Source organism: Anomalospiza imberbis, chromosome 2 (assembly GCF_031753505.1).
Source record: "Anomalospiza imberbis isolate Cuckoo-Finch-1a 21T00152 chromosome 2, ASM3175350v1, whole genome shotgun sequence".
In the NCBI taxonomy this organism is placed as follows: Eukaryota; Metazoa; Chordata; class Aves; order Passeriformes; family Viduidae; genus Anomalospiza; species Anomalospiza imberbis.
Genome location: NC_089682.1, coordinates 17,352,659 through 17,496,837, shown reverse-complemented (window position 1 = coordinate 17,496,837; position 144,179 = coordinate 17,352,659). Strand labels below are relative to the sequence as shown.

General features: G+C 41.1%; 4 protein-coding genes and 2 long non-coding RNA genes across 16 annotated transcripts; 2 read left to right on the top strand and 4 right to left on the bottom strand.

The window, feature by feature from the left end:
• Positions 1-8,617: 8,617 nt before the first annotated feature.
• On the bottom strand, positions 8,618-34,288 carry ACE2 (angiotensin converting enzyme 2). Its single transcript, XM_068180002.1, has 18 exons — positions 33,953-34,288; positions 30,826-30,984; positions 28,835-28,928; positions 28,227-28,370; positions 26,766-26,878; positions 26,137-26,245; positions 25,327-25,424; positions 23,667-23,836; positions 22,384-22,610; positions 21,437-21,581; positions 19,860-19,958; positions 19,096-19,218; positions 18,591-18,763; positions 17,637-17,695; positions 13,046-13,146; positions 11,975-12,091; positions 10,526-10,720; positions 8,618-9,894 (listed from the first exon to the last, which is right to left on the bottom strand). The coding sequence occupies exons 1-18, from the start codon at positions 34,139-34,141 to the stop codon at positions 9,774-9,776; spliced, it is 2,436 nt and encodes an 811-aa protein (XP_068036103.1). The 5' UTR covers positions 34,142-34,288; the 3' UTR covers positions 8,618-9,773.
• A 9,696-nt stretch (positions 34,289-43,984) lies between these two features.
• Positions 43,985-66,511, bottom strand: CLTRN (collectrin, amino acid transport regulator). Its single transcript, XM_068179995.1, has 6 exons — positions 66,192-66,511; positions 65,760-65,818; positions 59,582-59,667; positions 52,491-52,607; positions 48,606-48,800; positions 43,985-44,581 (listed from the first exon to the last, which is right to left on the bottom strand). The coding sequence occupies exons 1-6, from the start codon at positions 66,256-66,258 to the stop codon at positions 44,431-44,433; spliced, it is 675 nt and encodes a 224-aa protein (XP_068036096.1). The 5' UTR covers positions 66,259-66,511; the 3' UTR covers positions 43,985-44,430.
• A 1,484-nt stretch (positions 66,512-67,995) lies between these two features.
• LOC137468356 (uncharacterized) lies at positions 67,996-72,756 on the bottom strand. The gene is made up of 2 exons (XR_010995895.1): positions 72,642-72,756; positions 67,996-68,109 (listed from the first exon to the last, which is right to left on the bottom strand). It is a non-coding gene; the product is annotated as an uncharacterized lncRNA (long non-coding RNA).
• A 41-nt stretch (positions 72,757-72,797) lies between these two features.
• ZRSR2 (zinc finger CCCH-type, RNA binding motif and serine/arginine rich 2) lies at positions 72,798-89,616 on the top strand. Of its 4 annotated transcripts, none has more exons than XM_068179991.1 (11): positions 72,798-72,918; positions 74,720-74,799; positions 74,941-75,034; positions 75,337-75,445; positions 75,755-75,841; positions 78,133-78,171; positions 80,296-80,411; positions 83,311-83,524; positions 85,837-85,892; positions 86,073-86,182; positions 86,833-89,616. In XM_068179991.1, exons 1-11 carry the CDS (start codon positions 72,872-72,874, stop codon positions 87,312-87,314), a joined length of 1,434 nt encoding a protein of 477 aa, XP_068036092.1. In that variant the 5' UTR covers positions 72,798-72,871; the 3' UTR covers positions 87,315-89,616. The 4 variants fall into 4 exon arrangements, with proteins under 4 accessions (XP_068036092.1, XP_068036093.1, XP_068036095.1 ...); XM_068179992.1 differs by having other exon boundaries at positions 72,802-72,918; positions 74,944-75,034; XM_068179994.1 differs by lacking the exon at positions 72,798-72,918 and adding an exon at positions 73,574-73,718 and having other exon boundaries at positions 74,944-75,034.
• A 2,273-nt stretch (positions 89,617-91,889) lies between these two features.
• AP1S2 (adaptor related protein complex 1 subunit sigma 2) lies at positions 91,890-123,163 on the bottom strand. 7 transcript variants are annotated; one of them, XR_010995894.1, is made up of 7 exons: positions 122,829-123,163; positions 121,661-121,839; positions 114,383-114,491; positions 113,341-113,478; positions 105,511-105,604; positions 104,969-105,212; positions 96,115-97,571 (listed from the first exon to the last, which is right to left on the bottom strand). XR_010995894.1 is itself a non-coding variant. In XM_068180000.1 (6 exons), exons 2-5 carry the CDS (start codon positions 121,837-121,839, stop codon positions 105,560-105,562), a joined length of 471 nt encoding a protein of 156 aa, XP_068036101.1. In that variant the 5' UTR covers positions 122,829-123,163; the 3' UTR covers positions 91,890-93,860; positions 105,511-105,559. The 7 variants fall into 7 exon arrangements, 5 of the variants coding, with proteins under 5 accessions (XP_068036101.1, XP_068036098.1, XP_068036099.1 ...); XR_010995893.1 differs by having other exon boundaries at positions 104,969-105,184; XM_068180000.1 differs by lacking the exons at positions 96,115-97,571; positions 104,969-105,212 and adding an exon at positions 91,890-93,860.
• A 503-nt stretch (positions 123,164-123,666) lies between these two features.
• LOC137468351 (uncharacterized) lies at positions 123,667-136,038 on the top strand. Of its 2 annotated transcripts, XR_010995891.1 has the most exons (3): positions 125,350-132,757; positions 133,791-133,890; positions 135,197-136,038. It is a non-coding gene; the product is annotated as an uncharacterized lncRNA (long non-coding RNA). The 2 variants fall into 2 exon arrangements; XR_010995890.1 differs by having other exon boundaries at positions 123,667-133,890.
• Positions 136,039-144,179: the final 8,141 nt, after the last annotated feature.

The window sequence follows — 144,179 nt, the reverse complement described above, 5'->3', positions numbered from 1 at the left end:
TATTTTGTCACTTGGCCGGCTGGAGCATTGCAGCTCAAGCAACAACTAACTTTTCTACTGACACAAGGGCTGGAAGGCACTTTGCAAGGTTTTGACATGTACTGCATTTTAATTGGTAAAAAAAGGAGCAGTTAAACATTAAATGTGTACAAACACCTGAGAAGAAGTACTACGCCATTGAAAATTACTGCTTTGAGTCAATTCCCAAACTTATACACTACGACCAGCACAACTTAGCTTTCTGGAAGTATGTTTGGATGGTTTTGGTACTATTTCTGCAGAGCTGTCAGTTCAGGCGGGGAGATTTTGTGAGGTATCCCACAGGAGAAATGGTGCTGGGAAGGCAGAGGCACGACCTAACATTGGCCAGTTCTACCCCTTGGGATCAGCCACGGCTACACTGCCTGTGCTGGCCCTCACCCCGGCCAGCATCGGGCTCTGCTGAGCACAGCCCCCAGCTGGCTCAGCACAGGGCAGCTCTGGAGGAAGCACTAGAGCCACGTGTAACCAGCACTGCCCCCGTGATCCCTGTGGGTCCCTTCTAGTCCAAGATATCCTACATTCTAAGGTACTCTGCTTCAGAGTGGAGCTGACAGAACTACAGCGCTGCACGCTGTGCTGCCTGCCCTTGTGAGATCTAGGCTCAGGAATTAATGTGCCACTTCACAGCACAGATCTCCAAAATACTTCCAGAAAGGTAAAGGGTAGGAAGGGTCCCTTCCCATGACTCCCTAGGTAGCTGACCAGACAGCCATTAGACAAGTATTCAGTCAATAAATAGATTGAATATAACGTTGAGCATACACTGTACAGTACAAAGTCTTTGGGATGATTAAGCTTCTCAAAATACAGGGAAAAAAATCAGAGAATAAATAGAAATTATTGTTCTTCAAATATCAATACAATGTTCTGAAAGAAATTGTTGAAACTGGATATCGTCCCATCTCAGACTTCAAATACTCCATTTCAAAAGGATTGAGTGTCCTGCTCATTACTTTGAAACTTGGTATTGATGACAATCAAAAGAAGACTCAGTATTGATAAAATTACAGTCTTATAGCCAAAACCTGAAACAGGGTTTAGCAGCAAAAAAGTGTGGCCTTAGTGATGGGAACCCCCCACATTTATCTGCCAGTTTGCAAGCAAATATTTTAAGTTGCTTTTGATGAAGGGATCAGACCTTTCAAGGACTTTTACCTAAAGTTTATGCAAAACTTAGCTTTTAAAAATGCTGTCCTTCATTGGGGAAATATGATACTATTTTATTGGCCTAATGTTAGTGAACACAACCAAATTTCTGGTGCACTGTGCTTTAGTCAGTAGCAATATTTTGCCTTCTAACTTTAGACAAAAACATGCTGGAAGATTTTTGACAATTTATATAACAAACAAGTCTGTTCCAGACTTGCTTCATTTTTTAATAGGAGTGCAATTGCCTCAGGTAGCATTTTAGTTGTATTGCTGATGCTTTCAAAGAATTGTCTATGTGTAAACAAAGTTCTTAAATCCATACTTCACCAGTTTTCACAAACTGATTCAGAAATCAGGAATTTCAGACAACTTAAGTAGCAGAATTCAAGCTTGTAAATATAAAGTCACTTTCCCAAAAACTGGCTGTGCTCCATGGGAAAGCAGAAGTAAAACTTGGGCTTGATTCAGGTCGAAAACTGTAGATGCAAACAGTATCACAGAAGTTAATGAGCATACACACAGAGAATACAGCCCTAGATAAATGTTCTCAAGTGATCTTTTGCAGAAATAGGCTTCTTTGGAGCTTTTCATAAATCAAGCTGTTTAAATTGCCTTTCACACTGTTTGTAGTGCACTGCAAATAATCCAATCGATGCTTTTCACTTTTTGATGCCTTGGTAAATTCTAAGACTACTGAAAAGGACCTGGAGTAGGAAGCCTTTTTAGTTTCTTGCTCTGTTGCTGTTTTTCTAGATAAATGTGGTTTCTCACCTCTGTTTCTCATCCTTCGATTTCCTTTTTTTTTTTAAGCTGGGATAATGCTGCAGAATGTTTCAATAGTCAAAAAGTGAAACAAGAGAGCAACTTACTATTCCCTTACAGTTTCAAACTTAATTGCATCACTCAAAGATGTCATTATTCACTGAAATGCTAGAGTACAGTAATTAGCAAATCCCTGATGTTATTTGGTCCTCTTTGTGTTCTTTCCACTCATCCCTTTTCATTTCTCCACTAATGGCTCCTAGGAACTGTTTGATTGACAGCAAACTTACTGTGAAAGTATCTGACCTTGGGATGACAAGGTAGGTGAAAGAATTGGGAGCCTGACAATTAGAAGCTCTGATGTTGGTGGATATGCAGTTTACTGGCATTGATCAGCTGCAGCTGGCTGTCAGGGGTGTGATACAGCACTTCGTGTTTTCTTTCCGTTAATGACCATAAGTCATTATGGAATAAGAATAAAAAATAAAAAAATAGAGTCACACAGCTGGTTCAACAGTTATGGCTTAAAGGTAAATCACAGCTGAGAGATTTCACTAGTCATGTTTTTAAAGAAACCTCAGTATTTACTTTGACTACAAGGTTTGCAGCTGATTTGGGGACCAAGCATCTTAATCAGTGGCCTCAATGGAGAGAAGTTGGAGAGGATGAGGAGCCTATGGAGCATGTCCTCTGAGAAGAGGCTGAGGGAGAGAGCTGCTTAGCCTGGAGAAGAGAGGGAGAAGAGGGGATCTAAAAGCTGCCTATAGCCACTTAGAGTTACAAAGCTAATGGAGCCAAGGAAGTCTTATCTGTGCCAGGTCATGCAAGAGCAGGCATTGGCCACAGGCTGCACCGAGGGAAGTTCAAGCTGGATAGTAAGAGAAGTTGTTTCTCCAGGAGGGTGGTGGAACAGTGAAATATGCTGTCCGGGGAGATTCCAGCAGTGAAATATGCTGTCCAGAAGCGTTTAAGACTTAGCAACACAGAGACATGGCTGACCTGCTCTGATGTTGGGAGTAACCCTACTGGAGCAGAAAGCTGGGCTAGATTGGCCTGACAACAGGTGTTCCTGTGATTCTGCACTATTCCCCTAGTAAGCTGACAGCAAGGATCTGTTTTAGATTATAGGTAATGCCTCTATCAGATATCTTTGGAAACCTGGGATTCTGCCTAGGCTTTGTTTAGGAACCTTATGACGTTCAAGAAGCAATAAATAGTATTTCACTATAACTGAGTCACAACCAAGTTTGGTTTGTGATTTTTAGGTATATTTTGGATAAGCTGTGTAAAAGTTCTCTAGGAAACAAGTTTCCACAGAAGTGCTCAGCACCAGTTTTTCATCACACCAAATTTAGCAGCAAGTCAGATGCATGGGCCTTCGGTATGTATAGAATTTCACATGTGAGTTTGTATGTATATAAGCCATTACATTTGGATTTCATCAGCTTGTTAAGCAGAAATGTTAAACATTTAACACACTGAAGGGCTATAAAAAGCAGTTATAGTTTGTGTTCTTGTTCAATATTTTTAGGCAAACAAGCCCTATCATAGTTGGATTTTTAGCACTAGGATTCTTATTTTAGGCAAACAGAAACTCTGCCCACTCCACATTTGCTACATATGTGTTTAATATGGTAAACTTTGTCAGTGGAGATCAAGTAAAATCTTTAGTCTGTCTAGACCATAAATCAGTGTTGCCCAGCTGTGGAAGAAAGTCTCTGTGAGCTGGGACTCCGTATCTCAGCGAAAAGTGCATCTGTTTGCAGATCACTTTCCACCAGGAATTTCAAACATTTGAACTTCTACTTCAGTGGTTTCAAGCTGTGATTTCCAGATCTCTGGAGTCTATTCAGTGTTTCTAAAAGTCTGCAAAAGGTGTCAAAGGAAAGGGAATCTTTTGTGAACAGGCTTGAATTCCATTTATCTGGGTCTGCTCCTCCAGAAGGAAAATTTTGGCAGCTGTCAAATTGATGAAAGATTGGCAACCCACTGTTCTTGGCATTGAACCACAGTGAATAAAGCAGATAAAAGTGTTTCTGAATGTTGGGTTGCTTCTTATCTTTAACCTCAGCTAGCCTCCCAGTGTTAACCACTCTGGCAGAGAAACAACTCATTCATGTCCTTAACAAGTTGTTTATAATATATCCAGTTAAATCAGAAGTTGGATTTTGTGGTGATACTTTTCTTTTTGCTCCTATTGATTAAATCCTGGCCCCGGGCTTTACTTTCATTAACATCAAAATTGGCATTAACTTCAATGAAAAATTTTATTTTTCCTTAGAAGATATTCTTCTCATTTTAACACTATCCATTGATGCAGTGGAAGCAAGGGGAGAGTGGGATCAGTCAGTTCTTGTTTGATTGTTTTTAACTAATGAGCCTTTAAAGGGCTAAAGAACAGAACTGATGTATTCATATCCCAAAAGCAGATGTCAGAGAACAAAGAATCCTATTTTTTTATGGTCTAATCCAGGAAAGCTGGGATTTGGATGCCATTTTAATGTCACTGTGACACTAAAATGCTCCAGTCTTCAAGCTGGAGTGAAATCAAAGATCCCATAAATTTATTTAAAAAGAAAATTACAGCCAATATTATATATCATTGTGAAATATTTTCCTTTTTTTTTTTTTACTTTAGGGTAGGCATATTTATCACATATATTCAGTTACAAGCAAAATTGTTTCTTACAAGGTCATAATTATGAATTAGTGATTAGGAGTCAGTGTTTCTATTGCTTCTGTGTACTCCAGCTTTTATAGGTGTATATATACAGCTGACACTGTAAAATATTTGGAAATCTTTCTCATACCAAAGAAGTTTATGTCCCACTCAGAAAAAAAAGTATTTTTTTTCTTATTATTTTATAAAGACATAGATATCTATAGTTGTCATTTTGTTTTCCTTCCCTCTGTGTACACAAACATACTTAAGAGAACGTTTGCATGTGTTCTGCAGAAAATTCAGCCCAATATATTTAATTGTCTCCATTAAATATATTTTGTAACTAACTTTATTACCTTAATTAATCTTATGCAGTAGGAGTTGTTTTACATTCAGGTACAGAATCACACTTTTCAGTCTTTTTTTTTTTTGACAATATTCTTAGAGTCTGATCATTTTATGTTGCATGTGTATATTGTTCCAGGAAAAAGGACTTACCTTGTATTTCTTGACTTTCATGTCTTAATGTTGGAGGTGTTCATTTTGGAAAAGCAGCCCTATGAGCTTCATGATGATTGCAGAAAGTTTCTCAAGGATACAGACTTTACAGACCACAGCAGGTTTCAAACATCACTTACCAGATAACAGACAGCTGCTGGTAAGAAATATGTATTTACATCTGCACATACAAACTGGATAAAACAAAAAAATAGGAGCCACTAGGAGTACCTGCTGATAGCTGAACTGATGCTCATCATGAAAATATCCTTTAATAAAAGCCATTGCTTGTAAGTGATACATTCCATATTATCTAGTTCAGGACATGGTTAATTCAGGAAATGAGGCACAAAGACAGGTTGGCTCCCTTCTTTCCAGAAGCACGTATTTAAGCATAACACCTTTCAACATCAACAAATACAGGATGAGATTCCTCTCACATATTTTTAACTGTTTAAAAATTGTGTGCTGAGCTAAACTAACTGTCTAAATTTCTTCCATGACTACAGGACTTTTACTGGTACATCCCTGTGGTAATTTGCCCTTTCTCTCTTAGCAGCCACAGAATAAAAGATATTTGCCTTCCTGCCTTCCTGTACAGAGATTTTAAACAGCAGACATAGAAGAGACCTCCAGTTTTACAGAGAGCTAAATCTGTGTGAAATAACCCACCCTTACAACAGAAGGATGTGTTATCCCATCCATGAGTCTTCTAGGGGCTGTAAGTGAAACGCTGATCATGCTGGTTTTATTTTGAGATCTCCATCTTCTGTGCCAAAAATTATCTTGATTTATTGTTCCTCTTCACCAAAATTTTGATCAGCTGTCTGTAGACGAAGACTTGTTTCTCACCAGAAACAAAGAACTGGTTTGCACTGTATTGATGACACCATGAAATGACTGTGATGCTCTCTTGGGTTTTTTAATGTAATCGTCAGTAAAATGAGTAAAATTACTCATATTAGATGATATATTAATGCAAAGAAGATTAAACTATCACAATGATAGATATAAAAAGTAAGTTAAATTTTATTTACCTCCAGCAACTATTTTAGCATGCAGAAATTTGTAGCGACATCACCATCTATTAATATCTGCATGTTAAAATAAAAAAAAAAAGACAATTTCTAAATTGTTTTAAAATTAAATAACTACCTATAATCTTGGCTTCATTTAGCTGTCATAACAACACCCTGACTTTTATCAGCTGTTACCATTCTTTTGAGGCATTGAGAGAAGGCAACAGAGCTTGAAAAATCAGATTCAGAAACAGATAAATGTGCATTCTGGCTCCACATCACTGTCTGCTATACAAGAGCTGAACCTGAAATCTGCCTGACATTAGCCACCCTTATTCTTCTATATTTTAGTGTTCTTCTCATTTAATCAGGGAGTTGACCAAGAAGCATATGGAGAAAGTGTTTCTGACACTCTGTGGGTGACAGAATTTGGAAGGATATTCTTCGGTGGAAGAATATAATTTATTTTGTTAGCATTTTTCAAAAGACTTCTCAGACACTGAGATATATATACAAATTATGTGCAGTCCTTCAGTGCCTCCAAACTGTCATTATTTGGCCTTAACTGGAAATGTAAACAGGGAAATATATGCTTGGTAGGTTTTCTGATTATCATAACTCATCTGAATGTGTTTTTTCTTCATAATCACTTGAGGCTGACACCCAAATTTGAACTTAGAACTACTGCAAGTGACAGCAACATAAATAGATATAGTCTCACTTTCAATTACTTAGAAATTACTACAGGTAAAATATTATATCTGTTTTCTCACCACTATTATTGACTCTAGTTTTGGCCCTCAGGGTGTATATTTGATTTGGAATTCATTCTAAGCTGCATATTTAGGATATTTTCAATTTAGCAACATATAAGGCATCTAGAAGAGAGTTTTTGCTTCCTGCAATAACAGGTAGAAATAAAGAAAATGTTTTATGCAGAATTCTCTAGCCATTGCAACAGTAAATGGTAAATTTGCTGATCTCTATAACACTTGAGAAGCAAAAACTTGAAGATAAATGAAAATGCTAATAATATAATTGCTTAGCCAAATATTTTACTACTGAGGCACTGAAATATGGCTTCTGATGTTAGTGCTTAAATGGGAGCACCCAACTTTCAAATGTGCACAGCACTACAAAAATTAGTGCTAACTTCAGCAAGTCTTGAGAAAGATACATCTGAAGCTACATAACAGAGGCATCTAAACTTAGACACTAACAGTTGTAAAATGCTGATCTAATATGCAAAAAGAGGTTTTAAAATGAAGTAATTTCTGAAATAAATCCTTTTCTCTCTCACCATATCTGAGCTAGGCCAGCATGTGATTCTGGTAAGAGTGAAAGTGATGTCTGCTTGCCCTTTCCCTGATGGAACTGGCCCAGCCCTAACAGGGACATCTCTTCAGCTCTAGTTTGAGCTCACCTGAACCTAAGGAATAAGAAATGCAGGGTGCAGACATGTGGGGAAAGAGGAGAGAGAAATGAAGGTCTCTGGCCAGACAGAGGCTCCCACACCTGTGCTTGCCAGCCTTGCCTGGTGCCAGCACTGGGAGCTGGCTCGGAGAGCACATCCTTGTCTACATGGGGGCTGCAGGTGTGTTTGAGGGAAAGCTGCATCTGGGGTCATGCAAATGACCCTGGGGACCTGTGCAGGCCTGGGGGCCATGGAGGCTGCACGGGACAGAGGGGTAGGGCTTGGTAGGATGCTGCCCATGGACCAACCTGGGCCAAGGACTCAGATAAAGAGTCAGGAAGGAGTGCTGACACTGAGAAAGTAGGAGAGGGAGGGCTCCCCCAGCACAGAAAGTGTGAGCTATTGGTGGGCCTAATGCATGCAGGTGATTTTTTTCATATAAACGTTGTCTATTTTTTATGGTCTTCCAACACCCTGCTCTGTTCTTGTAGCGGCTTTGACAATTCTGAATGGTGTTTTTTGATTCATAGCACAGCTTTTAAAATTAATTGTATTGAAATCAAAGCTTTGTCATAAGGAAAAAAATTACTGTTAACAACAGATCTGAAGAGGGCCAGCATGACTAATTACTTTATTTGATTGTTTCCAGAATTGCCATTCCTTTTTTGTGTTACTGCAAAGTAAGTAGGAAGACCACAAATAGTTGATTTATTTATTCTAAAAGTTCAGCTCAATTACTAAGGTTTGGGGCTGTTATGGCAATGAATATGTGGTATAGATAAGCAACTTTAAAAAAGTATTTTCATTCTTTTGCATTAGTGTCTAGCCTTTAATTAGTATCATCTGCTTACCATTTTGAACTGCTTCATTTAAGGGTCTTGCCTCTTAAATAGGAAATTAATGTGGAGCATTATAACAGTGTTTTATGAACCTGTAGAGCCCAGATGTACTTTTCAGATATGTTTGGCTGCTTTCTACAGATTGTGGTCATTTTGGAGGCCCTTGATTTTAAGAATCCTTGCATTTTCTGAGCATTTTTCATGCAGAATCATGCTAGCTATTGGCTCTTTGGCAATCCAGGACTGAGTATCAGAAAACCTTGTGGTTTTCAGTGACTGGGTGTGTACAGAAAAAAACACACTGGCATGGTTGCAGCTATGGTGGGGGACCTGCAAGACTCAGAATCATAGAAAATCTGGCTGAAAGGGTCCTCTGGAGGTCACCAAGCAAACTTCTCCATCAGAATGTGATTATCTCCACTGCTCCATCGTCCATACCTTCATCTACCTGATCTCTGAACACTTCTAAAGGTGGAGATCCCACAGCCTCTCCCAGAGTACAGAACAGGCAACTTGGTCCAGTGCTGCTCTATCCTCCATGTGGACAGATTTTGTTTCTCAAGTGCAACAAGAATTTCCCAAGCCTCAATCTACTGCCCCTTGTATGTAACAGCACAATTGTATTTGTTGCATGCAGCATTTGTAATGCAGTATTGGTAATAGTGGAGGCAATGGCCAATGTATAGGGAAAAATAACCAAAACCAATTTGATAATTTAGTATTAAGGAAGTTTCCATTTTTAATGTCAACATAAAAGAGATTTTTTTGAGGGAGCATTGGCTATTTAGTCTCTACAATACTTATCAAGCAGTTAGAAAAATAACTTATATTATAATTTTCTAATAAACTTCCAGTGCTTGTTAGTCTTCATTCAGTATCCATTTTACATTGATACAGATTTCTTGAAGGTGCAAAAAATTGCAGTTATATCAAATTGAGTTCTTTATCACTAAGGTTCTTCTGATAGTCAAGGGTTTTTTCATCACTGTCTTTACAAATACTTTTGAGGTCTCCATCTGTAAAGATCAAGATGTTCTTCAGGAGTACATGAGTTATTGATTTGTGTGTCTTGGTCTGTATACAGCTGTATACTTCCAAGCTTTTGTATCTCATTACACAGGAAACAGAAGTTGGATGCAGCACACACATGAAAAGCAGAACAAATGGTGTGTAATGTTTGCACATAATTCATAGAAACGCCATGCATGTTTTCTAGTTACCACATAAACAGCAGATTTAGTTGCTATTGGCCATGAACTAGTAGATTAATGGTCAACCAGAAGACATTGTTCGATGACATCCATAGTGTTTTGCTCTTTTGCTAGGTACTATTGTTAAAAGTGAAATGAAAAAAAAAAAAACAGAAGCCCTTAGTGTACCCACACCTTTTAAAATGATGTTTGTGTATCTTCAGCTGGCTCAAAGCCCAGGTTGCTTCTTCCCTCTTCACCATAAGGGTTCACCTCTTCACAATTTGATCCTGCCGCACCTCTGCTTTCTCTTGCTCTCCTGTAACAAAAATTCATTTTATATTAGAAGGTCCCTGTTCTGTTGCAAGTCCTTCTGGATCCCCAGAATCCCTGATTGTAATTAATACTGTGTTTAACTGGAAATATTTATATAAAATAAATTGAGTGAGGTTTAAGAAGAACTGTAGCAAATCTGCTATGTTCTTAGAAACCCTGTTAGTGGAGGGACATAGAAAACCAACCAAGGTGTACTTGTTAATGCAGTAATATTCAAGGAAAATGCCATTACTGTACAGCCTACAATCACATTACAGAAAACTGCAGGTGCTGATAAATGTGGGCAACTCTGCTGTTGGAGAAGGCACCATGTTCCCAGCAGGACATCCCCTCCTCCTTAGCAGAAGCCTGGCCACCCTGCAGCTCGCTGTGACCAAAGCGATGGTTACACTGACAGTGATGGGGAAATTGCATTAAGCTGCTAAAGCTGTCATGTACTGAGACACAGGGAGATGAACATTTAGCTATCATTGTTGATGGGAAAGGGATAACAGGCTTTCATTCCTTAACTTGCTTCTGGTAAACTGAAGCCTATTCTGTAAAAAATCCTGATGATTCAATTATCGGGACATCTTCCAGTAGTCACGATCATAGTATCAAAAAATATTACTCACTTTTTGCGATCTCTCTGCCCAGTGATGATCAAGGCAATAATTCCAATGACAACCAGACTAATGACCACCCCAAATACAATTAGCCAGATGGTTACTGGTGGTTCATAAGGTGCAGCCAGGGTTGGCAGTATTCCCACAAACTCCAGCGTACTGTCATCGAGTCTGAAAGCCTCATTCATTCGTCCTCGAGACATCCTGCCATCGAATGCAAATTCAAAGAGTTTCACACATTTATTGGAAGGAAAGGAACAGTTTTCAGTTTTTTATAAACCTTCAGCATGGCAAGGTTCCCCTGAACATCTCAGTTAAAAAGGCTGCAGAGGAAGTACTGCTAAACACCTTTCCCTTCTGGCATGTGAGTAACAACTATAGAAACCAAAACCCTTGACTTGACCTATTGCAGCTTAACTGGCGTGTTCAGACACTGTATGGGCTCTTATGGGCTCTTAAACTCAGTCTTAACATTTATTAAATGAACCTTCTGATCTCCTTCTCTCTTTGTATTTTACCCTTCATTCTCTTTATCATTTCTTGGCTATTGAAAAGTTTCTTATTTATGCCACATAAAGCCACAGCTTTGACATCTTACCTGTTTCCCTCCTACAATCTTACACAATTTTGATTAGTGTGTTTCTCGCTGCCCTGAAAACCCTTTCCCTGGTGTATCATCTGTGGCTTGTTTTTTCTTAAACTTCCACATCTGATACTGACTGCTAACCCAAAAGTTACTTTCACAGGCATATTCTTCTCCCTTAGTTCACCAACTTATCTCACTGCTTCTTCAACTCCATCTCAGGTTGATGCTGCTTTTAGATTTGTGGTCTCTTCATTTCCCACTGCACATTACCCATGATCTTCTGCAGAGCTGCAGTTTTACTTATCATTTTTATAGCGATGACTTAGAGTGGTGTCACACCATGCTATAAAAGAGCTGTTTGTTGACCTGTAAGAGGGAACTAGCTCCTGCTCTGACCTCTTCTATATAATCAAATACATCTGGCTGTCTTTCTAATACACCATTATTCTGGAGTCCTTGTTAACAATAATTCTTGCACTGACTTTTCCAAAATGAGAGGAAGAATACACATGTGCATGCACACATCATTACTGTATTCTGTATTTCAGGATACAAAATCGTTCCTGTTAAAGTCTGAGCAATTAGATCTGCTAGCAAGGTATGATGCAATGAGATGTGTTTTGGCAACCCCCTGAAGCATTTTACCTTGGCTGTTGTCCAAGATCCCATCTGATAGATGGACTGTTTTCTTTCTGTCATAATAGTTTTCATCATAGTATCTCTCATCCCACTATTTCCATTTTAACGGCAGAATTTACTCTCTTGTCACTGCTTCTGCCTCAGCTGACTTAAGCACTGCTTTCCCTTCCAACTTTCCATTTGGTTGGTTGGTTGGTTGGTTGGTTTTTTTTTCCCAGAAAGCAAAATCTCACCTGATGGCATTTTCCACATCAGCTTTGGGCACAATATCGCTGATATTACCTGGCATGCTGACAGTAATGTAGAAGGAGATCCTTTGTGTCTCTTCCCCAACATGAATGTCTGTAATTCTGAAGGAGAAACAGATGAAAGAGGTTATTTTCATTGTTGAGATGACATTAGCTTTAAATTCGGGCCAGTGAACAGTTGTGTTTGATTGGTATTGCTAGGGGTTGAGTTTACACTGGGGGCATGGTGAAATCAGCCAGGAAGTGAAATCTATTTTCCTGCCAGAATTCCTTTCTCTATGTGCTAATCTGTAACTTGAGCTGGAAAGTCTCCCTCATACCTAAGACAAGTCTTGGTGTAATTTTCCATAGCACATAATCACTTGCAGAACAGAGAGTGTTTGGGGTTGACCTCCTGAATGAGGTGATGTATGAAGTACAAAGTGGAAAAAAAAAAAAGCTTTCTTCCTTATTATTCTAGAGTAGATTCTAGATATTACATGACTGTTGTTCTATAAAGTAATATCTAATAGCTTGAGTAGAAAGCTTCTGAACATTATTGAAGATATTTAATCAAAAGGGTTGTTTTTCTTACCAAAATCACTTTCAGGTGAATGATTTTATGCTTGCAACTGAACTTAGATAAGATTAGTAAGTGTACCAAATTCTAGTGGTCTATAGTCAACACGTTTATTTTTCCTTAGCCCCAAACCTCTTGGAAATTCAGTATAATACACATACATTACTAGAAATGTTTACTTCGAATCAGTCTACCTTCCCTGATATTTCTATGTACATGTTGGGCACAAATTGTCACGGTTCATCTCCATCACTGATAAGCTGCAGGAGACAAAGCCTTCTAACTAACTTCAGCACATTATTCCTAAACTTCAGGCTCTTGAGGGGAAAGATCTCACATACCCGAGCTGTCATCTTGCCTTTTACAAACAGCTGATGTTTGACATTGTTTCTGTCACCTTACATTTGACAGAAGGCACAATTAATCCCACCATTTCATGCCATTAGCTGAGCAGAAGCAATGCAGGCATAGCTGGCATAATTAGGCAAGCCACTCACTCAAAGGCAGCTTTCTGTTTCTTCACCTCTGCAAAGTATTTTCTCATGGCATAGGCGACAGATGACTTGAACAAGAAGAGCTCGTTTTCATCCCATTCATACTGCAGAAACAGAACAAGAGAAATTCCTCAGAGATGGCAAGAAATCAGGGACATCAAGGAATCATTCTAAAAAGAAATAGCAACTGTAATGCTTGGCATGCACTTCTGTATTATTTATTTGTGCCATGATAGCACATCAGAAACCAACCCAAACCCTTTAGATCTCTCATCTGGGCACTGTGGAGGAGAATAACCAAGGAGGTATCCCTGCTGCCAGACGTCATGCTGTCCCTCTGCAATCTCTGGCACCTTTATGTAGGCCTGCTGAAGATGCTGCAGTCCCAGCACACCTCCCTGCCTTACATCAGCAAGGCTATTCCTACTAAATACTGTGCATTCTCTTTGAAGTTTAAAGATTTTATTATTTAGACCTTGTTTTAATTTTTTTTTTTTTTTTTTTTTTTTTTTTTTTTTTTTTTTTTTGCAGAACAGTTCTATTAAGGAGGAGAACCTTTGTGGTAGAGCTGTTGTGTGAAGTGGCTAATTTATTTGCTTAATGAGCTCAGGTTTTTGTTTGTGGTCTGTTTTGATATGTTTTGGTAAAAAACTCTTTGCATCAGTACTTCTGCAGCAAGCACATATTTGTTTTTTTTTCCCAGGAGAATAAATGGGTGATATAAAAAAAGATGTATTGCCTGTGTGCGGTCTTCTCCTGGCCTGCCTTATGAGTCCAAAGTTATTTGCAGTAGAAGACAAAAACAGCTTCTCTGGGGCAGGAACGAAGAGCTGTACGGGGGTAAAAACCACCACAGGAGGTGATAAAGCAGCCTGGTCTGTTGTGAAATAGCATGTGTGCACGAAGGGAAAATTCCCAGCTGAACTCTGTGGCAATATCTTTTTATTCCACTCAGGCATAGATTTGATTGTGTTTATGGTACCTGGGCAGGAAGGCCCATAAATGTCAGTGATAGAAAGTCAGCTTCTGACTTTCTTGAGCATTATTCAGGAAGGTGTGGAAGAAGGCAGCTCTGCTTTAATAGGCTTTATAAAACCTAGCTACATTTTTCAAATGTGTCCACCTCTTGACACTGATGTAAAATAAGAGAAATGTATAAATATCTATGAGGAAGACAAGGATATTCAGGGATAAACTGTTTAGCTGGGTCTGTTGCAATAGGACAAAGAGTAATTGTTTTAGACTAAAAGAGAGTTGACTTAGATAAGTTACTAGGAAGAAATTCTTTACTGTGGTGAGGCACTGGAACAGGTTGCCCAGAGAGGTGGTGGATACTCAGTTTCTGGAAATATTCAAGGTCAGGCTGGGTGAGATTTACAGCAACTTGATCTAGCTGAAGATGTCCCTGCTCATTGCAGCAGGGTTGGGCTAGCTTATCTTTAAAGGTCCCTGCCAACCTAAAGAATCCTGATTCTATTAATAAAGGGCAGGAAAGGGCAGAAAGAACCCACTGCTGTCAGTCCATTCCAGACCAGGTCCCGGGAAAGGCACAGGTACCCAAAGCCATGGCAATCAGAGCTGTCCCCAGGGCACTTGGAGGGCAGGGGCTGTGCCAGCCCTGGCTGTCCCCACCAGGAAAGGCTGAGGCTGAGTTCCCTTTGGGGGCAAATGCCCCCTGCTTTCTCCTGCTGGCACAGTCCTGCACTGAAGCACCTCTTCTTGTTACTGCAGCTGCCTCCAGCAGCTGGCACTGTTCACTATCACAGCTAAGAGGCTCTTGGTGGGGTTTCTCAATTTTCTATTTATGCCCAGCATCTTTAGGCTTGCAGTGCTGCTTTTTTTTTTTTTTTTTTATAACCAGCTTGAGCTTGATTCCTCCACTGACATTTTCTGTACTTAGCATGTTAACATTTTAAACATGTATTAATTTCTCTAGCTTATACTTTGTCTTTTTCAGTTTAATGTATTTTAATTGTCACTGTGCCTCTCAATTGCCTTTATAAATACTATTACTGGCTGTGTGGATGGGAAGTATCTGGCTGGCTTCTGATCTGTGTTTGAGTTGTGACCTCCCACATGGCTTCCCCAGGCATCTCAGGCACCCACCCTACACTGTGCCTTACAGAAGGTGCTTTGCCTTCAGATAGAAATGAACTCTGCCAAGCACCTCTGCTCTGTTACAGTGTGTTAACTCCAAGATCCCATATGTGATTTTAAAGACAGTGTAAGTGTGGCCTCTGATTCAAAAAGGATTTTTCATTGTCAAATACATCTAAATGCCTGCAGGCTGACAGCTCTCCATTCTCTAACACTGTCTTGTGTGACAGCCCTTTACAATGTAATCACACATATAGCATTGACCTGGTAGAGGATTTTGAATTCATGTTTGGAGAGGGGTCCGGTTTTCAAGTGGCAGTCAGGGGCTGGTGCTCCTGGAACCATTTATTTTAAATAAAACCGACCCCAGGGGATTCAGTGGGGATCTTGGAGCAGTTTCCCTCGTGTGGGCACTTTCCTAAAGCCCCAGCTGAAGCAAAAGCTGTGGGTGTTTCAGCCTCATCAGCTGCACTGGTGATCCAGCAATGCTGTGGCTGTAGCTCTGATCTCATCAGCCTGTAAACAATTAGCAGGGTAATTGCGGCAGTGCACGCTCTGGTACAGCTGGCGTTGAGCCCATCTGAGAGTCTGGATGCTTAATTTGCCAGAACTTGGGGCTATTGAAACGTCCCTGCTGGTCACAGCCGGGGCTGAGTCATGGCCTGTGTGAGCTCCAGCTGCCCTGGCCCCCAGCACAGCTGTCCCTGAGCCCCAGAGCAGGAATCTTTCCCTGCCTGCTCTCTCCAGAGCTAAGCACTAATGCAAAACTGTTTGCTGGCATATTCAGAGTGCTTTGTGCTGTTAGGTCAGGACAAAGCAACTCAAAATACACTTTAAACAAACAATTGCAGGGGGCCCACAGCTTCTGTGCACTGTGAGCCATGCAAAGCACCCAAAACACATTGGTCTGTGTAGCTGGGCTGAGATTCTGCCCGAGATTCCCCCTGCCTTTTCTCTATGCCAGTTCATACATGTACCATTTACCTGCTGCTGCCATACCAGCATTCAGCCATGTCCCTGGGGGCTCAAAAGGGACATTTGTGGGGAGGCAGAAAGCAACTGAATAGAAAAGCTTTCTTGCAAGTCGGTGGTGTGAACTGGTTTTGAGAGGAAAATGTATGGCTTGTTCTTCAGAGCTTAGGAACCTACTGTCCACACAATAATTCAAATCAAGTAATCTGTATGAGATTGTTTTACAGCTGCTCAATTGCACAACAAAAGACTATGATGGCTAAAGGCAGGCATAAAAATGATATTAAGCTAAACATTAACCATAATGACTAATAAATGTGTTGTAATATGGAACCTTTTTATGCTGTTGATATCAGTTTTGAATTGTATCTAACTCGACTAGGCAGTCTAGGAAGCAATAAAACTCCAGTGAGGCTTGCGTGTGAGAGAGTGATAGAAGCAAGAGCATCAATTCATATGAAAAATGAGCCCGTGGTTTGTGTCCTTGCTAGTGCAATAGGCTCCAACAAGCAGGTCTAAATGACCTGCCTGATGACATCCTCGTTCTTGGAATTACTAATGTCCTGCAAGGTGAAAATGGCTATTAACAGAAATTAAGTGTCTGCACTTAAACCTTCCACACTGCCTCCATGAGATCAGCATAAAGAGGAAGAGTTAGAATAAGAAGTGAATTTTCAGCCTGGGTTAAGCAGATGGGCTAAGCCAACACTCTGTTTAAAATCGTAAAAGCCATCTTCGGCTTTGATGAGATTTTTTTTCATTGCTGTAATACATTTTATTGGACCAGCTGGTATAATTGGGGAAAGCAGACAAGCTCTTGGGAATGAAAGCCCTTCGCCTCATCTGAAACAAGCAGCTGCACTGCACTGTCCCCTGCAATCTCAATAACAAAGCTATCTCTGCATCAGGGTAGGAGGGCAGGGAGGCAGCTGAACACATCAGGGCCTGGAAATATTACTGTAAACAGCCAAGCAAAAATCTACAATGAAATGCTAACAGATGTGTTTTAGTTTGAAATCAAGAGCATTTAAGGACAGAGAGTGGGATCCACCAGCCTGCTTTTAAATGTGAAGTTAGCTGCTCTAATAACTTCTGAAGGCAGCCACCATAGCCATGATAATGGCAATTAGAAAAAATCAGATAGAAGCTTTAAGTGGAGACATCAGCAAATCTGGGGAAAATACAGCCATTTTCATGTATACAGGTTCCTCTATATTAGTCCTCCAGGCCTGTTCTGTAGGAGGCAAAAAATAATGATGGGTGTCTCTACAGAATAATAACTCATCTAGCTGAGATGCCTTTCCTAAAATGGGTGGGCTCACTCAGAAATTCCTCCACTAATTTTAGAGGCGGCCTTGACCACAAACTTAGACAAGACATCTTATATGTGATAACCCTTCACCTGAGCTGATGCCACCCTTCAAACACAAAGGTCAGCCATACCCTGACTCATTTTCTGAGCCATTACCACAACAGCTCCGTTGCCCAAGCAGTAAGAAGGGTGCCACAGCACAAACACACTCACCGCCTGGTCCCCCAGAGCTGACTTCAGGCTGATGCGCACTTTGATGGCATTGCTAGAATCTGGTTCAGAAAGAAACAAGGGCCATGTTAGAGCTGCTGCAACAAAAAGTCTCCTGGGAAATGCTGAGGTGGCTAAAGCTTCCTTAAAGGTTTCCTTGCTCCCCTTGGAGAGCTTGGTGGGACTGATTTTGTTTCCCTTCAGTCACCTCTACTGCAAACACACTCATCTAAGCTGTCAGTTCCCAAGTCTGGTTTGTAGCAGATAGAAGGAAAATTCCTCTCTCCCATCACTGGGAATGAGCAGCTTAGGTGCAGATGCTGGTGCTTGGTTCGGTGAATCCCACTATCAGAGACTGGCACAGGGCTGTAAGAGTTATGAGGCTCTCCAGTGCCAGCAATGATTACACTAATATAACCTGGCTTGTTCATCACTCAGTGTCACAATAACCTGAAAAATGCATTTTTCCACAGTCTCCTTCTTTTCCTTCCCTTGAGCTCCCTTCTTTGACTAACACATGTCAGCAAAACCATAGCAGTAATTTTTTTTTGTACTGGTTTGCCCCTACACCTGGCTCCCTGGACCAGTGGCTCCCAGCTCTGCAATACAGGCACACTGCTCTCAGGAAAGTGCCACACAAGACCAAGTTTCTGAATCTTTCTTCCTCCTGTAGAGCCATCCCACACTCTGAGTGCTGCCATCATGAAAAAAAAGACACCTCCATTTCTGAGAACTGGGTGAGGCTCTGACAAAGACATGTGCTGACTTCTCCAGCTCTGGCCATGAGGAAGCCAGTCTGTTTTCCTGTGAGTAAAACTTACAGCTCAGTGATTATTTCCCATAATCCTGCTTTTCTAGGGAAAATAGCGTCCAACAGCTACAAGAGAGAGGCACTTTGCTAACCAAGGGTTGTGAAGAAGAACTCATGTCCTTAAATAACCCACAAGCCATACGTACATGGTGTCCAGTCTGTTTTCCAGCCAATGAATCTGCCAGAATTGTTTTTTTTCAGCCACTCATATAAAGGTTCAAAGTAGTGGAGCAAGGGAGCTGCATTCATGTATTTTTCTCCTGTTACACTTTCCAGTGCTTGAGTCCAGGGCTTGGATCTCCCTAATTCCAGCAATTGTCTGTATATGTGGAATGAGAAGTAATATATTATTGCCGTGTTCCATCTAGATGAGAAGGACACTCTGTGATCAGTGTAAAGATGTTAATCTTTGCTTCTGAATTCACTCTTTTCTCCCATTATTCCTATTAAAAAATATTTTATTCCCACAAACAAGTAATGAAACCTTTGATGTTTAGAATCTTAGTGTACATAAATTTAGTCAAATTGTCAAAATTAATTGAGCAGGTATAGGCTAAATTTCCAAGCTAGGTTATTCTTGATACAACTTCATTTATTCCAGAAGCTTTGTTACAATCTGATTTATTATATGTGAGAAATTTGTTTCGTTACCTGAGTTTCTGCCCAGCTTCATTGGAGTTGGTAATGTCACATTTGTGAAGAGGGCCAGTATGGTTAGCTGCCTTGCAAAGTGCCTCCTGAAACTGGAACTGATAAATGGTGCGGGTGTAATACCTAAAGGAAGGGCAAGGAAAAGGGAGGCACAGGTTATATTAGCTGTATGTCAAGGAAACCTGCAAGCCTTTGGCCTTTGTAAAGCTCTGCTGCATCAGCTGTCACTCCTGCTTGGGAGACTGCACTGCAGGGAGAGAGGCCAGCTGATATTTACAGGCTAGGCTAATTCAAATCTATCAACATGCCAAGATCAAGTGGACTAGAAGAGCCCCAGATCTGTTTGTTGCCACATAAATCAGGAGAGGGTAAAGTTTTTAAGGTCCAACTCTCTGCTCTGAGCCCTCTAAAATGAGGTCGCTGGGACACACTGGACATCCAGGGCTGCATGTTCATGGCCCAAATGATATGGGGCACAGTGATCTTCCAGGAGGCAAACACCTCATACAGAAGTGGTCCTGCTGGTTTGATGGCAGATTGAAACTTTCCTGTGCAGCAAGAAGGTCAGCAGCCTCCTCACTGCTCAAAGATTATTATAGAACAACCCCTGATGTGCAGAGAAACATTCCCATTGAAATCAGCAACCTTCAGTCTGGGCTTTAAACAAAATAAGATTGAGTCCTGAGACTCTCCAGCAGATGCTTTAGGTAGCTGGGGCTTGTTCTGTAGAGGAAACTTAAGTCATTAATTAAACACTGCACTACCTTATGAAGGAGTAATCATTGGCCACGTGAAACAGCGTGGCAGGGTCGCAGTAGGTTTCATCATGAGGGACTGGTTCCACAACACCAACTATGGCTCTCCTGGAGATGAAGGAATAACACAGGGTTTCTGTTTATAGACAATAAGCAAAGGTAATCTGACTCAGCTTTTCTTCTGTTTTGTCTGAAACATATGGACACCTCTTACTTGCAAACAGAAGAATTCCATACAGCTCCCAGTAACCCCAAGTGAGTTCTGCTCCACAGCTGGAGACCACAGAGAGGAAGCTGTTTGGAAACTCATAATGCAAGGAAGGGATTTGTATGATGGCAGGGTGTGCAGGGATCAATTAGTGGTATGAAATAATCTGCAAGACATGAGATTCACACAAACCACCTCATGCCCTGGGCCAGCGCGAGTTTAGAGACCTGTATTTTGTTCTGGGCAAGGGCATGCAGAGACTGAGCAACCCAAAAGGTGATGGCCTCCTGTGCCACTGGGCTGGAGATAAGCTTTCTCTTTATTTTCCTCTTCTGAGACTGTCTTTCCTGAGAAACAAACACATGTCTTGAGTTCTGAAAATGGTAATAAGCTTCCATGGAAATATTTTTCATAAACCTGTATTTCAAGAAGAGAGCTTTGCAGTGCCACTGCAACAGATGTGATAAGCTTCCCTGAACAATTTGTCATTCTCTATTTCTCTGACATCTCTGCTACTTTTGAATACATTGAAACTGATTGATTTTTACAGTGGGTCAGGAGGCTTGCATATATCAACTTTTATTATAGATTCTGCTTGCTGATGGAGGCTTGCTGTTCATCTTTGTGTTAGAGTTCAGGCTCCATTTTCAGCGTGGGGCTTGTTTGGTTTCGTTGCATTTTTCTGCCCTCATATTAAAACCAACCTGGGGAATTACAAACTCGAGTCTGAATCATATTTATTTTTAATCTTGTGCTCCAAGGTGCTGAAAATAGACTGATTGATGGGCATAATCTGAATAGGCACCTCTGGCTATTACTTGCCGAGGGAACTGTATTTTCTGTACCAAGAAAGGTGGTGTCTTAGTACACAAGGAAGGAAATATTCAGTTTGAAATCTTTCAGACAATTTGCCTCCAAAAGCACTATATGGTGGGAAGGAAACACAAAGCAGAGAAGTATGCACAGAGACTTGGTGGATTGAGATATGCATGCTTCTCTGGCTGGCAAGTACAATGAACTTCATTTTCAACTTGTCCTTAAGGATGTGGGAAGCAAACCAGAGCACATGACCAATGAGGCTTAGAGAAGGGATGTACTTTAGCTGTGAAGATGTCTTGGGGAATGTGTCAGGGGGACAACAATATTGATCTGGAACAGGCTATGCAAAGGCCATGGGCTGTCTTTATCAGGAAGCTGACATGAGACCTTCTGAGACATTGTCTGCACCAAGCTGGGTATTTCTATCTAGCACTCTACTGGTATTCACAGAAACACCCAGATCCTGTCCTATAGGGGCACAAACACCTCAGTATGTTGAGTAACTAGGGTTGAGTTTGCAGGTTCATATGAAAAAATCCCCTTTTTTTCTCAAACTTACTTCATCTCCCACCACCGTTTGGTCCATTCCTGCTTTGTAATCTCACCCCTAAACACCATCCACCTCCACTTCTCCAGCATGTAAGTAAAAGGCATTGTTCCAACAATCGTTAGTGCTTGTTTGAGCAGAAAGTTGATTTCAGTTTCTGAAGAGAGAAGCAGTTAAGGTAATGGTTATGGTAGCAATTAGTATCTGATTAGATGGCTAAAGCTGTTTCCCTTAACAGCTAATGCTTAAATCTTGTTTGAATTACAGATTTTCACTAAAGAAAAAATGGAAGGAAGAATACTACTGAAAAAAACATGAGATAAGATCATTTAGGAATTGTACACTGTTTTTTCTCTCTTTCCCCCAAACTCTTAAATAACCTAGTCCTTTGACATTTACATTTAGTTACCCATCACTGAGAACCTCTCCAGTCTCTGAGGAATTTTGAGCTGAAGACATCTCAAAATGTATAAAATGTGCATCTTCATCCATCTAAGGCAGTGCTCAGAACCCAGATGAACTGCATTATAATAAAAGCCTACTTCTGTTGTCACTCATTATTCACTCAAGAGGGAGATGTAAATCTCAAGGTTTCAGTTTCATTTGAACTGCTAAATACATATCTTGATAGAGATATGTATGGATTCATGCAACAGAGATTGAAAAGAGTATTGGAGACTCATCTAAATGAACTGTGAAGATTGAAGGATGAGTTGTTCAGTACTGAAGGTAGTGAAGTGCTAGCTATTTCTTTTTAAATTATGTAACAGCATTTTAAAGCACTGATCCTGGCTTTACAGCGCGATTTGGGGAAAAAATAGTATTTCTGGTAAATTAGAGGATTAAGATTTTCAGAAGCCTGTCAGTTGATTGCTGAGTTTGCAGGCACAATCTTCTGCCACAAAATAAGGCCAAAAAGCCCTTTCACATAAATGCATAATATATATGCATTTATTTACCTCCATCATCTTGGAAAGTTGGCTCTAGGAGATCAAGAGATTTCAAGTGCTGAGGCGTGGCTGCAGAAAGTGACATAATTTCACCTACAGCTTCATGGAAGCCCTCGTTGGCACCGCTCCTCAGCAGGTAGGGCTGCCCCGCGTACGCCATGTCGTACTCAATGTGGCCCATCTCATGGTGTGCCGCCAGGAAGTCATCCATGGTCACTTTGGTGCACATCTTGATCCTACACACCAGAATAAAGTGTCTGTGGTCAGAGAGAGAGTGGCCCAGAGAAAGGCTGTCTGAGCCCTGTTTGCCACAGCCATGGAGCGAAGCCCCTCCAGAGCTTGCAAATGCCCTTTGCAAAACCTGGGCAGCCACATCCTGGTATGCAGTGCAGATCCTCCTGCTACAGCAATGGGCAACTCAGCAAAACACCTGCAGCTACCTTGAAACTGTCCAGGCAGTAAGACGAAACTGCTGTTTTGTGAGCACAGCTGTTCCCTAAAACCTGGTGATAAATTCACTGTATGTGTGGGAGTGAGTAACCACCACCAATCTCAGTAAAACAGTAATGCATAAAACCCTGTGCATTGGTGACTCCTGCTACTTCATCCTCATGTACTTCATCCTTTACTATTTACTAAAGGAATGTCTTCCAAACAGGGTTTATTTTCACCTTCCCCAGACTGCTGAGGTGGGACACTGATGTGTTTCACTAAGGCTCAGCTGTGCACCAGCTTCTTTCCCTGGGTAACTGTGGGGACTGCAAGAGGGGTCAGAATTTCTGCGAGAAGTCTTCATTTTCAGTGGTAATTGCTTTCCCACTTCTTTCCCAAGTACGGAAGAGACTGATGGATTTTCATGAAACTGGATAATTCTGCTAAAGATAGACAGTGGACTCTCAGGAGATTTTCCCTTGCTACCCAGGGACCCGCTGCCATTGCTGCAAAATGTGCAGTTGTCTGCAAATCTCACTGGTATCCACCTGCATTTCTGTTTATTCCTTAAGCCCTAGAACATAGCCACTATTTCTCTAATTCATAAAAATATTTGTCACTTCTCAGCTAAAATTTGAGAGTAGGTCTTGAGTAGATCTACTTGTAAATTTGAGTAGATCTTCACAGGAAAAGGTTTACAGTCCCACAGGATCCCTGCTCTCTTGTCTTCCTTCTCCCTCTTTTCAGCCAGAAAAAAAAAAAAAAAAAAGAAATTATAACTTAAGACAGCATGATGCACCTCTAGTGAAAATACATTTGTTCTAGGAGGTAGTACAAGAGGGTCATAGCAATTTCAGTACCTGTAATCATTTTTGCCCAGGTCCCATGCTGTAGGATGGCAGACAACCTTCCTGTTGTCGGTCGGCTCTGTGAGCATGGAGTTTGCCCAGAAGCCCTCAGTCATGTTTTTGAGGCCAATGGAAACAAAGAAGGCCTCAGCAGACTTGAATATTTTAATTGCATCCCATTTCTGAAAGAGACAATGCCACCATTAACCTCTGCTTCTGCATGCAGCCTGTTCCCAATGCTCTGCTGGATGCAGGGAAGCTGACTTCATATTTATTTCCCAGGAGCTTCACACCTGCACGTGGCCTGTTGAGAGTAAGTCAGTAGTGTCTGCTTTTGGCACTTCTGTGAATTCTTCTGGGAACTGGAATTAAGTGTGTTCCCTGCAAACAAAATAGGTTTCTGCACTCAGAGGTTCAGCAGATAGCACCTGACCCAGACCAGAGAAGCTCTCAATAAAATATAAAGTAAGACAAAAAATGCATTCCTGTATGCCAGATCTGTGATCTGACACTTCAGTCAACCTGGGGACAACACATTTGAGGGAGTGGAGCTACATTCCCAGCAGATGAGCATGAGAGATTTCAGCCAGAACCATAAAACCTGGCAAATGTATCCATGGGAGTTGCTTATCAGATTGAAACTGCATGGTTATGTTCAGGATAATTCTGCCATTCAGCAGTTTTATTATTCTTCCCAGCAGGAGCTCTGCATTTACTGTGATGAGCTCTCACAGAGACCTGGGTGGCAAACAGCTCATTTGGTTGAAAATCCCAAATGGGGCACATCAACCAACAAGGATGAGCCCACCCATTGCTCAAAGGCTATGTAAATAATGCTTGCCTTCTTGCAGTGCTACTTCAACAGACACAAATTTATGACTACAAGTGGGTCAGTAATGTAAAACAGAGGTGAGAATAATGCAGACTTGTGCAAACTGCTAAGGAATCAAATTCAACTATTCCTTCTCTTACCAGAATAACATTTTCACGGAGTGCTGCCTATGAGAAGAGAGTAGATTTCAGGTGAATAATTGCATTTCAGAAATCAAGTTCCATCTAGTTCCATCAAATTCCCTTTAGTTTAAAAAAGGAGTAAGGCTTTGGCAAGATTAAGGGAATTTTCTTCCCCCATGTTCTTGGTCTGGTAAAGGTGGTGGCACAGCTGTTATCTCTACAGATCTCAAACACAGACCTTATGCTACTATGCAGTTATCAAGAGATAACAGGCACCATTGCAGTTTCTCTAGCCGTATCCAAATAAGCAAGACTGACAAAAACAAAACTGTGATACACAAACTATTTGATTATGGTAATGACTGGCAAAGGTCATATTTGATACCAGCCCACTCCAGGAGTCCTGAAATATTTATAAGTACAAAATATATCTCTTAATGGATAAGTGTCTCTGAGGAAAGTAGACTTGGAGACAAGATTAAGAGGGTCAAAGAAGGTGGAGGAAAACAGAGAACAGCTAAGGGGATATGTACAGGGGAAAATGCATAAACACTTGAAAGGGAAAAGCAAAAAAAGGATGTAAAAAGCAACACTTTGTTGGCAGTGTGTCTGCCTGAGGGCAGCCATGGATTTCTAGAGAGCAGCTGATATGTGGTACATAATTTTTATACCCTCTAGATTTGCTATGTAATGCATATTGCATAAAGGCATGTCTTACCTTTTCAACCATTGTAGAAGTTACATCAATGTTTGGTTTGGCTGGATAGGGAACAGTCAAGGCATACAGATTTGTCCAGAATCTACCCCACATATCACCTTCAGGAAAAGAGAGAAACAAAGAAATACCTTAAATTATTTATTATACATTCTCAAATGTGCCAGACAGGTCTATAAATTGTGCAGTGTCAAAAATAGGGACTCCTATTCCTCTAACCAGGCCTGATCCAGATGTGTAGGGGAGCAGTTCTAGAAGGTCATGCATAGGTCAAACTCAGATCAAGAATCCTTTTATTACCCAATATCAGGAATTCTTGGATAATAGAGTTTCAGGACTGATGACATTCCTAAAGGTGTATGAAAACTGAACATCCTTTTTTCAGTCCACATGATTGTTGTGCCATGTTCAGGTGCACAACATTTATGGCAGCTTAATGCTGCATGATTTGAAAGCCATGTTATGAAATGTGGGATCTCGAAGTAAAATCTGAAAGGAAAAACAAATCTCTCTGAAACAGTCATTTCTGAGGAAGACAAGTGCTACAGGGCGGAGGGAAATGTCCAAGTGCTAGAGTTTTGTGCTATGTGAGGTTTGGTGAGGATGAGAATACCTGCCTTCCCTTCCTGCCACTGCTGCTAAGCACTTGTGTCATCTCTGCTAGGAATATATGCATTTCTCCTCTACCCTTCTTTTATCTGTAACCTTTTTGGTGATATCCTGATTAAAGAGTCAGATTACTCTCCATCCATGTGCCTTGAAGGTGACTGTCCTGTGTATAAAGTCAGGTGTGCACTGTATGCGTTGACATACCCAGCAAGTGAGCAGGGAGGCCTCCTGTGGAGCTGATGAGCTTGGGGCCATACACTTGTGCCAGCCTGTGTCTCACGTAGGCATGCAGCTGCTCATACAGAGGTTTTATCTGGAGGCAGAAGAGGAGAAGGAAACTATTTTTATTTTTCACTTTGGTCTATTCCGCACATTACTCCTAAACAGAGAGCCTTGAAGCTCTCTCTGACAAAAAGCTCTTGGCAAGTAACTGCACCCCAAACCTGCAGCTTAGTTTTGTCCCCTTCCTCAGGGCTCAGTCATTGAGTCCAGATTCCAGCCACAGAAGTCCTGCTCAGGTATGAGGGAGGGAGCATTGCTAACTTCTGAGCTGGAGAATCAAGGATGCCATCTACCCTACAGACCCTACCTGGAAGATAGACATGGACCTGCAGAGATCCCTCTTTCCCAGCCTTTGAGGACAAAGCTGGCCCTTGAACAGCTACAGAGGTAGAAAAGTCATGTGTGTCTCCTCATATCTGTTTCTGTTAAACCCAGGTAGAGTGAGATCAGCCAGTTTAAAGAAGGTTTCATCTTCATTCATAACATCAGCACATGAGCCCACCATTTCAAAACAGCCCTGCAACCCAGATGAGAGCTCTTCCTGCCTCTACCTGCTCAAATGTCTTCTCTACATCTTCGATCAGCTGGTCACGACTGTATTTGTAATTTTCTGGAGACTGTGCTTCATAATTTGCTCTCCAGTAGTCTCCGTAGTCAGAATAACCTGTAAAGCATGGATGCACATGAGGACACCACATGTGGCACTGCATAGGTCTGCAGGAGAAGTGCAACTCCCTGCAGATCCCATGCAGACCTGCAGCCTTCCCCCAAAGCAGCAAAATTCTAGATAGTTTGGGTTTAACAGAGAGGAAAAAGCCTTCCTGAGTGTCTGTCTCATGAACATGCAGGTGTGGGAGATTTCCAAGAAATTCAGAAAGTGATGTCATGGTTATCTGCTAGTTAGGGTCATTACGTCTGGAGATGGAGGTCAAAGGAAATCAGGAATCCTGACTGGAGCTCCTGGGGCTATGAGGGACAGCAGCCTCTGCTCAGGCTGGACGCTAACAGGTTCTCACAGAAGGCATAAACTGGTGGACACTGAAAACGGGCCCCCTTTTCCAGAAACTAAACCACCAGGACACATGCAGACACCAGAAGTGAAATTCAGCTCCCAGTTCCGTTACATCTTCCAGTCCACAGAGCTCCATCAAGCCTGGAGTAAAAATGGCTCCTAGCTGAAGTCTCATCCTTAGGGGTATGGAGGAAGACCATAATGACCATTTCTTAATGTTTGGCTTTTTTCCCTGCCTTACTATTTGGGCCATATGTTCTTACCCAGCTCCAGCCTGACAGTTTTTGCAAAACAAGGAGGATGAGAAAGCAGGTGATACAGCTACAGTCTGGCTAAGAGACAGATGATGTAGCTACTTCAGAAGCTACCTTAGAAGACCCCAAAAGAAAATTAGAAGGCAGCTGCTACTGTTCCTTGAAAAGACAGTTCCATATGATTTGTGTGGAGGTCTCAGACTGGAAGCACACTTCCCTTAGTACAAAATCCTTTTTGAACACCCAGCTGCACCTGCTGTCCCAGGCCTACCAAATCTGATCATTCCAGCTAGGCAATAATGCTTATAAAAGTACCAATGACTGTGGCTGCTTCAAGAAGGTCAAGGCCCATAGGAAAGAGGAGATGTTGCCAAAACTCAGCAACACTCAGAAGCTGTTTAAATGGAGTGTGCTTGTCCATAAATCACAAATGGTGCAGTTCTGGGTGCTATGTAATGAGGGGCACTGATACATTATGGCCTTTGGGAAAAGTGCCAACAAGGAAGGGTGCCAATAAAAAGGTGCATCTTGTTCAAGGCTGGGAAGAAACCTCTGAACTGGTCAATGGCAATTGTCTGCATTGCCTCTTACTATGAGACATGCACACCAAGAGCAAATTATGTGCAAATTATGTATGTGTTTTGAATTCCTGGGGAAATTGGGTAAGACTGCAGTATGTCTACTAGTTTGTGAATGCCAGAAGGGGAAAAAAATAAGGAATAAAAAGAAAGCAAAAATTGACTTACCATTAAGCCTTGCAACCTCATTTTCAAGTTCAACATACTCTTCATATAATGGTCTCATCATTCTGCCAATATCAGCTCTCCAGCCTTCCCAGGCCCACAGTCTCTCATAATAATCAGTGCTGCCAGTCATAATAGCATCCAGACCTGTCAGAACAAAAAAGTAGGTACTAGGCTTTGAAAAAGTAGGATTTTTCTTTTATAACAAACAAACAAACCAAAGTGAAAGAAATTCATGAACGGAGAAGAAAACACTTTGTATTTGCTATACTGAAAGATCCCATTATTTCATTGCATCCTTTCCTAATTTAAGGTTTTCCTCTTGTGATATAGGCAAACCCCAGGTGACAAGCAGGCTACCAAACAAGCTGAGCAGCCCTCCCCAATTTTTTTTTTTGCTACAAACAGGAGATGGTATGTCTTGTGGGCAGAAGGTCCAGTGGAGGTGCCTGAACTGCACGGTGCAATTAAATTATGACTAAGCTTTAGATAGGAGGAAATATCTGTTGAAATTACAGCCTGTTCTTTTGCAGTCAGGAGCCACCCTTTGGCTTTCTCTTTTGGCACCCTCAGGGTAAAGATCACAGTAGAGGCAATGGTTGGTGTCATACCTGGCTCCAGCACCAAACACTCCGATGGATTGTTGATTTTACAGACAGCCCCAGTGCTGTAGATGGTACTCATTGTATTTAGCACAATGCCCAGCTGCAAGTTAGATGCAAGACAGCCTGTTAGAAACCCACTCTGTGCAAAAAAACAGCCAATTATGTTAATTTCTTAAAAGCTAGAATCAACACTTCTCCCACCAGCTTGATATTTAAGCATATGTTTGAGCTCAGGAGAGATTAATGAAAGAATTTGCCTAAATGCATTACTGAACCAGATCTATCTGGAAAAGACAGATAATCTCCCAAATATATGATATAACCTGCAAGTTCTTAGTATCCAGTCAGACAGAACTCTGGATTCAATGAGCACTGACTGTCACGCGAAAGCTGTCAATGCACAGCAGCAATAAAAAAATAAAGTTTATCAATGTTCTTCCATAAGCATGAACACACATAAACTTTGCAGGGATTTGTGGCTTTGAGTGGCAGCAAAAAGGGCCCCTTTGGCTGGTGCTGCCAGGCTGACTGTTGCCTGTGGGTGTTCACATCACATCACATCACATCACATCACCACACTGATTGCATGGATCTACTTGGACTCCGTCACAGAGAAGCTGTGGCTCATGTCTTGGGCCAGCTGAAGGCCAAAATGCACCTGAAATCATTCAGCTCTATCTCAGAACATATGGTACGAAGCTTTGTTTTAAAAATTTTTTAATGTTTCCACATTTTCGTGTCTCAAGGATAACATGTACCACTTTTAGCTTTCCCTTTAGGACTATGAAATTTCTCACTTAGAGCTTTAAATCAGAACTCTGAAGAGTTGTCAGTGAGAAGGGTAATTAGTGAGTACCTCTAACTTTACCTCTGTCAGCATTAAAACAAATCAGTGCCCAGGCAAATTTTTGTTGTCAGTGAAGAACACTTAGATATTCTTTGGAACCCCATCAGACTGTGTGAAAAAGTCACTTTTCAAACATGAATCAACAACTTCAGTCCCAAAGGCAATTATCTAGGAAATTCTAAGTGTCTAAACAGGGAGGGTACTGAAGAACATAACTCCTCAACAGAAACAACATTACCATTAGTGCACTGTTGTGATCCAAAATAAATATATGTTTGTATGAACTGCAAGCAACACAATCTGTTTTTCAGAAATTCATCTTATTTGGATCAGACAATCTGCTGCTTCCCTTGGTGATTAGCACTGCTGACCTTAGCAGACAAATCTCAGAATTCTTCTGTAATTAGGACTGTAGGATCCTGGACTGTAGGTACCCATGACTCAGTGCAATGTTTCAATTTGATCTTCGTCAAAGGGAAAGTAATTTAACTCCCAAGTGTTTGATTATAAATCCCTTTTGAGTCTGCATAGCTGCTCACTCCAATTTCACATATAGTCATTATCCATATACCTGTCTCTTAGGTGAACTTGTCAGTGCAAATATCAAATCTCATTAGGATTCTTGCCAAATCTTGCTGGCCTTCAGCAGCTTTCTGTGGAACCCTCCCCATTTTCAGGCATCCTAGGGTGCTCAGTACAATGAAACATTCCTTCTTTTTCCCAGTATGATAACGTACCGAGCTCAGAGAAAGAAAGACTTCCTCTATCTCCACCTTTTGGACTCGTTGAATGGCCTTGTACCCATCTCTTTCTGCTCATTGCCCTAGGTCTGGACTTCATCTAGGACGTACCACATGTCCTTTCTCAGTTTTATGGCTAATCCAGCTATAAGTGCAAGGACTGCTCTAAGGCGTGTTTGAAATTTATTCCATGGCAAAACTGCTGACAGAAATGGCAACCAGCTTCCTAGGTCAGACTACCCACAGTCCTATATTGCTGTGAACACCTAGAACAGGTACACTTCCAGACCATACACTGCATCATCCCAAAACAAGCAGGGTGGTGACAGCACTATGCCCTGGCTTGAGGGTGCTGTGGGAGGCAGCTGAACTCACCCCCCAGAAATGATGAACTACATTCAACAACTTACTCTGTTATATTTTTCTGGTGACAGCACAGATGATCCTTTTTCCTGGAGAATCTGGATCTGGAGCTTGGTGAGGTCATCCGCAATGCTGTCTACTTGGAATTTGCTGGCATTCCCGGAGGCCTCCTCGTAAAACGCGGACCACCTGGCACCCGCCTCGCTCTGCAAGGGGGTCACACAAGCCTGAATTAACCCCTCCAAGGGAGTGGAGTGGCCTGATGCACTCCGTGGACAAAAATATCACTTCTAGGAAGAACTTCATTTGTGTAGAACACCCATGGACTGCAGGCTGAGCACTTGCACCACCCGGTGAAATGGCTAGAGAGCTTTTTGGCTTTGTTATATTCACACATCCAGATAAGCATTTTTCTTTGGGAACAGCAAAAAGCATGACTGCCTACTCACACCTTGGTTGTTATAATTGATCCAGCATTGCTGTGTCTCCTGCTATTCTAAAGCATATTTTCTTCACCCACCTGTGAAGAAATAAGCCAGGGCACAAAGAGATCTGTGACCCAGATGTTAATCCCCATTTCTGTTGCAGTAGCAGGAATACTCAGCTGCCAAGATAGTGATACTGAGTCTGTTTATAAGGCAAATACTACTTTCTTCTGAAATGCTGACAAATAAAAGATTATACCTGGGCAAAGAGGCTCTAAACTAGTGCCCAAATTGGGTGTGCAAAATCTCAACATTTTGCATGAGATTGCTTTTAACACTTCTGCAATTACAGACCATGATATGTGAAGCTCCCAAATTTCCATTCACAAAGCAGTAGCATTAGAATACTATTCAGAGTTGAGACTGTCTTATTCACCTTTTTCTAATGTGTTCGTACACAGTTTAACACATCAGCAGCAATTCCAAATGGCAACAAAAACAGTACTAATTAACCTGGGTCCTTGGGAAAGTTTATTTAATTGTGCTTATGCCAGAGCTTCCCAGGTCGTGGATAGGGCACCTGTAACACCCATCTCTCCCTGCTGAGGGGTCGCAGAACTCAAATGTTATATTGTGCCTGAGGAGCTCTTTCAGGCACCCTTCACCCCTGTGCAGACACACCAGTAAGACCAGCACTTAGTGCAGGGCTGTACCCGAGTTGTTCAGACCCATATGTGACAGGGGTACAGCACCCACTGCTCCAGGCTCCAGCACAGAGGGGTGGTGACAGATGTAAAGCCATGGTAATCCCATCCCCACATCTCCTCCATCCTAGCTGCAGGAGAGCAGCCATCACTGGGAGGCTTTCCAAATTCTCCCCTTCATGGGAGCAAACAGTCCTGACACTCCTCAGCAGCTCGTAGAGCCCAGTGGGAAAAAGCTTGATAAAAGAAGGGCATTGCTGTGCCAGTGTGTTCCTGAGCTCCTTGTCCTGAGCAGGAACAGAGAGGTGCCTCAGGAGTGGCAGGGCAGAAGAGGGGCCTCTTTGGCTACAAAAGCCAGGGGAAAGCAGTTATCTTGCTGTCTGATATTTCCACAGTTAGGGGAATTGGTTGATAAGTCAGAGGAATAGCTGTAGGGCTTGTGACACAATTTACAAGGAAAATGGATGTGAAGGAGCCAGAAGGGACAGTATTCATTAACTCTCCTCCAGCAGAACGGGAGGAGGAGAATCAGTGGGTTTATTACCAGCACTGCTGAAGATATCAAGAGAGAGAAAAAGTTCTCTCTGAACACTAGACTAATTGGTTTTATTGCTGGTATCTCCTCATGTATTTTATTATCATCTCATTAATGCTGAAAATACTATATAGGGCTTTCATTTTATGTGTTTGGAAACATTACAGTTTAAGTGTCTGGTGCCTCGGAAAAAATTCCAGATTGACAATGATTAGTCATTAGGATTTCTTCCAGCAACCAGTCTCCTTGCTTTAATTAAGAAATATGATAATTAAAACATGTTTTAATTAAGTTATATGAGCACAAAGTGAAAGACCAGCTATTAGGCAAAAATAGATGTAGGATGTTCAGCTTCATTTTTATGTTCTGAATTGTTTTCTCTAAGGCTTGAGTTAACTTTAAAAAACATGCCACTTCAAAACAAAGCAAAATTCAAGGTGATTTTTTTAATTTTGAAAGGCTTTGAGCTTACAAGATACTGAGTTGAGGCATGGCAATACCAGTAACCAGCAAGACCATGGCTGCCTTCTCTTGACAAGTTCTTGCCTAGAGACCCCCCAGGGCTGGGGCAGACAGAGGCTGGTGTTGATAAGCAAGAACTGTGTTGGAAGACAGGATAAGTAAAAGTGCTATGATCCTTCCTGCAGATACAAATGGACTTTCAAACCAACATACGAGACCACTGCAACAGAAATTCCACAGCTGGCATTTGCTAGTCTGTAATCTCACTTCATTTTCCCTAGTCTAATACCTCCAGGCAGTCTACCAACAGCCCTGATTATGAGAAGAGTGATGGTGGCAGGGGGAAATGTCCACCACTGGGTAACTGGTGTGCCTATAATTCCATCAGCAAACATTTAACAGAATGCCTGCATCCAGAAAATATTTGTATATTCACTGAGAAGTGAAACAACTGTGTATGTCAGTAAAAAGCCCAGTCTTCATCTGGTCTTAGGGAAAGTGGGAGACCTGAGCTCATGTGAGTGCAAGATTCAAACCTTGTTTCCTTGCACCACAGACAGCACTTACCCCAGACCCTTGGAGAGGATCTTCACGCTCAGGATATGCCAAGAGGAAAGGAAAATGCTTTGCTCTTGGAAAGGGAAGCCCCACAGAGAAACACTATACCAGGAGGTGTTGGACTCATCAGAAGAAAGCATCTCTCTCCATCCAACACAGATTTTCAGGATGAACATGCAGTGCTCCCTTGCCTTTTCCCTCCACTCACTGGAGTGACCTGAAGTGATGGCTAGGGACAGTCCAGCTTCTGGCCATCCCTCTGCAGTGCAGGCAGTCCAGGTACTAACCCAGGGCTGTAGAGGCTGGTAGTGGCCCAGGCACATCCAGTAGGCATTGCTACATTAAAGCAAGCTCCTCTACCCTCCCCAGAATGAAGCACAGCTACCAGAGAAGTCAAACTCCAATTTCAGACAAGCTTAGTGGAACCAAAACAAACCAGAAAGTGTTAGATTTCTAAGAGAACAGTAAGGATGCAGGATGGAGCACTCACCATTTTATTGGCATTCTCCTCAGTGATGTTGGTGTTGTAGTTCCATGAGGCAATGGAGTTCTCATAGCTGATATCTTCTGCCTTCCTGTTAAACTCTATTAAAAACGTTTGGGCTTGTTGTGTGACATCCTGAGGGGTCACAACAGCACTCATGCCGCAGAGAAGCCAGAAGTGGACAAACATATTCATGTTCAGGATAAGAACTTCTCAACGAAGTAGGTTTCCTCAGGTAAGCTTCTCTGTTGGCCTCTGCCTCATCAGCCTTCAAGCATGGCCACTGTGAAGAAGAAAGGCTGATCCAATTTGCTGGACCTTTTATAGGTTTTATTCATTATAGGAGAGAAGGGAAAAAGTTTTTTATAAAAAGCCAAATAAACAAATGTCAATGATTAACTTAGGAAAAACATAATTACTCCTGCCATTTTATGGCCTTCTTATAAAAGGCTTTTACTTTTGGTTAATGTTTCCCAAATGTGCTGTCAATGATACAGCTGCTCACTTTATCTATAGCCTACCTGTGTCTCTGGTAGCTCAGAATCTGTCAATCCTTTAACAGGTTGGTGATAAGCTGTAAAAATATTTAGAAACTTCACTGAAACACCAAGCCAAGAACTTTAACTCCCACGCAGGAAGAAACCCCACTTAGTCTGAGATAGGGTACCTGGTTGGGTGTTTAGGGCCATGTTTTTAAAGGCTTTGCAAAGCCCAGGTGATTTGGGGAACAAACCTCATTTTCAAAGCAATCGGGGCATATAAAACCTGAATTTTAAATGTGTTCACTGAGCCATCAAAAAGCAGCAAGACACTTTGTGGGATCACAGCATCTTGTGTAAAGATGACTCCATCTTAATATTTAAATACCTTTGTTAATCTAGCTAGGAACCCAGCAGTTACTGCAAATCAATGGGAACATCAATGCATGAATTAGCTCTGGAAATTCAGCTTGGGTTGAGTGTTATTGATCAGACAATGCCTTAGTATTTTTTAAATTAGCCTATCTCTGCTCAGGATCACTTGGTTGATTTTGTTTTGGGTCTTGTCAGGGTTTGTTTTGAGATGCAACTCTGAAGCCACATCCACAGGCTTGGTTTCCTGTTCCCAGCAGAGTTTCTCTGAAACCACCATGAGTCTGCCTCCATGGGAGCAGCAGGAATTGGCCCTTCATTGCCAAACCCTGGAGAGGTGGTCAAGCCCTCAGGAGCCCTTGGGAAACCAAGGACCTTGAGGAAACACCTGGCTTCAATATCTTGTGGTAGCCATGTCCTGTGGACCAGGGGTGACTGATCTGTCTCGTCCACATGCAATCCTCTAACAATCATTTTTCTGAGGGAAAGTTAACAACATTCACTCAATCCTTCCCCAGAGGTCATGTTCCCTAAATTTCTTGTTGCTCTTCTTGGTGCCATCCAGACTTGCCACGTTTTGTGCTTCCTTACTGATGGTGTCTGTATCTGCAAACAACTGAAACTGTAATCAATGACCAGGAATCCAGTCACTGGAACATTTTACATGCAGTGCCTCACTGATGCACACCTTCTTTCTGGTGACATCAGCCAACATCAACTCATATTCCAGTTGAGACCTTTCTGGTAGTGCTACTTGCTCAGCCATTCCCTTTTTTGTTTCTTTACATCTGGCTCTAGGGTGGCACCAATTACTGCATTGTCAATTTGTCTGGGCTGAAGCGCATCACACTGATTTCAGTCAATTTTTCAAAATTTTATGATCATTTGGAATTGTAATCCTTTGAAGGACTCCCTTGGCAGTTCTTGGCAATGCCCAAAAACCTGTTAATAGATATTCTCTTCCCACATCCAGATGATATGGGATAGAGTAAAGCCCAGGAGAGGTATTAAAATGCCCCTATTCTTGACTGAGAACCACAAAGCCTGTTTTCTAAGTAATTAATGTGCCTTTTGTGATTCTTGTCTTGCTCATCGCTTCTCAATTTGCCAGTGAGACTGTCACATGGTGAAATGATGAAAGGTTTTTGTGCTGTTGTTTCAGCTGTTGCCTGTCAGAGCAGAGAATCAAGCCTATTATTACCTTGATTTCTTCTTCTTCAGTAGAGAACAGGAACTATGCTGACCCTTCATTTCAACTCTCCTATTTTCTCTTCTGTGCTGGCAAGTTAATTGCACAATCACTGAACTATGTGTCACTCCATTACACACATCCCTTCTTGCATGGGTACTTTTTAGGGTACTGAAACAGGGCTGGCTGATTCAAAACTCTCTTTTTACATGCAGGTGGTATTTTTCCCCCTTTACAGTGCTCTGCTTGTCCAGAGGCAGCCCTGGCAGCTGTCACCTCCCTGCTATGGTGCAGGAGTCACCTCTGCTCCTCATTCCTGCCTGCTGCTGCCACCTGTCCGTGCACAGGCTGGAACCCCAAGAGCTCCATGCACAACCCAGGAGCCCCCAGAGAGTGGGATACTTCTAGGGGATAGCCATAGGACAGAGAAGGGTGGCACCTCATGTCATATAGGGCTTGCCTCTGCACCCACATTTAAATGAGTGTGCAAGCACCGTAGTGAGCTGGAAATGGAGCAGGTAGAGTCATGCTGAATTATGCTGCAAATTCTCAGCCCTATTTCTAAGTTCTTTTCTATTGCATACCTAAATGCAAACCTTGATATCATATATGAGGAATAATAAAATAATTACACTTCACCTTTCTTGCCATTGCCTTTACACAAGAGAAAAAATAAGCTGTGAGATGAATTAGCACAAAGCTACATTTTGAAAAGCTGTGTTGGGACAGTGAGGAGTCACTGAGCCTCAGGCACATCAAACCTTCATGGATGGATTTGCTCCCTTTGAGAAGACACATGGGAGACAACAGATTTGTAGAATAATAGAATCCTAGAATAGCCTGAGTTGGAAGGGATTCACAAGGATCATCAAAGTCCAGCTCCTGGCCCTGCACAGGACAGCTCCAAGGCTCATGTCATGGGCCTGAGAGTGTTATCTGAGTCCTTCTTGAACTCTGACAGGGTTGGTACTGTGATCGTTTCCCTGGAGAGCCTGTTCCAGTGCCCAACCACCCTCTGGGGTGATAGAGACTTGATTGTGTCAGCCTTACTAGCACAGCAGGCTTTCTGCAGAGTGGCCAGGCTCTTAGCTGGGAGTGATTTATATAGCCAGAGATGGTGATGGCCATCCATGCTTGGATGAGGAGCATTTCTGGTGGTGGACCTTCATTCTGGTGTGGAAAGCCGATGAGAGTATGAAGACAGTTGTACCACAGCAAAAAGGAAACAGTAAACAGCTGAGAAAGGGAAGTACCTTGAGCCCTTTCAGGAAATTCCAACCTCCAAGGGCAGCAAGGCAGCAGCCATGGGTTGGGGTGAGAGGAGAGCAGCTGGGGTTTAAATCGTGTCTCAGTGAAATCCACGGTTGTGTGCGATGGCAGCCAGCCTGCTTGGCAGGAGCAAAGGGCTGTGTCAGTTTGCCACTGCCACAGCACAAAGGCTGCCTGTAACCTGACATGCTGACACGGGCTCCTTCTCCCGTGTGCCAGTTCTCCCCCCACCCCTCCCGTCTGCAGCGGGAGCTGTGGCTCCCAGCTCCTACCTGATACTCCCAGTCCTGTCCCCAGGGTACGAGCTGTCTGACATCTGCTGAAAGAGCTGCCCACCGAGGTTCATCTGTACTCTGGCTCTGTTAGAGCAGTTTTCTGCCTCACCACTCATGTTGTTGGCTGAGCTGTGCTATGAAACTAGGACTGCAATAACAGAGAATTGCAGTTAGGACATGCCTCCATAAAAACCCTCTGTGTTGCGCATTGGGCACCACACACCCTTAAAATACCATTATCAGGACAATCTTTGCACACAGGAGCACTGTTTAAGCTCTCTGTTACACTTTGTCGTTCTGCCTAGTGCATAAAAGACGGACAGAAGCGTTACTCAGTGGCCACTTTGTGAAGAAGGGCTCTGGAAGGCTGTGGCTGCATGGCGCCGGGATTGTCTGTCCTGGAGCATCCCCAGGGAGACCGAGCTGCCGTGGCGGGGCCACCTCACCGCCTGCACAAGGCTGCGGCCGCCCCGCTCTCTGCCACTCCCCTGCCCTTTGCAAAGGGCAGCTCGCTTCAGTGGAATACCGGGCAAATCCTTGCTCTGAGGACTCCGGTAAAGTGGCTTTGTGGAGGCAGTGAACAGCCCCGGCGTGGCTTCAGCCCCTCCGCACATGTCCCTGCAGTAGCGCCTGGCGAGGAGCCGTGCTGCCTCGGCTGCACCTGGGCATCGCTGGGGGGGCAACCCCCACTCGCTCCTCTTCCTCGTGCTTCGAACGGGGGGCTGGGCAAATAGTCCTTTCAATCCCCTGAGCAGCCTTCTTCCCACATGAGTAACTCTTCTGCATGCGTGCCATCCGCCTTGTCTCAGATGAAAGCGCTGGTACTGGGATGCTGGCACCCCGGCACCCCGGCTCCCCAGCTGCGAGCTTCGGCCCGTGCCACAGGGGCTTTGCCCACGCTGGGACACGTCCCTGTCTACAAGAGGAGGCTTTCGTGTGATCCTCGTGTCTGCTCTCTCGGGGGGACCGGAGCTGTGTGACAGCGAGGAGGGGCACCTCTCCTCCTCTGCAGGCATGCACCGCCTGTCCAGCGCCATCCGGGCCACCAAGGGCACGTACCAGCACCAAGTCTCAGCTCGAGCACCAGCAGTTTGGGCTTAGCTGGCTCGTCCTCTGCAGGAACGAGAAAGGGCAGATGAGTGGCTGGCCGGATTAATTCCCTGCTGCCCAGCAGCAATGGAGGTAAAGGCAGCAAGTGCAGAGCACAGAGACCCCCACCTGCTGCACCACACTCAGACCCTCAGTCTGTGAGGGGAGGAAGCGAGGGGAGGCTGCTACCTGGAGAGCACCCACCTCCCGCAGCTGGCTCCACCGCCCAGCCACCGCCCGGCGACCTCCCGGAGCACCGGGGGCTTTGTGCCCCACTGCTCCGAGCCTGGGACCAATGCCTTGGACAACTAAGCCATACCTCTCCATAACCTTCTGTCCCATTTGCTCCGTTTTTCTTTTTCAGACCTAAAAAAGCTGTCACCTCCACAGAGCTCCATCGCGTTCCGAGGTTGCCACAGGCTGATGTCTGTTTGCCGAGTCAAAGAGTGCTCAGCATTGCGAAGGGGACAGTGCCTCATGCACAGGGGCCAGCCTCAGATCTGAGGACATCAGGAGCTGTGTAAAGATGCTGTCAATTTCCTGAAGCATCGGGAAACCAAAGTGTTTTTGCAAAGTTTAGGAGAAAGCTTAGAAGATGAATGATTTTTTAGGAAGATAAGTGTACAAACTGGCAGGTTAAATCAGGGTATCATAAAGTGTTACTTTGAAGGCTAAAAATCAAAACCATATGCTATAAAGGCAGAGGAGAGGCAACAACTCGGGTGCACAATATTCTGCATCCCTTACACCTTGCCCTTTACCAAAAAAAAAAAAAAAAAAAAAAAAAAAAAACCAAAAAAAACCCAAAAAACATGTTGCCCCAACAATGAAGGGAAATGTATTGATCCTCTGAAACACAGCTTTGCATCCAGACAACAGGAGTTTCTCACTTCAGTTTTACTAAGAAAGTGGTCCCAGTTCATTTTATAGTGACCATGTGCTCGCACATCAGCACCTGCAAAGTTGTTTAGATACAATATCATCAAGAATGTTAGTCCAAAGTCTAAAATTCCTGTTGGTCCACAACTGATAAAAGCTACACACTGTCATTTGTAGTAATTATAATTCAAATTATAGGAGAAAAGCAAAGGTGATAGAGAAATAATGCAAGAACACTCTTGCAGTTTTTCCAAAATTAAATGCTTTCCATTTAGTCATTGCTGTAGCTAGCAAGATGCTTTGACAGCTTCAAATTGCCACCTCTAAGGGAAAGGGAAACATGGTAGGAAGGAAGAGGACAGACTAACAAAATACAATTTTACTTTTTGATCTTAGATCAAATTCAGTTCCTACTGAACCTGCTTACTTTACTCAGAACAAAACTGGATCTGGGCTATAAGGGCAAAATTACTCTGGACTGATGCAAACATTAATGCAGACACAAAATATCCAGTTAAAACACAAGGCTTTCATGTGAAGTGCATCCACAGTGCTTAATGTATTCACAAAACTGAAAATACTGATACATTTGTGCTGGCAAGAGTGAACCACTCATCACTGTCAATGTACTTTAGTTTAATGTCATTTGAAAAATAGCAAGTTCAGTCACCAAGTTAGGCATATCTAACTGTGCAAATTTTTCATTAGCAATTGTCTGTTTGTGTAGGAAGCTGTGGTGTCACTCCATTGCACACATCCCTTCTTGCATGCCACATTAAAAAGAAACAAAAAACCATGAGAGGCCAAAAGGAGAAGCTCATAAAAAGCCAAGCACAGATTGTTCATTGCTAATGGACTGTGGACAGTTGGTCAATGCATTTTCTATAAAAACTTGGCGTATTTAAAGCAGCTTATTTAATGAGTCACAGATTACTGCACCAAATTTCTGAGGGCATCTGAGCCATGTTTTAAGAGCATCTAGAATCACAGCCTCCCTGAGTTATTTCACGTCTTTGTTGCACTTTTTCCTTGACCTCAAAAGTAATTTATTTTGTCTTCCCAAATCTGGAAGTTTACACATGAAAAACTCTTTCTGTCAAGATGGGATAACTCTCCTTGCTTGGTCAAAACTGGCACCTGGTTCTTAAAAGAAATTATCAAACCAAAATTCTTCTGCTAATACTGTGATTTGTATTAATTTGGGAATTATTTCATAATGTACTCACAGTGATAAAGGAACAGGACTTGATTCCTGCTCTGAGACTTCTTGAGCCCACTTCACCCATCTCTTTTTGAACAACAGCAGAAACAATGGACTGACTTCCCTCAAAATGTAGAATAAAAGTGCTACTTTATGAAGGCTCAGCCAGGAAAGAGTTGTCCATGAAGATCAGTATGACAGAAGCAAATGTTGTACCTGGACAAACAGGAGCATATAGTGTGCATGAGGCCTGCGAGCTCATCCCTGCAGGCTCTTCAGCACTGGCTGAGCCCCAGGGGAATACCAGGTCCAGTTGTGAGTACCAGGTTGCAAGGTGGGCTGATAGAGAGGTTTAGGGCTGAGTACCACAGATAGACTCTTTATACCAACGTTCTTTAGCACTCCAAATGTCTGGCTAAGGACTGACAGTGTAAACAACTTACTTGTGCATGATTTGTGCTCATTCTAGTGTAGGCATCAATGCTCTCTCTCAAGTAAGCTGAACAGAACTGTGAAAGTCCTTTTTGAAATGTCGACTTGCTGGGGATGTGGAGCTAGTGATAAACATTGCAGATTTTCCTCAAAAAGAACTTCTATGGGTTTATTGCTTCATTTAATTGAATTTTCCTTTTCCTCTCTTTTCTTAAATACAGCTCTTGAAAATGAAACAATTCACTCTTGGGCACACCATATACCTTTTTTCAAGATTCATTGGCACAGTACAAATGTAACTGAAAGCAGAACCAACTCATTGTTTTGGGAAGCAGTTTGCCATATAGTCTATATTGCTTGTTACTCACTTTCCTGTTTATTATCACAGGCTGGATGCAGGTGGTTTAGAGAAAAGAAAAGTGGAAGTTACATAAAACATGTGGGCCAGATCCTCAAGGGATATAAATTGTTGTTGTACCATTTACAGGCTCTGGAGGACAGGCTGTACCAAATCAAAGTGTCCTTTGTTTTCTAAGATCCTACTGCACAGACTAGAAAAGAAATTTATTTCTTCTGTAGCACTGTGACCTTGATTAACCTCATTTGTAGTATCTATTTCAGCGAAAGAGCTAATATCTACACTGACTTAATGTTGCTAAATGCAGTATATGGCTGCTCATGCATCATTTGCTTCTCTCAAGCCATCTTCTGCCAGCTGAGAGGTAAGCTAGATGTGTGCTCTGGGTGATTCCCACATCATCATTAGCAGAAAATTAAGCCAAACTGCTGTAAAAGGTGAGCTGTCAGGAAGACACTGATTAAATACTTACCACCACATTATGCCCACATTGCATAATGTCTTTTTTAGAGGATTTCAATCTGTTTCCAAATTGGTGGCCAGTGCCATGGGCTTAACTGAACCTTCACTCAGGCCTTGAGAAGTAAGCTCCGATAAGCTTGGCCCTTTTCATCTCAAGAGAATTTTATTTCACTATCATATAGTACAATACAGGAAAACAACAATTCTTAATCTGTAGTTTGAGGTTGCTCTTGCACTACTAAACCGTTCTCACCAAAATATTTCACAGGTTCTTGCAGAGGTGCTGCAGTCACAGCAATCTATTGTGGTCACACTGAGGTGTAGCTATCTCTCATGCAAAGAATGGAAAAGTGTGACTGTTTAAAAATTATGGGATCTGAATTACCTCAATAAAATTTTGCCTGCATGAGAGACCTTGGAGCAACAACTGAAGCAGTAATAATAACATTGTACTCTATATTTCTCCTCCAACACCTGCAAGATGCATCTTCAACATTCCTGTGTGAAACACATCCACATGTTGTGGATGGTAATTTTGAAGCACTGAGATATTATCACTAGTAACCAAGTTTATTAATCCTTTTCAGAATGGAGCAGCACACACTGGGACACAGAGGTGATGCAGTCCTTGTCCAGAGGGACCCACCAGCAGGACATCAAAGACAACTGTGACAAATGAAACCACATTATGCAAATTATTAGTGGGTTCCATGGTTTTATTTTATATTTAGCCTTCCTCTCTCCGGCCTCCCCTAGCCTAGGGCTTCCCTTGCTCAGCTTTCCCCTTTCACCCTGCTGCTTTCCCTTCTCCTTCCCATTCCTCCCTTTCTGCTGACACTGGTCCTAAGTACTGAGACAAGTCAAAGGTGCTTAATATAGCCAAAAAGCTGAAGGATTTCCACCCTAGGAAACAAGAAACCTTTGTACCTTCAGGACACTGGATGGTCCTTTACAAGCAGCTTACTCTGTTTAAGCCTATTCCTGTTGGTGACGAGTCTGATGAAATAATCCTAATAAGCAAAGAGGTTTTCTAATATTGCCTCTAAACATGACACTGGAAACAGGATGGCTAATGGTCAAATCCTGCCTCCAGTGATGTGGGCAGACACTTAGTAATTGCAGATATCCTATTTTGCTTCAACAAGTTTCCTTTGTCTTTTTACAGTTACCCACACACAAAACTCCCCTTTTCTGTTGACCAGTGCTTCTGAAGACAGCCAGAATTTTATCACTTATCCAGGTCAGGTGCACCAAACCCAGCAGATGGTGTTTCACACCTTGAATCCTTTCAAAAGTTGTCCACCTATCACATGAACATGAAGGTTCATCTGACCCCAGGCTGGCTATGTTGGAAATCTATTCTAGTTTTATTATTAAAAACTGTAAGTAAGACATTTTCAGAGAGCTGTGAAAGACTATTCACAAGGGGATGTAGTGACATGACAAAGGGGAATGGCTTCAAACTGAAAGAGGGCAGGTTTAGATCAGGAAAAAATTGGAAAAAAAATTTTGGAAAAAAATGTTGGACAAAACCCCTTACTGTGAGATTGTTGAGGCACTGGAACAGGTTGCCCAGAGAAGCTGTGGATGCTCCACCCCTGAAAGTGTTCAAGGCTGAACTGGATGGGGCTCTGGGTAACTTGGTCTAGTGGAAGGTGCCCCTGCCCATGACAGGGGGATTGGAACTAGATGGTCTTAAGATCCCTTCCAACCCAGGCTGGCCTGTGATTCTATGATGTAATGAGAGCTGGGCCACAAAACACTAACTGCACCTGTGGAAAATCTGCCCTTTGTTGCAACTTTTAATATCAACAAATTTCAGAGTTTTGCAAATTTAATTTCCAGCTCACATAATCTGTAACCTTGACAGTTAAGTGAAAAACACTTATAGTACTAGATTTTTGCTACCCCCAGAGCTATAGATGATCCAGGTATTTTGACCTGGTCTTACAGAGGCTGTGAAAGCTTTTTTGTTTCTCAATAAATGAAAACTTTCATGCACTGATGACTGTTCCATCTAAAGGCATACTACATAGGAGCAAACAGAAGTAATTTTACAGAGAAACTTTTGCATATGGCTTGAAAAACAAACCCATCAAGAACTGACAATGATAGATAATCTCCCCAGTGACATTCAGGAATAATGCAGTTTCACATTTATGTCAGGAATAAACAAACAATGGACATATTTAAATAATCATTAAAAATTAGATGCCTGGCAGAAGGCAGGTTCCAACTCTGTTCTGCCACACATCTTCTGGAAATCTTTTCTGGACATTATCTGAGGCCTTCTTATTTGAATTGCTCGTGAAAAAGAACTGGAGGTGAACTGGAGGTTCACCCAAGCAAAAGGTTCTCTCAAGGGAAATTACATGAAAGGACATTTTTCTTGTCTTCATGTTTGACATTCAGGAGTAGTGAGGAGAAAATGCAGGCACAGGAGTCTTTCAGAAAACCACCAGAGAGCAGTGGCAGCATTTCATAGGGACGTGAACCGTTCATCATCTGCTGCAAAGACTCCGTTAATGTGGCCTGCTTTTAAATCCAGTGCTTCACAAGGAATCCCATTTTCTAGTGTCACTTCAACTTTCTCTTCTAAATGTTCTCCCTCTGTTGACTCTTTGTTCTTTCTAAAAACAAGAAAGAAAAGATCATCTTATTCTGTTGACCTGCAGCACTCCACCACGATTCCACAGAAAGAAAGCTGCATATTTACTTAGAAGTTTGTCATAGGTTATGCTCCTAAAGGCACAATCTGGTGTACTTCTTTGTTGTAGTAAATACACCAGATGGGTGTTATCTAAATACAATAGCTGGGGGACCCAGAGATTGGAAGCCCTAGTTTAGCAGTTTGAGCTCAGAACTGGAGACCAGAAAACCTGAAGTAGACATGTTAAATTTTAAATATTATTTCACCTTCTTATTCTGCAACATGAGTAGAAGGTGCAAAAGAAAAGCTGGGGCAGAACAAAATTTGAAAACAATCTCTAAATATGTTAGGGTTTTTTTACATCAGGAAGGTCTACACTAAGCATGTAATCTGACCCTGCAATGTATGTCATAGATCACACCCCATGATCTGTACAAAATAAAACATATATTTTAGAAACAGATCAGTCTTAGACTAACTATAGCCTCCAAATGTGGAGACTTGGGTGCCCTCACATCCAGGATTACCTTATTCAGAACATTCATGATTACTTTCTTAAGTAATCTCAATGCTGCAAATATACATTTTTTCTTCGAACTTCATTAGCAGCCACCTTCCTACCAAGTATTTTATACTTTTGTTTTCTAGACCAAACAGTTGCATAGCTTTCACTTTTCCAGACTCCAGCTGTCCCAAAAACATATTATAATAGTGATTGAATAAAATTATTTACAATAAAAAATCCTAGAAAATATTATCTAAAATACAATCATTTGGAGATATAATAAACAAATATCACTCAACAGGTCATGATGTTCCTTTAATTCCAGATTTATTCTGACCTTGAGAACAATTAGTTCATAGTTGAAAAACCTGCTGCACTTTATGGCCTGCAGCATCAGCGGTTTCAGAAGACAAGAAACTCAAAGGTCAGGTGCACTGCTTCTTCCTATCTCACAATGTGCACTGTAACAATCTGACGCAGGACAACTGTAAAAATCTGACTCAGAGTAACTGCTAATGAAGAGATATTAACAATAATAAAATTTTATAGGCCTTTGGGAGATTTTTCACATTACAGACTTTTTAAAATAAACTTGGGTTGTAGTAGCTAAAACCTCTGACCTCTGGCTGTTCTTTAATACAAAACTGTGAGAACAGAACATAAAAGTTACTAAGAAGGAGGTTCAAAGGAAATGAGAGGAGTAGAAAATGTGTGAAACTCATTACCAGAGGAATTCAGAGAAGCTAAAAATTTCCATCAATCCAAGGGGTGACTCAACCCCATAAGGTAAGGGAAGTTAAGGGAAGAGAAATTTAAGGGAAGAGAAAACATTGTGAGTTACCCAATACAAGAAGACCAAATGCAGCTCAGGAAGGTTCACAAATTAAGGTGCAAATTAATTACTGGGAAAACTAATACAGGGAAAGACTGTGTGCTTACTCTGTTTTCACTCTTTCCAAGGCAATTTTTATGGCCCCTGCTGCAGATTGGATTTTGGGGGATAAGGGGAGACTTTGGGCTAGTTCACATAGACTGCAGAGGATGATTCTGCCCTGGGCATGTGGCACATCTATTGCTGTAGGGGGAGGTGTCCAATTACTGCAAGGACAGGAGAACAAACACAAGGCTGGGAGACAGTGTGTCTGACCCAGCTCACTGCAGGCACTGAATTCAGCAATTCTCTCAATTCAATAAATGATGCATGAGCCTAACTCAATACTGAAACTCCTCTGTAAGCCAACTCCCCTAACACCCTGAGCATGGACAGCCTGAAGCATGTGCTTTTGGCCTTATCTGAACTATTTAAATGGTATTTTAAAGGCCTTTAAAGACAAAATGCCAGATGGATGAGAAGCCAACACCATCCTAGGGGCCAGATTCCCAACACAGCCTACTAGGCAATAGGGCTCCCATTACGTAAGCTCTGGACAGACTTCTAAGAAAACTAATTATTGAACATGCTGAAGTCTTTGAAAACCTGGTCACTTACTTCACTGTCTGACAAAGAGATCAGTGCTTTTGAAATCCTTTTCTCTGATTTCTGGCCTTTTTTTTTTTTTTTTTTTCCAAGGAGCCAAATAACCCAGATCATCCCTTTTACCTCTCCAGTCCTTGCAACAGTAGATAGAAGAAATATATACTTGGTTTACCCTCTCTCGTACTTCCCTGCCCCTGCCTGCAGATGCTATCGATGTGAAACGAGGGTTACAGTTCAGCCACAGGTGAACCTGCCCTGAGGAAAGGTTATATGTGATGGTAGAGTAGGGAAACAGAGGGAGAAGTGAAAAAAGCCCAACAACTAAAAGGACAAGAGCATGAGACAGAGAGGGTGCCAAGTGAGCACAGGCAGGCAGCAACAAGCCATATTAATGGCAGTGTGATGGTAAGAGCATGCAGTTTACACCATATTGCGGGGAACTGCCCAAGCTCTGCTGAGTTATTTTGAAAATACAGGGGGAAATCCTGTCTTTCAGCATGATATGAAGCATGAGTGATTATTTTAGCTAGAAAAATCCCAGGTATTTATCCTAGTTTATTTATATTACACTTATGTGAAATATTCAAAGACCCCCTTAAAGTTAGACACTATAAAAAAACACAGAGCCATGATACCACAGACATCAGGTAGGGGCTTCAGGTAGCAACATCATTGTTTTACAGAAGAGGTTGTCTATGTTTAGGGCATGAAAATTCAGTCCATACAACATGGTTGTGATAGGGCTTTAACTATCCACAGATTCCAAATACCTTCCCAGACTCCTTCCCCAAAGCATCTTTCATCTATTGTTTGCTGAATTTTGTGGGTTTTTTAGAAAACAGAAGGGGGTTTTGGAAATTCATGTAACCTCTCTGATTGCAAAGTATAACTGAAGGGATTCTGACTACACTACTGAAGGTTCTCTATGAGAAGCACTTAACCTTCACAAGTGTTGTTCTTCTGAGGACTTTAAACATTCTTCAAGGTAATAAAAAGGGAAGAAAGAAGTCTCTGCAACATACCACTTTTCATATATTAATTCTTTGTTCTGATATATTTGGGGATACAATCCATTACACAGTCGATAATTTTGATATTATCTGGTTATCAACAGGAATTTACCCTTTTCCAGTTCTTCTGCTGTTCCTGTATGAATCTATTGCTGAAGTCATAATTTTTGTGTAAACTTGAACTCTGTGTCAGCCAAAAGCATGGTAGAAGCTGAACTTCTATGGCAGAATCTCAACTCAGCTGAGAAATTTCTATTTCTTATGCTCAACTCAAAGCCAGCAGAGATGTCAGGATCAAAACTCCACTTGCTCTCTGAGTTGCTCCCACATGCTCACACTAGGGAAGCATGAATACCCTTTTCTTTTTCACCAGTGCCACCAGGGCAGAAACTGAGAGGAAAAGAGAGTATCTCTCCTACCCTCCCACCAGAAAAAACTCCTAAGCTCATGGGGAGATCTGCCATGAACCTGTGAAGGGCTGGGTATTTTGAGCTCATCAGGTCATGAATGGTAAGTGAAACCCTGCTCTGCTCCAGCAAGCAGACCCTCTTCAGCCATACATTAATCATTACTGTGTTATCTACTGAGCCTTCTCAAGCTGCAGCAGCAAAGTTTTTTTAGCCCTACCAGCTTTTGACACTACTGCCCTGGAAAGGGACACAGTCACTGCCAGTCTTCCTTGGTAGCTATGTGGGTGGTCTGCGAGAGGAGACTCACCCATGGCACAATAAATCTTCAAAAGAATGACATCAATTGTCTTTTTATAGCTCATCTCTAGTTAGGTGGCCTCCAGGATCATATTCTTACACTCTCCATTTCCTCCTTACATCACAAAATTACTAATGCATCTGTACCTTACAGTTAAAAATTTTAAATCCTTTCCTCAGAAAAGGAGAGATGGGTTATCTTTACCTAGCTAGGAAAGGATGCACAGCATTAATCTGTCTGAGGCTGCTCTGAAACCTAACTAATCGGTATTCCATTAAAACAGAAGAAAGGCTAGACTGCTTACTTCTTGTGTTTCTGAATCCCTGAAACAATGAGGAAAACAATCCCAGCCACAATGAGACAAAGAACAACACCAAATACAATAATCCAGACAGGTGTAGAGGGTTCAACAGGAGGTGACAAGGTTGAGGTTATCTTCAGGAACTGCAGCGTTTTGTCACTCAGTAGAAAGGCATTGTTGATTCTGTTCCTGTTCATCCTTCAGGAAAAAAAAAACACAAAACAAACAAACAAACAAACAAAAAAAAAAAAAAACAGAAAAAAACATCACAACTCTTTATAAAGGTATTTCAAAAGTTTAAAAGATAGTAGAAAATAAAAGGATTTTTCATGAATGTGCTGCAAGTTAGGCAGGTCTGAATGTCATCCAGCATGATGAAGAAAAGCATGTTGTCTACCTCTAGTGGGGATCAGCCTCTTCTCTCAGGCAACAGGACAAGAGGACATAGCCTCAAACTGCACCAGGGGAGGTTCAGGTTGGACAACAGAAGAATTTTCTTCACTGTAAGGGTGGTTAAGCATTGGAAAAGGCTGCCCAGGGAGTGGTGGAGTCACCATCCCTGGAGGTGTTCAAGACACAACTGTTCATGGCACTCAGTGCCATGGTCTGCTTGACACAGTGGTGGTTTGGTCAAAGGTTGAACTTGATGACCTTGGAGGTCTTTTCTGACCTAAATGACTCTGTGATTCTATGATTTTATGATTCTGTGCTTCTATGATGTTGGCAGGATTGCACAGACCTTGACTATAACAGAGACCTCAGTAATTCATAGACACCCACACACTTAGAACATTTCAAACACCAGACTTTCCATATGCATTTATCTGAAAAACTGGGCAATACAGATGAGACCTGAAGTATGATATTATTTATTTCTGGTTTGAACCATGTCCTGAAGACATAGCAGGTTGTAAGCTGTAAGGCTGGCTCTGTTGCCTTGTTCATGCAGCATTCAAGATTAGCACAGGAGTGGCAGATCTACCCTTCAGTGCTTGCAGGATTTACTTAGAGTTTCCCCCTAGTCCCTCAAACTGAGCCATCCTGCATGTTATGGGCTGGGACATCTGCCCCTGCTGCAGATTGTATTAGATCTGTGAGGAACAGGATACAATTTGGTCTGGAAAAATCCACACCTATTGCCAACATGTCCTTCTTCCCTGCAGGATGCAGAATTACGGCCTGGGGTTCCCGGGGTCTATCCGACCCCGGCTGCTGTAGGTGTCCCAAATAGCACTGGGCTGATAAGCACAACCTGTCCAGGTCCCTCAGACAAGCTCCCAGCCACAGGCAATCTTAGCAAGCAGCTCAGCTCTTAAGTGAGATCAGCTCTGTGGTGAATTCAGCTTTTCAGCGATTTCAGCTCTTTGCTTGCTAAGTGCCATGGGCAGACACGTGGGGAGAGAGAGGAGAAGGCTGTATGAGGTTCCACAGAGGTGTCTTTATTGGCAGCGCCTATGAAGGGGTTCAGTGACAGCTCTTCTGCCAAACTGGGCAGAAATGGGGGTTTACATAGGGTATGTAGGTTTTGGGAAATGGTCCAACAGTAAGGGTCGAGGCGAATATGACCCATGGTCTTACAGAGAGATAGCAAGGGTCCGAGTGCAGAGGAGGGGCTTCTTTGGTCCAGTCATCATGACTAGGTATTTCTTATCTTAGGCAAGTGACCGCCAGGCTCACATTGGACTGGCTGTTACAATGCAGCTAAAGGGATTTGTACTTTCCACACTTTTTCCATTTCCATATGAGAAACTGTAAGTCTGAGAAATAGGCTTTTTCACAGAAGTAGTATAACTGCTATCCTTTAGTGGATATCTTCCACTTTTCACTGCCTGTAGGCGTTATACTGCCTGTAAGATATTTCTGGATCTAAATCTAAGCAGGCTTAAGAGGCTTTAGAAGTATCTTTCATTAGCTTTTTGAAAATGTTAAAAATTTTTAAGCAAATGGATTACATATATTGGTCTTGAGAGATTGTTTTTGATAGCAGTTGTGTGAATTAATGCAGCTCTTTCTTGTATAACATTAAATTTATTTACCACAAAGCAAGTATTTCCTAAGAAAATATGTATGGAAAATACAGGTAAGATTTAACAAATTTCTCTTCTTGGAAATCATAATGTTTGGCTGTCCCTTAAACAGGAAGTTCTTAGCCTTAATGGAAAGTCAGCATTCCTGGACAGGACTGAAAGCCATGGCATGTTTTAAGACTCATAATTCCGTAAGCTGTCTGCCATTTAGAAAAGATTTCCTTACGGATATGAAAGGATCATTGTGAACAGCTGAAATAAGCATTGTTTACCCTCATCTAATGGCTCGAGTTTCAGAATTATGTGCTAAAACACATGCAGGCAACTACAAGTGCATTTCATGTTTCTATATGCACAACTATATCTTCTGTATACTTATGTAAAATCTTGAGCATCATACAGAGCTCTGACATGGTTTACCTTCCTCTTTATTCTTACTTTGTAGGAATCTCATACAACAAAATTCTAGTCCATGACTAGTGTTATGTGCTACCCTAGCATGAAGAATTATAATAAAGGTTTTGTATGGAAGCCTGCAATCAGAAGCAATTGAACAAAAAGCATTGTAGCTTTATAGACCATTTTATTTCTTGTTTTTAAATTAGGTAGGAATTAAAACTTTTCATAAATAGTATATTCTTTATCAGGTGACAGACAACAGTTAAAAACCAAACAATAACAGCATCCAATTTCTGCGCCAAACGGGGCACATAAAAGACTTAAATAAATCAGCTTATGCTACTGAATGTATCAAAGAATAACAGAAATGCAAAAGCCCTGCATTCCAGCACTCTTACAGAGAGCTTCAGTGAATAAATAATCTGCTTCCTCCACTAATGCTATGAAGCTATTGTTTGGTGTCTCTGTAGGAAATAGTTTAATCTGCTCATAAGCTTAAATTAATCTTTCCAAAAGAACGCATACTCATTCATCAGGAATTAGGCATTACACCTCCATAGCGATAACACAAATTTTCAAGACAGAGCACAGAATGCCTGAAAACAAAGAGATCCATTTTCCACTCCATGTTTGAGAAATATATGTGTGCTATGCTGCTCGAGGGACTCATCCCTATAAACCCCTGGTGTAGGTTTTTTTGGACCATTGAAGTCAGATTATCCCATTTTTTTCTTTTTTCCTTGTCAGCTCCACATTCTTCCTTTTACTTGCTCTAGAATGTGATAGTAGAAGGCAAAGTGATTTGTAGTGCTCTGTACTTTGTACAAGCAATGCTCAACTGGGATATTGACTGGCATCCTAGAACGAGCTGGTATGAAAAGAATGTGAGCATAAGATTGCTGAAGCCAAACTGGGACACAGCCAGCTCTGCTCATGAGGAGTTCACACGAGCTCTCCTCGTGTGAAAGCTGACTTCTAAATTAAGTCAGATGAACTGTTAGTGAGAAGCACTGAAAGGGAGCCCAGGTGTAGATTGCATGTAGCATGCAGTAAAAGCTAAATTACATTAATCCCACCCAGAAAGTGTGCCCTTCCATCACCTGAGGAAGAAGGCTGTCTCACTGGGAAATGTGATGAGAGCTGGATGAGAGCAGTGTGCCACACACTGGACAGCACATCACAGGTAGAGTTCTGGAAAGGGACTAGATTTCTTCTGAGTCTCCAGCATCAAGAGAGACTCTTTCCAATGTTATAATCCCAAGGCTCACATTCTTTGCACTCTGTGGGACTGTTAAACATCCTCTAATCTCACATTCATTAAAGAGTACTGAGCCCTCAGTGTGTTAGCAACTTGGATTAGTTCATCCTTAAAGAGGCAGAGTGCTCATTCATACAAGGCCCAGAAAGAGAAAACATCCTCAGTAAACAAAGAAAGAAAACATTGCAAAAGCAGCGACTGTACCTGATGGCTGCCTCCACCTCACTTCCAGGAACAGTTGTCACATTTTTGGAAGAATCTGTGACCACAAACCAAAAGGACACCCGGTCTGTCACATTGCAGAGCAGCACATTGGAAATTCTGCAGACAGTTAAAACAAAAATCACCATTAAAGAAACATGGAAGGAATTATTGAAATATTTCAGATTTTCTTAAAATATTGCTCTCAACTAAGGGGGAAAACTTTCTTATTTTTAAAAAAGCTAACAGTTAACACTCAAGAAAGAAATACCACTCACAGGATTTTCATTTCCCGTATGATTTTAAAGATATCGAACTTATGAAGACCAAATGAGCCTTCTAGCAGATTTCTAAATGTATTACAGACTTTCATGGTCTTGGACATGTATTTAGTGTAATCAAATGGAAAAATACATATTAGAATAACAATTTATGGCTATGACAAAGGCCATATAATGGAGCAAGTGCATTCGTGAACTAAGAATTCTAGATTTGACAGCAAATACCACAGGAATTGATAATTGCCCACATGATTGTTAAGTCAGTACAGTTCTTCTACAAGATACATTTGTTGGAGGGAAGATCAGTGCAATTGATGTTATAGTTTTTGACATCTTTGTTCACAGAGCCAGGCACAGAGTGGATGGAACAAGCTAAATTTAGTCATTCTACTGACACTGGCCTCTTCCTTTTAGCTTACCCTGTATCAAATATTTATCTTATCTATTTTAAAGGAAGGTTGTTCCGTTTTACATGAAGTTAAATGTGGAGTGGCACAGGCAGGCAGCTTCTCACGGCATACTACATAATTAGTGTGCAAAATTCCTTTTAAACGCAATTTTTTTTTCAGATTTCTACTGGTAAATGGTGGAAACATCAGAAAACCCTTCTGGAATGCCACAATCACGAGTTTTTAAGCAAAGGAAGCGAAAGCCCATCCGTGCCAGGACCGTGACCGGTCTGCTGGGCAGCGCCACCTGCCGGCCGCGGGCAGCACCGCCCCGGCCCCGCGGCAGCCGAGAGCGGGACTGGGGGGACTGGGGGGATTTGGGAGTATTGGTGGGACTGGGGGGATTAGTGGGACTGGGGGGACTGGGGGGATAGGTGGGACTGGAGGGACTGGGGGGATTGGTGGGACTGGAGGGATTGGGGGGATTGGTGGGACTGGGGGGATTAATAGGACTGGTGGGACTGGGGGCATTGGGGGTGAAAGGGACGGGAGGGAGAGAGAATGCCCACACCTGGGCATTCCCCATCCAGCCAGGGATCTGCTTGTAAGGCAGATCACAGTGCCTCATTATGGATATTTTGTAGAAATGTTTTACTTCTCGATGAAAACTTTTTTTGAGTGATGTTTTGGGTGCCCCAGGTAGTGCAATAGATCATTTTACAGAGGTCTGTCTATCATCTATCTATCTATCTATCTATCTATCTATCTATCTATCTATCTATCTAATGAATCATAGAAGAGCTTTGGCTGAAAAGGACCTTAGAGATTTATTCCAACCCTCATACCATGGGCAGTGAACCTTCCACTAGACCACGCTGCTCAGAACTCCATCCACCATGGCTTTGCATACTGCCATGGATGGGGCATCCACAGCTTCTCTGGGCAACCTGGGCCAGTGAGTCACCACCAGTAAAGAATTCATTTACTAATATCTAATCTAAACGTATTCTTTCACTTTGAAGACATTCCCATTTGTCCTGTCACATGCCCTTGTCAAAAGCCTCTTTCCATCCTTCTCATAGCCTCCCTTCAAGTACTGGAAGGTGCTATAAGGTCATGCCAGAAGTCTCTCTTTTCAGGCTAAGCAAACCAAATTGTCTCATCTTTTCCTGGAAGGAGAGGTGCTCCAGTTCTCTAATCTCAGAATCACAGAATATTCTGAGTTGGAAGGGACCCACCAGGATCATTAAGTTGAACTCTTATGGGAGTGATCCACACAGGAATCAAAGTCACAACCTTGGCATTATTAGCACCATGCTCCAACCAGCTGAGCAGATTTCATTTTGGCTCTTTGGAGCTTGCTCCAACAGTTCCATATCCTTCCTGTGCTGGCGACCCCAGAGCTGGATGCAGCACTCCAGGTGGGGTCTCACCAGAGCAGAGCAGAACAGAGGGGCAGAATCCCCTCTCTTGCCCTGCTGGCCACACTGCTTTGGATGCAGCCCAGGATGCAGTCGGCTTTCTGGGCTATAAGCACCCATTCCAGAGGGCTATGCAATAAAATGGAAACCAGTGATTTTGCAGAGCCAAAATGACCACTTTTACCTCTCTAGAACAGTATCAATTTTACAGAGAATTTTTATGGATAAAAGAGGAAAGCCACCCTCTGGAATTTGAAAAGATGTTCACATCAATTGCTGGCAACATTCAGAAGATGAAAGCAGATTTATTCTCTGCAAAACAAAAAGAAAGCACAAAATTTACAGGAGAGAGGAAAAATGCCTACTTTTGCCTGGTGGCTGACAAACTTGCTGACTTCAGGGAATATCTAAAATTGTAACTGAAGAGGAAGTTTTCTATCTCGGTGTTTATAATAGCAGGACCCAAAACTTCATGTTGCCAAAGTTCCTAAAGCTGCAGCTTCTGTGGTGGAATCAAACACCGGGCCAGGTGGAAAATCTGAGTTGGTGTTGCCCTACAGATGTTCTTGAAATGAGGTAAGAAAGATTGATCCCCAAAGAGAAAGATAAAGGCAGACAAGGACTGGCAGAACTCCCAGACTGTCATACCCTCATTCAAAGACTCTTCAAGCTAGGGTCTTCCCTGAAGTGCCAAAGTTTTTAGCATGAGACAAGGCATTCAGTCACCACAGGCGTAACATCTCTCTGTAGAACAAACAGCACTGAAACAAGGGGCAGCAAGGATTGCACTAGGATATCTAAATTTGGCTTCTTTTCTTTTCCCTGTTGTTTGTAAAATCCTTCTCAATTACAAGCACCCAAACTCTGGTTTCAGCACCATCACTTTTTCATCAGTGGAATACAAATGCCATAAACCCTTCAGGCCCCAAAGAGAATAATCCCACTCATGAGAAGTTCAAAGGGGATGAATAAACACCAAAGCAGACTGGTTCAACAAGCACCAATGTGGCAATTTCTGTGTACTTTTTTTTTTCTCCCATGTCATTTTCTTGCAGGTTTGATTCCCAACAGAGAACCATTGCAACTATGCCATCACACTGTATAGATCTGAGAAACCTGGCTTCTCCAGGCACTAATGAAGTGTATTTGTAAATAAGTATGTGGACATTTTTTCCTTTCCTTAGCAGTTGATAGACTTTTGACATGGGATTATCATCACATTATTATGACTGTTATCATTAAAATGACAAAATCCTGGTTTGGCCTTATGGCACCATGGCAAAAGTCCAAAACTGCATTTCCTTTAATACACAAGTGAGTAAAGTGGAGGAAACCCTGGCAATTCCTTGGCCTGAAACACCATCATTGCTCCTTATGGAGATTTAAATGATTGCTTAGGGGTAAGAAAGAGCTGTCAGAGAGTCAAAGGGAGCCGAGTGCCCACAATGGCTGTTAGCTCATGGAAGAACCACAGTCCCCAAGTCCTGGTGCCTATCTCCAGCTCTCCCAAAAGAATCACGCCTCTTCCAACACAGGGCTCTGCAGCTGCTTCTGCAAAGGAACATTATTTTCTTCCCAGCAGCCATGGGATCACTTTGATTTAACAGCTTTACTCCAGACTCATATTTTGTTGTTCTAAATGCTCACAATATTTTTAGTATCAAAAAAGCCTGTCTTAGGAAGATGGATAATGTTGATGAATTTTTTTTCTGGTCACTTTGTAAGGAAAATTTCAGCTTTTTTAATCTATAAATGGGGGAAAGATGTACCAAAAATAGAATCTGTTATTTGAATGAAAACAAATGTGTTTACGTTCTTTTTGCTCCAAAGATTAACTAGTCTCAGGCACAAAAGAGATGCATATTATTTCAAATCAGTCACAGATTAGAGAAACCAGGGTTACTAACACAGGCTACAACAATAATTTTTTAACACTGAGAGATCAAAGGTTGACTTACGTAGTTCATGACCATATGAATTGAGAATCAATTGAAAGGTCATATATAAAGCAGGAAATAATGGGGTATTAATTCTCCACTGAAAAAGAAATATTTATTTGTAACTCTAGTAATAGTTACTGAGTAATGTGATTGATTGTACCTTTCTTCTGTTTTGTGCAAACTTGAAAATTTGACAAGCCTTTCAAACATTAAACACTGCTCCATGATTTATTAAATTTCAGTTTGGAAATTAACTTTAGAGAGCTCGAGATGTAATGTGCAATCCTCCCCATTCTGTGCTGGGTCATTCAGTGGTTACACAAGGGCAACAACAGCATCAACTGCTGTTTGCAGCAGCACATTGACATGCTTGTCATCGCAGCCTGGCTTTTATCCACTTTCAGAAACCTAACAAGAGGTGACTTCAAATATCAAAAACGATGGGGCAGACTGCAACAATGGTTGTCCTGATCCACCAGACAAATTATTTTGGGGTTTGATACAGCTTGATGAAGTTAATGCCATTCGTGTCTCATGGAAGTTAGTTGTGGCTGTGAGTTACTTCAAGGCTGTGAGGGTGTAAGAAATTAATGGGATTTTAAAGCAGAGGTTTGTCACATCTAAGCTATGCCCACGTGCATAATTTATACCCTGGCAGAACCAGTATTTAGTTACATAAAATAAAAGTGATTTTATTTTTATTTTGACAAAAAAACTTCAATTAACCAGATGTAAAATTTCCTTAAGTTTAGATGCTACCAGAATGCAGTCACAGGCAATTTGTTTGTCCTTATATGACAGAATAATTGGTCATTGGTCTTTTACATCTCCTGAAGAAAATTGCTGACATTTTCCTGCAAAAGCTCATGTAGTGAAATGCAATTTATTTGCCAGCAGTGCAAGGTAATTTATTTGCTACAAGCTCCTGCTTGTGCCTCCCTCTTCACCACAGTGAAGTCTCTTCACCAGCTCTGCCAGGGTGCTGTTCCTGTGCACAGCACGCTGCTGTTCCCTCCATGGCTGCTCCCATACCTCCATGCCTGCTGCAGAGGGGATGGAGCAGGACTGCACTCCTTCCTTGCAGCTGCCAGCCACACAAGGGTGGGGAAAGGAGCATGTTATTTCCAGGACATCTAACAGGATGGAGGCTTTCACAGCCTTCCTGTTCCCATGTAACAGGCAGATGATTTGAGGTGTATTGGGAGGTTCATCTAGCCTCGCCATCACTAAACAGGGACTCTGAGGTCCCTCGGGATTTGAGAGAGACCTATTCATAGGAGACTCTTCAGCCTGTTGCCTGGGAAGTTGTGCCAGATCTAAGAGCTGCACAGCTCTCCTTCAGGTGACATGCTGTCTATAATGACCCCAAGGGTGTCTCTAAGTCCTACATGAGTTATCAGTTATACCTCCAATATACACCCCATGAGGGGTGTACCCAAGTTATCCCCCATGAGAAAGTCTGATACCATCTTAAAAAGAGGTAAAGATCCCCACAGCTGGCTGATTCCAAATATTATACTGACTTCTCTGACCAACTTAGGAGCAGATCATTGTTGATGTGTGCAACACCACCTCCAAACTGGAGTAACACTGGCATCATATTTGTCCATAGAAAAACTCTCTGGATAGGAAACTGAATTAATGAGTATAAATTCTATGATTGCCCTGAATGGGTACAAATAACCGCCATTAAAACTTCTACTCCTTCCATAGTGGCTTGATTTTTTCCCATTCTTGCAGCAACCTTATTTTAATCTGCAGAAAACCACAGTGCTTGAAGAGGAAAAAGATCACTTGCTTCTGACTGAGGATTTTTGCTGTGTGAAAGCAGCATGGCTTTGAAGGAGGAGAACAATTTTAAAAAAGGACCCAGGACTAAAATATATATACAAAAGTGAATCTTTATGGATCAGATGCTGAATGAAAACTCTGCTGCCTTGAAAACCTGAGAAAAGTCCTACATAATCACCTGTAATTAGCTTTTATCTTGAACTCATTTTTTGAAGTGCCATTTTAATTGGGTTGAGTAGCACAATTGGCTGTTTTTGTTAAGCTTGATATAACAGCTCTTTTGCTCAAAGGAGACCACCTCTGAGGAATAAAAATGAAACAGCAGGAATCAAACACTCCCATCACATGGAGGGGGAAATCCCCTTTTATTTAAGAGAAAGGCAGCAGCCCCAACCATCATCATGTGACTAATCTTTTCAAATGTGGAATATGCTTCACCTGATGCAATGACAGCCTGAAGCAGTTTTATTTTTAAGTAAATTGAAAACCTTATCCTTGTTAGCCTACCATAACGTTTTGGATTGAAAAACAATTAAAAAAATAATAGGCCCATAGACATGCACTTACAAGGTTTTTCTTTTAAGAAAGATAAGAACATTGTGAAAATACAGCTTGCTAAGTGCTCTGTGTAATCTGGTATCTAATTTCATAGAGTAGCAAGGATCAGTAGCCAGCAAAGAACATTCAATACCTCAGGGTAGATTTAATCCCAAAACCAATTAAGGCTGATTTCTATCTGCACTACAACATCTGAAACTTTGTGATGGTAGGTAACTCAACTGCTGTGATATCAGGAATAGGAACACAGAGCACAGCACTGGCATAGCTATGCACCTCCCAGGGCTCTGAGTCAGCTCATCTTCAGCACACTGCTGAAGCTGAGCTCTAAGGAAGGATGCACCAGAGCTGCTTACTCAAAGATCTGTGCTGCCTTTCCTGACCTCCCAGTGTGTCCCTTCACCTCCTCCCACTATGGTCTCCAGAAGGTGTCAAATCTTCCTGCTGCATTCTGCTGAAAGTGAACCGGCACCATCCCACTGAGATCCACAATTGTGTCACTTCACATCCACAGGGACACTGGTTCAAAGACTGAACATTGTTGAAGATGGAAACAGTGTGATGTTGAATATGTATCTGGGTGTCAGACGTATACTGGAACAGCCTGCTTTTAGAATCTCTATATAATGATTTCTACAGCTCGGTAAAGCAGAGGACAGGTTACTACATGCAGCATTGTTAATATGCATAAGGCAAATCCAAGCAGATGCTTACTGAGTTGCACTCTTGCTGGAATGTCTTCTCATTGCAAAAGCCACCATTGCTCTGAAGAGGTACTCTTCATTAGCATCCCAGGCATACTGTAAGGGAAGATGAAAAATAATTAGTTTCAGCACCAGTGCTGGCAGTACACAGAGGGAAAAGAGTCGCTGAACTTGAAATGCTGTATTGATCAAGAAAATGAATAAATTCTCTGGTTGTGCTAAGAAAATAAATGCCCATTATTTAGTGTGAACAAAGGACTTTTTCTAATGGAAAAAAAAAGTGCAATATAATCTATAATAGAAATAACATAAACTACAAAGAATGCTTCCAAAAATTGAATTAACTGAATATTTCCCAAAGCTGACCGACCAATCTGGAGATGTAAAGCTTATTATACCAAAGACTAGACATATTATTAGAATTCTCCCCACACAGCTGCACTCATAGCCTTGCCTCTTTTGCTGGAGAAACACAGTTAAAGTAGAAGGTTTAAATCCACCCTCTAAGACTATTTGGCTCTGGCCAAAAATAATAATTAAAAAAACCTAATATTTAAGTTGGTGTCTGGGAGTTGGACATTAGGAGACCACAAAATAAACTGAGATTGCAGCCTTATTGCTGCACACTGTCCTGATTACAAGAAGACTCAACTATATTAAAAATTATTATACTGCATATGAGATAAAAGAAAGAAAATAGCATCCTTACTACTTCACTAAGAAGAAGGATGTAGGTTCCAAAAACTGTTCTCTGTTGTCTTGATGAAAAAACATGCTTTCATAATTTAAGTTTGCTGAGACAGTTTCATTGGGTTCCCCTGGGCTTTCACTCACATATGAAATTCTACTGACCTGTAAGAACTGCATCTATTGCTTTCTTTTAATAGGAGCCATGACTGAGGCATACTGATTGAATTTCTTCCCCTTTCAGCAGATTACAAAGATTATTAGTTTCTTGGAATTATATTAAGGGAGGTTAGAAACAGCTTTCCTCAGTCAGTCAGAACACAAATCTAATCTTTAACTTTCAGCATTAAAAAAAATCTGCTCTGTAATCATCCAAATCAGAAACCCAGTGGTGTAGGCACTTAACTCTGTCGTCAACTTGGACCTACTTTTTTATGATCCTTTATAACACATTCAAAAAACATCATGCAGTAGATAGCATTGAAAATTCCAAATCTTAATTCTGGTTTTTAAATTCTGATTTTGGGTGCATGGAGATGCAACCACTCCATAAAAAAAAAATAAAAAAAAAGAGAATCCAACCTTCAGGTATCTGCAGCCCTCATGTTGTACTGGCACCCTGGGAAACTGAACAGGGAAGGATGCAGTCATTTAAAGGGCAGATAGTGATCTTGTTTATCATCCCTATGGGTTCCTGGGCCTCACACTGGGCCCCTCCCTGTTCTTGACCCCCCCCTCCCTGGGGGTTCCCCTGTCAGGGGATACCCTCCTGGCGCGGTTCTGTGTCAGGAAAAGGAGACGCACAGGACTTTTCTGGTCTTCAGCTTGTTGTTTTATTGTTATCTTATCAAAACTTCAGCACGCCGTCTGTACCAGGCTTTGCACTCAGGAAAAGCACCACAAAATGGCTCACAACCTCTTGTTACAAGGTCTTTTAAGACTAAGTTATCCAATTAAGAAATGACACCTAGATTATTTTCCCTTTTAACCCAATAACTGATCCCTCAAAGACCACAATGCGGACTTTTTTGTCCAATTACAAGACATCACCCAAACCCATAAAGAAGAAGGAAGAAGAAGGAAGAAGAAGGTAGAAGGAGCTCGGGACAACGCCCTAATGCCCTCCATCTTGTTCCCATTTGCAACATGCTAAAAATCCCAAAACCTAAATTTCTCACCCAATTGACATACTATACTATTCTATAATAATCTATTTCACACTTTTGTGGACTCTAGTCTATCCTAAAGTCTTGGAAGCTTTCTCCACAAATGAGAGTCAAAGTCAGTGCTGCTCTGGGGGTCAGGACCTCTCAAAGCGGACAGAGAAATATTCCCTGTGCCCTGGGTTTCCACATCTCCCCCTTCTGTTTGAACCAAAACCACTCCTTTGACAGCCTCATCCATCATCCATCGGATACACCGAAGTAGGCATGGCACAAATATTAAAAGGACTGCTACACCAACCAGTACATATACACCCATCTTCAAAAGTTCCCTCCATGCTGGTGCAAGAACAAACCAACTGAACACACCATCCAGCCATGATGATTGCTGAGTGAAATAGGCGCTCTGAGATGAGATAGGACAGAGACAACAAAGCTGAGGCATCAGACAACTCGAGCAGCATTGAAGTGCAGCTGCACTGCTGAGAACCTGGGTTCTGACTCACCACTCTTACCTTGTAAATTAAGGGGGTTGTGAGCATACTGTGATAATGCATGCCAACCTGGGAAATTCAACTGAAAAAACACCCAGAAACTCTTTGGAAAAAAGTTATAAAAGTCTGTGTTTTGAGCCCACTTCACTGATGAAAATGTGAGATTAATGAGATCAACTAGTACTGAAAGGAAAAGAGTTCATGTAGTAAAGGAATTAATACAGATTGGAGCCATAGAACTATTTATCATCATTTTAAAGATATCCATATTTAAACCATGAAGCACAATTTGCATTACCAAAAGGGAAGATCTGTTCTTTCTGTGTGTGGCACTATTGACTGAATCCCTACATGCCATCTGCAGTCTTTGAGAACAGGTCCAAAAGGACAGAAAAAACGTAATTTGTAAGCCAGTGAATTAAACCAGCTGCAGAGATAATTTAATCAGTTGTCTTGAAAATGGATAATGATGAAGCACACTCCATTTCATGCTCACATGGACACAAATACAATGCAGCATGTACTCAGTATGTTTATGTTTAGTGCAATGCATATATACATGCACAATTCGTCACAGCTCTCATAAATAATGCAGTAGCCTAGCATTTTTTAAGTCAGAGTAACAAAAAGGGTATCTCAAATCAGGGAAGATAATTTGTAGTGAGGAATTCCAGGCTCAATTGAAAGAGTAGGCACTCCAAGAGTAGGAAAAGAGACAGAATAAACAGAAAACTACGAGAAAGAGGGGGAGGAGACTGGCAGAGAAAGCTCAGCAGAAATCAAGGTCTGCCTGAGTCAAGAGAAGATATTGTAGACAACCTTCTGGGCAGAAGGGCAAGAAGCCCTGAGAAAATGGAAACTAAACAGGAAGTAGAGGAGATGGAGACGGCTGTGGGCTCCAGGTGAACAAGAGACTGTGTACATGACTGCATACAGGAATATACAAGGGGGAGGCAACATAATGAGGAGGAGAAGTAAGGCAAGAACAACTTTAAGCTAACTGTATGAATTTGGGACAAGTGGGCATGAATTTCCAGTAAATGGTTTCTAATCAGCAGCCCAGAGGGAAGAGCCAAGCATTCCTAACTGGATATAATCTGGGTTTTGGGGACATCAGAGCCAGCCTTTCCACAGGTTCCCAAGAGGGAACAGCTGGGGTTTTCCACTGGACCTTCAGAGGAAGACTACACCCCTCCTACAGGAGCACTGCCCCAACAGAACCACATCTGCCACTCCAGGAGGACTGCAGCCACTCCAATTTGGACTGCTACCAACACGCTGCACAAAGAGGTGTCAGGTTGTATTCTGACTCTATCAGTAGTTTTCCTTTTGTATTATTGCATGTATTTTGCTTCTTTTCCTTTTTCCCAATAAACTGTATTTCTGACTTAGAGTTTCTCACTGGTTTTGCTTTCAAACCAATGAGCCAGAAGGGAAGGGCACTGTCTGCTTCAGTTGGCTGCAGCCCCTGAGGTGCCAAAACTTTGACTCTTATAGTGAAAATGAGTGATGACACCAAGTTACACAGACCTGTCAGTGCCCATCACTTCTTCTCATTCTCTAGTTGCCTCTATCCCTTTTGAATTAACTTTCTACCCCTCTGCTGGCTCCATGAAAAGAAAGCAACTAGTGACTCCAGAAGCCACTCCTAAAGTCAAAACCCTCCTCAGAGAGACTCATAAATCACCTTCCATTTAGGCCTACAGGCACCGTGTTTCTTCCCACAGATCAGCAAACAACACCTCTGTCAAGTACACCCATTATTTGCAAATAAAATGATAGTGGCTGAATACCTACTGCATCAGAGCTGGTCTTTCCAGCTCCATTGTGATAAGAACTAAATAAATACACCAAATAGAGCTCCCTGCCTCAGAGTACAGCTTACCTGGTGAACAAACAACAAATGGTGTCCTGTTTTCATCAGTCTCACACATAGGGGATGGCATGCACTACACCATGTGAAAAGCTGCACCATCCTATTTCCTATGCCCCTGAATGTACACTGGAGTTATCCTGCCACTCCTAGAGAAAAGTTCCTACAGTCTTAGGGCTTTCTGTTATCGTGGAGCTTGAAGTGACTTGGAAATGAACCAAGCTGACTGTGTCCTACTGTGACACAATAATATTACACTTTTCTTTGCTAAAATAAACAACACAAAGAAGTGCCCCAAATTCTTTAACAAAAATAAATTTCAGTTTCATAGTAATTTCAGTTTTCATTTTCAGTCATTCACAGAGAAAACTGCAATGACTATGAAAAGGAACTACTACTACCACCTGAGTACTTAATAAATTGTTTATTATTTGTGGATGATTTTCTATGGCATCATGCCACTTTCAGCAAGCTCTTGCTCTAAAATGCTGTTCTTGACTGTCCCATTCTTTGAGCTTTCACACACTTTGTTCTGTGACATAAACAACTACAAAAAACCAATAGACTCCTCAGTTATGGCTTTTTTCCCAGCAATACAAACTGACTTCAAGGGTAATCATTTGTCTCATACCCTTTTTGAGTGAAAAACAAAAAAAAGTATAAATGATCAAACAACCTCCCCTCTTATTTTACTACAGCTGTTAAAGGAAAAGGCACTAAAAAAGGCCATTACCGGGAACTACAATTTTTGTTCTTTGCTACTATGTTGAACCAAGATTAAATCAAAATATTAGCACTTATCATCAAGAGGAGCTTTAATAATTATTTTGATATATTTTCAGCCATAGTATCTATTTTAAATAATTAAAAACAAAACCTAGGCTTGCACAACTGCTTAAATTAAGTCTCCCACCCAAGATAACTGACTTTACTATGAATTTCGAAACATTTACTTTAGCAGGTCTCTCGAATATTTATTTGTACTTTGTCTGGTTTATAAAATTACCAGTGAAATTTCAGTCCCTGGTAATGTTAGTTTAAATTACCTGATCTTTCAGGGTAATTTTAGAACAGCTTCACCAGTCATAGGGAGTTTCTTGTATAACCAGTCTTCTAAAACATGTAACCTACTGCTTTTTGTTTCCCAGGTCTCATAACATGATCAGACACCAGACTTACAGTGGACATGACTGTCCAGGATGTTTCATACCTAATTTTCTGCTGAGCTCTGTTTACATGCTGGAGATTTGCTCTAAGTATTCAAAACTACTAACAAAGTACTGGGCTCTGACATATTAAATACTGCCTTAGATCAGGAAGGACCACTCAGTCATCTAATGTCCCAATCTCTTATGTATCTCTCATTGCTCACACCAGTACTTCTACATTAAGCCAAAAGATCTGAATTAAGCCAAAGCATTTCATAAGACAAGCCTGTGCACTACAGGCAGAGAAGAAAGGCCACTATCTGAAGCCCTCCATTAGCAGGGAAGTGATGAGACATGCTTGAATGATCTCTACACTTAATGCTTGTCTGAGAGCCTGATATAAAGTCCCATTTCATAAAGATCTAAAAATCTTTTCCTGCTTCTCTTCCTAGACAGGCTTGACTTTACCATTGGCACTCCTGAGCAGAAGTGCTTTTCCCAAAATACAGACGTACATTTATGCAGCACTTCTCACGCATATAGTGTAACATCCCTACCACTTTTCCAGGGGAAAAAATATCTTTGACCAGAAAATTATCTTTATGAACAAGCAAGCTTTACATTTCTCCTAAAGGATGCCATTTTAAGGAGTGGGCTAGGCAAATCTCAAGAAATGGATGCCTGGATCATGACTTGAGCAAACTATTACAATCAACACTGCAGAATAAACTGCTTGTATTGCATTCACAAATTTTATAGTATACATTACTTCTATTTTGGGAGATACTGAGTTAACAAGAATATGTGAAGATATTTTACTTACTGCATTATCTCCCAAAGCTGTTTTGATACTAATCCGTACTTTGAAAGCATTCTGTGCATCTGACAAAAGAGAAAAAAGCAAACATATATTGGTAGTCATTCAAAATAGGATATTAAATCATTTACTCCCCTGATTATTTCACAAATGTCAGTTTCTAAATGTGTCTTAAGAAATCATATGTTTAGGAGAACAGAAGTTACTTGCAAGAAAAAAAGCCCAACAGAGTCTCAATGAGGTTTACAATGACCTCTTGAAGTGAGACCAATTTCCATACTTAATTTGCAAACTCATAAAAGAAATGAATGCTCAGCATTTCAATCTTCAAACTGAAGACAATCAGTTAAAATAAAAATCTTAGAAGCTGGCAGCTTTGTAGTCTAAACTGATAGCTACTTTACTTAAAGAAAGATGGGAATCAGCTCCAAATCTTACCTGGCCTGCAGAGCTCAGCATGAGCAATGGCAACTACAGAAAGTATAAGCAGCAAAGCCCGTAACATCCCGTTAGCATGGAAAGGCTGAGGCAAAAAGAAGTGAGTCTCCCCTGTAAAGCACTCTTAAACTTTGTGTGACCCAGGATTAAAGCATCAGGAGCACAAGTGAGCAACCAAGTGAAAGGTTTAATAATTAACCCCCGTTATTTTAACTAAAAACAGGCACTAGAAACAACTGTCTTCTGTTAGTTATTCACTACCTTCCTCTGTAGTAAAAAAAAAAAAAAAAAACAAAACAAAAGAAAACAAAAAACCCACAAAAACTGCAGCAAGTATTTAATTTTCCTTTTTAGAAAAATACAACATTTTACAGAGTGTTCCAGGCCAATCTTTTTTTCTCACGGGCATAGTGTTAGACACACGAGGTGTTTGTGGGATGTCACACCAGAGCAGCTGGCAACTGTTACTCACAGCAGGCGAATCTGAAGCTTGGCTGCCACTAGATCCCAAAGGAAGCTGCCACCTGTCTTCCATGGGAAACTGTCTGGCCCCACTGAGGGTCCTTGAGGATAAAGGAAGCCTGGGCACCCTTTTCACCTCACCAAAATAGTAATAAAAATAATGATGAATATAGAATATAGAATACCTGGACCCAAAAACCAGGGCTCAGGCATTGCCCCTCACTTGCCCTTGAATTCACAGCCCTTGGGAAGGGCCAACCTGATGGGCACAGTGCTGTGTCCCCCATCCCCAACCCAGCCCCACTCCTGTGTCCTTGCTCAAGCCCAGCAGAGCAAATGCCTTGCTCTACACAAAAACACCCCACATCTGAGGCATTGCTTTGCATGAAAAGAACTGTTGTATGTAGGGAGAAATACTTTTTTCCCGTCAGAGGCTTATTATGGTAGCAACTAGAATAAGCAGAGGTGCAATAAAGGACTTAGTAGGAAGCATGATGAAAAGGGATGTATTCATGTTTTGTAGACATGACCCACTGTGTATACGTGTACACACATGTGTGGAAATATTTTAATGCACTCTGCACTATTAATCAAATGTTTACCAAGACAAATAAATAAATGTGGAGGAAAAATAATTCAGAAACTGAAATGTATTGCAGGTATTTGAACAGTGTCTGCAATCTAAGCAGCAAAACAGGATTACTTTATTTCATTATGTTGCTGTATTCTCCTTTAGCCACTCTGATTAATGGTTAGTTCCTACCTTGAAGATCACTTCAGAATTACTTTCAGTGGTCTTTTAGCACCAAGAAGTGTGTCCTGAGACTGCAAACTCAAAGAGCTTCACACAAATGACAAACAATGAGAAAATCTGACTTACTGTGGGGCTGAATTTATGAAAAATAATAACCAATATTTACTGCATTAGATACTCGTTCTTTTGGGTAAGAGAGAACTTGCTTTTTCAGAAGCCCTGTTAAAGGACTTGATAGCCCATCTTTAAAAGTCATTCACCAAGCTGATTCCCAGGCACCTCTTTGCTCTCACTAGGCAACCCAGTCTGGGTATAAAACTATTGGATACATTATCTGCTTAGATGTTCAATCTAAGCCTATGAAAACAAAAAAGTGATGCATTCATTTCTAATGGCAGCTTAAATTAACACGCTGTATATATCACATCAAAAGGAGCACACGGAAAAATGTACAGATGTATGAAGGACTATCAGGTTTCTGTGGCATTTGTGACTTAAAAAAAATCTTAAAAGAATGTGAATGCAGCCAGTTTCATGGTAAATTCATGTGCATTGCTTCAATAGCAAACACATTAACTTTTCTGTACCTTTGAGGAAACACTGAAGAACTTGGGAAGAGAGAAGAAAAGCCAAGCACTCTTTCCCTGCTGCCTGAAGGCAAATGAAACTGAGTGTGATACACAGCATCACCACTTCTCCCTGCTGTAAAACATCACAAATCAGTTCTTCCCCTCAGAATTGTGTGGGGCCAGTGTCAAAGGACAGCAAAGGGACACGACACCCAGCAGGAACAAACTCAGAGGACATGACTGGATTCCCTGATCAGAGCTGCTGAATTCCAGCAAGAATGGCTGATTTTCCCCAATTTGTCCTGCTGGCAAGAAGCAAGACAAATGATTTTTTCCAGCAGAGAGGGGAGGAGGCCAGGAGAAGAAGCAGTGTGATAAACATCCCAGCTCAGAGCTCACAGGGAGAGCATCGTGCAGTTGATGTATACGTGCACAGCAACGTGGATGCGTGCCAAATGCATCCAGCTGAAGCCCATGTGCGTATCCAATTGTACATGCACAGAGTGCTGTACATAAGCAACCAATTGCTACACATCAATAAATCTTTTCCCAAAGCCAGCACATTTTTTAAATAAGCCAGGTGGACATGCAAGACTACACCAGGTGTTAGTAGGAAGATAACTTTGCTTCAAATTAATGGTATTTTTAAATTCTGTCTTAAAAAGCACTGCAACTTTTCAGTTTACAGATGGAGTATATCTGTATAATCTAAAAAGACAGACAGACATTCTCCCACCTCATATCTTTGTAATAAATCTACATGCATGGCTAACTTTTTGCCCAGCCTCTCTGCTCCCATTTTGGCTGGATATGCAGCACTGTTTAAGAATGTCTGCATTTGTTTGCCATTGATTAATCAGTCAGGCATCAGTTTGCTTGAATAAATTACTATCTTCAGGCATGTATGCAAGGTATGTTTTTAACTGACTGCTTTGTGAGGTGTTAGATTTCTAAGTAGTTTCTCTTTTATAGTATCTTTGTTTTTCCTAACTACTGTGGAGAAACAAGTCATAGCCATGAAGAATTTAATGCACAATCTGCATTCCTGAAATATCACTGAACTAGTGCAAACAGTTATTTCTCTTATTGTACCAAATGAATTTGTCTGCCTGTTTGAAAATAAGAGTATCTCTGTCATTCTTTTTTCAGTACTTTTGAGTTCATGTATAATCTGTATGTACATATTCAAAAATACATCAACATTTGGATTACTGAACAAATCAGAAGAAATTTGTTGAAAAGTCAAGAAGTCATATGACTCGGTAAAACAAACAAACAAATCCCCTCAATCTTCTCCATGTGATTAGCAATGTACTTTTTCTGCTCCTTTCAATGTCTTTGAAATGGAAAATCCCAGGGAAGTAAAATATTGATAGCTATTGTATAAGTTAATTAACAACTATGGCTAAACTTAACCTCAGTTTTCAAATTTGACAAATTAACAGCTTTAAACTCTGAGGAAGTTAATCTTTAGTCGCAAAGAGTTGTGTCCAGTTCTTAGGAGGAAAGAGTCAATGTGTGACTGTCAGCATTAGTCACTCATGGAAATGTACCTGGCGAACTGCAGACCCAAACAGCAGTTGTGCACGGTGCTGTGCAGTTCCCTGGGTGCAGTGGAAATGACAAACACTGCATGTCTCTTCCAGAAGACATGGGGGAACAGGGTGCTGAATGAGGACTGCCACTACAGTCATCACTGCAACAGTGCAGAAGTGACTGTCACCAAGTTTTATGAGCGCTCACAGAAGCAGACAGTGTGTGAGAAATCATTTAGCTCTCGTGACAGTAGTGCAGGTGGGAGAAGGATGCACTTGCCAGCATTTCCATATATCACCTTGGAAAGGGCACTTTGCAGTGGAAAGCACCAAGGACAGCCCACAGCGGGGCTGGTGCTGAGAGGGAGCAAACAGAGACATTCAGCATGGAGGGGGTGGGAGGATGGTGCTGCTGCCACCACTTCATCATCACGTTTGTATAATAAACGTCAACATGCCAAGAATTGTCAAAGAAAACTGACTCATCCCAAACCCACACTTCCTGGATGTCTCCTACTTAGCACGTATCTTCTGGGTCCAACAAATCCAAGCTAGTGATTTGACTGCCATTTGTCTGCCCCTTGTATTGTCTTATTTCTGTTTGCATCATCCAGGAAAAAAACCAAAACAAACAGACGTACAATTCCATGAGGAAAGGTGCCCTCTTCTCCTGGAGCATATGGCAAATATTATGGTGATGACAACTTTTACATAATCTGTATGCTTATCAAATGTATCTTTCTTTTTTCCACAGAGGGCTTGGGCATACAACAAAGAGTGAACCCTTCTTATCTGCTTATGTCAGTCTACAATGGCAGAAAATACAAGAAATAGAAACCAGAAGAGCCACAGGGAAAGGAAGTTCAAATGTGTGCCAAAGAGAGTCACTGCACTTCAACACAGAGCTGCTCTACCGTGCATGCACAGTTCTGTGCACACATCTTGAAAGACACACAGAGATTGATAATGCAGCGTGGGACATCCATGGTAGTTACTGCATGGTATGTAACTACAAGTTGTAAGATAAAACCTCCTCTGTTCTGGGGTGTTCCGTACAGTACAAACTGTGCATCCAGTATTGACCTTCTCATGAGAGGGTTCATGTGGTACTGGACCATGAAGGAGTATTTTTCTTGAGAAAACATGGAAGAGTGGGTTCCAAAATCTGAAGGTTGCCATAAAAATAAATTATGCTTGTGAAGGCTTGTGGTATATAACTCCAGCGTGAGGAAAAACAGCTACTGACAGGAATGCAGTATTACTTTGGACAAGTGAATGGCTCTTGCCTGGAATTGATATATATTTTTCTTTCTGACACTCTATCAATTAAATTGTATGGAAGTCCCCACCTGGACTTGAAAATTAAGCTGCTATATGTGTATAAACTAATAAAACCAAACAAAATGGAGAAAAATGCAACTATTGTATTCTTGTTTTGAAGAGAATGACAGCTTTTTCAAGAATCATTCTGGATATCTGTAATAGCTGTTATGCTTTGTGTTTTCTTAAAATGAGATGTTACTTTTAATTGCTGAAATATATAAGCTCAAAATGGTGCCTTCCCCAGGAACATTGGAAAAATGCCATGATGAAATGTAGCATACCAAAAGAAAGAAATGACAGAATTTCTCAATTTAGACTCATAAATAGCTTAAAGGAAGGTTAATATTATGGCACTTCCTCTGTTGATGGGAGGATGGAAGTTATAATTTCCTAATGAAATAAAATTATGAAACACATTTGGTTGTTTTTTTCCAAAACTTCCATGGGTGTCAATGGTTCATCAGTTGTTAAATGCCCAACACTGCCATCTTCTGTATCCAAGAAACAGCAAATTATGTGTTACTTTACATGTGTGTTCTGCACAAGGAACAGTGGAAGTACTACTGATGACAACTCCTTCATTTTAAGAGAGTCTAGGATCTGGCACACGGTTAAGTAACAGCAGAGAGGTCATGGTCTGAATATTCATTGGTCAAGTGGCAAATGTAACTGCTGACTACAGCAGTCACATGTTTGCTTTGAATAACTTCACTGAGCTTCAGAGTAAGACAGAGGATACTCATTATGCTGTTAATGAACAGCACAGTCAATTAGTCAGACTTTGACAGAGCCTGCTGTGGTGTGCTTCACAGTCAGCAGCTCCGGCTGTTTCTGCAGTGTACTACCTCCAGGATACAAGAAATAAACTCTTACACTCTGGTTTAGGAGAATAATTTATACCTTAATCAACAATGTACATTATTAATAGCTATGCAAAACATGCCCAAATGAAAGCTACAAGCACACTGCCTCTGAAGGCTGCAATCTATCACTCCTGTCACAGAGGAATTGATTACTGGCAACTTGCAGATTTCCACCCATCACACCCATGAGGGTCTGTGTGGAATAGTTTCCTGCCATGAAATGAGTTTATAATCAGGTCAGGTACAATGCCTCAGGGACAATGATGGGAATACATCAGCAGCGTGAGCTAAACTGATCAATGCACTGGAACCGTGACTTCCCTCAGCTCTGAGAGACTGTGGGGCAGGGCAGCCGTGCTCACAGCAGCCAAGGGACACACTGAAAGTTCACCTCAGGGCAGGCACCCAACAGCCCGTTCCCACACACAATTCCCAACGCCACCAAGGCAGCTGGCACTCCGAGCGCAGGCTGTGGGCAGGAGCCGCTGCCCGGAATCACTCAGCTACTGCCATGGGCAGCAACAGCCCGGGCAAGCTCAGACAGCACCGCACAGGCACCCAGCCACCCGGCAGGGCTGGGGACATTGCAGAGTCAGGAAAGGCCAAGGAATTGGGCCTGTTCAGCCTTGAGGAGACAACCGAGAGGAGACCTCATCAACACATATCACTATTAAAACGGAGATGTTAGAGGATGGGCCCAGCGGTGGGCCATATTCTCGGTGGTGCAGCGCAACAGGAGAAGAGGCAACGGGCAGAAAGTGATGCACGGGGAATTCCACCTGAACACGAGCAAGAACTTCTTTACTGTGTGTGACCAAGCACTGGGACAGATGGCCCAGAGAGGGTGCGGAGATATTCCGGAGCCGCCTGGCCACAGCCCTGCACCCTGCGATGGCCCTGAGCCGCGAGGCTGGAGCACATGACCCACTGCGGCCGCTTACAACCGGACCCATTCTGTGATTCCGTGACAACGGAACGTTCTGTGCACGCCCTCGCTTGCGGTCCCTGGGAGAGCCTGGCAGATCGGGCTCCCCCGTGCCGCCTGTCCGTGCCCCAGCGCCGCACGGGCCCCGCCGCCCCTCAGCACGGCAACACCGCGCGCGCGCCCGGCCCCCGGAACCGATTGCGCGCCCTTCCGCCGCGGGGTCACGTGACGTCCCGTCGGCACCGCAAGATGGCGGCGCCCACGTTGGTACCCGAGCCCCCCCTGGGGAAGCCGAGGTGAGGCCGCGTTCGGGCCGGGGCCGGGGGCCCCCGGGACAAGGGGAAGGGCCCGCGGGTGCTTGCGGAGAGTCGCGGCCCCGTCCTGGCCGAGACCGCCCGAGCGCGCGACGGCCACGGTTGAGGCCGCCCCGCGGCCGGGCCCGGCAGTGGCGCAGCTCCGCGCGGCCGCGGCCCGGCGGGCTGGGGGGAACTGGGCTCGGTGGTTCTCGGGACGGGAACGCGGCCGCGCTGGGCGCGGCGAGCGGGCCCGGAGGCGGCGGAGCCGCGGCGGGGAGCGCTGCCGGTCCCGTTCCCTGCCGGAACCGGGGGGAGCGGGGCCGCTGTGCCGGCCCGCCCTAGATGCCGCGGGGCGGGACGGCATTCCGCCCCCGGGAAAGCGGCGGCCCTGGGTCATGTAAGGGGCAGCGGAGGCCGCGGCGCGGGGAGGCAGCGGCATGTGCGTGCCCGGGCTGAGCCCCGTCCAGCCCCGCCGCGGAGGCTGTGGGCCAGGGCAGCCGTGCTCACAACGGGATTCCCCGGTCGGAGTCTCCAGGTGTTTGCCAAGGCCTTGCTCCGGTGTCGTGTCGCCGGAGGGAGAGGCGAACCCCACCCCCCGGAGCAGCTTGGGCGCCGCTGCTCCTGGCGCGTCAGCTGTGTGCCCACCTCCTCTTCTGGCCTGGGAGTAAAGGAAGTTCCTCCGTGCCTTCTTTCCTTGGGTTTCAAGAAAAAGAAGTTCCCAGGAACTGGGAAGGAGCTTCTCGCCTGCCAGCCCCAGGCACCTGCTGAGGGATGTCATCCATTTCAGGCAGGGTCCCGAGGTGAGAAGCGGCCAGGCTGGCCGGGCCCGAGGCCGAGGGCCCGGGTGCAGACATTGGTCTGTGCAGGCGGGCGCTGCTGTCAGCACAAGCACTGCCGTGTGGCCTCGGCACGCACAGGTGTGCAGCTGGTGAGGATGTGAGCAGTCCGGAACAGGATTGGAGATGTGGGTGAAGTTCTGGCTGGCTGAGTTGCACTTGTGGAATCTTTTAAAATTACACAGTCCAAAAGGGGAAGGTTTTAATTTCCCATCAGCATTTGGTGTGGCACAATGACAAGAGCTGAAGAGCTCCTTCCTATTCCTCCATTATGACTTGGCTAGGAAGAGGAAAGATAGAATGAAATTTGACAGAAAAGAGCTTGATGGGAAAAGGCTTTTAGACATTAGAGGCATTTTAACCATAGTGAAAACACGGTGGTGCCTGTAGGCAGCTGTTCAAAGCTATCAGACAAGCAAGGTAGAGTCTGGCCAAGCTTCTGTAGCAGAAGAGCAGTGCTGAGCATTGTCTGTGGGGCTGTGGAGTGTGTTTTGTTAGCTGTGCATTGAGACTGCTGCCTGAGGAGAATATCAAAGAAGAAAAGAAAGGATTTGAAATTTCATGTCCTGTAAAAGAAAGACTAGAAAGTGCTGAAAGTTGTACCAAAATTGTAGGGTAGGAGATCCCCAAGTTTTTCTCCCTTGTCTAGTGACCAAGTTTCAGGAGCTGAAGGAGATTTCATGTAGTTGGTGATGATGTCAAGTACTGCAGAGCTCAAGAAAGATGAGGCGCCCTGTGTGGTGTCTTCTTGCTGTTGCCCATGTGCAAGTCTGAACAGCACAGCCACAGATTTACAGATTTCATTGTCACATCAGATGTTGCTGTGGAGTTACTGTTTCATATAAATGCCTGTTAATTTTGCAGTTTGTGGGATTTTGTATTGCTGAAGGAAATTAAGTGCATGTATGACAGTAAAAAATATTTGTTTGGCTGTTTTAACATAAGTAATGTTCTGTCATCCTCAGCCATCAAAAGTACAGAGCTATTCTGAAGAAGGAGAAGAGGAAAAAAAAACGGCAGGCACTTGCCAAACTAAGGGACTCAGGTAACTGAAGTATTTGGTACTGTCAGTGGAACTAGAAGTGATTGGGGTTTGGGGTTTTTTTTTTTAAAGATATCATTTTGTGTATCTGTGTTGGCTGTAACATGTAGTTATGTAGATGCATTGAATTGTGCTTCTTTTCAGAAGCTGCAGAAAAAGATGAATCTGTGTCTGAGGAGGAAGAGGAGGAAGTGGAAGAAGAGGAAGAAGAGGAAGAAAAAAAACTTGAGGCAGAAAGGTGAGAAATCTAGAAAGTGGCATATATGCAATAAACATTTTTGTAATCAATTCCATTTTAGTACTTGTAAAGTTTGAATATACTCTGTGAAACACAATCTTTATTGATTATGTCAGGCTACACAGTCCTTTCCTCTAAAGCCTGAATGATTTCTATGGAAATTTGTCTTTTCAGTAAGATTAGATAGGTTGCAGTTATTACTGTAGTAATAAGTACAATATTGAATTGTATTTATGAGAGTTGTATCAGTCATGGGTAGTCCTTAAGTTGATGGTTTAAGTGGTGTCTGGTTTCTTTGGTAGGCAAAAACTACATGAGCAGTGGTTGCTGAGAGAAGAAAAGGCCCAAGAAGAGTTCAAGCTAAAGAAAGAAAAAGAGGAGGCTGCAAGAAAGCGTCAAGAAGATGAAGAGGTATAAAGATGTAAAACCTTACAGTAGTGCTAGGCAACAAGGTAGACTTAGTGTAATAACTTTTATTATTTTGTGATGGACCCATTTTTTCTTGATGCTGGTGTGTTTGAAAGCACAGACTTTCCGCTCTTTTGTATAGAAAAGCAGAATTGAAAAGAGAAGAAAACAACAGCTCTTAAAAGGGTTTTTGTCAGATTTAGTTGCTTCTGACTGGATGAAAACTTAATGGTCAAGGAGTTGTAATGGAACATGGTAGTTTTGATTGATTGTAAAGCATTGTTCTTTAATTTATTTTTTTTTATTATAAAGAGGAAGATCAAAGAAGAATGGGAAGAGCAGCAAAGAAAAGAGAGAGAAGTGGCACAGCAGAAGCAACAGGAGAAGAGAGAGAGAGAGGTGATTTGTGGTGGTGGGAGGATGTACGTGTTATATGTCCTGTGACATGGTCAGGTGCAACAGTTGTTATGCATGTTGAAAAGCGATTTTGTTATAATTAGCAAATTCATTAGTTAGCCCATTCTGTCTAAGTTCCTAAATCATTATTCAGTGTTAGAGAGCATTCAGGGGGTCCATGTTCTGAAGTATAACTCTTGTTAACCCATCTGGTTGTTCACAGTATGTAATTGTTTACGTCAGGTAAATACAAAGGTACCGTGCCAATGCAGGTTCTGGTAAGGGCACTTTCTGCATCATGTGTTAAAGATAATCCTTCCTTAATGTCCCAGCTGAACACAGTCAGTGCTGAAGAAAATGCCCAAAGAGGATATGGAATATGGAAGTACATTGCTGCTGTTCCTTAACACAGTTCTTAATCAAAAGATGTGTTACAGCTCTTCTTTACCTGACTCATCCAACAGGACGTATCTTTTTTCAGAGCTCCTTGGCTGGAATAAAAAATGATATTGAAGATAGAAGTAATTGATAATATTTGTGTTAATGATACATTCATCTTAAGGTTTACAAGTTCATTGACCTGGATGTAAGATGTCCTGTACAGTAATCCAGTGTGAGGACTGGCCTCTTACTGCCACTGAAGAGTGACTGCAGTTTTCTAGGATCTGGTAATTTTAGATTCTCCACAATCACAAAGTTACCAGTCATTTCACTGGGAGATGTCTTGTGGCTGTGTCTGATAGCCGCAGCAGGAGAAGAGCCATGAGCAGACAGTTGTGGCTGTCTGCAGTTAATAGTTGGTTGTGCCACTGATTACGTAACACTTAAATGAGGGATGCAAAGAACAGCAGTTATTGTATTTCTTGTCTTGCTTCCTCTGGTGTTCAGGTGTCCATTTCTCTCTTTGCAGAGTAAGGAGAGATTATGCTCGTGTCCTTTATTTAGGGCTGAGATACAGTTTGGAGAAAGTTGAACCATGGTAACAGCAGGATTTTATTCCTCCCCTCTGTCCTTGTATCTGGGTGTCCCCAAGCCCTCAGCAGGATAACTGGTGTCCCTGAACTAGATAGAAGCAGCTTTCTTTTTTCTTTGGTTGTTGGATTCTTTGCTTTGTGTTTTTCTGGGTTATTGTTTACGGCGATAGCGAGTTAAATTGGCTCATAGAGGGCAATGACAGGCACCCAGAGGGAAAACTGACTACCCAGCTATGAGCAGAGCCACCCATTTTAGCAGCAGAAAGTTGTTTAATTGGTTTTGCCTGTGTCTTGAAACAGCAGTTTATTCAAGTTCTAACAGTGATACAAGAAAAAAACTAATTTCCCTCCCTAAAATGAAGAAATAAATTTTCTGGTTTGATGGGTAGTGGTGGTTTGAGACTTTTTTGGAGAGGGTGAAGGATTTGTTTTGGCTTTGGTTTATTTGTTTGTGTGGTTCAGGGAGTTTTGTTTGTTGGTTTATTTGTTTGTGTGGTTCAGGGAGTTTTGTTTGTTTGTTCTGTTTAGTTTTTCTTTATTTGGGTGGGTACTATCTGACATCCTTGGTGATCAGTACCAGATGCTGTCTGGGTCCTCATCTTTAATTGCATTTTTAAATTTTTATTTGCTCTTTTTTAATTTAATTCTCTTCCAAATTAAATCAGTCCTAGCATATTTTCTTGTACTGATTATGTTAAAATATCTTTTTTCTAGGAACTTCACAGAGCAATTTATTAGAAGTAGCGTCCAGCCAGTTTTGGAGAGTGGTATTGTTACGCTCAGCCCACTTAGAAAAATGAAGGGAAAGAATATCCTCATTGCTTTCCTGTATTTGGAAGGCTAGATGTGGTTAACTTACGATGTTTAAGTTTCTTACCAGTTACATCTCCCGCTTTAACAGAGGCTCACTAAGCATTGCGTTTTTCTGTGTGTTCCACAAAATGTGTAAGTTTAAACATTTTGTGCAGCTAAACGATAATGAACTTAACTGTAACCAGGCTGTGTACTAGAGCAGGAGATAGATTTAAGCATCAATAGTTCAATGATAGTTTAAAAAAAGAAAATTAAACTTTTATGTTGTCTGTCACTAAGTTTAGAAGATCATCTACATGAGGGTCTTGTCTGATGTATCCTTTAACAGCTTTGTAGTACATGAATTGCTACAAAGCCAAAGTAAATCTCCTGTTTTTAAAGGAAACTCCATCACACTTTCATGATGCATAATCACTGAGCATTGTAAATTAGGTTATTAACTAAAGAAACCAGATGTTTTGTGTATCCTCAGGGTTTTCACTAGTCCTGTGTTTGCACCATTTATAGGCAGCTGTGCAGAGGATGCTGGATCAAGCTGAAAGCCAGGTATGCTCAGAGACTTTCTGAAAAAAGAACTGAAAAGTAATTTAATTTCCATCCGGTGTTTGCCTTCTAGCATGCTGTCCATCTGCTCTCGAGAACCTAATGGCCTGAATAAATTTAATATATAGTGGCTTGCATGAGCTGTAAACAATTATTTACTGGGTGGAACATAATTAAGCATATTTCTGTCTGGTTGGTGGCAGTGCAGTTGTGCATGCTGATGACTGTTCAGGAGGTCTGAGTGAAAATGAACGTGGAAATACTGCTGTGTGCTGTTAAAAAACACTCTGCATGATGGTCTGTTTGTGAATTGTAATTCTAAATAAATCTATCAGTCCTGAATAGCAAGATAAACTTGTCTTTTTAAGCAGATGTCAGGCTCTAAATAAGAGGATTCAGTGGTAGAGGAGGGCACAGATCCTTAAGGGAAAGAAAAAAAGGTGGGGGAGGGAGAAGCTTGATTGATTGGATGCCTGGAAGAGCATGGATTTCAAGCTGGTAGTGTGTAGAAAAGAAAGCTGCAGTTTTTATTTGACTCTTAGAGATTACCTTAAAGAATAATTTGGCTTTTTATCCCTGTCACATGGTTAAACTTGTGAAGATTCTTGTTCTGTTTAAAAGCAAGAATCACTGCGTGAATCTGAAAAAAAAAAGTCTTAACCTAGTTATCTGTTGTTTATTGACTGCCATAGCTACACTGGAGTTAGATTTGGCTCCAAATCATGTTTAAACAGTTCTTTAGGTAGGGAATCTGCTTCATAAGATGGGTAGGAAACTGCTCTGAACTGCTGCCTGCCCATAGCTCAAGATGCATTAGCAGTCATGTCTGCAAAGGAATAGTCAGAAATGTGGTATGTTAGAGACTGCATTAGAGTACCAGTTCAGGGTGCATTTACTGCTGACATAACAGGGCTGTTCTGGTGATGGAAAATTATGGCTGCAAGTAATGAAGAGAATTGATAGCTGGGTCAAATGCTGCTTGTGAATAAAAAGAATTTTCAGTTGATTTAAAATGATAACTTAGGCCAGTCAGCTTAAAAGATTGTTTGGTTAGAATGAAAATTCCTTTTTAATATGTGTCTTGATTGTAGTCATTCAAGGCTTGCAAGTTGGTGAGGCCATTTTGAATTACAGAAATCTTAACTACCCAAGATAATCAGTACAGATACTTTTACTTCCAGTGCTAACTGTGAATTTGATTTTTTTTAATTCTGGCCTTTGTCAGTTTACTTTTTTTTCATTGTAGCCTTTTCTAGATGCACATAAAAGTGATAATGACGAGCTTGCTGAGCTTTGGGCAGTTGCAGAGAAAAATAAGTAAATAGTCCTAACTTTCTCTCTGCCAGGTTGTGGTGGTTTTGGGTGGAGTAGAGTTAATTTTTTTTCATGGTGGCTAATATGGGGCTTTGTTTTGGATTTACACTTAAAATAGGGTTGAAATGTGGAGATGTTTTTGTTATTGCTGAGCAGGGCCTACACAGACCCAAGGCCTTTTCTGCTTCTCATACTGCCACACTGGTGAAGAGGCAGAGGGTGCATGGTTGGCTGGGAGGAGACAGCCAGGACAGGTGACCCCAACTGACCAAAGGAATATTCCAGACCATCTGACATCATGCTTGCTATATAAAGTGGGGGGAAGAAGGAGAAAAGGGGGGGACGTTTGGAGTGATGGTGTTGGTCTTCCCACATCACTGTTATACGTGGTGGGGCCTTGCTTTCCTCAAGATGGCTGAACACCTGCCTCACCATGGGAAGAAGTGAATTAATTCCTGGGATTGCTTTGCTTTTTTGTCTGGCTTTTGCTTTCCCTCTTAAACTGTCTTTATTTCAGTGCATGAATTTTACATCTTTTACCCTTCCATTCTCTCCCTGATTCCGCTTGGGGCTGTGAGCACGTGGCTCTGTGGGGCTTGGCTGCTGGCTGGGGTTAAACCACAACACAGATGTATAAAGTGAGACCCAAGGCACAGGGCAGCTTTGAAAAACAATGCTTTAAATAGGTTCAGCTTGCCTTGTAGAAACATAGTGCTCATAACTGCATGTGAATTCAGTTGTTAAGTTTTATTTTTAACGCTCCGTTTCTTTACTGTTTTCTAATTTTTGTCTATTTTAATGTTTCTTCCACAGCTGGAGAATGGTGTGAGTTGGCATAACCCAGAGCCCCCAGAGAATCTGGGAACAGAGAAGGATAGAGCAAATTGCCCGTTTTATATTAAAACAGGCTCCTGCCGATTTGGAGACAGGTAATCCATTGAATATTTACCAGGATAGAAGTGTGCTGGGGAGATAGAACAGAGGCAACCTAATTAGGTCATAAGCAAACTGAGGAAAAATTGCTGCATAAAATACTTCTGTGTATTTGGATGTGGATGGAGAGCAGAGCATTGCCTGGCTGGAATTGAGCTGTTTATTGCTATGGCACTTTACTGATGGTGCATTCTGGTTACGTTGGTCAGACTTGAGTTTTCCTTCGCTTAGACTCATGCACAGATATATTCTGATAGAATGTATGTGGTCTGTTATTAGTACAGGTCTGATATGTCAGATGTTAGTTTTTTATATTTTCTAATTTGCATATGTTCAAATCCCAAATGGACAAAAGAAAGTAAGTTAAGGTAACTGCACACTTGAGAAAGTTGTTAAGTGGCTTCCAGAGTTCTCACTATTTAGATGTGTGATGCATTTAGTTGTGATTCTGGTACACTGACAGGATGCACCTATCTCAGGAGGGAAGTGTGGTAAAAGGGAAGAACAGAGAATCTCATCATAATGATAAAAAATGAGCAACATCTCTGTAGACGTGGCTGACAAGTCCAGACTTGTTTTCAAAGAGGGGGATGGAAGAGGACTGTGGTAGTTGAACAACAAACTCAGGAGTAGGGTGGGAATGATTATTTGCAATTTAGTCAGGTGTCTCAGAATATTTATCAGCTTTGACAAATAAAATACTTTCTCATATGAAACAAATGGCAAACTTGTTCCCAGAGGACGTAGAGGAAACCAGAAGTATAATTGTGTTTATGGAATACATGTTCATTGGCGATCAGGAACAATGATGACCCAAATGCAGCTTTTGGTTTGAAAATCCCTGATTTTTTTTTTTTTTGTTTTTTGTTTTTTTTTGGGTTTTTTTTGTGCTAAGGAGAAACAACAGCTTAGCAGGGAAGGAGTCCGATATTTATTACATGAATCTTCAGCAAAAACTTACGAGGTTATTTTACTAACTTGTATCACTGAAACGTGTGGTCTAGCTATTGTCGTGTTCTTTATCCTGGGAGTAATTTGTTCCAGTGTGATGTATATTGTGGATAATTATAAGATAATTTAACTATATGGAAGCTTGAAGTTCAGATCTTTTTTTTTCTATTCTGAAATAAGTGTTGAATTCCATAATAAAAATTTCACCAGCTATGTCACTGCAGACAGCATTTTTTTTTCAAGTGTCTGGGTCTTGTAATCTTTTCAGTATTTCTGTTTCAGTGGCCTTTAATGGAGATAACTTCCATGGATTATGTATAGAATGCATAAAACTCAGTTTTGCTTTGAACTTTGCATTTGAACTATGAATAACCCTTGGAAAATAAATACTGAGAAACATCATATTCTCCCCTTCCTCCTTCACCCCTGCTGATCTCAGCTACCTCCCTTTCATCTTCCTTCTTTTTTTTCACATACCTGCTTCCTTCATAATCTGGTCATTTTAACGTCTGGTGCTGTCTCTTAAGTTGAAGGACTAGTACAGCTAGGGTAAGACTGGAAGGATGGGTTGAAAGGAGTTGTGAAAAACTAAGAGCCAGCATTATCTTTAAATAACTGTTGAATCTTGTCAAAGCTCACTGTGTCCTGAAGAAGCTGAAACTGGCTGAGTTTGCTACTACCAATTTCCCCAGTAATTCAAACCCTAACATTGTGCAGTAATATTGGATTTTTGGGTCATTCATTTTCCTTATGGTTCCTTTTGTTCTGTCATGTGAATATATCATTTTGTGTACAAACAATATTAGGTAGGTTTAATATTTTCTGTTCTATTACTGAAATTGAGCAGCAAAAGGAGGCAGCTTCTAAAATGTAAAAAACCAATAATCATCAAATTAGTTGTCTCCTGGTTTAGTTTGGGATTTGGAGATCGGATTTTTTTGTTGGTGTTGTTTGCTTTTTGAAGTCTAAGGGGTCAACCAGAAGGTTAGACTCCTGACCTTCCTGTAGTTCTTCTGTGCTGTCCAGTGACATAGAGACTAGACTAGTCTGGATGTTTTTCTGGTCATGTCATGAAAAGGAGAAAAGTGCTGGAGAGTGCATGACCCAGTTGCTTGGGGACATATTGAATGGGAATCATAAAGCACAGTGAAATAAACGTGGAGAACATCTGTGTTCTTACTGAATCTAAAGGTGTCTAGGGGAGAACTGTATTTCAGCATGTTAGCGAGGTAGCCTGAATATGATGGATGGTGAGGGAGTTGTAATACTATGTCTGCCAAGAAGCTGAAGATTAAGATACGAGTGATTTAGAAGAATTTTTAAGTTTAGTTTTTGTTTTTTGTAGGTTTTTTTTTGTTTGTGGGTTTGGGTTTCTTTTGGGGTTTTTTGTTGTTGTTGTCTTTTAGTTTGTTTGTTTTGGTTTGGGTTTTTTTGTTAAAAATGGAAAAATACCAGTCTTATACTCATCCAGGTGCAGGTCTAAATGTGCTGTTCTTCCCACATTCCCACTTTCCACCCCCATATGATGAGAACAACTTCAGTAAAAGTTGTTCAGTTTGCAAAAAGAAGAGTAGGGACTTGCTTTAAAATCTCTTTATAGAAAAACTCCTGACAATCTTTTAAGCCCTTCGGAAAATGGGAACACATTAAAACTAAAAGAAATTACTTCAGGTCTCATTGTGACACTGGTATCTATAGCTTTTGTAGTTCTACTTTCTTAAGCAAGAATGTGTTTGTTAATGGCATTAAGGAAGCCTTAAGGTTACGTACAAACTCACTCCAGAATATTTGGTTTAGTAATTGAAATATCTTGATCTTCCACTAATGGATTTTCTTTCATAGTAACTGTAACTGAAAATGACAAATGTTTGAAGCTTCAAAAAGTGTATCTTCTGGTGAAAGTGCCAATCTTTCCACTTTTCTTTCTTCACTACACCTGTCCAGGTGTTCTCGCAAGCATAACTACCCCACATCGAGCAAGACGCTGCTCGTGCGAGGGATGTTCATCACTTTTGGCATGGAGCAGTGCCGGAGAGACGACTACGACACAGATGCCAGTCTGGAGTACAGTGATGAGGAGACCTACCAGCAGTTCCTGGAGTTCTATGAGGATGTGCTCCCCGAATTTCAGAACGTGGGGAAGGTGGTTCAATTCAAGGTATGCATCCAAGTGCGGTTTATGAACCTTACAAGGAATCCTGTCTAGCATGCCCCAGCTAAATCCTGTGGGCACTAGGGAACTACGCTGTGTCTTTACAACAAACCGTGCATCTCTCGTGTCACCTGTAAACTTGTCACTGCTCTTACAGAGCAGCATCTTAGTTTGGGTGAATCTTCTCTCCCATTCCTCTGAAGTGATAAAAAAGCTTATGTTTCTATATTGCAAGTTATTCACACTACTCAACAGTCTACTTATCTCATATTCCTTTCTTTTCTTATCCTCTGCTAAGCCCCAGAGGGTCCATTAAGACTGTTAGATAATATAAATACATCTGAGCTACTGTATTTGGGCTTAAGGAATGAAACTGTGGGGATATGAAATGCATTTGGAGTGTACACCCAACCAATGTCATATTAGGACTGGCTGAATAAAATAAAATCAGATTACAATGAACTGAAAAGATAGCAGATATTTCAGTAGGAAGAGTTATAGAAAGGTAAGTTACATAAATGGTCTTGAGATTTGTCATCCATCCTTAGTTTGTGCATTTGGTTTGCTCAGTGTTTTGTACTGATTTTTTCCCATTTATATTGTTATTTCTTACGGGGATAAAGAGGGACCTGTAAATGGAAACTTCAGAGATGAATGATGTGTGTTAACAGTCCTATGTTCCTCCAAAATATGCAGCTTGGATGCTGCAGTCTCCTTGTATCAGAATCTATTGCAGCATCCCTTTCTGCTTGCCATTCCTGAGTGTTTTCCTGCAGTCACCAGGAGGCATATAGTGCCTTTTCTTCTTTTGTGTTCATCTACTGACAGCTGCCTCAGGACTGAGATGGCATTAGCATTTCAAGCAAGAGGAAAGTAGAAAGAGTGAGTTTTCAGTAGTTGTATAATGAGCTTTATAGGTAAGAAACGTTCACTTGTTTGGAGGAGTGGAGCATTCCCTCCATATTTTGACTCATGGAGTAATAGCCGGTTGTCCTCTACTAGATGACAGAATAGAGATTTCCTATGCAGCATGGCTTGAAAAGCCTCATCAGCAAAGTCAGGTCCTTGGCTTTGTACCGTGGTTCTGTGCAGGTGTGCTAAGCTGCACCTGCTTGGGTCCCTATGACTATTAGTGTGGCATTCCTTGGCTTCTGAGGCAATTGTGCAACAGCAAGATGATTCTCATGCACATTTTTGCTACATTTGAGATGCTTCAGAAAAACATGTTGGCTGGAAGGATCTCAACTGTGAGTGAGCTGAGACTCTGTGATCATTTAGAATCAGATTACACACACCCCTCTGTCAGCTGACTTCCTTTTCCAGTGTAGCCCAAGGTTTTATTCTGCCTGTTTTTTCTGGGAAGCTGCTCCAGAATCTGGAAGATCCTGATAAAACACAACCTTAGAACACTAGGGCTCTTTTCCCACCCAAAAATGCCTATGGCAAAATCATTCTCACTTGTTCTTGTATTGACATTGTTTATCTCAAATAGTTTGACTCCTTATCCTGTAATACTTAATTATACAAGTTCTTGTTGTGGCTGAAGCCCTTTGCTGATCCAGCATACAAAGTATTCCCTGAGGGTCAGTCAAGGTTCAGGGATGAAAGGAGCCGCTAACCTTATTTGCTGTGGATATTGGAAGAGGCCTGCGGGCAACAGAGGCTGGAATGAATCACAGTTTGTCCTGGAGAACTGGGTTCCACCTGCTTGGAACTGCCTGTCAGATTCTTTTATAATCAGCAGCAAGCTTTTTAAAAGTTAATTTTTGTATTTTTGAGAGCTTTAGATCTACTTTGAATACTAAATTATTACAAAAAAAGGTTTTTCAGAACTGTACAGTGAAAGATGGTGTCTTCAGCTTTTTGAACCCATTTTACAGGGATACTGTGAAGATACATTGCTCTAGAGTCTCTTACTGTAATGAATCCCTCATTTCCACTTGAGGATATTAGTAATTATTGTCAGAGCAGGATTTGGCTGTTGCACAGTAGGGTTGGCCCAGTGCAAGACAATGGAGTACAAACTTTCTTGTGGACTAAGTGAAGCCAAGGTCCCAGAGTTAATCAAAGCATAATGCTGGAAACAGTTAAACATGAGCCAGAAAGGCTTTCTTTCCTTTTTTTTTTTTTTGGGTTGTTTTTTGTTTTTTGGGGGTTTTTTGTTTGTTTTTTTGTTAACACTAAGCGTTCAGAAAAACATCATCTCTAAGTTGATATGGATGAACTGTCATAAATGAGAATTGCCCATCTCAGAATGTGTGAGCTGCTGTACAACATAAACCTTCCACTGCCCTAACTTCACATTTCCATCCCCTCAGGTCAGTTGCAACTATGAGCCTCACCTGCGAGGAAATGTGTACGTCCAGTATCAGTCGTAAGTACTCACAGTCTTACCAAGGGTTAGAGCAAACTCCAGAGCTGAGTAATGAATAAGAAGTGTTTGTATCATCCATGCAGTTCATCCTCATACTGTAGTGGGAACCCAGAATTGGTAAGGGGTGTCTGAAGTGGTTGTGTGATGGTAATGCCATCTTGTTATTTTTACTTTTTAAAGGGAGAAGGACTGTCAGGCAGCTCTGGCTCTGTTCAGTGGACGATGGTATGCAGGCAGACAGCTTCACTGTGAATTCTGTCCTGTGACAAGGTGGAAAACTGCCATATGTGGTGAGTCTTGGAAAAGAGAACATTGTTACTGAAAGAGTACTCACTCATGGAAGTCAAAAAAAAAGGATCGGGCTGTAGCTTTCAAATATGCGTAATGTTGTATTCATTTCTGTTTGGAAGACAAATGTGCTAACATGCTTGTGTAGATCCAGGAAAGAAAGGGAGTATTACACCATGTCACGTATCTGAATTGTTCTAGTGGATTTACCATGGGCTAGGAAAAAAGGTTTGGATTCTAGCTTTGGAAATAATAATCTTAAGGTGAGACTCCAGGGGATACTAATTTATCTCTTGAGAAGTTACAGCAGTTTCTGGACTATCAACAGTTCTGAGCAGTAAATATAACATGTTACTTATCTAGATTTACCTTCTTACATTAAGGTAAATAAAATTTAATGAAATTAAAAGTTAAGTTTGTTCTAAGCTAAAATCTAATCTTCACAGCTGTTAAAAAGCTAATTCCAAGAAAAGTACACAGTGAAAATTAATCTTGTGTGAATTAAATTGATAGGTGGTCAGATGCATGTTCTTCTGTTTGGAGAAGCAAAATTCAGTTTATTACTGAATTTAATTTCTTCCAGTTGGTACATAATGAAGAAAGAGATTTAACAGGTCTGGTTCATAAAAAAGCAAACCCTAATCTGTTGCAGGCTTATTTGAAAGGCAGAAGTGTCCAAGAGGGAAACACTGCAACTTTCTTCACGTATTCAAAAATCCAAACAACGAGTTTTGGGAGGCCAACAGAGACATACGTATTTCTCCTGAACGGACTCATCAGTTGTCTAAAAACTCTGAGAGGAGAAACAGATCGAGCCATCGTGACGACTATTACAGCCGGTCCAGGAGAAGGGGCAGCCCGAGCCCAGACCATTCCTACCGCAGAAATGGAGAATCAGAGAGGAAAAAGAGTCGCCGCAAAAACAAGAAGCGGCGCCACTCGGGGAGGTCGAGGAGTCGAGAGAGGAGGAGGTCTCACAGCAGGGGCAGGAAGAGGAGAGGCCGCAGTCGCAGCAGGAGTCACAGTCGGACACGCAGCAGGAGCAGAAGCAGGAGCTCCTCTCGATCCAGGAGCAGGGGTAAAAAGAGATCAAGCAGCAGAGGAAAAAACAGTGAAACTCCCAAAACAAAGTGAGAATTACTTTCAAAAATCGCTAATTGATAAAAATAGAGCTGACAAAGAAATCTTCCCAATAGGGCACCAGATATATTTGAATTTCAAATAAAGTGTTCTTGCACATTAAAATGTTTCTTCCTAATAAAGGAACGTAGTTTACTGTGTGCGAAGCTTGAGAAAATTTAAAGTCCTATAGAAGGTGTGAATGTCAAGTACTGTAGCTATTCTGTCCCTCTGAACTGCTGCAATACCTGGATGCACACTGAGTACAGATAGAGAAGTAAAGCCTCTTTGGTATATGCTTATTTCTGTTACATGTATGTTAAATGTTTACTGTTCCTGTAAGGAGTTAGTACCGAAGAGCCAGTGTGCAGTAAATTGATACCCCAGCACACTGCAGATCCAGGTCTGTGTAGATGACTGCCGTTTCTATTTTTCATCTGTTTATCGGAAATTGCTTTTTAGACAAAGAAAATATAATCGTTTTATGAGTTGGAGCAAAGGGATCTCAAAGACATCACTATTTGATTGTACAGTACTTGCCCAGTAGGAGCTTTTTGGTCATGAGTGTTGGATTTTTCTTGACCCTGACTGAGCTGCTGAGCTGATTGCTTGTAGGGAGTGCAGTAGACTAAAACCAAGTAGAAGTACACAGAGAAACAATCAGTTTATTCAGTACCTTAATCCCCAAGTAAGACTGGAGACCATGCAACTGTAATCCTTGAGTGAGGTTAGAAATACTTTGCATACCTCTTGGTTGCACACCATTTGTATGTGAAAACGACCTGCCTAGCTTGTGCTGGAGGGGTGAAAAGTGTCCCATCTGGGAACCAAAGATGTGATTGTGAAGGCTCAGTCAAGATGTCTGCAGAGTGGCTGAATAAACTGAAGGGTTTATACCTGAAAGAACACTTCATGGTTTTGGGAGAGGAGGACTTGACTTAGAGCCTTTTTAGGTTTATTTTACATGTAGTTTAAGGCACCCTACTGGCTTGCTTTCCTACAGCCAAGGTGAAGAGTAGGGTACATAAAAATGAAATTTCTGGGACAAAACCTTCTTGAAATGACAGGTACAATAGCGAAGTACCTGCAGTTAGATAAATCCTTACGAATATTTTTTCACTTTGATTTAAAAGATTTGTGCTGTTAGATGTACTGTATTTCACATGGCTTATCTTCCAAGTTTTAACATGGGCCTCAGACACTTGGACACAGCTTGTGGCACGAAGGTGCAGGTGCCCTAACGGTCTGTAGAGATACGTCCCTGTCTTTACCCTCTCCAAAGAACTGGGCTTCTGCCTTCAGAGAACTGATCAGACCCCATGAGTTAGAAGCCTAAAGCAGGCATGAAGTGCTCCCAAATAGGAATTCCTTACAACTCGCAGCAACACAACATAAACTCCCTTAGAAAATAGAGGTATCTGAACTTTATCAACAACATTCCTCACAGCAAGAATGTTTTTCCCCAGGATAATTAAGATCAAGTAAACATTGCTTCTGGATATGATCTATATATATTTTTGCTTTTCTAAATGCATAGTGCACCTAGCATGCTGATTATACATTTTTCCTTCGTTCTTCATGTGTAACTTGTCCAATATGGAGTAATACTACAAAAGCGATGTTCAGTTCAAACCCGACTTTCACGTTATATTGTTATAACTGTAGGCAGAGCTTAGTTAATTTGATTAAATGTTTTAGTTATTAACAGATGTAGGAGTTGTAATTAGCATAACTTCTGAAATAATAACTTCTTAAAAGGCGTATTTCAAAGGACAGACAGCACAAAGTTTTTAATTCCAGTTTGAGAAATTTGTTACTGCCAGTTTCTTATAATGTACCTTTTTCTCACCACACCTTAGAGACAAATTTTCCCTGAGGTTCCTGTTTTTTTTATAGATGCTCAGTTGCCTCGCTGGGTCATTTGCACCACACGTGGCAAACTCTGGTTCAGTTGGCCACCAGCAGGCCGGTTACATCCTCCATTCCCTGGGCTGCCCTGCTTCCCACAGCTCTCTGGTGGGAGAGCTGGCTTGTGCCTGTGCAGATGCTGTGCACCCCGTGTCACACAGACAGATGTCACAGAGCGATGATACCAGAAAAATAAGCTGTCCAACTCAAGGAAAAGTGGTGGAGTGGGTGGTGGGAACCTGTGACCAGTCAGGTGAAATAAGCAAACCAGGTCTCCATGGGATTAGAAACTAAGTGTCCACTAACAACCACGTGAGAATTCCATGGGTGATTAGGCTCCTTGTCCCCACAGTTTTGCAATAGGATTTGGGAAGCTGAGTGGCTGTATTAAAAAAAAAAAAAACAAAAACCTTGCTCAGAAATGCATGTAAAAATCTAAATATACTTTATTTCTGCTACTACAATGGCTGAAGCTTCAGCTTGTTTTTCTTGAGGTCTGGACCTAAACGTGTTGGCTGTACCTGTACAGTGTAGGACTGGTAGCTGTGATTTCCCTGCACTTTCACACTCTGTTTATTATACAGAACTTGAGTGCTACAGATCATACATTTAGCTTGCATTTGTTAGCATGAAACCTGGGATTCCACCAGTTTTCTAACTTTGGAGTTTGTATTTTTCAGTATTGTTTCTCTGCTTCATAATCTTAAGTAGTGTTATATGCATGGTTTTGTTTCCTTATTATTATGAGTGAGCTATTTTATTCTGGAGAGACAAACAGACTAGAAGTTTTTTAATGTTAAGCTTAATTATTTTCTTTCCCAAAGGGAAAAAGCCCCAGAAGAACACAAAAGGATTTCAATTTGTAAGGAACAGCCTATTCCCATTGTGTGTTATTCCGCATATTTCACAGAAAAGGACCTTATAAAGTGAATTAATGTGGGCCAAGTTTTGTTTTGTCTTCAAAGACTACTTAAAAGCAACAGCTTTAAAAATACTTTTTATCAGTTGTGAATTCTGCAGGGATCACGGAGGTGCTTTGGAGTAATTCTGGCATTTACACACAGGTTCAGGGTGGCAGTGCCAGGGCTTGCCAGATGCCCTACTTCAGTCAGGATGGTGCTGCCCTGCCCTTCAGTGGAGGAGGAACAGCTCAGCCAGTTAGCACAAGGGAAACCCCTGTAGGCAAGGGCACTGTTGCTGCCCAGCAGAATTAAGGCATCAGGGAACTGGGCTTGCCCCCTCACAGCAGAGTGCCTTCCCTCCAACTGTAGCTGGTGGCTACTTCTGTGGGATTGCATTCCCTGACTGCCTGTCCAGAGTAGCAAACCCCCATCAGGGGTTGAGGAGGGGTGGCACGTGTCTGTGTGTTGAATACAAGGCATTTCTTGTGGACACCCAACAAAGGCCTTCCCTCTCTGGCCCCAGCCCTAGTGTATAGGGCACATTGTCCAAAATGCATCCCAAGTGACTCCTCTGCCACTTTTATGCCTTGTGATGGCAGCATGGCCATTTTGCATCTAGTTTTGCATTAGCACGTTCAGTGTATTGGAAACTGCCCTCCAGTTTACCAGTGACATTCCTGTGCGCTAAATAACTTGTTTTTTTTCTAAAGACATGCAAGAGCTTGCTATAAGATCCTACTGCTTCCTGTCCTGGATCAGCACTTCTTAAAAAACATGAAAGATGGAAGTTTATGATAGTTAATAACCTAAAAGCTTAATTTACTTTCTTACATAATCCAAAGAGTGCAGTTCATTTTGTTTTCACTGTAAGCTTGTAATTAAAATGAACCCAAATTATCCCACATACACTCCTGCTCAGCACTGATGTATCAGGTGAACTGAGTATCTATGGCTGAAAAGCAAAACTGATGTGACATGGATGGGTAACACTTTGTTGAGCCATGGGACAGAATGCAAAGCAAGCTGGACAACCATAACCCATGGTATGTGGGAGCTTGAGAGAGGCAGCCACAGGGTGACCATCACTGTGGCCTTACCCAAAAGAACAGCAGATGTTTAGGAAAGTCTCTTTGAGTTAAATACTTAAGTCAGTGAAGTTGAAGACACTCAAGACAACAATCAACTTGCCTGAACAATCCAGAAATTCCTACTTATTCTTTAGCTCTTCCCAACCCTTCCACACAAGACAGGAAATTCAAAAACCAGAATTTCATTTCAAATTAATTTCAGAAATGCCTGAAGATGTTAATTTTTCCCCATGCTTTTGCTGATAGCATGAAGCAGTTCAGTTCTTTTAGAAAGGAGAATAGATTCATCTGACATATTTTTGGTCGAGACCAGGATTGTAAACATTGCGTTAACTTGTTCAGAATTCTATGAAAAAAACTGAATATTCAGTCTCTATTACCCAGAAATCTCTCTCAACATGTGGTTTAATTTTCAAATAAAGTGGTACTACCCCATCAATTTAACATCCACTTAAATAAATTTCATGTTTAATGTGGCAAGCTTTCCAAAAACTTGCTAATTTATTGCTTTCTCTACAATTTAAATGGATGTAAATAACTAAACTTGGACACAGTATCCTCAACATTTTTTAATGAAGTTCTCAAGAACAGGTTAAGCACTGTAATAAAATTTCCCTTTTTTTTAAGCCAGCACTGAGTGGCCTCTTCTTTCCTCTGTTAATACAGGCACTAATTACATATAAACACAGCAATGGTGTAAAAATGGACATTTATTACAACTAAACCAATGTGACAGAGGTCAAACAGTTTGTCACAATCACAACAAAGCTTAATCCAGCCAAGCACATACAAGTGACAGTGTAAACTTTAAAAACATGTTTAATACATATAAAATTGCTTCTGGTTTGACTTAAATCCATTTTATCACTACAATCTTACACAAAGTGTCCTTTCACTACCCCTCTACCCTCATCTATCCCTGCCAACTGTGCACTGGGGAAACGCCTGGGGACGAAAACAGCCTCTGGTCATCTGGAATCTGTGTGTAAATCTAGAATGGGCATCTGTAGACAAGTTCTAATGGCTTGAGTTCATGGGCACCGCCCTGGAACTGCCACAGGAGTGGCACACACAGCCTGGGCCTGGCTGGCCGCTGTATTGGCTCAAGTATTGATGCTGGGGTCTGGATCTGGAGCCTTGAAAGTGGCATCACTGCACCTTTCCTTTGGCTGGGTAGTACTGAACCCACTCTCCAGCTGGCCACACAAGTGCTGCTGGCAGCAGCACTGCCAGAGCTAAGCTTTGTGAAAACATGGCACCACTCAAGTGAACAAGCCAAAACTCCTAGGGGGAGGTGTCTGGGTGGAAGAGGGAAGGGACAACCTCCTGTCCATGGGGACAGGCAACAGAACTTGGCTACTCCCAGGTGTAGATTTCCCCTGTCTCCCTCAGAATCACACATGGATCACATTTCTGATAGTGAAACAGGCTCAGATCATAATTACTGAGAGTCTGCTCAAAGTGTCAAAATATTACTGGGAATCAGTTTACATGATTTGTAGTGAGTATACTATACAAATCCAAAGTTTAAGAGCTCTCACTGCAAATTCATTGGTTCAACTACATCACACAGGAGAATTGTAAGGGATGTGTCACATATTTAACATGTTGATGAAGAAAAACAGTTAAATGACTTTGACACTTATTGTGTCCTAAAGGTACCAATACACCCAATAAAGCATAACTACAAAACACCAAAAAATACAAATTAATTGGTAGACTTCAAAAGAAAGTAATAAAAGGTCCCTTCTGTAAAGTTTCTACTTTCCCATCTTTGAAAGTATTCAGTTTTCATTATGCATCTCTCTATTCAGTTAGAAAGCTGACCTTCCTTTTCTTGTGATCATGGTCAAAGCAAGCAAATATCAGACCTAAAAACAGTTTCCTTATTCAGTCTGGGTTGGTTTTCCTTCTCTCCTACACACATTCCCTTTGGAGTATAGTAACTTGCACAGTTTTGCTCAAGGTAGCTACACTAAAATACACCTTCATGTCTAGTGAGTTGATCAGTTTTCTTAAAAAAGCAGTTATCACCTTAACAGTTTTTTACCAGTTTGATATGCAGATCCTGGCAGGATTCTTTGGTATAATGACAAATATAGTAGTAAACAGTTATTTCCAATCTTTATGCAACAACTGAAATAAGCAGAATAATCACAAGTGGTGACTAAAATGTAGATGAACAAATTCTTTGGTTGCATAAACACAACTTCTACACCGTAACATTTCATATTTGGAGTTGTCCATGTAGTTTCTTTTCATTTAGGTAGGCTATGCTTATGTCATAACAATACATTTATTTCCTGAAGTCAAGTTCACTTATAAAAAACAGTAGGCTTATCGAAGTCAAATGCAATTTTCCTATAAATGCAGTGAAGGGAAACACTGAGTCAATTTAAATCTAATTCCCTTTCGTTTATAAATTTTGAACTTAAGTTTCTTGTTCCCTTTTCAAAAAAACTATTTTTGTATTTTTCTTGTAGGCCTGAATGAAGCAGCTTAGCAAAACAGTAATACTGACAAACAGCATCTTACACCATTAGCTAAACATTACAATGAAGGCAGTGAACATTTACAGTATGAAACACTGAGATGGCATCAGCTGAAGAGAAGATTTATGTCAATCCAATTTCTTCAAGTACACTACGTGGGGTCTCTGCTTCCTAGGAAGGGAAAATTTGAGACAGTAGTAAATTAACACTGTTTCTACTGAGCAGCGCTGTACATGAGTTAGTATGGAAGATGCTGAATTGAAAAAGAAAGCTGAAAAGACATGAAAACATGGAAGCACTGCAGTTTGCAAACATGGTATTAGCTGCCCTATTCACAGAGCTGTTAATTAGACTACCATGGTTCACAGGAATAGCTGGTATATTTTATTGCCCTTAAGCATAATAAAAATAAAACAATTTAGATATACCAGCAGGGAACAAATCCCAAGCAAGTAACAGAGATAGGAACTGGAGAGGGATGGGGGAGGATCTTGCAATAGAGTCAGAGAATTTTGTGGTGAATTGTTTCAAGGGACTCAAAAATCTGTTTGGGAGTAACAAGTAAGTGGATGAATGAAACTACAGATGCAACTAAGATACAGTATCCCTTAAGATCTTTATAAAAGAGTTTTAGTTTGTTTGGTTTTTTATACAGTGAGCCCATGTTTAATTAATAAAAGCAGGTCACGGTACCTTGGTATGCCTGGTGTCAATTGATCCCTTTCAAAGAGGGAGGGGTTTTTAGGACAGGAATTTTATTATTCTACACCAGGCATAAAGTTTTAGGTTAATTCTAATCTTAGAAAGCTTTCCTTAGATTCAGAGAAAGTTGCTTAATACCAAATTCCAAAAATCATCAGTTTTGTATTCATTACTTCCATCTGAAAAGAAATGGTTTAAACTAGAAACATTAGGCTGAGCTTTTTTTCGTAACTATTAACAGTGCCATGATAAATAAAAGGGGATACTGTGTCCGTATCAAAACAAAAGCTTTAACATCAAGAGTATGAATAAACTTACTTTAGCATCCTAAAACAAGACATGTCATGCAGCAGAAAAAAAAGGCAGATAACAGTTAAGGCAGCCAACAAATTATTTTTCAACTGCTTTGCAAATATTTATTAGAAAAATAATGTCGGTACAACACAAAATTAAACACCTCAAACCTTGCAAATAACATCAGAATATTGTCTCTATCAGCCTTGAATCAAGTTCACTATCATTCAGCTCATCTATAAGGTGATTCAGCAGTGAAGGAACAAGCTATGATACTTTTAAGTCAACTTCATTCAAAAATCAGTCAGAGCTCAGAATAGGCATATTGAGATGGCTTCTAAAATCCAGCAGGAAATAAATTGCAATAAAAAGGCAAGTTAAATCTGATAACAAGATACTTGGTGTATTAAAGGTGTAGTGTTGGCTTGGTTTTTTTCCCCTCACTGATGCAATATTTAAATATTCTTAGAACTGCAGTGACCTTGACAAAGCCAGACAGGATGGCAGGATTAAAGATTTACATGTGTATTTTAAAAAATCCCCCAAAGGATGCACAGATTGAAGAAATGGCTATGTAACATTTTTAATATAACTGTTTGTATTATAGTCCCAGATTTGTTTTGTTGCATTCATTTTAGAAGACAGACACCTCCCCTATCCACCAAGGTAAGGAATTTTACTCAAGAAATCCTATACTGTTAACTAACTATGGCGCACCAGAACTCAAGAGCATTCTACAAGAATACAATTTCTCAAGCATTTCAGGGTCTTCAAAATATTTGAAATAAATTCACTTTTTAATTTTAAATTGATTAGACAGCAGTGGGCACTTAAGAGTTACTCAGGAGTACAACACGATATTTACAAAGTTACCTGTAAACAAAATTCTTCATAGCTGTGAAGAAGTACAGAGCAGCGCTGCCACTGCTTTTAGAGCAGTTTAGTATTGTTTTCACTGCCATTTCAAAGTCTGAGATTATTTTCAGCAGGCAAATACTTAAACATTACATTTTGTCAAGTAAATCAAGGTCAATGGCTAACCATTAAAAGCAACCCATTTCAAGGACATTAGTTACTTGTCCACAGATACATCACCCATAGAACTCAGACATATTTTAATTTTTTTATTCACTAAAGTAGTAATCTTGAGACAGATGTGCCTTCCTCATCAACAATATAATTTCAAGGAACACCTAAAGGCTAATGTCTTTTGCTAGAAGAATAACTTCATTAATTCTAATGAAACAAATAGAATGAATTATGTTTCATTCACATTATTTGTTTTACTAAGTGTCATTTTATCCAATTCTTAGGTAAAACATTCTGCAGTGTTATATACTACCTGCAGCTCAGAATCACCCAAGGCAAACAACAAATTTGAAATATCAGAACACAGATGAGGAAAAAAGTCATTCACATGAGACAAAAGTGCATGCAATACTTTATTTCAAACATGCCAGAAAAGCTAATTCATTACCTAGTCATCTAGAAGCAAGCAGCTGTATACAGATAACAAGAAAAACAGCATCTCATTACAGCTCAATGCACAGCATTTTTAAGCCAACAGGCATGAAATAATGCAGGCTAAAGCAGCATTACCAAGACACCCAAACACACTGTTAATGGCTTACAGAAAAAAGGCAAACTTGGAAATGGAAAACCACTCCTAAGATCTTGTTTTCTAAGATTTCAGAATGCTGCAAATCCAATCCAAATCTTTTGTCTAATCCCCTAAATCCCCCATTTTTTTTGTCAGTTTAACATTTGGAAGGTAGTGCATTACCACATATAGTACAGGGAACTAGCTTGCTTGTGGTTCGTTTTAGAAACTGCCTCCTTGATAATTCATGGAAACTATTTTCAGAATCTGTACTGGTTTTAGGTTACAAACAGGACACATTACATGTCCTCCCACTCCGCCCACTTTTCAACTGAATGCACTTATATTCACCCTCGTGGCAGTTTTCCCATACACAAGGCAGTCTGCATTTAGAACTGGAAATGCCAATTTAAGAAGGCATATAGCAAGTATGCTGTTAATGGACTTAGATCTTTCCAACCCTAACCATTAATGGTTGGACTCAATAGGCTTAGAGGACTTTTCCAACCTTAATGATTCTATGATTCCATTATTCATTTGTCAAACAATGATATCGTTCTCTCTTTCAGTGGCAGTAACTGTTAAATTACTCACAAGAGCAATCTGCACATTTAAATACAAATGTTTTGATTTCAGATTTACCATCATTCTCTTTGACCTAAGTAATTCTGCCTCACTCCTTTTTGTAAGGTCAGTCACACTATTGGGTCAGTCTTCAGAAAGGGGTAGTGTTATGTGCACCTTTAATTAAGATGCATGGTCTACAAAGGATTTCATTCAGCATCATTTAATACTTGTGTGTATACACATTTCACATGATACTTCTTCACTACTTTCTCTGTAAGTCTTAACTTCACCTACAGACTTAAATTAAGCATATGTCTAAATACCACCACAACCTATTTAAAAGATAAATGTGGGTTGAGTAATGTTACAATATAGGTATTGCAATATATAGATGTTTAGCTCAGAAAATGCTATAGAACTTCTAAGCATAAGACTTCAAGCTTACACACAATAAAAAAGTTAAACCATATGGCAACAAGCACAAGTTTTGTTGAAATGAGACATGTGAAGAGACAACGCTGTAAAACAGAGGGGGAAGAGGAAAGTACAACAGCAGAGAATGGTTGTGGCATTCTATTAGATTCAGGATGACTGGATTCAGCAAGCTGATGATAATGTTCTGTCATGAGTAAGTCACAGGTCTATCTCCTCTGAAATTCTGCATGCATGATGAATGAAGCCATTTAGTACACTGGTACATTAAAGTATTCATGACGTGGCTACAAAAGAAATGTACATATTCTTATACATAATAGAAAGGTGGACAGATATGTAAGAAAACAAAAATATTACCTTGCTTGCTGTTGTATCTCTGACACTAAAAGGACATTTGATGCAGAAATATAATATTGTATTTTTGACTACTCTACATGTCCAGGGCAAAGGGTAGTGGGGAGAATCATTGTTTTACCCTTCCCATACTTGCATGCTGTGTCCAACAACAGGCAGAAAAACTTTGTATCGTAAATTATTTATTACATAAGCTCAGAGTTTCTTCTTAGCAAAAAAAAAGTTTGAAGCTCCAGAGATGGGACACCCTATCTATCACTTGTCTCTGCATCAGGCACTGACTGTTGGCTTCTGTCAGAGACAGGCACTGAGCTAAGTGGCATCTGACATCAACCGCCACATCTGCTCTAATAAAACACATGTTCAGAGGTACCAGGCCTCCAGAACACCGCTGTGAGCACACCATGCCAGGGCAGTACAGCGGTGCCATTACTGGTGACAAAAACTGTATTTTGTAGAAAGAGAGTCTGTTTAGAAAAACTGAGGCCTTTGATACACCCCTCAAAGCAGGCAAAGTTTTCTTTGCTTTTGGATTATGCTGCTGAATTCAATACACTCTTGTATGACTGGCATGAACATTAGTATTCAATTTGCTGAAAGGTGAGATAGAAAGAAAGCAACATTCAATTTTAATAATGGAGTAACAGTAATTTAGGAGCATCAGCCCCACATATGCTGATTGAACTTTTTCTGTAATGAAAATACACAAAACTCAACTCTCTACATGTCAGTTTCCATCTCTGATCCTGCACCAATTACAATCTTCAATCTATTTTAGTATCCCACTTCCCAGAACGGCAGAAGTTTTAAAACAGAACTGAGAGAGTTCCCACGGACTTCTAAAACTGACTCCTCTGTGCCATCTCAGTTTATTCACATGTCCAAGCTTCCATGTTTTTAAATTCTATTCTCAAATTACAAAAAAGCACAATAAAAATATTCCAGAAGCTGTACAGTTTTTATACTGTTTTTCAGTATCAATAATCTGAAGATCATGTCACAGTAGCTTAAATTATCCTGACAAGGCTAACTTACAAATCCAGTAGTTAACAAAATAATAGCACCTATATCACTGTGACAGTTACAAATAAGTTATATGATGCATGATATAAATTTTAGATTCAAAAAATTTGGTATATAATAAAGAATTACAAATGTGAATTTCAACACTTAACACCTCTCGCATGGCCTAAGTAAAAAGCATCAGTCTATATTAAAAACAAAACTCTGGGGCATATTCCTAACTGGAAAGGCATTGCATAGTAGCAGTGTATGTTTTAAGGAAGTGGGAGTTTTGACTATAAGAAGGAAGTACTGACTTTAGAATTCCAGGAGCCTCCACAGACAAGTATTCCCAGAAAGGTCTCTAGGGAAAACTTCTGCTTTACTTACACTGGTGACTGTTCATGAAGACAAATGAAGAACAGGCACTGTAATAATCTAAAATGCCCAATTTTTATCTGAGTTATATATGCATACATGTGATTCCCCTCTGCCTTGAAAAGAACTCATGTCTTCCAGTGTTTACCACTGGAAATGTGGAACCATCAAAGTTGGTGTCTTCACTGAAATGCCTGTCAAATCTCCTAACGAATTTCTGCTTATTTTTACATCAGCTCTCTGGACAGAAAGAATGACAGCAGCTCATTCTTTCTCATGAAGATGACTGCAACCCACTGTTGTATTCAAGGATTATGTGCGTACACATTCTTAAGCATCCTTTTTTGGCCTGGAAACACCAGCTATATCCCATTTTACATAACTGTAAACATCAACAAATATTGATGTTTAAATATCAACAAATAAGGCCATGGAAGTGCTGCTCATTTATGCACTTTCCCAGCTTGCACAGTCCCACAGTCCTGGGGTATTCCCCACCCTGTTTGTATTGTCAATGGTTTATACCTAGAGGAATTTGCTGTCTTTGATGTTAAAATCATGGTACACAAAATTAGATTATTGACTCACATTACTGTTGTGGGATTAGTGCCTCATCTTCACAGAAACTTAGAGTTTACTGATAAAGCAAGACAGATTGTCAGACAACAACAGGAAGAGAGTGGTTATTTCACCCCTGGTAGCTTTTTAGTTTACAGAATGTGTAAACACCACCTGCAACTAGACTAGCAATAAACTGACCTTGTAGAAGTGAAACTAAAGGATTAAATGGAAGACAACCATAATGGAGATACAAAGTGATAACACAGCAATACTGAGAAAGAAAACTGGCATTCCAGGGAGGCCTCTGTACCCCACCAAGGACACCCAGGACCATCCCACACAGAGAGCCTGGCACTGTGGGCAGCCTGACAAACAACTGAAAGGAAAATAAAGTTGTGACAAATTGTTTGCCATCACGGAACTACAGCACCTCACAAGTTTCAACTGTGACTGATCTTTTTTTGTGCCCCCCACTACACTGCACTCCAGAGCAGTTCGCCTGTTGGCCTGAATACCAGAAAAGAGAGTATGGGGAAGGGACAGTTGTCAAATTCCACGATCAGTATCTACACTACCTTGCTTTCCTTCAGTGGGAATGTGCAGACCTCAAGGACATGCTTCACAGGCTCAGAAGCCATTTAAGATAACAACCTAGATCTAATGAGTTTATGAATTAGTTGATCTACAAGCTAGGGAAGAGGCAATGGTATCCTTACAGCACAATATAAGGGCGAACTAACATGAAATACCATCTCTGAAAAATCATCACATAGAACTTTGGATGTAAACCATTTATCTGACTTTAACACATAGGTCTTAAATCCTAGTACTGCCAGAAAAGTAACAGCTCTACAACACAAGCTGCACATTGTGGAATTGCAGTATTTTAAAAGTTACTAGAACTAATCTTCTTCAAAATGACATCTGTGTTTACAACTCATTTAAAAAAGCTAATAATACTCTGAAACTGTCAGCCTGAGTCATTGGAGATTTTTTAAATTAGAAAAATGGTAGAGTTGATCTGAGTAAACAGAACTATTTAGCCAGTCCAACCCAACTGACATTTTCTCCAACCAACTCTGTCATGACCCAAACTAACTAAAAATCATAGCCAAAATAAACTTAGAAGGGCATTAATTTAATCCAGTTCCCCAAACAGTATACCTGTAACTTTCCTGAGAGCTATTTCATCTATTAAAGGCATCCACTGATGCCTTTTTATTGTGCCTCAGGCAATCTACTTAAATGCGACATTATCATCACCACTGGAAAATTTGCCTAACATCTACCTTGAACTATTTATTTGCTGCAATTTAAGGTATTTTATGCCTGTAGTGGACAAGAAAACTGTGCTATTTCCTCAGGCAAGAGAGAGAAAAGAAATTCTTTATGTCTATACCAAACTGTCTCAAGTTCAGCATGTTGCAGGGCTGCCATTTTACTGATGACATCTCCTGGCAGTGACATAGACTTCATCAATCCTTTGCACAACTTCTTTTACAGGGAAAGTTTGCTTAGGTTATTATTTTAACTTCATCAAAACTTCATCCATCAAAACCAGCCCAAAGCCTGTGAAGGCAAGCCATGTTAAACTGCACACAAAAATTACAACTGCCACCTTTTGATAAAGACTTGGCGTTTTTCTTCACTCAGCATCTAACAAAACCCTAGCTTGAACAACATACAAGATGTGGGTTCATGGAGTATATAGAAGTTTGGGAAGAATTCTACAGAAGCAGGCTATTGGGAAATCAAGAGCAGAGGATGAGGGTTTATGTTTAGAAACATGAAGTTTTTGCGCTAGGAAGAGATTCACATTTAACAAGCACTTCCTTAGCAATGCTTCAAAAGCAATTACTTTTACACTTCTGAATCATTATTAGGCAATGTTTCTAATCAACGGCTGCTTTAGGAAATTGCTGTTCACTTGCCTTTTAAACGATTTCAAAACAGGAGAGTACCCAGGAGAGTTTCCCAACCTTTGGTTAACTAACTGTTCGGAGACTTCTGTTAGATAGATGGGTTTGGGTTGGAAGGGATATTTTAGATCATTTAGTTCCAATCCTTCTGCCATAGGCAGAGACACCTTCCAATAGGCCAGGTTGCTCAGGGCCCATCTAGTCTGGCCTTGATACTTCCCACTAAGGCACTTTTATTACGAAATTCTATCTTTACTTTCAAAGAAGAGCCAAGTGTTTTCTCAGAGAACCTAGAAACATGAACATCTTTTGAACATCTTCAAAGATAAGTACTAACTACAATGCTCTTACAAAAAAAGAACAAAAAACAAAAAACCCACAAGCAAATAAAAAGAATGCTTCATCAATACCAACTCCTAGTCAAGATCTTGTCTGCAGCTTTCTATACAGAGAAAACAAAAAAATCTTCAAGATCGATGCAAACCAGTCAACAGAATTCTCAACTAGAGGATGAAACAGCAAGCTGTCCTGCAAATGTTATTCAGCAAAACATCCGAGCATATGCATAGACTTCGGCTCTAAAACATCACCTCAACAGACCAGAGCAGAAGGCTATGACAGCAGTGGCCTGCCTGCCTCTCTCCCAAAGGCATACAAAGATCAGCTGAAGCTTTTGTGTACTATAACCGGATAATAGCAGGCGCTCCCTGCCTCTTAGCTGCTGCTCTGATCTGCCAGCTCAGAGACGATAATCGCTCTGGGAGGCTCACCTTCACATGTGCCAATCAGTTGCCACGCAGCGAGCCAGGAACAAGCGAGAGTCCACCCTTCAGCAGTAAGGATGGTTCTAAGAATCCATCAGAGGCTCCAGCTCGCCACCACAAAAACACAAATAACTTTAAGCACATATTACGGCTGAATACTTTGTATTGTGAAGTTGGAACCAAAATTATTAAAAATCACTGAGTTCTTCATCAGATAATCCGACAGTGTCTGTATGTTTGGCAAACTGCCAAACTATGCACATAAGAATTCATTAATGTTTTCTTTCAGCACTGAAGATACAGGTTTGCATTGCTTATTCTCCTTCGCTTAAGGAAGTATTTCTCCAACCGCAGGACTGTTATCTTTGAAAAGCTGACCATAATATACTGCTGCAGCAAGCTGTGTCACCTCCAATACTATTAAGCTTCCATGGCAATGGCATTTAAGCATCCCCCTTCCTTCCTGGTACCTGCAGCACTTTGCGTTCTTACAATTGTTTGGACAAATGTTTGCAGGCACAAGTTGTAAACATGGAAAAGAAAAGCTGCTGACTAAATGTTTTTAAAAATAAGTAATTTGAATTGGATCAGTTTAAAGGGATCTGAAATCCAGTACTAGAATGGTTGTATAAATAGCTTTTCTAGCACAAAGGAAAAAGGGAGAAAAATCACAGCTGAAAACTCTGAAAGTCAATACTGCTGCTGAAGCTCCTCACTACACTCCTATGACTCAGGCCAACAGCAGGGGTGCAGCATATGACAAGTAAATTAGACCCTACCTAGGCATGCTGACTTGGGAGTTCACAGCAGACAGTGAGTCAGGACAAGATGCGTGGAACACTGGCTTTTTAAAGCACTTGGGTATTGTGATTTTTTTAAAAAATAGGATGTAATTTAAGCTGTACTATCAACTTTTGCTAAAGTCCTGGCTTGCCAAAAGCAGCTGCTTTTGACTTCCCTTTCAGTGTCACTGTTTTTTTCCTCCTGGCACTTTGCTCATGCTCCCTCTGCAGGAGCTCAAGTTTTGGCTAAAAAGCTAGGAGCCCCGGAACCACAGGGCAAGCAGATCAACACAAAGGTGGCAGTAAGAACAGGTCCAGCTTTCTCAACAAGAGTCACTGTCAGCATGAGATTGGGTGATGAGCAACCTGCATCCTGACTCAAGACCATGACTTTACCACTGTAAAGTGCTCTCAGTAGAAAGCAGAATTTCTACACAGAGCAATTTGAATGTATATCAAGATTTCACGTGGTTTTTCAATATTATGCAAGGCTTACCATAAATTTCACCACATGATCTATGAAACCAACTACTTCTGAATATGTGGCTTATGACAATTGCCACATGGAACATGTAGTACTCAACACCCTAGTTTACAAGAAAATCTTTCTAAAACAGCCAACAAAAAACTAAGTTCTACTCATTCTGGGCTTGGTTACGCCTCAGAGTAACAAGGATTAGAGTAATTTAAAGTTGTATAACCAATTAGTTAAACATCAGGTTAATCCAAACACCAAAGCTACAAGTCAAACTCCTCCCCTTGCCCTAAGGCAACCTTCTTTACCTCAGAAGATCTTTCTTTAACCCAGATGATCTTCATTCCTATACACAACCTGCAGCTCCTTACTGCAGGCTAACTATTCCCCATCTCTGATTATGTGCAAACATCCATCTGTCCCTCTTCACTCAGCCCAATAGACGCCATTTCTATTTCTCCATATTCTGATGAACCATGACCCTTGTAAATTAGAGTCTGAAAACAGCAACTATTCCTTCACTCCTGCCAGGGAACACTACAGGCCAAGAAGTAGCATTCCATGGGCATCAGATAATACAACTGTGTTCAATTTAATGAGGACAAAGCACATTTCTTCAACTAAAACTATGCCCCCACAAAGAATTCACCCAGGGACATACTGTAAACTGGGGTCACACAATTATCTAAGCCTGAGTTTGTATATGTCAGAATTGGTCTTTGTAGCCATCAGAGACACACACAAAAAAAAAAAAAAAAAAAAAAGAAAAAAAAATTAGAACTCCTAAGCTCTGTTCATAGCACAGGTGCCGAACAATATAGGTAGCTTTTTAAAGTTCTACTCACAAGGGAAGTTCTACAGGCACAGTTTCAATTTTAACCTCACCATGAGAATAACACTCTTTTTACATGAACTTGTTATCATGAAGAGCATAGAAAAAGCAATAAAATTGAGGGGAAAATGTGGAAAGTATCAAGCTTGAGCACTTAGGTTTTCCTTACAGTTGTTTTAAAATATGTCCAAGCTCATGAAGATATTGTTTCCAACAAATGACTTATTGACTGCCCTAATTCTTTAGGTCTAATATGCAAGCAGATTATTGGCTGCTCCCCTCTTCCCAACACAAATCAATGGCTGTATCATACACTAGGAAACTATTAAATGGTAAAAATACCCATACACTAGCTGTGAATTTCGTTTTGAACATGTTACAAATATTTTTGCCTACTACAATTATTTTCTTTTAACTAGAAACTAAATCCTGATATTTATAAAGCTGCATACGAAATTAGATCTATTATCATAGTTCCACATTACAAAAGCCAATCTGTTTATTGAACTACTTGTTTATCATTATATCAGGTAAGCAGCAGTCTAATTAAGTTTTCTCCAGCAAATCATTTTCATGTATGTTTTAAACTTGCTTTATGCAAATTAAAATCTTACCTTTTTTAGTAGGACTGCCACAACGTATTCCACTTATGCTTTGGACAAAAATATGTTGCAATGCACTATATATGCAAATAAGCTTTGTTCTGTCATGCAGCATCCGGCATTTTGATAAACAGTCAATTGCAGCAGCACCCCGTCTTTTTAGGGCCCATTTTCTTTGCATAGCAGATGTAAACAGCTCATTTTCCAATAAATACATGTTTATATGGGCTGATTGTAAGTAAACAAAGCCAAACATCTTTTTAGTTATTAGCTTTGGTATCCATTTCTCTAACTTGCATTATCCCACTTAATTATCAACACCAAAGAAAGCCAGTAGAAGTCAGAGATTTCAAGTTGATGCGGTTAGTATCATACAAGAAAAATAAAAGGAAACACTCAAAGCACTCTTGAAAGACCATCATGCAAGTGTTGCAGAAAGTTAAGCCCATCACCCATTTTCTGTTTACCCTTGCAAGGACTTAATTACACGTGCAGCACTCTTTGCATAGCACCCATTTAATCCATGCCACCAAAATGGTAAACTTGGTAGTTACCAATCATTTAGATGGGGTCAAAAGGGCTAATGCCTTAGATTGCTCTTAATCATAAGATATCCTCAGACAAACCTCCCCAGTCTTCATTCTGGCTCTACAAACAAAATCAAGCAGCAGTGAAAATGTAATATCAACTAATAAATTTTAAAAAAAGGCAAATAAAAACCCAACATCCACCCAATCATGTACAGCTTATTTAGATGTAAAATAAGACTTAAATATATTCTAAACTATATACAAAAGTATATTTAGTTATTTCACTTAAATCTGTTTCAGCTACTGTTATTCTTTAGATTAATACAATTTTAATAGGTTTTCCTAAAAGTCCACTGTTAAGAAAGCAAATAGAAATGCATCAGAAGAAAACACCTGTTCAAAGACTTCAAGGAGATGCATTAAAAAAAACTCTAAAGTTTACTTTTTATTTCTTAACCAGGTACAGGACATTGGTACCTTAAAAGAGTATGTTGTAAAGAGTTCTTTAAAAAGCTTCAGTTGTGCATGAAGGAATATTAATTCAAAGATTTTACTTTTTTTAAAGAGCAGTTGTTCATTACTGGAACAGATTAAGAGCTTAAAAGAATACAAAAATTTACATATATTTCATTCAGTGATTAACTGTCACACAGTATTATTATTAACATTAATAATAAGACTTGTTTCATGAAGGAAAGTTTCATTCAACCTATTATCCTTGAAGTAATTTAACAATTTAATTCAAAATTCATATTTATTAAGTCACCATTATTACTTGCTGAGTAGTCACTTTCATGTTGTATTGCTTAGTGCAAATAGTTCAACATTTTCACTTTAATCAATCCATCAAACAGAATTCTCAAAGAGTTGTGAACAAAAGGTCTTCTCAGATTTTTTTTTTGCCTTTTAATATCAAATTTCCAGCCTTTATAAAATTTAATATACACACTTTTATTGTATCTTGATATCCATCACCAGAACTACTACAGTTGCTAGACAGCTTGGCAACAAAAAATATAGCTTCTCCCTTAAAAATAAATAAAGGCCCTAAAACACATACCAGCAATGTGCCCCAACATCTGTACAACACACAGAGAAGACCACAAAAAAATGAGTATCTATAACCAAACACAACAGGATGCCTCCTGGGGACATTCATATTCTTTTCACTTAATATTCTCTGGCACTCTAACACCATCTCACAGGTAGTGAAAATTCTAGGAAAGGGTAGTAGCACTGCAACGTGACACATCTTGGACAACAGAGTAAAAACAGAATTTTCTCCTCACAATCTCAAGACCCAAACATTCACATTGATCTTTTCAACATCCTGCAACATCCAGTGAACTTGTTCTATTAAAATGTGAGCATTCAGAAAGAGCACCTGATTTTGAAGATAAGATACTCCTTACTCTCAAGCAGCCTTCTGCAATTGTTCACCCAATTTACTATGCTAATTGACAAGCAGCACATGACTAAACTCCTGAAAACAGCTATGGCACATGCAGCAGCACTAAATTTTCACTGCATCACCCTGACAAAGTGCTTCTATTGCTGAGGACAGGAGAATGTCTCTGGAAAAGAATCTATCCATTTAATGTACAGAATAAATACATCCTTATTAGAATTATAATCCACTAAGAGTTCAGTGTATTGTTAATATACCCTCAACAGTTCTATAAGAATTGGTTTTACCAATAAATGATCAAGTTCACAGTCTGCAAACTGATCAGTATTGGAATTCTCATCAGAGAGGGCACTGCATAGTTATGAGACAGCAAGGACTACCTATGCTATTTTGTCTTATTTTCAATTGAAACTTTCTGATGTTTCAATTTGCAAAGCTTAATGAATGCATATTTAACACTATTATGAAAGACTCCTTCAACTTGTTGAGTCTAAAGATCTTCTAATTTTGATTTCTTTGATGTAATAGAATTAGTGACATCTTACATGCATACACACTTAAACAAAGAAACAACAAAAAAAAAATCAGACTGAGCATGGGAAGAGGTCAAAGCATGATATGCTAACTTCCTGGATACTCGGTGCCACTTTTTCAAGAAGATATTTAATTATTAAAGTGCAATCCTCCTCTTCCCCCTTTACTATTTGGGGAAAAGAGATGCAGGTTCTACTATTCATTTTCTGGAATACTTCCTATTGCTTTAAACATGACAGTATTATTTGGTCAGTATTTGCAGGAAAGCCTACTCTGCAGTGCAAGAAGGACAGTTTAAAATTATCTATTAAAAATACAGAAATATCAATGTTTACAGATCTGTCTGCTACAATTAAATTCACAGTCTTTAGAGGTTTGTTCCTAAGAGCTGCATGCAGCACTCCAAGTGGGGCCTCACCAAAGCAGGGCAGAAGGGTAGAATCCCCTCCCTTGACCTGCTGGGACAGTGCTACTGATGCAGCCCTGGGTTCAACTGGCTTCCTAGGCTGCAAATACACATTGCCAGGTCATGTCCAGCCTCTCATCCACCAGCACCCCCAAGTCCTTCTCAGCTGCTCTTGACCTGTTCACCCTCCAGCCTGTACAGATACCAGGGATTGCCTTGACCCAGGTGCAGAATCTTACACTTGATCTTGTGGAACTTGCTGAGATTCCTAGAGGCCCACTTCTCCAGCTTTGTCTGGGTCCCTCTGGATGGCATCCCATCCTTCACATGCGTCAACTGCACCATTCAGCCTGGTGTCACCTGCAAGTTTATTGAGGGTGCACTCAATCCCTTTATGTCATTCACCAAGACATCAAACAGCACTGGTCCCATTACTGACCCCTGAGGAACACCACTGAAATTCCATGGGACACCAAGCCACTGACCACTACCCTTTGGATGTAACTGTCCCATCAAATCCAGCCCTCTTGAATTCAGAGAGAGCAATTGTATGGAGAACTGTGTCCAGATAAATGACATCTGTAGCCCTCCCCTGGCCCACTGATGGAGCTGCTTCATTATAGAAGGCCAACCCATAGAAGGGGTTGGCAGGACTTGTCCTTGGTGGAGCCGTGCTGCCTGTCCTAAATCACCTCCCTGTCTTCCACGTGCCCTAGCACAGCTCCTTCCAGGTATGGACAGCAGTCAGGATGACAGGCTGGTAGTTTCCAGAGTTCTCCTTCCTACCCCTTTAAAAAATGGGTACAAAGCTTCCCTCTTCCCAGTCACCGGGGACTGCATCTGATTGCCATGACTTTTCTGAGTATCATGGAGAGTGCCAAACACTCTAACAGCACTATAACCCCTTTCTTCTAAAAATACATCTCCAGAGACTGAGTTCTGAAACATATTTTACAAAAGCATCAGCTACCAAAACACTACAATTTGTTCTTCTGTGAGTTGGGAGGGATTCCAAATCCATAAAAAATCACAGCTATTTCCTAATCCCTAAACAATGAACTAACAATCTATCATTTCTCATTCACAGTAACTCTCATAGGTCCCTATATATATGTATCTTCTAAAATGTAATTGTAGATCATTTTCTGTGCCTAAAATCAAGCAGATACATGTCTTAAAATTGCAGTGACCAACTGATCAACTAAGCTGATCACCTGAAACTGAGATGGAAGTTATAAGTGAAGAGCAGATGGCAGTCAAGGCAGTTGGATCTCCATGATAATAAAGATTCCATTATTCATTCTTGTTTCACATTCAGGGGAACACAGGCACAGCCAAGGCAAATAATGCCACTGCCAACTTAGAAAGGCAGTCTATTACAACAGTCCATATTTAAGAAAAAACATTAAGTGAAGAATGAATTAATTGCATTCATCATGGTCAGTTTCTCAGAAAAATGGTAATTAAAAGGTGCTTACAAAGGCTGCTTCCTAAACCAGACAAAATCCCTTATACTCCCACCCACTGGAGGCTTAATATAAGAATTTTCTTTTGCTAGTGCTAATGACAAAATGAATGAGTTTTGGCATATCTCAAGAACAACCTAATACCTACTATTATGGATACTTTAAACCTGTGGTTTCCAATAAGCACATTTCATCTCCAATAGGAAAATTCTAATAGCATATGCAGGGAATTCAAAAGAGTTTCATTTCCAAAGATGCTAATTCTAAAACCAAAAGCTTTAATCTATGCAGCAACCCTAAACATCTAGGGCAAGTCAGCCAACATGGACACTTGTCAGCACCCTTCTGGATATAGGATGAGGCAAGTGTTTGAAATAGCAAAGAAAATAAGGTTAATTGATAGCTTATCTTTTATTCTTCATGTGGAAGAACTAGTAAATACTGCCTGAGGCCAAACTGCAAGAGCCTGAGGAAAAAAAAAACATTCACATAGCTTTTAAGTTTTTGATCATTACTGAAGTAGTGACACAAACAAGCAAGTGTTATTTGTGGACAGACTCACTGGCATTTTTATTTAGAAATCTCTTTAAAAAAATTATGTGGTTTTTAGGTATTTAGATGTTCTGCAATCAAATAGTAAAAAAAATAAACAGAAATCCTACAAAAGAACACTGGTGAACAAAATGGGGATAATTTCCAAAATACTTTTCTAAAATTTACCTAGGATAATGAACAAAAAACATTTTCATTCATAGACAATCTTTAGGAACTTTTTCCTACTTCAAATGAAGAGGAGCAAGTCTGTACAGATTTGCTTTAAAATACATGCAAGACTGCTCCGTTTAAATATTACAGTTATTAACTCCTTGATTTCAGCATTTTAGCACAGTAAATGACCACAAACTTCCAAGCACCATACTGAATTACTCAAGCCATCAAAAAGAAAAAAAACCCCAGAGCAATCAGACTTTTGAGAGAAATAAATCAAATCCTCTCTTTTGTATAAAACATCTATCATTGGTAGTTTCATGCCTTAAAAAACTCAAGTGTCACAAAATGATGCACAGTCTTATCTTTTAGCTGTTCCACACATCACATGTATATATTTAATTCATGCAACAGCACACTGCATCTACCAATTTCTTTCAGTATAATTGAGTTGTTCACACAAGCAAAACCCCCTTTTCAGCAGTGCATGCCTTTGTAATCACTAGTTAAGTATTAAAATCTCTCTAGCAAACAAGATATAAAATCATCAGCAACATGTAAAAACATTCTTTTGAACAGAAGCATTTCTACAATAGAGAGACAAGGAAGAATGGAAGCACTGGAGTTAATTACCTTTTACTACCCTTCATCTGAGTACCACTGCCAGTATTGATGACTGACTACTGATAAGTTATCAGGTGGTAATAAATATGGGGGAGGGGGTAGGGAATGAATACTTGAACTAAGTACATTCCTGAGGAACTAACAAGAATGTGAAGGTGAGAGAGGTTTAACAAGTTGGTGTGTTTCCATCACACAAACTGTAGCAGTTAGTGAAGGTGCTCAGACACAGAAGTACATCCTGGAAAACTTCAGCAGAAAATACAAGTAGGCAAGGCTATTAAGAACTATTTCACTACTCAGCAATTTATGCCTTAGTGTATTTACTCTTACCATTACATAAACAGTCACTTAATGGATCTGTAATGATTTTCTTGTGTATAAGTATTCCATACAGTTCTTCATCTTTAAGGTACTTCAGACACCAATGCCTGTAGCACTATTAATTAATAATATTGTGTATTCAATTAATAATATTGTGTATTCAACTATATATATGTATGTGCATACAGATGCACAGATATATATTTGGCAATATGAGTATTCAGGGCCAAATTAAAATTAATTGGTTGCACATAATTAAAATCTGAACAGTCAAAAACTAACACATGACAACCTGCTAGAAATATGTTTTGCATTTGGAATCACACCATGTTTCAGTCTGGTAGTTTTGAAGTACTCTGGGAAGCAGATATTAACTCAAAGTACAAAAAATTCTCCACATGTGAGAAACTTATTTTAACAACTCTCTTCATCAAACCCAGCATTTACATAGCAGCAGTTGATACAAAACCAACCTCTATAGAAAAGCGTCCAAATTTATTGGAAGCTCAATTTAAATATGAACCCAGATTTTTACAGGGTTTATAAACTAAAATACTGGTATAGGGAGTAGTTGTATACTTCATCAACAGTCAATACAACTAAGAATGAAAAACACAGAAGCCCAACATAGGACTCCAGTGGTGCTGTGATAAACTGCTACATTTCAAGTTAACCAAAATTATTTAATAAACATTGGCAACTGAAAATCTCCTAAAGATGGGGAAAGGAAGGGTAATCAGAGTGAAGCTACCAGGGTTAAGGAAAAGCCTCACATTGAAAAAATGATATTTCCCTTTGCTTAAGATTTTTAACTTCAAGTTATATTAATATGAAATTATATTCTCTGTAAAACGAGAATGTTTATTGCTTGGAAAGAAAAATAGCAATTAATTCCTAAAAATATATTTTTTCTTTAGAACAGCCCCACAAAAGTAGTGAAAATAAAGTTCAAAAGCATTAACAATGAGAAAGAATATAGTTATTCTACTTTATGTACAATTAACTGTATTTGCAGGAGACAAACTGGAATATATAATCTGTTATACCTGTTTTGATATAAAGAGCAAAATATTTTAAGAGAATAAACAGATTTTTTTTCTCCTCTCTTTGTAAACTGCAACAGGACTTCTGGTTAAGATAATTCCTACAAAGAGTAAAGAAGGACTTAAATTGAATCAGAACACAAGAAGTAAATAAGTACATATATTTCCTTTCTACAAAAATAGGGTAGCAGATCTGTGTGTAATGGCTGACCTTGATGACAAGAACTTTAATGTGCAGTGGATCTGCATGTATTCTGAAGGGATTAAAAAAACAGCTACCAGGGTAAAGAACACCTTGTGTTTCCCCATCCTACTAATACTATGCCCAACAAAGTCTACCAAGTGGAACACAGAAGGCTTTTAAGAGTATTAAGCAATTAATTCATAGGAGAAAATAGCAAATTGAAAGTTCACATAGGGGAAATAGAGCAACTTGGATCTATATAGCATCTAGGCAGTAAACCTCAGTACACTTGAAAAAATAAAGGTGAACCATCCCTGTTAAAAACATATGCTCACTGACTTGCACACAGGACTGATGATTCCCCCAGCACACCAGCATTTTTGATTCCCATTCAGACATTCAAGGACCTCAACTGTGCACATTTCAGTAAGGAAAAAAAAAAAACCAAAATCAGATAAACCTAAAATAACCAGCACAGTATGGAGAAATGATATTAGGTTTTCCTATACCATTGAACCCCTTCATATCAATTTTTTTTTTTAATGGTAGACATGCAATACATCATTCTTCAATGATAATAACAAACAACAAAAGCATTCAAAGTGAAAAAACAATGTTCTTATACTTTATTCTGTATGTTTCTATGGCACTACTATTACTGCTTTGCCAGTTTGGAAATGTTCCACAGTGAGCAGACTATAGCAGAAAAGCAGGTCTAAGAACTAATTAGAACTATACCTGAAAAAGTCTCAAAGAAGAGAGTCTAGCTTCTGGATTTCAGCAACGAAAAAGTAAAGAAGTGAACATGCATCAGGTATGACAAAAAAAAATCTAATCGTTAATAAATAAAAAGAAGAAACTGAAGACACATGAACAACACTAAGTTAAATAAGCATGATCTACAATTATCTAGGTATAAACACAGAACAGCCACTTGCATTTACCAGCAGAACACGAAGTCACAGTAAGTTGCAATGTCAACATGCCAAATCAAACTGAAAGAGCAGCTAACATCACCCTATTGCACGCTCAAGACAAATAGCTAAAACTACATGCTAAGCATGCTAAATAATACCTTCTAGAAGCTTAGAGGGACAGGAAGTTTCTGAGTCACAGCCTACCATGCTGACACTTTGGCCAGAGAAGTTGGATTTGCTTACCTCCTGTAAAAGATCGGCTTGTTCGATGGCTTTAAGAACATTTTTCTTGGATGTCTCTTGAACTTCCCCTCCTAAAAGGAACTCATCCAAAATGAAATAGGCTTTTTCAAAATTGAAGATGATATCAAGTTCACAGACCTAAAAAGGACATCAATAATTATTGCAAAGTGGGAGGATACTCTCACTTGAGGTATATCCTCTCACAAAACATAACTTGTTCACAGTTTCACCAAACTTTACCAAAACATGATGTTAGCCTAAGGCTGTAACCTTGTAAGGACTAGAGCAATAATAAAAATCACACCTTGGAGGAAAAAAAAAAAAAACCACAGTATTTTTTCTTCAGTTAAAAACAGCTACAGCAACCTCTGAAAAAAGTTTTCACTGTTTAAAAGGTTTCAATTCACAGGAATCTGTAAGACACAGCTCTTCAAGACACAAGAGAACATTCCCTATAAAAGTTCTCTTGTTGCCTGAAGTATGTAAAGGCAGCTCACGCAATCTTACAGAAAGAAATGAAAATAAATAATCTCAAATTTCTTCTTCAGTCTGTGCACTTCATAGTCAGAAGGACTACAAAGGAAGGTAGAATGAGCACCAGTTTTTCTAGGGGTGTTCATGTACATTACTGTAGCTGTTTGTGTTTGCTGTCTGGGTAACCAGATGTGTCTCATCTTTCCTTACCATTTTTGCCACTCCACAACCAACTGCCTCCTTTGGAAGCAGATATAAGAGGTGCTCACACTAGGGCAGTGCCAGGAATAAGAAAAGCTTCCTGATAAGAGTAAGATTTTATATGACCCCTAGTGAGAGTACTATGAAATGAAACAAATACAGGCAATTAACACCAGATTAATAACAGTTCTTCTACAAATCAATAATTTAATTTTGTATTTTAATAGAGGCAACTATCAGTTTAGTTTGGCCAAGCAAGCCACGCAAAATGTATTAAAAACACCTTTTCAATTACTAGCTGGTTATGTTCTTGTAAAAGTGCTGTGGGCATACAACAAAATGACAAAATATAAAGAAACTAACTCACACTGCCAAAATACTTGTCAAGAAGTTCAACATAGCGATGAATTATTTCCAGAGTTATTAGTTCATTGTCCTGATCTTCAATAGCACAGCAGAAATAGAGGCTTGCATATCTGTAATAACAAAATATTCCTGATGTTAGCATACAAGCATAAGCAAAATGAATGCACTTGAGGAGTACCACATTCTCAGCAGTCCTCCATACTCAAGTTCAGCATATTGGTACCCAAATCACAACCAAGCAAGTCCTACCAAAAAATGGCTGAAAGACCAGAAGACACACACATGTACAAGGGAGTTATGTTTCCGAGTCAAGCATGACTTCACTCTTTGCCATCCTTTAGCTGACAGAACTAAAATAGCCAGAGAGGTGGTTGGAAAACCAAATGTATTCCATTTTGTGGCATCATGGCAGAGTTCTGAGATAACATACTTTCTCTTCTCTCTGTAATATCCATGCACCAGTATATTAATCAACTGATCCAGTGTTAAACTTTCATCATGTAAGCTATACACAGATCATAAAAACCATAGAAAATGCCTCAAGAAAGATAGACTGAACTAGCAATTAGGCTTTAGTCTTTATAGAAAATTTTAAAAATTCAAGAACTCCAAAAACAACACAAATGTAATCCACCCCAACTACTACTAAGTCAACAATGCAATCCCTACTAACTGTCCTGGCATCAGACTGATGAGAGGCCATCAAATAGTTTCTAGCAATCCACTTCCCTGTCTCCCTTAAGACAGGGAAGTCATAACTACAGATATGATCCGAGTTCCACTTTAGCAAAAAGACCATCCAATTCTACTGTGCTTTATTATATTTTTGTTCAAGACATGTTTAAAGAAAGCTGATTAAAAAAAAAAAACCAAACAAAAAACAAACAACAAAAACCAAAGCAGGAATGAAAGCTGAAAACCCCATTTAGTCTTTTCTAACATGCCAAAACCACATGACTTTCAGTCACACATGGCACAAACCAGATTTCGAGAACCACCTGTTGCAACTGCTAATTTACATTAACCTGAAACAGCTTTTTTTTGCCTCTTTAGAGGAGACAACTGGCCACATTAAGCACTCCTGAGGAGCCAGCCCTACTGAAAAATAAGTCATTCAGATGTGAATACCTAGTTTAAGGTGCATAGTTGTTTCCCATACAGAGAAACCCATGCATCTTTTAAACACTACACATATTTTATCAGCTGTAACTTGTCAGACTTTTTAGAAGTTAGTTCTGGAAAAAACTCCACTGTATTTTCAGCAATGTTGAAATTTGTCTCCAAGGCACACATCCAGTACCATTTATGATCTGAAAATGTCCCCCCCTTCTCCCACTCCGCTCCAAATGAAATTGTTATGGCTTCAACATGAAAGATTAATCAGTATAGCTATTATACAAGGTTTTACACAAAATCTTTAAATTACTATAAATTATTGCCTATCCTACCACAAAACATGATGGGAGAAGAGAGGAAGACACCTCCAGTGAAGGACACCTTCATTCCCTCTTTCATCTCTTCACCACAGGGATTCATCAGTTCATCAGAAGTACTATCTGAGAACAATTCTTTTGATTTTACATTGTTCAGTTTATGCCTAATTTTTCAAGGACATTTACAGTCATTGTAGTAGCTTGCAACATTCAATCTGTATAAGGAACCTAAACTATTTTTAAAAGTATTAGAAAGAAATATAATAAAGAACATACATGCTTTCAAACCTACTGGGGAATTTGTAAGTCAAGCTCCATGTTATCATATTTCATTGTAGCAAAAAAGAGCATTGACACATTATTTGATATTCACACCAATCACCAGCACTCAGGCCAAATCCATCTCAACAAAGCCTTTCATCACCTTCAGAAGAGCAGCACTGATTATGATGAAGCGCAGTTAAACTGTTTCCTTACAGTGCTTAAACACAAGTTGAACCATGTACCAGCGGACCTTATCAAATCAAATTTGACTCAAACAGTTTAAATTTATCCACATGGGACAGTCCCTCTCTGCTCCTCTAGTACTTAGGAGTCTCTCTTGGCACACAGAACTATTTTATGGAAAAAGAAGGGGGGAGGGGAGAGAGGGAGACCAACACAAAATACTTTTTCACAACATGGTCTGCTCTCAGTGTCCTCATTTAAAAGAGAACGAAACATACTTTCAAAAGACCATGTTTGGCAGCTAGCAAGCAGACTGCACATTCAAGCCCCGCCAACTGCAGTTCTGGAGAAATAAGACCAAGAAACAAACACTACTCAGTGGGTATCAACACAAAATGGAGGTCTGGGTATCTATTATTATATGTAGAGAATATTTTGGTATTTATTTTTTAAGTAGCAACCATGACTAATGGATCACTACTCAACAAAAGAAAACAAATGCAGATTTAATGAGCCTGAATGGCAAAAGGCAGAAGAGTATAAACAAGTCATACCAAAGGGCATAAGCATAGTACAAAGGAATGCTTCATGTCCAAATTCTCAGAGGCATTATTTTAATTTTTTCCCCTGCAGGAAGTGCTTCAGAAAAAAATTGTTCACTTATAATCCACAGCAGACACTGGAAGTTTTGCCAAGTGCAGAAGTTTACATGGACAGTATCCACACAAAGACAAGTAGATTACTCGGGCTCAAAAAGATCTCTTCTCTGCAGAAACAGCTTCTTCCTAATGAGCCTGACAAAAAACTTTCACATGCACCCAATGAAAAGGCAAACCTTGATAGAAAAGTATATACCCAAAAGTAAATAAAGTGTAATCTGTAAGAAACATTCTGCCTTTTTTATTTCTATTGCAGTTCTGGTCTTTTTTTATCGCACTAAATATTTTTTAAATAATCATCAGACTCAACTCAGCTGCTTACCCTCATTTATGAAAATATTTTATGATAAATATCCTCCACTTATCAGAAAGGGTACCAAACCAGAGAGACCAAAAATTGTTTGGACCAAATCACCTGAAAATGCAACACAGGACTAAAAGAACAAAAAGGTAACACAGCAGGTGCAAATACTTATGCAAATTCCTGCCTTCAGACAGATGGCCTTGACATTTTTTTTCAACAGGAAACAAATCCATGCATCTTCCCCTTAAGAGTAGCAGTAATTCAGCAGTGAGAAGCCTCAAAACAGGCAGGCAATGTTTCAGCAGAGTTCTCTTCTGCTCTCACAGCCAGGTTCAGTAACTCTGCTGAGAGATCAGGTCACTGTGGGCAGAGCACAACTTGCAAATCCTACCAGCTCAGTGGTGCTCTCCTTCTAGATGAGAGAACACCTGCTTGAAGTCATCCCTGGAAGTTCATCATCACCACAGAAGTCTGTAAACAAGCCATAAGTCTGTCAGCATCTAAGTCACTTTGCATGTAGATCCTAACTGTGGAAAGCTTACAAAGTTTGGTACAAACAGAACTGAACTCTAAATGACGAGGAGGCAGACAAGTCCTCAATGAGCCCAAGAATCTGTGGTTTGCTGATAGCTAACCCAATGAAAATTGGGACAACTAATAAGCTGTGCTTGACTTAAGTTTTTTTTTCTTGTCCTACAACTTTATACATTTCTTTAATAAAACATGAACTTCTGAGGCTCCAGGACAGAGTCTACAAAAGTGAAACATTTTTCCAGTTTCTTATTTCAGCAAGGCTATAGCCCCGAGCAGTTTCAAAACGAACAAGAATTTGATACTGCTAATTCTCTAAGAAAATTCTCTCTGTACCTTCTTGATACTGAGGTCCTCCCAGTACCACACAAACTAGAACCCTCTACAAAGAAGACCTGATCTAATTAAATTTATCAAGCCCAAGTATCTAATTCACTATAATCATTGCATTCAGCCAGTTTTCAAGGCTACCTAACTAACACCACAGTAATACTTTTAAGAGGTACAACTGGCTGTTAGTTTATACATAAGGAAAAAGAGGGATCATGCCAAGCTGGGCATATCCCACTGGCCACATGGCTGTACCTTCAGTTCACAATACTTTGACACAGTAGCTGCACAATGGGCTGTTTCATGGCTTCTTTCAGTGGAGGGAGGGTAGAAAAAGTTTTAAAACTTATTCTGTTTTAAGTCTTTAACATAACCTCTGATTAAGCTTATGTTGTGCAAAAGTAAAAGACAACTGTCATATCAAGAGCAGCAAAAGCTATGGCAGTTCTATAATATAATATACCAAATACAGCTCCAAATTGACACATAAAAGCAATGCCACAATCCTTAATCAAATAACTAATCAACAATAACTACGTCCCATGAATGCAGCTAAAGTAAAATTTACATAAAAGAAGTTTTTCTCCAAGTTCTGATTTGACTGCAATATACTACACAATGAAAATAACTCATATTGCCAGAAGCTAAAATCATGAACAGAAGTCTTCCGAGAAAAAAAATCACATCCTAAGTTCCTTCTTTAGCAATATTAGAAACATTAACATTTAACACATTTTTTTCTGCCACAGGGGGAAAGCTGCATATTCTACCCTATATGCTCCAAAACCACTATGTTACTTTTTAAATGACAAAATGTGAAGAGCAAACACATCAGTTGTGTTTGTTAAATTTCTAATCAGCTGTCTGCAGATGACTCCCCCTCTATTTTCATAAAGCATAATTGTTGTTGGCTTCCCATATTTAATTTTTTATTTTCCCAGCAAGTCATTTCAAATCTCTATGCTTCTTGAAGTTAGAAGCTCACATCCTCTTTTTAATCTTACGGTGTGTATCAGCCTGAAAAACTATCTTCCAAACCAGCTACAGAATTCATATAAGCCAATTCACTCACCATGACAAAAGCTGGGCACCTTTCCGTCTGTGTTTTGTAGTGCTGAAAGCAAAAAGCTTAAGGAGGCATGTTTGAGCCTATGTTGCAATTATAAATGCTACGTGCATGAAACCGGAGGGAAATAAAAGCTACGTCATGTGTGTTTAGATGAATTTTAAGACCCGTTTCCTTGAAAATTCAGAAAACATCCTTTAAAGACAAAATGCTACAGAGCTAAGGAGGCTAATCAAAATAGTCCAGCAGTCTTAATAAATGTTAAGTATCATAAGGAAGCTAAATCTACTGTCTTGCCAACTTCTGCATTTGCGTTCATTTTGCTCCTGCAAAAAGGTATGATGAGATCCTTGAATACAGTTCTGATACTGCCAATCATTCTTTGAGCTGCAATATCTAGGTTCAATTCTCCTACATGTGAACAACAAACTCTCTAAAAACAAAAACAGCACTTAAACTTCAATAATTCAAGACGCAAAATAGCAATAGGCACATACTTTTAGAACTTATACTGAAAAACATTTCCACCAGCAAATGTTCCCAGCAAGAGATCAGACAAGAACAAATCTTAGCAGAGATCCTCTAGAGATGCTCATGAGGAATTGGGAGCACCTTTTGCAATATCACAAGCCGCATAGTTCCTTCTGATGTGTTTCTCATTTAGCCACCACCTTCTCAGCTACAAAAAGTCACCCTTTACAAAGAAATCATACTAGCTGGTGCTCATCATCTTTAATTATGATGCAATGATGGGAACAAGTCCCACAAACCTAAGAGATGTTAGTGTTACCAGATACAGACATTTAAATTATCACCTCTTACACCTAGTCCTTCTGGTGATGTTTCAGTCAAAAAAAAAATAAGTTGAGATGTTCATTAGCTTGGTACAAGCTCATCTTTATCAGTTTCATAGGCTCTCTGTGCCAGACTGGTCTGCAGAGAGTGAAATAAGCTACTGCAGTCAGCTGTGCACACCAGCAGTCCAGCAGACAGACTGCAGTATTTAGTCCATTTTTAGCCAGACATAGATGTCTCCCAGCAAATTTTGTCATTCTCCTTGACCACAGGACCCACAACACACCACTGAGATGCAAGAACTCCACAATATTCAGCAACTCAAGCAGTCCTACCCCAATTTCCACCAGCTCCCTAGACACAAAAGGACATGGCAAGTAGTTGTTAACAGCATCAAACAGGGAGGGAAAGCAGCTGTGTGGAATCATCCCCAGAACAACTACTGCTGTTCAAGACTGGGTAAGGAAGGAAACAGACTGGCCTACTAATGCCTCATTTTTCTGATTTAGTCCCATGAACGCCTGGCTGAAAAGGCACTTGCAGGCATTAATATGGAAGAAAGTAGAGCAAGTACTTGAACAAGCTTGTCTACATACATGTTCAAGGTGTTTTGTGAGGAAATCAAGAGGCAGAAGAAACTGTACGCTATCAGCATAGCATCATGAACTGTTTCTCCTCTTTCCTCCTCATGCTGAAGAACTACATGCATTAGGCAGACCAGCAATACTCACAAGTGTGTTTTTACACAAACCAAAGTATATATGAGAGCCGCACTTAAAATATCTGAACATATTTGATACTACCCATTTGTTATCCTGGAGAAGAGTTACAAACTCCTCATTTCTGGTCCAGCCCTTTCTGTCCTATCTACAGGCAATACAACAATATTTACTATGGGGCACAAACTACCTATCATCTCCACAAGGAAACAGGAATGCATAAACATTCTCAGGTTTACAGCTAACTAGGGAAGAGAGATAACTCAAGGCTTTGCAGCACCACCTTTAGCCAGAAGAAATGCAGCATACCACATCAGGAAGAGAATTACTGTTTTTTCTGGAGAAGAACTACACTCTGATACATTCTAACAATCAGCACAAAGCTAAAAAATGCCTTCCAAATACTCCTACAAAGGTTAGGAAATAACTGAAAAATTAAATTACCATGAAGAAAATTATACAGTACTTCCACCAAAAGAAATCTAGCCATGATTTTTGCAATAATAAAAAATCCATTTTTGTACATACAGCAAAAAAAAAAAAAAAAAAAAAAAAAAAACACCCACCAAAAAACCACCCAAACCAAGTACTATGAAAAAAAGCAAGTTACATTTTCAGGTGATTTATGAAGCCACTTCCTGAGGTAAGTATTTATAAATTTTTTATCACTTATTAAATCTGAAATGCGTACAAATATGAAGCATGTACGTACTGCGTGAACCTAAACAGACTACCAAGAACTGCCACTCCTTATAAAAATAGGAGGAAAGCTCATTTCTTCAGTACATTTCTAAATGCATGAGTGATTTTCCACACATGAATGACTCCTGCTCAGTTATCAAATTAGATGCAAGGGAAAAGTCAGTCTTCTCTGTAACCAGCAGAAGGAAGGAAAAAAAAACACAACAAAATAAAAACAACCGTCATTATTTTCTTGCTACTTAATACACGGTTTGTAATGTATGGCAATTACAAGGTTAGTGAGACAGAACCACCTTTTGTAGACAATCTTCAGGTCTCTCCATTCCAGGAAGCTGCACATTTTCGGTTTGCGGGCTAATACTGTTTGAACAAGTTCCCTTGTGATTTTCTTCTTTTCTTTGTCAGATAATGGGACATACCACTTCTGGAGTCTCAGTTTCCCCTGGCGACTAAAAAGCAACATAAACTGCATCTGTTGAATTGGAAGGAGGGGAAAAAAGAAAAGCGTTAATCTCAGTCTCCGAGTTTCAGAAAGACTTCTCTGAGAAAAACCAAGCAGGAAGCAAGACCGACATCCAAAACCCTAACTACATTATGTATTTCTATAGCACTGGCAGATGTTACACAAGATTTGGAAGTAGCAATGATACAAAGGATTCCGCTGAGCAAGGTCAGTCACGCCAAAGGCAGAGGAAAGCACACGCAAGTTTCAGGAAGGGGTGTCAGAACCATGGGCTGGGGAGTGAATATAACCCAATTTCAGACCAGCCACGTCCAGCATTAGTATGGTTTCATTTGCCTTTTCTACCCAAAATGACAGAAAAACAGCATAGCAGACTCTTCCAATACCCAACCTCATTTCCAATTCACCAGATTAGAGCCTTAGAGGAGCAATTTGCACTTAAAATCTTTCTGCAAAGCCTCGGAATACTTTAAAAGACATCAAACCTCCCAGCGGAGAGTCCTACGGCACAGAAAAGCCCAGTCTTTTCCCACGTTACACAAAAGGAGAGATTAAGTGCTTTCCCTGCGGTCCTATGTTCCATGTCTCGCTTCCTCTAAAGGAGTGATGTTGCAATTATATTTTAAGAGGAACTTGCCGGGCTGTGTTTTCCAGCGGCCGTAACATTAAATGAAAAGGCTTAGGCTTTTTTCTTTTGCCTTTTTCCTCGAAGTTGTATCGGGCTGGAGAAGTTTCCCAGCAATATGACAGACGTGAAATACGATGCGAAAGCCCAGCCTGGTCCCGGGTGACAAGCGCGACCAGCGCCAGCCGCGACGAGCGGCGGCCGCGCCCGCAGCGGCTCCGCGGTGCCAGGGCGGGGGCAGAGCCCCGCAGCCCCGGCAGCCTCCCAACATCCCGCCTCGTCTCCCCGCCGGCCCCAGCACCGCCCCGAAGGCTCCCCCGTCGCGGAGCGGGCGGCTCGGGAGGAGAGCCCGGCTCCGCGCGGCTGTGCTCACCGTGCCCAGGGGATAGCGGAGCTGAGGCGGAGAAGGAGGCACCTCTGCCCAGACTGGCACCCCCGACGCTGCCGCCGCGGCCGCCGAGCGGGACTGAGGGAGGAGTCGGGAGGGGACGGGAGGTGCCGCCGCCGCGAGCGCGCGCGCGCCTCAACGGCCGCCCCCCTCGGGCAGGTCAGGGGCGGGGCCGGGACCGCGGGGGGCGGGGCTAGGATGGAGGGGGCGTGGCCCGGGCGCCTCCGGACAAAACTTTATCAGCAGCCGCGGAGGGGGGAGCGGGGAGGGCTCGGCCGTCACCCAATCGGAGAGCTCAGCGCGCGGGCGGGAGGGAGGAGCGAAGCGGTTCTGGACCAATGAGAAGCAGGAACAGGCGGGGAAGGCGGAGCTGGTGTTGGCGGCAGGAGGGGCTGGAGCAAGAGGCGGGGTTTAGATGCCCTAATCCGCGTGGCCCGAATTGCGATAAGGCGAGGGCCGGCGCGGCAACAGCGAACCAGGCGGCGCGGTGCAGATAGCGGTCCGTGAGCAGCCAATGGGCGGGCGCGGCACGGAGCCGGGGAAATGACATCAGTCAATCAGTCGCCCGGAGACTGAGGCTCCTCCCCTGGCCCCGCCAGCCCCGAGCCGGGGGGGAGGGGGGGGGGTGTGTTAAAGAGGGGCGGCCGAGCCGCGCATGCGCCGCGTGGTGTTTGCTTCCAGCACGTGCGCGCCCGGGGGCCGAGCAGGGAGGGGGGCGCAGGCTGAGGGGGCGCGCGCCGGGCGGGAGCGGCGGGGCTGCGTGTGCGGGGACCGAGCTTGTGACGCGATTGTCCTTCTGAGGGGACCGGCCTTCTGAGGGGACTGTCCTTCTGAGGGGACCGGCCTTCTGAGGGGACCGGCCCCGTGAGGGGACCGGCCCCGTGAGGGGACCGTCCTTCTGAGGGGACCGTCCTTCTGAGGGAACCGTCCTTCTGAGGGGACCGGCCCCGTGAGGGGACCGGCCCCGTGAGGGGACTGTCCTTGTGAGGGGACCGGCCCCGTGAGGGGACTGTCCTTCTGAGGGGACCGGCCCTTTGAGGGGATTGTCTCTGCAAGGGGAAGTTTTTCGCCTAAAGTCACCTTGATTGCGAGCTGCAATTAGATTGGCAGGAGCAGCCGTCGATAGGGATTTAGCGGTGTTGTGTTTCACGAATGCTTGGTTTTTAAAATTATAATTCATGTGTATCTGCAGAGGCTTTGCGTGCTGAAGCAGCTCCGTTTGGGGGTTTGGTTGGTTGGCCGGTTTTGGTTTTGTTGTGGATTGGTTGGGTGTTAAAATTCTAATGGAGATGGGCTGAAAACACATTAGTTAGTTGACCGGAACAGAGCGGTGTCTCTGCAAGCCGAATTCGGAGCCCCTTATTGTAAAAACAATGTTTCAAACACCTAAAGCTTTCAGCATCCTCGCTACTCACCACCACCCCGCAGCGCTAAAGGCACAGCGATGCCCTGACCGAGCTGGTCCGATAATGGTGTGACAGTGACCGACAGAAGCCGGGAAAGGGTCGTGCTCCCAAAGCAGCTCTCCCTCAGGAGCAGCTCACGGCGCCTCAGGATGTGTCACGCTTTTATTACTTTCTATTCTTGACACTTTAAATAAGTGCCCATTCTTCTGGCTACGAAACGGCTATGGCAGCAGAAACTGGGGCTGGAAATGCTTTTGTGTAAAAATGTGCATGGTCTGAAAGGCAAGCCAATTTTCTGGCGTTTCAAGGAATGCCATAGCCAATTGTACTTGAGGAAAGCTGCAGATGTATTCCTGATTTTATAGAGGAGGTTATAATTGTAAGAGTGAAGTGGCGTGAGGACAGAGAGGCGTATGTGAAACCAAGCTGAATGGATCAGGCAATTGCAGTATTAGAGGTCGTGTAGAAAATGACACCTGCTGTTGTAGGGGCTTGTTTCTGTCACATTTAATGTTCATTGAGCAGCTGTCCTGTTCTCAAGTTAACCTGCCTTTCATCAAGCACAGGAACAGTTGTGCGTGGATCTGTTACCTCAGAGAGTCTGCTTTTACACCAGGCTGTCACTTTGTCCTCAGCAGTTGCCAGGCTTTGCAGTTCTGCTTTCCTGTGAGGTGAAAGAAAACTTTCCTGTTTTTCAGAAAACTTTCATAAACAATCTCTTTCCTAATCAGCACTTCGCTCATCTTTGAATTCAGCATCATGTATTTGGTGATTCTCTGAGTGCATGTACACTTCAGGGGCTTTGAGACTTCTAAATCATAATTTAAGCCACCAACCAACTTTTATTTCTCTTCATCTGTGCAACTTCCAGTTTATTAGCATTGTTATGGTAATGGGATGAAATTCAAAATGAATTTCTGAAAGAGTTACACCAGACCTGTGTTATGATTTGTCACTTCTCAGCTCAGTGAAATATTTCTGCATATGGATCAAACCACACATTTTGCAAACACATAGTTGATTGAAATCAAACTATCCAGATGGTTCAAGAAATGCTTGTGTTTTGGTGGCATAATGTCTTGAAGCTTAAGCTTCAGATTTTCTTTCAGTTTTTCAGTCTTGTATCTTTTTTTTTTTTTTTTTTTTTGCCAGATTTTGCTGCTCATTCACAGTGTATAATTTCATACAGTGATACAAGGGCAGTTGTTCCACTACTTTTCTCCTTGTCTCTTTTACTTGGCTGGATTTCTTCAGACTGTAACCTGGAGTTTCTTCATTACATCTCCTGGGCAGAATCACTCTGCTATATGCAGTTTCAGGTGCTGAGATAAGACATGTGAGACCTGTGCTTCATGCACTGGTGGGAGCACTGGTGGAAACTCTAGCGAGGTCCAATTTTGCAGAAGCTTTCTGTCTTCCACAGCCTGTCCTGCCTGTTCATCCCTACTTCAGACAGAGGACGCAATGTTCTCAAAACTGCTGGGATTGCTACTCATATGATCATTCCTTAACTCATTTCTCTCAAAATGACCCTGTTTATTTAGGCAGTTTCAGGTGTGATTCCATGTCAGTTTCAGATCATCTAAACACCAACCTCTTCCACCCTCTCTTTCCATTCCTGCCTCTGTGTTCCCATCTCTTTTCCTGTGATGGCACTTTGCTGCATCTCCTATTGCCAACAGGCTGCTTTTGGCTGTACAGGTGATTGAGGGAGTTGGCTTCAGGACTGAGCACCTGTGTTGGGAGACAGTGACAGAGGTAAATCTGTCCCTTCTGTTCATGCTGTTTCTTTCAGGAACTTCAGAAGACTTGCTGTTCACATTTTTTTTCAGTGCTACAATTTGCACTAATTGTCCTTCTTAATACCGACTCCATCGTTTTTTCCTCTATGAAATTATCCTGTCACTTACCCATTGAACTAGCAATGTACTGAACTAGCTCTAATTATCAAATTGATAAAGATATATATGATGCTTACAAAAATAATATGTTTTTGAGTAGTCCACAAACCCGTGGCAGTGCAAATATCAATGCAGTCTAATTTTAACATGACACAGTGAGTCTTCTGTTCATTAGCTTTTGTTCATTGTCTTATATCCAGCTTGATAATAATCCCCTGATTTATTTTGGATGGATTTTTTTTTAGCTGCTATAGTTGTAGAATCCTTTGTATAGTTGGAGAATCCTTTGTATTCCATTTTAGATGTAAGGCAAGTCTTTGGGGGATATGTTCATTGACCATAAAACATTTGGGGTCCTCAGCCAAGAGTTTGCTTTGTAAGTTATTTCCAGCATGACTTGAAACACAGAAGAGAATTGCCTGGAGTTGGGGAGAGACACAGGAAGGAAGCTTACATCAAACAAGATTAAATTTGCTTGGGTTTGACTGGTATAGTTTATGTCAATTTTGGTGGGTTTGTTTGTTTGCTTGCTTTTAATTAATTAGATTATGGTTGTTTTGTCTGTAATAGTGGGTCTTATACAAAAATTTTAAAATTAATGCCATAACCTCCTGGCATTTGGCACTTCATGCATGTTGTTATTGCCAAATCTGAAGCTCATAAAATAATTTTGTTGTGTTTTCACTGTCAGCCAAAGTGATGAGTAACATGGACTTTATAACATGAACTATTCATTAATTCAAATGCAAAATTTGCGTACTAAATTTTAACAGTTTTTTTTTTTATTCTTCACATGGTATTTAGTAAAGAAAGGGTTTGCTCCTCCCTCCTTTTCAGCCATCTCAGCACCTTACAGAGGAGGGCAACATACTTTAAAAGTACATGCTGGTTTTGCAGTCCTCTGCTGAAGTAGGGCATGGACGTGTGAGTAAGACTCACTTTACTGTTAATTTATCTTCTTGATGCTCAATATCAGGCTACATTTTCATCGACTGAATAACTGTGGAGTCATAATGAAGGCAATAAGAATTGAGTTACTAGCCTTGGAAGTGATTACTGCTGGATTTTTGCCTCTTAAGCCTCCGAACAGGATGTTACGTTACTATATGCAATTCCCTTCTCTGATGTGCTGTCTGAGCATTGGCCAAGCTATGTGATTCATGCAGAACACTAATCCCAGTGGAACCAATGGAAGTATAAATGAGACCACAAAGGACAGTTTTCATTTCTTTGCTCCTTTTTTTTTTTTTTAACAGGGAGTGATCCCTCTTGATGAAATACTATTAAGTGCAACCTAGTAGCCTGATTGCTAGTGCTATTAAATCATCAGATTTGTTCTTACTCCTATTTCTTTTCTTTGTAAGGGTTACCGGTTTGCCTGTCTTCTTCTTTTAAACACAGTTGGTTTTCAACAAACACATATGGCTGTCAGGAACACAGATGCCAGGTCACATGTGTGATAGGCACAGCTCCAAAATCATCATCATGGAGGTTTATCCCTGAAGCTGAATTTTCAGAGCTGAAGGAATAGTTTGAGATTGAAGTGTGCAGCCTGGTTATGAGAATTACAGTCTAAACCATGCCTTACATGTGTCCTTTGCTGTGGAAAATAAAAACTTGCTTTTGAAAGTATCTGGATATGTAGAAATGAGGAAAGGGAGTATGGTAGATGCCAGTCAGTGAGGGCTTCCTCTTAGCTACCGTATTTATTAGCCTCAGCCTGGTGCAAGACACGGGAGCCATTTGAATAGGACATGCACGAACCAGCTGGCAGCACTGGCTGTGTTAGGTTAGTGAGCGGCAGTTTTCTCTCTTACTTAGATCATATTCTTATCTTCTGCTTGGCCATGTTTATATTGGAGTAGTGCTCAGAGGCCCCAGAAGTGAAGAAAATAACTGCACTGCAGACATTTATGAAGAGGTTGTTATGACTGCTAATGCTTCTTCCTGCTCCACTGCTACAAACTCTGCCATAGTGCAGCAAAGAACTGAACAGTTACTGAAGGAAGTGTGTGAGGAAACCTGAATTTTCAGCCTCACAAAGAAGTGTCTGGGAGGAATGGAGAGAGGAAAGGAGAGGAGGCTGGGATTTCTGAGACTGCATCAATACTTTAAAGAGTTGTTCAATACCGCACCTCACGTATATCTTGCTCATGCTTTGGCAATCCTAAGAAAGCAGTTGCTGCCACTGTGGTTTCTGAAGTGGCTGATGCTGCACATTAATGTGCTTGCTGTATCCATCCCCTTATATGAAGGAGTATCTGGACAGGCTTGTGCAGAACTACTCAATATTTCCCAGGATGAAGATGTTTTTTTATATATACTGGGGCATGACTTTGGATAGGACACCTGGGAAGTCAGACACATTCAGAGGAAGACACTGCAACAGGTTTTCTGGTACACAGTTTGGTCATCCTTAATCCACTGAAGTCCTCACTTAGGCATCTATGTCCACTTCTGTCCTTGCTTTGAGACACCTGGCGATCCTGTAAGGCCTCTTGATCTGTGTATGAAGACTGATCCAACATACCTTAGGAGGTACTGCCCTTTGCACCAAGGAGATAATCCAGTGTCCAACCTCTGACTTTCCCAGATTTGGCACATTGCTTTTTGTAGCCAGGAGATGCGGACTTCCACAGCAAGTGTCTTAATTTTCAGCACATAGAAACTTTTTATGAACACTTGGAAACTGCTCTGACTCTTAGGTGGCAATCTGAAGCCAGAATATTTCATGTTACAAACTCATAAATCTCCCAAACTTCCATACTGATTCTACAGTATTACACTAAGCTTTCATTTCAGATCATTCTGGAAGACTCAGTATAACTTCCTCTTTTGTTTTAAAGAAAATATACTGCATGTTCTGCCACTTCCATAAAGAGATCACACAATCAGTAAGTTCTTCATCTACTGCTATTTTCTTCTTTAGTTGAAGTGTTTTAAGATGATGAAACTGGGACAGTCAAGGCCTGTAATCCATTTACTGTCTAGTTTTAAAGGCTTGAGAAGAATTTAAATGATGCGTAGATTTTGTGCCGGCTGTCCACTTGCGACAATTTTGTCCACGTGAATTCTCGTTCAAGCTGCCTAGACCACCTCTATTGCCATAGCTTTGTGAAGCCAATCTTTACAGTGCAACCCTCACTCTTCCACAAAGCTGCAGAACAGCAATGGCAGCAAACATATCTGCCAGGGGATCATTTACCTGGGAACTCAAGGTTTTGAGAGATTTTGAAGAACTAGAGTGCATATGGAATGTGTGATAAAGCTCAGCATAGTGTCTCATGGAATGGGAATGTGATTTTATAAACAAAATCTCTTTAAACTATTGACTGTTTCCTTTTATGCTTTCACACCCACATACTGGGAAATACCAAAATGTGTGTGTTTAATTGCTCTGGCCAAGATCATGTGTGTGATCACACAGAGAATAAGGATGCTGTCTATTATTCCTCATTGTGCCTCTGGGTTTCTTGGTTGGCAAGTGACCTGATTTTGAACTTGGGAGGGAGTGGTGTTTGGGATACTTCGCCTCACTATTTTGTTTCACTTTTCACAAATCAATGAATTTCATGAATGTGTGTTGCCTTTGTCTATTATTTTGCCCTGGACTTGTTCTTTGTCTTGTTTGATACATCATATTTATTTAGGTCAGTTTGTTCTTCCTCTCTGCCCACATAACTTTTTAATACATCCAACTGCTTCTTCTGGTACTTTCACACACACACACAGACACTTCCACTCTCACTCCATTAATGCAAATTTTAATATTTTTTAAAATCACTGTAAAAGAAACAAGTAGCTTCTCCTACCTCCCTGAACATTTTGTTCAAGTGCAAGCCTCATTTTTTATTTAATCAGGATTTATTTAATACAGCAGGTTATCAAATTCACTTAGAAGACTGTCCCAGTAAGAAGGGACCCCATTTACTCTCTGACTTTAGGATTCTGTGCTGTTCCAGAGGGTCATTAGTGGAACAGAGCCAAAAGGACATTCAATTATTTGCTCAAGTCTGAAAGGCCAATGTTTCACAAGTAGAGAGCATGCTATTAACAAGGATGAATCCTTTGGCAATGTATCCTTTCTACTGCAAAATACTTGCTATGTGGAACCCAAGACCCTTATTACAAATTCATGAATTATTTTAATGCATCCTGGCAACTTCCAGAAGCATTGCAATCATGTGAAAGCAAGAAAATAAATAAAAATATCACTGTTTTGTGCAAAATTATACAGCCATGCTCATATTTGATCTGTCTCTCTAGTGGAAAAGGAATAATTAATTTTTTTTTTTTAATTGAAAGACATTTCCACTACATTGCATCTGACCAGTCAATTTAGAAGTCTTGTTCACATGACATAACTCAATGTAGATCATCAATAAAAGAGAAAAGATGTCTAAAATGAGCACAGTCCTTGGTGTGTTGGAGGAGTTGTAAAATCATGTTGTAAACCTTGAATACTCCTTGCCAGAAAGTAATACTCTAACAGAAAAATCTAGCTTTCAAGAAGGCCTTTCATTTCTTCATACTATTTTAAACATTCTCCCCGCATTGTGGGTTTTGCTTAGAGCATTCTTAGCTTGGAGGCAGTTTTTGTTGCAGAGACAAAGATGTCAGAAAGGAAAGTGGATCTGAGAGTGAACAGCATTTGTTTCCTTGGGCAGTCTGGTGCAAAATCATAGTGACAGTCAACAAGTAACTTTTTTTGTGGTAGATGCTTGAAGAAGTATCCAATAGCTGATTTCTAGTACAGTTTTCATAATAATAATCTTCCCATTTAGCATCTGTTAGGGAAACAAAAGAGATATTATGTGATCACAAGCCAGAGAGGAAGTATTGAATAGGATGCATTGAAATGAAGAGTGTTGTGTATTACACAGTCAGCCCTGACATAAGGCTGAAACTAAAGATTCAGACTTTCAAAATTCTATCCCTTATTTCTATAGACCCAAACAAAGCTGAGCTGTGGATGAGGCTCCTAAATGCTTTAAAATTTCTTCCTTTTATAAGAAGATCCCACTTATTCAGATTTGCAGAAAAAATTGATGTAAAGAAAGCTTAAAATTAATCTCTCTTACCAGTCTTCCATGAAGAATTCAAAGTTTAACAGTTTGCTTTGACACTGATAAATAATATCAGTAATAATCATTATCATTGTCTTCAAAATTAAGCATCTTCCCTATCTATTCAGTCATGAGTAATTTGCATAGAGGTATACCAAAAAACAGTGTAGTGAAAGAACCCCCAGGTAGCTAAATAGTCTGAAAAAATTAGGCCTGTGCATAAAAACTACCGGTAAATTTTAAAAGGTTCCTCAGACAAGAGACCCATGCCTGAAACAGAGCAACAAGCCAGGAAATATTTAGGTTGGTTTATATTTATTTACAAATGTTTCTAGCAGACAGTTAGCAACATTTCATCAGTGTGGCTGTTTAAGCAACTTAGAAGCTGTAACAAACAGCCCAATTTATGTAGCAGCTCGCCTGCTTCAGCCCACTCTCACTTGTGTTACCCAGAATGGTTCCCATTGCAATTCATCACAGCTAAGTAGCTGAAAAAGGAAATAGTGCAAAACCAGGAAAGCAGCCTGGTTGTCCAAAGCTAGCAATCAGTGGTTTCCCCCTCACAGCTGCCTGCTTTGAGAGATACTTCTGTGCACAGCAGTTTTCAGAAGATTTCTCACTCTCCTATGTATATAGTGTACCGGGGTTATTACAGCTTGTAGGGACTACAGATGCAGACATTACCTGAGGTGCTAGTTAGGTATCATTTACCTTACCACTTTCTTTTTAAGAGAGCACATTTAGCAGATGAACTAAGCTAGTCTGCTCTTCCCCCACATTACCCTCATTTTCATACAACAGCCAAGGGGGTTTGGATGAGGTGCTGGCTGACAGATGAAGGTGGCTACTCAGATGGGTGTCTGTGGTTGGGTATGTGTGTATGGCTTAAAAAATACTGCCTGAAGAAAAGAGATAGAAATTAGGGTCTCAATTTAATTTCCCCCAAAGAAGGCCTCACACCTAAGAATATTGCATTTAGAATTGTCATATAGAATATACAGTTTGTATACCTCCTAATGAGACAGAGAGCTGTCTCATTAGTTATCTCTTAGATAACTAATTTGTTCACAAACTCAGGAATAAAGATTATCTCTTCATAGGCAGCTGGACAAAACTACTTGTGATGCCAATGTAGGTAGAAGAAGGCATCAATTGTATCACCATAAAAAGGATGGGCAGTATGAGTAAACAGTGATTTAAAAATGGAAACAAGACTGCTTGCTTTGTAAACATTTATTGTGAAGCTGACTTTCCTGTTTCTTTTCTAGGAGGTAGTAAGGAAAAGGGTAGTTGCTGGTTAAGGAGAATGTCACTGCAGATGGCTCAGAGTAGAGTGTACCACCATCATTTCACTGTCTGACTTGGCCTCAGGGGCTGCCTGGTGTCAGAAACCCATGCTCAGCAAGGGCTCAAAGTCTGTGCTCACATCAGTGTCTGAGAAAGTGTTATTGACTGTACATTTGCACTCATTTCCTGGGAAATGAGTTCCTTCCTGGGAAAATTCTATCTACAGTGACAATGTACAACATCTTGATAACCAGGTGGAGTCTGAACTAGAAATGGTTATAGTTTATGCTGATTTAATTGATTAGGTTTAAATTACTAAAATGCTGAGAATAAAAATGTTTTTATTCCTTTTCTATCTTTCATTTATATGTGTGCTCAAAACAATTTTTATGAGAAAATCTCCTAAATTAGGAGTGATGTGTTTTAAAAGATCCTTTCTGAGTGACTTGGCACATTCTACAACAAGTTTCTTTTAAGACCAAGATATGCATGCTTAGATCTGATGCTTGCCCACTGTACACTTTGCTGAGGTCCCCCCTCAGAGCTGAGGAGCTCTGAGCTTACACATTAGGCCAATGTGGGAACATTTGCATGTCACAGCGTGACTGATGCTCCCATTGACTCGTTATTGCTGTACCCATTCATGTGTACTGGAGCATTAGCCAGTAGCTCTCTGTGTGCCAGGACCTGCCATTGTGCCACCCATTGGAGCCCTGGGAATGACAGGCTGTGGGTCAGGGATGCAGGACTACTGACACGGGCTTGTCTGGACCCTCACTGCAGATCCACCCAGTCCTAGAACCAGACAGGCATTACGTTAGTTAGTTTTGGGTTTTAAAGCAGCTCCAGAATGAAATTGCCAGACTCAGGAGGGGATGATGGATGTGTGCAGGCTGGAAACTGGCTGGGAGCCCTGAATAACTCTCCAGTGTAGACATCAACACTTTGGAGACTTTGGCAGCATCTCTGCTTACCTACTACTGAGTGCTGAATCATCCTGCCCAGCTGGGATGAGCAGCACCTGGCCAGGGGAGGGATGCAAGGGATGCCACTGTGCTAAGGGGCTGTGCCTGACTGGGGCCCAGGGTGAGCTTTGAGGTTCAGAGTGAATTTTGGGGTTTGGGACACTCTTGATTCCTGGACATTCCACAGACATTCTCCCCCACACACACAGGACAGATGCCTCCAGAACCAGGCAAAGCCAGGCATGCAGGGTCCATATCAGAAAAAGGCAGATTCACCAGACAGGCAGACTTATGTGGTTGCCCTTTTCTCCCTTTGCTACAGAGTGGAGCCAGTGCCTTGCCATCTCTTAGGAAGCAGAAGCTGTGGGACTTGCTGCTGGTCAATGCAGCCAGTGCTGTTAGACTTGTCCTAGAAATTCCTGGTAATGACATATTTAAAATAGATCAGATTACATTTTCATTAGTGTTGCCACTTCTGGAGAGAGAGGAATGCTGAGTGGCGATCATTATTATGGCTTTAACAGATTGTGTCTGTGCATGGCTGCCACCTGCCACTCTCAGTACTGTGCTGTAGAATTGTTTGGGTGATGCTATGAAAGTACAACATTTTTTTGGGGAAAAGACAGTGCTCTGACCTTTGTCTCAATGCCCAACTTCCCTAAGACTTATCCAGGCAGTCACCTGGGTCAGCATGAAATATGGCATCAATTGTTTAGAAAGTGTGGCTTTCAGTCCTCATGCTGTGTAAATCCCTGCATTCAGCAATTTAATAGGGATGTCCAAATTTGCACCAATGACAAGTTTGGCCATGTCTTTAATTTATAATACAAAATCTTTGTCAGAAATCTGGAGAAAATTACTCTAAACTTTGATCTTCAACACTGGAAACAGTTGTCATGTAAATGCAAACTGGATTGGCTGTGGTCAGAGGTTTGTGATATGCATTGCTTCCATTTTAAAAATGTGTGGAAATAATGGATTTTGTAGTTGAAAGCCTGATAATTCTGTTATCCTTGTTCAGTTTTTTAGCACCATCTGTTCTTCCGAATCAGAAATTCCTGACAAATCATATGAGCAAAAGCTTACTTTATTTCTCCATGCAGTAGGAAAACCATTAGAATTACCAAAATCTGGTTGGGCAAAGAAATATGTTTATAAAATGATTGGTTTAAGTCTTTGTTGTCTGAGAAAATGACTTTTTAATGTACTGGCAGCTGTATCCCTCTGGCATGTTTTCAGTTTAACAGTTTATGTTAGAGCCAGATCATTTGTTTCATAACTGTCTGTAGCGTAACAAACAGCACTTTTAAGTCTCCCATCAGCCCATACACCATATAAATGTTATCTGTCCCAACTGGGATACTTTTCTAATCACTGTTCTCTTAATTGTGCCTGAAAAATGCTTAAATAATGTGGTCACATGATAATCCTCTTTTAATGCCCACAGAGTCATCTGAAACATTTGGATGTTTTCATTTGGTCATTTTAATTTAGTTAAGGAAGATACCCAGCACATTATTGCTGAGTAAGTAAGTAAGTAAAAAAATAAATAAATTTGCTAAATTAGTTCTATAATGCTTATTTAAATCCTACTTAGGGAAAAAATAGTGTTATTTTCTGGTCCCCAGATCTTCCAAACCTAGTGTGTTAGGCCCTCTGCAAATATAGTCTGGATGCTTATAGGCTAAATCAGTGTTTCAATGAAATGTCTTCATACTTTCCTTTCAGATATGAGAGTAATGGGCTTCACAATCTCCTTCTTCTTTTTGTATCCAGTGGTGTTCAGTGGATCCATGCTGGTTTTGTGAGTGCAGAAGTCTGCACAGGGTTAGCTGTCCATGCTTCCATCCCTTGGGCATCATACAGGGCATTCTCACCACCTCAGCACCTGCACCTTGGATTGAAAACTGCATTCTGAACACTAAAATGAAGTCATAGGAGTGGCAGCTAGAAGTGAAACAGAGAGAAGCTCTCTTATTTTCCATCTAAAGTAGTATTGTGACATCATTTTATCTCCTTAACTGTATGTTGTGGACATGGCAAAGCAGTCTCAGCATTAATATTTCTGTTATTGGCAGCGTGGTGCTCCCTTTCCCTGGCTGTTCCATAGGGAAAAGAGAAGATTATAGGCCAATTGATCTGTAGTACAGTCTGATGTCACCAATTTGCATTTGTTATTTGGTAAGGGTTCCTTACATCCTTTTGAGGAAATGTTACTGATTTTACTAATTGATTAGATCTACTTATGGAACCAGAGCAATCCTCAAGCACCTTAAGGCTTAAAGATGCTCTTTGATCATAACAATAGCATTTGTACCATCTCCTAAATCCCATTCATCTAATACATTTTGCAGACAAGTTAGGAAGGATCTACTAAAAGTATAAAATTTTTTTGCCCACCACACAGTAAATGTTGCCAGTCTCTGGTATATTTCTGAGATGCGTCTGTGTCTATGATCTCGCCCCAGGCTGTACGCATTTGGAACTGAAACACTTATTCTGTGTCACAATAATGTGCTTATGGACCATTTAAAAACAGAACAAATATTAAAACCTTTGCAAGTCTTCTACCACAAATGAATTGATGCATAAGGAGGGGAAAATACAATCTCTCTAGGAAGAAGTGTCTGGATAAAACATGCATAAGGGAAAATGTATCCTGAAGGTGACTTTTTAGGTGAGAAGCTGAATCCCCATTAAATAAGTATATGTTGAAAGGCTATTGCCATGGGCAGAAAAAGTGGTCTTCTGGTCTGTGGCTTCTGAGATTTTCTCTATAATCTGTAAGTACTGATGTGATACCAATATGAAATGTGGAGTTACAAAGGCAGAATTGCCAAGGTTGTACTGTGCTTCCCTTCCCCTTCCTCTTCCCCTTCCCCTTCCCCTTCTCCTTCCCCTTCCCCTTCCCCTTCCCCTTCCCCTTCCCCTCCCCTCCCCTCCCCTCCCCTCCCCTCCCCTCCCCTCCCCTCCCGTCTGACAACTGCCAAATCAGACCTGTCTCTGACCCAAGGTGGAAGCTGGATGCCATGACTGCGTTGGCCCTGGGAGTTCTCATTGTGTATAGCGTTGGTTGTGTGCTTGTCACAGAAGATTGCAGCATGTGGAGCCACATGAGGAGTTTGGGGATAAAGGGAGAGTCAAGAGGGCTGTTTTGGCAGGAGTTATGATGAACCGAAAGATCTTTTTACCTCAGAACTCACCATGTTAGGAAGGCTGATGTTCAATGGCAAAAGAAACATAATAGTCAGAAAGGGAGTTATGGGACTTGTGTGAATATCTTAGATGATCCAGTTTAAACTTGAAGACATACTAAGTCAGGGAAGTACATGTTGCATTTGTTATTTAATCTATCTCTTTGAATTATTTGGATAACCTTAGCAAAGATCCACTCATTTTTTCAATCTGAAAAGCCTGCATGTATTATATTCTATGTATGTGACATGTATTTTAGAACATGAGCTCACATTATTGAACCTCTGGGAAAATGTTCTATGTAAGCTATTTAAGCTGAAGTTGCACCTTTATTTACCTGCAGATACATTGCAGCTCTCATCAGAACATTCTGTTCATGGGAACCAGAGTGGAGGAGAGACACCAGTTCATCACTGATGCTTGATCTGGTTCAGGCACCAGAACTCCACTGTGCTTCCAGGTTTGGTAACAAAGGTGGAAGCAGGGGTACTCTTCAGGGCTAAACAGTTTTATTGTGAAGTCCCAGCTCTCAAGTGTTAGTAAACGGAGCAGCTGCTAGCAAGACCATGTGCAAAGATCTCAAATCTGACTAATATTTTGCTCCCTTTCTGACTTGGGATGCTCAGACTCATGGTATGTAGGCAAAGCAGTCATGTCTATGTGAGCAAGATTCAGTTCTGGAGAGCTCTGCCAGCATAGTGGCATTCAGTGTGGGCTTTTCTCCAAGTGTCAGGGCTTTGGTGGAGCACAAGATGGAATATAGCTCTCCTGGGTGAAAGCAATGCTGATGAGAAAGCTGAAATTAAGCCACAGTACTAGAAACAAAAATACTAATAATTCTGAATACAATTTTCATAATTAATTAAAAAAAACCCCTTCAATTCAATGTTATAAATTGTGGAAGCTCTTGCAAGACGCTCTCAGCTCTGAAGTGTGTCCTAAAGTATTTTTTCATCTATTCAGATGGCAGTGGAGTGTCCGGAATGTCACATTCTGTGTGTGCAGATGTGTAATAGCATTCATGAACTTCCGTGATGACACAGGTTTTGTTGGAGCTCTCTGACTGTAACAGATCTCAAATAAGTGATTGTTCTGAGTAAATTGTCTATGCTATTGTTTTCCCACTGCAAACAGAACAGATCCATTTTTAAACAAGCTGGATAAAAATGAGACAGAATTCAATGTGGGGAAAAAAGGACAATTTCAATTATATTTTTGCTGATATTTCCTGAACTCTTCTCATAATTGGTTTCTTTTGTTTGTTTGTTTGTTTTATTGCATGGTTCTTTCTTTTCAATAACAGGCAAAGCTTTGGAAAGTGTTTCCTCCCTTTAATAAACATGGGAATAATACACAATCATTCACTTAATGTTTTGCCTCTTACACAGATACAAAAGAGGCAGAGTTTGGGAGAACTTTGATAAGACATTTCTCCAAGCCACAGCTGAAGAGAGCTATGCTTTTGTTTCTTAGATTTCAGATGGTAATTGCAGCAGGATACTTGTCCAATGCATTAGTGAAAGCCTTCAGTAGGACAAAGGTACTTCAGCAGTCAATATTCACAGTTGAGCAGATGAGCTGAAGCCTCAGTATTTTCCTGGGGAGCATGATGCTGTCTGCCTGATGAGCCATTGCAGGGGGTTCGTGACCTCTCATGGTCATTAGAGGGCCCATGTAAAATTTTGTGAAGAGGTGCTGTCAATCCAATACAGATGACAGCAGCCTGACTCTTGAAACTCTCACTGCAGTTTCAGCCAGATACATTATTGTCTTAGATTATTATTTACAGGGCATTTACAAGATATTTCACTTCAGAGCAAGCAAAACAGCAGCAGCAAGTAGGGCAGTGTGCCTGAGCAATGTCCTGTATATGTGCACCCTTAGAAGAACAGCTTTTGGAAGGACCATGATTTACAAGGCACTCTCTTGCTCAAATAGGCTGCTGGTTTTGGGGATATCACAGGCCACTGTATCCACCTTTCAGCTCATCTGCTTTCTGTCCACTTGGTCCCACTCTCCTGCTCTTGGGGCTGCCTGTAATTTCATCCACCACCAGTGCACAGAGGCATGACCTAGGCCAAGAGGGAGATTTCAGGCAGCTTCTGGCTAAGCAGGCAACTGCTTCTTCCCTACCATGCCCCTCATCACATGGCTCCTGTTTAAACCCTAGCTGAAACCAGATGGTGGTGAATGTGCTGCTGCTGCTATAAAGCAGAGGGCAGTCTGGAGGGAACATTGCTTCTTTTTCTCTCCCTCTGCTCTTGGAGGCACATTCCCCAAGGCACTGGGGCCCCTGGGGTACTGCTTCTGGTAGAGAGGTGTGTAGTGTTACTCAGGGAAAAAAAAATGTCTGAGGCCAGAGAGAACCCACATTCATGTCTTTAATTAATACAGTGCTTTGAGACTGCAAAGGTTTTACTTAATAGGATACATAAGAAATAAAAGACATTTATGTTCTACAGCCTTCTGTTTTAAACTGCAATGTCAGCTAAAATGTGTGTATTTTTAAATTTAGCTTTCATACTATATCAATTCCAGAGCCAGTCACATTTTCCCTGTGGTAATATTACTAAAATAATTCTCAGCTGAGCCCATAGCTTTATTTTGTGTCTCGTCACTCTGATAACTGGAAACATACCACAGATATTATGCATGTACTGGAAATAAAGAATTATAGGAAAGAGTTGTCTCATCCATGAGAGTGACAAAGTATTTTCCTGTTAAGAACATCAGCCACAGACTGTCTTTTGGAGTAATTCATACTCAAAAGGTTCTGAAACCGGTTTTTATAATCCACCTTCCCTTTAATAGCCCCAAAGTGCCTGCATTATGTTCATGGTGGATTCAGACTTTTTTTCTATTTCAATTGCAGCAATTAAAAACATTAGATCACAACCACAGTTTGCGTGGGATGAGAGGAAGATATGCTCGTTTCTCTACATTTTACTTTGTTCTCATGCCAAGCTTATTCTGGGCAGCTCTATGAGCAAATGTCCTGTCTAAAATGGTTTTGTTTTACTGAAATGCTTATCACTTCTTCATTTTATTTTCAGCAATATTCCTGCCCATTGCTGGGTGTTCCTGTGAGAACGAGATGCCATCTTGTGGTTGGATTTTCATCTCCCAAGCCTGAGTTTGCTTTTCCAAGAAACTAGTTCAACTGTCCTGACAGAATGCAAAATAATTAAACCTGCATTTTTGGATTTCACTATGAACCCAAGTCCTCCACTAAGACCTACAGACTTTTACAATAAAACCTGGATAGTTTCGAGGAAAAATTGCCCACTAATAGTCCTTATGTAGAATCTGACATTTGGAGATAATAATTTTTAGGTTGCTGAAACAAAATGCTGATATGGCAAATTCTTTTTTTACAAAGTCGAGCGAACATATTAATTTTGGAAAGTGTAATGATTTTGTGCAGCTGATTGGAAAAAGGTGGTGCAAGCATTATTCAAGAAAAAGCTTATGTTTTCCATAATTTAGAATTATAAAAATAGCAGTTAGGACTATCTATTTTCCACCTAGCTTCTCAACCTCAGGTACAAAGCTGAGTAATAAGAATACCAAAAAGCAAAATCTGCCTGGAGTATAAAGTCTATAGACTTTGGGAATGCTTACTTAAATACAGATTTTTGCCCAGCTGGTTATTCAAATATTGCCCATGAAGTTAAAATCTATTGCTTTTGAGATGCTACTCCCAGTGCTCTCATATATTTTGTGCAGTATAAAGATCCACTTTCTTATTCCATTCTCTTCAGTAAGTGAAGGAAAAGCCAAGGGTATGATTGCAGAAATCTAGCAATAGAGGATAACTGCTAGCAAGGTTTCTTCACAAGGACTGTACCACGAGCTCTGTAGGCAGAGCCGTAGAGTCCTAATTATGTCAGAAACAACTCCAGTTTCTGGAACAGCTGAGAAATGAAAGCAATAACATGGATATGATGCTGCTTTACTTCCCACTCCTTTTAGGCTACAAGCTCAGTCCAGCTTGGTTCTAAAAAACAGTTTACATCTTTTGGACCTGCTGTCAGGGTGCAGCTGTGCACAGTCTGCGGACAAACACTGCCTGTGTTGGGGCTAAATGGACTCAGGGGCATGCTGACCACAGACACATGTCTCCACTCAAAAATGAAGCATGCCCAGAAACTTCCCTGAGAGTCAGGACTGCCTGCTGTGGGACAGCCCATGTTTGTGCCAGTTCACCATCTGGCTGGCAGATGGAGGTGGGTGAAGGCACACTGCCTGCTAGCCAGGGCCACCCTGCTGCCTTCACTGCCACACTGTGCCTGGAAGCAGCTCTGGGGAGCGCTCGCTCAGCCACAGTGGGAGCTGGGGCAGGTTAGGCTAGACATCTGTGGTCTGTGCTCAGGAACCTGCTTGGATTGACTAGATGCACAAACATCAAGTAGTAGAGGAGCTATGTTTGCAGCCGGGGAGCAATATAGCAACATGGATTGTTGGAGACTGTTTATTTGTTATTTGGTGTAATTCTGTGCATTGCCCAGGAAAAGACCCCCAGACCTAAGGAGCTTGCAGGATGAGGGGAGAAAGGCAAAGGCTCAGGGATGGAAATGCCTGGGCAAAGCTGCTGAGACAGCCTTTGGCAGTACTGTGACCAAAACCCACCTGTGCAAAATGAAACCTGCAGCCAGCTCCCACTGGTGCCCCTGACCCAATCAGGACCTGGCCTTTTGCTCCAACTGAGCAGAGGGATGCAGGAGGGTTTTGCCACTTCTATGTCATATCCACCTCCATGCTGGAAGGCAGGTGATCAAGATGAGTTAGGAGAGTGGAGGAGTGGGATGCTCTCCCAGGCCAGCCACGTAATAGCGTCAGACTACACGTGCTGCCACATCTTAACTGGTGTCAATTTGTGGAGGAACATAAGTAAAAGTGTTAGTGTAAGCTGAGGATACAGTGAAGAAAGAGCATCTATACTGCTGCAAATTGATTTTTTTATTTTGGCAGCAAAGAAGCTTTTATTCTCACTGCATTGCAATGAGGGCTTCAAAGCCCATTTAAGTGCCTGTTTGCCTTTCCTTTTACTCTGCATTGCAGCTGGCATGACCAAGGAAAACAGCTTGCTCTGAATGCACATTAAGGGTTGGCCAGTGTATGTGTAAAGCAGAAGTGCTACAGCACCATTTTGTAGCCAGAAGGCATCAGGATCAGAGAAGAAAGTGGAGGACACGATGGCAGTTCCATTTCTCCTGGGTGCATCCTCATCCATGTCAGCCAAGGCACAGCCACCGGCGCTCTGGGCTTTGCTCAGGCACGCCACATGGAAAGGGATGGAACCAAAGGAAATGCAAACTGCCAGAGCTAGGTTATTGAGATCTGACTGACCTCTTTCTTCTGAAGAATTTCTCAACATCCACACACCTATTTTGAAAATTTTACCAAAGAGGCATAACATTTTGTACTAGTTATTGCTTTTTTCCTCTCTTTTCTTTTCTTTTCTTTTCTTTTCTTTTCTTTTCTTTTCACTAGCTGCTACACTGATTGGTATTAGAAGATAAGTGAGAAAAATGCATTTTTAATTTTTGCAAGTGATCCATTCCCCTCCTCCCTATAACTGCCAAATTTGACAAGTAGCAAATAGAGCAGCACCACAACCTGTCTCAAGTCAGCTTGGGAGCACGCATTACTGCAAAGTCAGCATGATCAGGAACTGAAGTGTCTATAAACATCAAGTGCATTTTTCATAGACTGTAGAGGTGAAAGGAACCCCTGTATTTTTTCACTCTGCTCTTTTGCATAAACAGGGCATAAAGCTATTCTCTCCAACTGGATTACAGCCTATTTCGAAAGACAATTTCATTTCAGGAGCCTGTGCATTTCCCCTGACAAATCATTCCAGCTGTTAATTACTTTATTTCAGGGAAATTCTGTCCCATTTCAAGTCTGAGTTTATCTGTCAGAGTTCAGCTTCTAGCTACTGAATCTGGTAACCTGCTGTCTGCAGAATGGAATAGCCAGGCTGGAGGACCTGTGCCTTTTTCGCAGGGAGGAAGGGGAAATGTGTAGGTATAGCTCCTGTATCACTAAAAAAGCAAATGGGCAGCCTCAGACAGTGCTGATAGCAGATTGCAACCCTATTAAAGTTTTCCTCCTCACTTTTTCCCATTAATTCACGCTTGTAGACGTAACTCCCAAACCAGCACTTTTTCATGTATAGATATCCATCTAAAAGATTATAAGATCTCTTTCCCTTTCCCAAAAAAGCTGAATAGCTCAGTTCTAAGAATCTCTTCCTCTCTTCCTCATTCTGGATCCTTTTTTGTGTCCTTTCTTTGAATCTCCCCCCTCCAACATCATCCTTGGCAACACACTATTCTAGCAGAAGCCTTACAATTGCCACATACAGAACCAATATAACCTTCCAGCCCTAGCCTGACATTTCTTTTTGGTTTTTTTTTTTTTTTCTGTGTTACAGCCCTCACCAAGCCCTTTCCCAGCTCACTGCTTTTCATGAGAAGCAGTCTGTTCCCTCAGCGGACACAGATACATGATCATATCTCCAACAGGGTGGGTGCAAAGTCTCTCCAAAGACAGACCTGCCTTGCAGCAGGGTGATTGTCCCCAGGCCACGCCTGGAGTTCTTCTCATGCTGTAACATCTTCAGTCCTTCCTTGGCCGCTCATGCAGAGCTGTGAGTGCAGGCCTTGGTCCCTGGTGGTCTCTAACAGGTTAAGCCTCTGTCCTGGTTCAGAGAACCCCAAAATGGGTTCTTCTAGAAAGCAGAGTCAATTGGCCTCTCCCCCAGCCCGTTCAGGAAAATTACTTCTTTGGAGAAAAGTGGAAAAATCGTTTATTAAACAATAAAACCTAAACAATATTAAAAATAAAACTTCTTGCTGCTCCAAAGAGAGACAAACTCAGACAGTCCCCTCCCCTGGGCTGCAGCTCGGCTCACTCAGTCTCTTCTCAGCCCCTCCGGCGCTAGAAATGCCACAGCCCAGCCCGGTGGGCCACAGGTGTGAGCTGCCGGTGCTCTTCTGGGGTTCAGTCCAGAGCAGCTTTGAACAGGTCTAAACAAAAGAAAAAACCACAGTCCAGGGAACTTCTTTGCCTCAGCTAGCTAAAGCTAACTAAAAGCAAAGGAGAGCTCTGTCTCACTGTCTGTCTGTCCGCAGACAACACAGTCCAGCAGCAGGAATGTGGAGGAGTGAGTGCAGTTTCTGAAAACAAACTCCGTGCTTCTTTTCTCTCCCCTTCACTCTCAGAACAAATCTTAAAGGTGCAAAACTTATTATTCAGCATAAATAGAACAGGTGATTGAGGATACAAGCATCATATAGTCAACCCAGAACAGCCCCTCAGATATTTCTGCTGAAGTTTGCCTTTCTGCTGCTCTCTGAATCCCAATATCCTGTCACTGATTATGAGTGCACACTTATACATTGATATTAGGAAGAAATTCTTACCTGTGAGGGTGGCAAGGCACTAGAACAAGTTGCACAGAAGAGCTGTGCATGCCCCATCCCTGGAAGTGTTCAAGGCCAGGCTGGAT

Coding starts and splice junctions, on each gene's coding strand:
- ACE2 (XM_068180002.1), bottom strand. CDS start 34,141: ATGAATATGTTTGTCCACTTCTGGCTTCTCTGCGGCATGAGTGCTGTT. Junction 22,611..23,666: donor CTGGGCAAAAATGATTACAG/GTACTGAAATTG, acceptor TCTGGTGTGTAG/GATCAAGATGTGCACCAAAG. Junction 12,092..13,045: donor AAACAGAAAGCTGCCTTTGA/GTGAGTGGCTTG, acceptor TTTCTCCTTCAG/AATTACAGACATTCATGTTG.
- CLTRN (XM_068179995.1), bottom strand. CDS start 66,258: ATGTTACGGGCTTTGCTGCTTATACTTTCTGTAGTTGCCATTGCTCAT. Junction 65,819..66,191: donor TGCTGAGCTCTGCAGGCCAG/GTAAGATTTGGA, acceptor CTCTTTTGTCAG/ATGCACAGAATGCTTTCAAA. Junction 44,582..48,605: donor GGGATTCAGAAACACAAGAA/GTAAGCAGTCTA, acceptor TCTTGTTTTTAG/AAAGAACAAAGAGTCAACAG.
- ZRSR2 (XM_068179991.1), top strand. CDS start 72,872: ATGGCGGCGCCCACGTTGGTACCCGAGCCCCCCCTGGGGAAGCCGAG. Junction 72,919..74,719: donor CCCCCCCTGGGGAAGCCGAG/GTGAGGCCGCGT, acceptor TGTCATCCTCAG/CCATCAAAAGTACAGAGCTA. Junction 74,800..74,940: donor TGCCAAACTAAGGGACTCAG/GTAACTGAAGTA, acceptor GCTTCTTTTCAG/AAGCTGCAGAAAAAGATGAA.
- AP1S2 (XM_068179997.1), bottom strand. CDS start 121,839: ATGCAGTTTATGTTGCTTTTTAGTCGCCAGGGGAAACTGAGACTCCAG. Junction 114,492..121,660: donor CTGAAGATTGTCTACAAAAG/GTGGTTCTGTCT, acceptor TTGTTATTACAG/ATATGCAAGCCTCTATTTCT. Junction 113,479..114,382: donor TTGACAAGTATTTTGGCAGT/GTGAGTTAGTTT, acceptor TGTCCTTTTTAG/GTCTGTGAACTTGATATCAT.